Source organism: Cibotium barometz, chromosome 22, assembly GCF_041138505.1.
Source record: "Cibotium barometz isolate CiBa-2024 chromosome 22, ASM4113850v1, whole genome shotgun sequence".
Taxonomy (NCBI): domain Eukaryota; kingdom Viridiplantae; phylum Streptophyta; class Polypodiopsida; order Cyatheales; family Cibotiaceae; genus Cibotium; species Cibotium barometz.
The window spans coordinates 39,773,731-39,891,696 of NC_141067.1; the positions used below are offsets into that span (position 1 = coordinate 39,773,731).

Genomic DNA, 117,966 nt, shown 5'->3' on the forward strand with positions numbered 1-117,966 from the left:
GGCCAGTCTTGACAAATTTTATTGCCAAATGTTTCTTTTAACCATTGAATCATATTCCCTTATCCCCTATGCCATGTTCATAATATTTTGGTGCATATTTCAACACCCTCCCTCAACAAAATATAAATGACTTTGATGGTACTACTAGTCCTAGTTACTTTTTACAATGTCAGTTATGATGGCCACTCTGGTGCCCATAGGTCTTACTTACAGTAAGTTTATAATGCTAGTTATGATAACAAATGCTAGTTCCAGTTATGCTTACAACAAGCTTAGAATAGAGGGATGGCTACTAGGTCGGGCAGGTTATATCTGGTTTAGAAGGCCCAGTTATCTTCAATGTAGTTGGCCCCAACTGAGACCTTTTCTTCTTTGACTTTTCCTTCCTTGATTGAACATGTTTTCTCATTCTTCGTGTTGTGTAGGTCTTGATCTTCTTTGTTTTTTGAGTTCATTATGTCTTGAAATCCATGCAGGCTTTTGAAGTAATGATAAATCATTTTTTCAATGTGTTCATGAAGCCTGACATGATGATGATGCCCATCCCTTTCAAATGATAACGTAATAAATATGCATAAGGGGGTCTTAAACTTATCAATGGCCAATGGCTTACCCTTGTAAAATTGATTGATGAGCATGATTAATGAGAGTTACATGATGCATACAAGCTCAAAAATCCCACTGTTCCAAGCTATAATTGTGTAGAATAATACCCTATCTTGGATTAACAAATTGACCACTCAAATCAAAAGGAAATTTTGATTTGATGCTTTATAAAGGTTTAGCAACACTTGAATGTCATATTTGAACCACTAATTCCCCAAAAAAAATCTGAGATGATTAGCACTAATTAAGGTATTAGTGAAAGTAATTTTTTATTTAAGTGTGCGGAAGGCACCTTGACTTAAAAAGCATAATTGGAGGGAAAAATAAGGGGGCTTTTTAATATGAATCAATGGAAAGTTGTAGCACGTCTCCAATGTGATTATTCAATCCCCAATGATCCAAAAACTAATAATTAATATTAATTAAAAACCGACTAATTAAATATTCTCACTGTTTAAGAGCAAAAAAAAAGAGAACCTTTGGAGTGTTGATTTGAGTACACGTGCACGCCCGTGCCATGGCTAAACCTTAGGATGAATAGTTTTAATCCTTGATTAGTCCATCAATTAGGATAAGCATTTAGGTCACCATCAGTAGCATAAGCATTAGCATCAACAGTCACAACATCAAAACCATCATCTTCATCGTCGTCATCTCGTAAGCATCAACATTAGAACCATTAGCATCATCATCAGTTTTAGGAGCATCAACATCATCATCATCACATGGAGGTTAGGGCTTCTATCAGCTGGTTGTAGATAGGCTACTGGCAACCATAGCAGAAGACCTAGTAGTAGGCGGTCAATTGCCTCCTAGACACTAGCCGCCAATAGTAAGGGACTCCAAAGCACATCATTTAATATATTAAAGAAACAACGGACTACAAAGCACATCATTTAATATATTAAAGAATGGGGTTTTGCCCAATAGAAGTGGCCGACAGCTCTAGCAGTTGGTCGACCAGCACTCCAAAAGCATTTAAAAGCATCTCATCGGTTTCAGCATTCATCAAGTCATTTTTAGCTCATCATTCATCATTAGATAACAGCCTAAATCATGTAGAAGGGCCAGGGTCACCCCTATGGGGCTAACCAAATCCCTAAACCATGTACAAGCATTCAGCTACCTTTTTGTACCATATTGATGCAAGAAAACCCTGACACCCAACCTCTCTCTTCTTCTCTCTCCTTTGTCTTAACCATGTTAGTCAGTATCAATGTTCTTAATTAGGCTTAGGGTTATGGATTAGTACAACAAGGCTTCCACGCATGGAACATTTGTGTGACTACCAACTCAAATGGCCCAAAACGAGCCCAAAACACCCGTCATCATATTACTTAAACAACCTTTTTTTACTGGTTGGTTTGTGATGGCCGACTATTACTCGAAGCATTATGTAAACGTGCCTCTTGTCAAACCATACACCAAGCAACCCCTAATCCAACATATTGATTGTCTGTGTCAACCTTGTGCACACAAGCAGCCGTCGGCTCCAACACTACTACCAAACAGCCGCCTTTATCGACACACCATTAGCAACAACCATTGCAATTGTCAGGTTGAACCTCATATTAATCTTCATCATTAACTCGTAGCTCTCACAACCGCCTAACATTCTGCTTCATCTCATCGATCAACATCATCACCAACCGATGCTCTACCTCCCTATGCAGCACACCTCTGTAGTAGCGTTTCTACTCTGTCCGTATCACCTTGCATTTACTGAAGTCCTGCGATTGCAACCTTCTTTAACTACTACCTACTGAGTGTCACCATTGTCCATATATGCAAGCCTTCGTCATTGACCATCGACTTCATCCCTAATTTGTTCATCGATCTACTACTACATTAGGTTGCTTCATCATAGCCTCACACTCGAGGCCTCTTGTGCTGGATTACATTCACCATTATACATACACTCATTCATCCATTTCATGCTATGTTGATTTGCTATGATCTCTTGCACATCTAGTCCTTTCGTCCTTTTACCCTCACAGGGTATCAAAGCTATCGTGAGCAAAGGGATTGAAGATCTTGAGAGTACACATCATGGATTGACTACCCATGATTCCAGACGACCAGTTTTTGTCACCAAAAGTTGATTCTTCTTCCTCGGACCTAGACCACAGAGAGGATGAAACTTTGAGAGCCTCGTTTGAGGTTTTACATTGGGAGATAACCAGCCTGTTTACACCTACTCTCCCTCTACACCTTTGGCATCTCGCCCTTCCTCTTCGAGCTTATCAAACTTTGCTTCCAGAGGGGGACACAAGCCTATAACCAGTTTGCCATTACTGGACCCCAATACCCAGCCTCAACTGGGGAGCCCTGCTGTGTAGTCTAGCCGATAGCTTGGACTTCGGTTTGGTTCTTTTTCTCAGGGAGGATAGGTACCACCATGGTTATCTAGAGATCCATCGTCATCTCATCAACCTAGTCGGAGACCATATCATGTTCATATATACCTATGTGCCTAACACTACCTGGGTTTCCACTTCTCCGCAGCAGCATAGGTTCAGCATATGGTACCAACTACTACCCTCGATCCCTAGAGTAATGTGAACCCAAATAAAGGAGGGGCTAGGAGTAGGGTACGCTCCTCCCAGAGTACTAGTGTACAAGGAGGTAACACTCTTTTCTCTTCTGGTTCACCTTCTATTCCTGCTCCTTATGTGTTTTGGAATGCTGCACAACCACAAGCACAAAACCCTCCCACCCAACCCATGTTTCTTCCTACTCTGGCATTAGCATGCAGCCATTACCAGCTGCACCTCCACAGGGACTTGCGTATGGGTTTTACCCAACACAAGGATCTCTCGGCACTATGGCACTGGCACTGTGTTGCCACCCAACATTGTGGGGTATCAGGTAGTTTACTAACCCATCACATGCACGACACCAGTACCAGCTTATGTGCCTACTTAAGGATTTGTGCCTCAGCCAGGTATTCCACATGCACTGATTGCCCAACCTTATATCCCATCTAATGGATTACCCTTGCCAGGTCCTACACCTGTGCCGGGTCTTTAGTGGTTATTCTAGAGTACTACCTAAGCCTTTACACTCTAGATATGGGTACCAGCCAGGTCCTACACCTGTGCCGGGTCTTTAGTGGTTATTCTAGAGTACTACCTAACCCTTTACACTCTAGATAGTGGTTATTCTAGAGTACTACCTAACCCTTTACACTCTAGATATGGGTACCAGCCATCCTAGACCCCACCATCTCATTCCCTCCATGTATCTATGTCCAAAAATGCTTTCATAGAAAAGACTCATTTCAATGGTTCTAATTACACCACCTAATTTCAATGGTTCTAATTACACCACCTAGGCTAACCTTTTGAAACAAGTTCTCACTTCCCAAGGTTCTTGGAACCTAGTAAAGGGACTTGAACCAAAACCCCAACCCTCACTAGCACCTCCTGAAGTCATCCGTTATTTTATAGGAATGCCACTAGCATAGTGGAGCTCATATGCAAGGCATTCTGCTGGAGTTTCATTCACAAATCCAATAGTTCCCCTGTCTCTGACAGATGGTCACACCTTGCAGAGAGATATGCAGCACGTGATCACACGCATAGCATTGATCTCGAACATCAAATCCAAAAATTCTCTATCAAAGACGGGGATGACCTGAAAGTCAAGGTTGCTGAGTACCAACGCCTTAATGTGAAGCACACCACCACTGGCTTCGCCAAGTCTCACAAACATCAAGTCATCACATTATTAAACAAGTTGCCATCTAGTTTCTTTACTTTTGTCACATAGACCATTAGTTTAGAACCTATGCCTAATTTGTATAAGTGTGAGTGCCAACTCTTATGTTTTGCTCGGTTGCATGCTCTACCCAAGATGGGGCCCTTGTTTCCAATACCACCTCTACCCATAAAGGATAGCAAGGGAAGGGGAATAGCAACCCAGGTAATCAAGGCAAACCACAAGGAAACAACAATGTTCCCAAAAACCCTGCCTCGACACCCACTCCCTATTGGTATAATATTCCCAAAAAGAATAGATACTGCACTCATTGCCAGATGTCTGGACATGTTGATGATGAGTGTAGCATCAAAGCTAGGGAAAACAGAGGTAACAACCCTAACACCAATAACTCAAATCGACAAAACAACCAAGGTGGCAACAATGCCCCAAATTGGCGGTCGAGGGGGTAATACTCTAGCACCTACTCTACAGGTTCCCCCACCAGGGAACCTATTATGGCTCACCCTAACCCTCCTTGAAACACATCCAACAAAAAGAGATTACCTGGTGAACCGCAACTGTCGTGAGGATCGTTTCAATGACCGAACTCGTAACCCTTATGTCTCCAAGCTCTACAACTCCTTGAGAAGCAATTCCACCGCGTCTCCCGCCGTCACACCACCGCGTTACACTACGGATCCTCGTCCCTCCTCTCACCTCACTTCACTCACACACACACTCACTAGCATGCATTAAGGAGAGAGATTAGCAAAGAGGATTAGCAAGAGCAAGACTCAATTACACAATGGGAGAGTATGTTGTATTATGAGAGAAATTCTCTTATATACATGGCCATAAGTGTTCACACTCACTTAAACTATGGCCAGTCGGGCACTTTAGGCTCATAATATAAGAGGCCTAATGCTATTACAATGACTACTCTCATAATATATCCATGAAGTACATCACTTAGGACTTCATTCCTAACTTGCTATCACACGCTCTTGAAGCGGGAAACACCGTAAATACTCCATCACACCATTACGGGCGCTCGTCCAAGTTGTAGCTTTGGACACTATTGCTTTATATCTTGAATGTATGACCCTCTGGTGTATCTACCATGACTCCTTAATGTAAGATAATGGTGGTAGCTCTTGTTAATCCTAGATTTGGATTAACATTCCCCCCTTCCTGATGGCGATCACATTGAAGACCTTTGTGTGGGGAGAATAAACAAGCTTGTCGATGGCATTGATGTTGAATGGCGTTCAATGGTCTTTGTTCCTCCGGAGGAAACAAGAAAAGATAGTTAATGAATGTAGAGGCTAAATGTGTATTGGGAATTCCTAACGGGGTGGGGGGGTTTTTTCGAATGATTGCATTTTTATTTTTGTGTGAGCCCCTTTTTTGGCCCACTTTGTTTTTGGCGATCATCAAGAAAGTTACATGTGATTTTTGTTAGTGGTGGGGACACTAAGAGATGTTAATAATGGGAGAGAAAAGAGAGAAGGATCTGGAGAAATGTAGATTTAATCATCAGAACGAGATGGTGATTCTCAGTTCCTCATTTGATTCATTGAAGCGACATTCATCATTTGAAGTAATTGGCTTGTGATGATGTCCCTTTGTGTGGCAGGATTCTTGTCAAATGTTATTGATTAGGACCTGATCCTGTCTTCTTCTGCCCATGTGCTTTTTATGTTTTTATGCATAATTAAGTGCTCTTAGAAGTAGATTTTCATGAAGTACAAGAATTGACTCATATAGAATCTTATTGAACTGCTCTGTGTTGAAGTAGCCACTTGTTGGTGAGGATTGAAAGAATTACGTCAACTTGCGAGGCTAATATAGATATCTTCACTAAGGATTGAAGATCATTGATTTGTGAAGATGGTAGCATCGTTTGGAGAGGTTTATAATTTGAAGAAAAGTTCCAAGCGATGGGTTGTACCATTGACCAGGCTTCCGCCCACCATGGCCCCCCCATCCGGAGATGTACCTGGAAGTTGTCGATGGTGAGACTATGGTGCAAATGTTCTCTAGTGCATGAGTATGGATATGTACTCATAGAGCAGCTGCTACATTAATTTAGCCAAAATAATAGTAAGCAATAGGCTTAAATATAGCAGCTATTGTGTGATATGGCTTAATGAGGCTTAAATCGTGAAAGTGGAGGTTCTTTAGCCATGAGATGGAACTCCTTGAATTATAATTCGGTGAGATGGAATTTCATGAATTTATAAATTTTAACCCCCTTTTTTAATTTTATTTTATAGGTTATCTAGGTCATGATTTGCAAGCAACAGCTTCTTGTGCACTCATTTCTCACCTTCCAGAGGGGTGACAAGAGCATTGTTATTTTGTTCTTAATGTGCTTCTAAGTCTCCGTATTTGATCTTGAATTTGTTGCTGAAATGATGTCGAGGGAAGACTGTTGATTGTGTGCTTAAACAGACAAGTGCTTGTGTTGGTGGTGAATGCACGGGAGAGGTAGAGTGATTTACTTGTTGTTGCTTGGGCCTCCATTCTTATCGAACTTTAGGTGAGGTTGTTGGGGTTGAAGTCGGTGGTGAGGTTTTCTTCACATTGTTCAATTTTGGCAACCATATGATGGAATTACCATCATAGTATCCTTAACATGGAATGTAAATTCTATATCGCCATCGATTGTTTGAGTAGTGTATCTAAAGTAACCTGGAACTTCAATGTTTTGTCCATTGGCTCCTTTTGCATGACTATTGCTTATAGGGATGAGTTTAGGTTGTCCCAGTGACACCCAAGTGTCTATTGTCATGATGTTATGACTAGCTCGAGGGGGGCTAATCAATGCGCGTTTATGTTGAACATCATTGCCTGTAGGGAAATCCAACCATACCATGATAGAATCTTCTAGAAGAACCATGGATGTTTCGGTTTTTGTTTCAGCTTCAAATCCTGTTTCTGTTTCATATTCCCATTTACTTTCATCCTCTATTTGGGTCTCAGCTTTTCAAGAGTACCCAATGCATACACTGGCACACTTGGCCCTCTGACAATTCTTAATGAGGGCTGTTTGGAAACTTGCGAATCCTCATAGTCCTATTTTATGTAGTTCGTTATGTCCTTGTATAACTCAAGTTGAGCCATTAAAGGTGCAAGTGTTGATGTGATACTAGATTTATCATGAGAGAAGAGCATTTCTCCGAATGAGGTTTTGAGAGATTGTTTTAATCTTGTAAGGGAATTATCAAATTCCTCATGTGCTTTCTCAAGCTTACAGTCTGTTTCAAATGACTCTTCTCTGTAGAGAGTGTGTCTTCCTCTCTTGAAAGGAAAAGCGGTACTCTTCTAGGCTTTGAATTTTGGTTGCTCTTTAGGATTGGCATTATGAGGCTCAATCACAACCGGTGACCCTGTAAAACATTCAACCAAGCTTAGCATGCTCTCATGAGCTTGCTTTTTGCGTTCCGCATACGTCATGTGATCATTATTATCCATTTGGGGTGGTTGGGTGGGTTCTAGTTTCTTGATTGGTCTATGTGGTGCGCTGAGCAAAGAGTAAGAACTTGTTCATCCTCAGTTAGTGATGTACTAGAACTTGTTTCATTTTTTGACTTTCTTTGGTTTGTCAGTTTTTCATTATGTTTACCCATGTGATGAGATCGAATTTTCTTTTGGGTTTTTGTATCCTATGTCGTACATATGGGTGTTGAGGCTTGTGTGGTGGTCTTTTGATGTGGATGCTTCTGTATCTTGTGTAGCTTTTGGCTCTTTCGTGTTTATGTCCCCTTTTGGGTTTATGTCCTGTATAGACTCCTTTTCCCTGTCTTTTAATTCGACTTTGGTTTCGACAGTTTGTTGTCCTTTATTTTTCTTGGTTTTAGAAGGTTTTGTTTTCTCTTTTAGGTTCTGTTTTAAAACATATTCTTCTACCCATATTAAGGTATTGTCTTTTATGTTCTTTTTGACTGTTTGTCATGCCTTGTCTTGTAAGTGTGTGAGCACATTCAAGGGCACCGTGGACAATTGCTCGTTTTATACACTTAAGATGTTAAGAGTTGTATTTTTGTGAGACAAGTTACATTGAAGCAACTCGTCTTGGGCAATATTGGAACATGTGATCAATGCCACATTATTCACACATTGGTCATCACAAGGTGTTAGTGACTATGGGCATGGAAGTATTCCAAATTGTGCAGTCTGCCACCTTGTGAGGTCCACGACAATGAAACACTGAAGTGTCCGATTAACTGCTTCCTGAGCAGTTGCTACTCTTTGGACTGTTTCTGTTTGGTGCACGGGAGATGGAGGTTTTGAGTCCATTGTGGATGAAGCGGGACACTTTTTACTATCATGGTCAAAGGTTTTACAATATATGTAGTATAGAAGAATAGGTGCCTTATATGATCAATGAGGTTTGGGATGGTCGTATTGATTGCATTCAACACAAGGCATTTTGCTCCTCACTATGAGAGGCATTAAGGATGTCTGGTTTTGAAGGCTTTCATCCTGTCTTATAGATGTCTACTATAATGTTTTAAGCAAGGCTGCATAAAATTCTGGGAATATCAATTTCAAGATTGATCTTTCTTTTACCATTGCTTCACTTGGTTTAGATGAGGAACACCTCGTAGCATGATCATCTTCTAGCATGCTGTCATCTAAACGTATTACTTCTTTACAACATTGATCGAATGTCTCCAGAATTGGATACAATGATCAAGTTGCGTAAGCTATTATTCTATAAGCCCATCATAAAACATCTCCTCAATTGAACATCGTTTAATTTTTTCCATGACTCACAACGTGAGTCCCAGAGTTTTATCTCAAGGATAAAATCTCTAATGGATTCAATTGGTTAACGCTCAATTGAATAGAGTTCTGTTACTGCACTCCATCGATCACCTTGTCTAGAAAAGCCATGTATAAAGGCTAATTTCAAGGTTTTGAAGTTGGTCTTGACCGCTGGCATCAATGTGATGAACCATCGACTAGCTTTTTCCTCTAAGCATAAGTTCAACGCATGTACCTTAGTGGGGCAATTGGGATTTCCAAAGGCTTCACATCTTTGTTCAAACATTTGAACGAATTGAACAGGGTTTGTTGTTCTGTCATATTTGCCCATAGTTTTGGAAATTTGTACGGTCGTATTTTTGTATGAATCATTGAGGTCGTATGTGAGTGCTCTTGTTGGGAGAGACTCGGTGAGTCCTTGGGCCACCTTCCTTCCTAGACTAGTTAGTACGTCCAAGGTGTGGGCATTCAGGAAAGGGTTGGTACTTATAGGATTTTCGAGAATGTTAGGCAAAGGACCAAAGCCCGGTGTAATCGAAGTGGCAGGGGGTGTAAAACCCGATAACACGCTTGTTATAGGCATGGCCAATGGCATTGGGAGGTGAATTTGTAGCATAGATCTCAATGGCTCGAAGATGTCAGCCATTGGGTTCAGTCCTTGTCTAGCAATCCCTCTATTGTGGCCATGTCGGAGTGCCTAAATGCTTCTTAATGAGCAATCACAGTTTGTTTTTTGTTTTTTTTGCTTTTTATACTTTCCCACATTCTGTTACAGCCTCAAGAGGCTTGGCATACTCTTTGTTAAATCAAACGGGTGTTCATTTGCCCTAATTAGCTTAGGCGCTATATACACACGAACCTCTGATATATTTTTCCGCAAAAAGCGAATGCTAGGAACTTCCCAGATGGAAGAGGAGGTCCTAAAACCTATTTTCCATCACTGTCTCAAGACGAGAAAAATTTCTCGATAATTTTTTTCCTATTTCGTAGCACGTTTTTTAGGGTGTTCCAAAAGAAAATTTAAAAAACTCTATATGAGAGAGTTGTACTATTTTTGGAATACTACAACTTTGTTTCCCTAAGTCGTCCATGATTTTGTCGTATATAGACTCTCAAAAAGTAGCCTGAATATGGCTCGTCGTCGTTTTCGCGCGCTAATTTTTACGATTTTTCATGGTTTTGCGCTGTTTTTTACCTCGACTTTTGGGTCGAATTTTGAGGCTACTGGTGAGAGGCCAAAATGGTCAATTTCGACTTCGGACGACCAAGTCCAAAGTCAAAGAGCTCGATGTCAGCTTTTCGATGAGTCCCAGAGTGCCTTCATCGGATATACGGTTTAGGAGATACGGGCCTCCAAACAGGGGTGTTTTCTTTTTTTTTCAACGGAATATTAAATTCGTTTTTTTTTTTTGCGGACCTTTTCACGTCCCAAGCTGTTTACGTCCCAACCGTTCACATGCCAAGCCATTCACATCCTGCACTTTCACGCCGAGCCGTTCACGTGCCAGCCGTTCATATCCTAACCGTTCACGTCCTACACTTTCACGCCCAAGCCGTTCACGTCCCAGCCATTCACGTGCCAAGCCGTTCACGTCCCAGCCATTCACGTGCCAAGCCGTTCATGTGCCAGCCGTTCACGTCCTGTACTTTTACGCCCAAGCCGTTCACGTCCCAGCCATTCACGTGCCAAGCTATTCACGTCCCATCCATTCATGTGCCAAGCCGTTCACGTGCTAAGCCGTTCATGTGCCAGCCGTTCACGTCCTGCACTTTCACACCCCAGTCGTTCACGTGGTGCCAGCCATTCACGTCCTGCACTTTCATACTCCAATCGTTCACGTGCCGGCCGTTCATGTCCAAGTCGTTCACATCCCAACCGTTCACGTCCAAGCCGTTCACGCCCCAATCGTTCACGTCCAGGCCGTTCACGTCCTGCACTTTCACGCCCGACCTTTTCACACGACCTGGTCTACCTAGCTTTTCACGCCCTGGTCTACTTGGCTTTTCACGCCCTTTTATTATTATTATTATTTTGAGTCTAGTGGAAAATATGAATTTCTCTTTTTGGGAGAAAATATTTTTGAATTTATAATGAAAAGGGTATGGGTATTTTTCCAAAAAAGTAAGTGGGAATCTAGTTTATGCAATCATATGCCCTAATTAATTCATACAATTGAGCACATCATTGGATAGAGTAAGGAAAAACTAATCTTTGTGCATCAATAATTGTATAAATTAATCTAAATTAAGAGATTAATTAGACTCTTAATTATAGTCTCCTCTTTAAGGCAAATTTAAGCAGAGAGTCAAATTCTTCCAATTGATCAAAAAATTGACCTGATTAGGTGTTTTGATGCATCTAGATGCTCTCAAAACACTCAAAAACCCCAATTTCAACTACTCATATGATCAATTTAAACCCCAATTAACACATTTTCTAAATTTTTTAACCTCGAACAAGATTAATCACCCTTAATGACAAAAACCAGTCCATTAAGAGAACTTAGTCAAATTCAAGGGTTTTTAAATGGTTTTAAGAAATTTTTTGAAAGATTAAGATAATCCTACACACTCTAATCCAAATAATTTTAACAAAAAACACACAATTAAACTAGAATTAATGATCTTAGATCTATGTTTAAACTAAAGAAAGCTAACATTCACTATGAAATGTGTTCTCTTGCATTGTTTAATGCAATGGATGCAAACTAAGCCTAATACAAACTATGTGCAAACCCTAAGAACATGAAAAACCACCAAAATAACAACAAAAATAACAAATTAATCTGAAAGTTAAGCAAAAAGCATTCTTTTCAAAAACAAAAAGAGAACTATTCTACACCAAATCTCACACAAATCACCATCAAATCCACATCTTTTTCATGGGAATCCACTAATCAAGATAATGGGCAATGGGTTATGCATAGATTAGAGACAAAACGATGAAAAAAGACAAGGAATGGGTCCTCGACAGCGACGCCAAAAATGTTATGGCTCACCCTAATTCTCCTTGAAACACATCCAAAAAGAGATTACCTGGTGAACCGCAACTATCGTTGAGGATCTTTCCAATGGCCGAGCTCGTAACCCTTGAGGTCTCCAAGCTCTACAACTCCTTGAGAAGCAATTCCCCCGTGTCTCCTGTGAGCGTTGTCACACCGGCGCGTTACACTACGGGTCCTCGTCCCTCCTCTCACCTCACTTCACTCACACACACACTCATTAGCATGCATTAGGGAAAGAGATTAGCAAGAGGATTAGCAAGAGCAAGACTCAATTGCACAATGGAAGAGTATGTTGTATTATGAGATAAATTCTCTTATATACATGGCCATAAGTGTTCACACTCACTTAAACTATGGCCATAAGTGTTCACACTCGCTTAAACTATGGCCGACCGAGCACTTTAGGCTCATAAGAGGCCTAATGCTATTACAATGACTACTCTCATAATATATCCATAGTTTAAGTGTTCACACTCACTTAAACTATGGCCATAAGTGTTCACACTCGCTTAAACTATGGCCGGCCGAGCACTTTAGGCTCATAAGAGGCCTAATGCTATTACAATGACTACTCTCATAATATATCCATGAAATACATCACTTAGGACTTCATCCTAACTTGCTACCACACGCTCTTGAAGCGGGAATCGCCATAAATACTCCGTCACACCATTACGGGCGCCTGTCCAAACTATAGCTTTGGACACTATTGCTTTATATCTTGAATGTATGACCCTTTGGTGTATCTACCATGACTCCTTGATGTAAGATAATGGCAGTAGCTTTTGTTAATCCTAGAATTGGATTAATAGAACCAACAACAAGGCACTAGTACAAATTGGCCTAGATCTTCTTAGTGGGCGAACCACTGGTCAGGTCACTCAAGGTCCAACCCCCCCTCGGTCCAGTATCCTTTGCCACCCTAGAAGGAATGTCTGATTGGTCTTGTCTTACACCTCATCCTGACCCCTCAACTAATGTCGCTCAGGCTACATATAAGTTCTTCCGAAAGGAAGAAGAAACATCGAGCTAGACGAGGCAGTCAACGTGTGGAAGCTTCTACCCTCATTCAGATCTATTAGTTACCTGATGATCAATCTGTGCCAATTCTCGAAGCTCATCCAACTCTTCCTTGTGGCCATCCGGTTACTTGGATAGTGGACAGTGGAGCTACACACCATATGGCACGCAATGCTAATATTTTCGTCTCTCAGTGTCCTGCTAAGAGTGAAGTTCGATGTGGCAGCAATACACTAATGCCCAGCAAATCTATTGGCACTGTGTTATTTGACACTACCATAGGCCCCAACCATAGGCAACCTTGGATAATGTCTATCTTGTTCCTAGCTTGGGCCTTAATTTACTTTTTGTATCTTCCAGCTGACCCAACTCGATCATGGAGTTTACTTCAACAAGCGAGTTGTCGAGGTGATTGATGAGACTACCGGCCTCATTGTGTTGCCCAAGGATGGCTTATACTATATGTCTACCTTTCTATCTGAGGCATCTTCCGATGGTTTTGAGTTTCATCGGGTTCATGCCTATGTGGCCAGAGCTCCTTCAAACACTGAAAAACTATAGCGCTATCGCTATGGTCACCTTCCCTATAACACGCTCTATGACTTGTCTAGGGACCAGTTGGTGCCTTAAACTGACCAAGGATGTCTGCCAACCATGTCAAATAGGTAAGCAGCACCGTACACCTTTCCCACAGCATGCTACTCATCATGCTCAGGGTATCTTCAAGTTGATTCACTTGAGCTTGAGTGGGAAATGTCCAATCCCCTCATTAAATGGGTCACTCTACTACATGATTGCAGATGACTATTTGAGGTACATGTGGGTGTATTTCCTAAAGCATAAATTAGATGCCTTCCAGTACTTTATCAAGTGGGTTTGGTTAGTCACTAACCAAATGTGCGTCTTGATTGGCATTGCTCGCAGTGAAAATGGTGGTGAGTTTATCTCCCATTAATCTGTCGAGTTCTTGCAAGAGCAGGGCATTCGACACCAGCTCACCTCCACCAACTCTCCCTCAAAAAATGGAGTGGTTGAGCACAAGAACAATACCGTTATGGATATGGCATGCTTCATGCCTCAAAAAATGGAGTGGTTGAGCGCAAGAACAATACCATTATGGATATGGCATGCTTCATGCTCTTAAAAGCAGAGCTACCTAAACGCCTTTGGTTAGAAGCGGTTAACACTGTCGTGTACCTTTTGAACCATTGCCCTACGATCGTTATCCCTCATCACAGGACCCTGTTTGAGGCAATTTATGGCAAGAATCTGACTGTTTCCCATCTCTATCTTTGGGTGTCGTGCTTACACACACACTCCGAATGACACAAGAAGAAAGCTTGAGCTAAGGAGTGAGTCGCTCATTTTTGTGGACTACTTTTTTAAATCAAAGGCCTACAAAGTCTTTGATCCAAGATCAAACAAAGTCGTTGAGACATTGTCTTTGATGAGGGGAACTTACTTTACCTTCTACCCTGCCCATATCACTTGAACAAGAATCTCTAACTCTACCACGTGAACCCAATCAATTGACTATTACTCTACCGCTTGAGGAACCTTCCTCCTCTCGACAGCCACCCAGGGACCCTTTACCCCACTAGTACCAAACAGACCATGCAGGATTCAGGCATGCTTCCAAGCGATACACCCTTGAACGGTCCTGGATCAATCCTTGTGCCTCATTTTCCCCTGTGTTTTAAGCAAACTATGTGGTGAATGATGAGCCAACATCATGGAAAGAGGCGATCAAACAGCCAGCCTGAAAACAAGCTATGAAACAAGAACTTGAAAGCATTGACCGTAATGGGATATGGTCCCTTCTGGATCGCCCTCGTCTCATAAGAAGGTCATTGGAACCAAATGAATTTTTTGCACCAAATTTAAAGCTGATGGTACCTTGGACAAGAACAAAGCCTGGCTTGTAGTGCAAGGCTTTTGCCAAAAAGAAGGCATTGACTTCAATGAGACCTTTGCACCTACAACTCGAATGATGACCATCCATCTCTTACTCAATCTGGCCACACACCACAAATGACCGGTCTACCACATCGATGTCGAGAGTGCCTTCCTAAATGGCATTCTCGAGGAGGAAGTCTATGTTGACCAACCTCCGTACTTCTTGCTCTGCGGGCATGAGGACAAAGTCTTCCGCTTGGATAAAGCTCTTTATGGACTTAAGCAATCCCCCAAGCATGGTATCATCTCATTCATAAATTTCTTCGTTAGCCAAGGTTTTCAACCATCCCACTGTGATCCCAGTATCTATATCCACATAGATCGAGGGATGGTGTGCTACCTGGTGTTGTATGTCAATGATCTTATTATCTCTGGTTCAAATCTGGCCAAAGTGATTGATATCATGGCACAACTAAGACAAACATTTGAGATGATCTTATTATCTCTGGTTCAAATCTGGCCAAAGTGACTGATATCATGGCACAACTAAGACAAACGTTTGAGATGATTGATTTCTATCTTCTCTCATATTTCCTTGGCATGGAGGTGATCCAGCATCCTGATGGTATTTTTATGTCACGACAAAAGTACTACCTACAACCCATTACTTCCTATTTTCCTAATGGTGCTACCCCTATAGCCACCCCACTGGATCCAACCATCAAACTTGCAAAGTAAGAGGATTCACCGTCGCTACCACATAAAGAGCGAGACTATCGATAAGTGGTTGGGAAACTTATATGGCTCACTAACTCTGGACCTAACATTTCCTATTGCGCATCCATTTCAAGTCACTACTTCAATGCTCTGAAGGAGCCACATTGGAGTTCAGCGACGACGATGAGGGTTGTTTGTTATCTAGCGGGTACCTATATGTTTGGACTTCACTTCAGTCGTGGTGGGTTCACCCTGCGTGGTTACACGAACTCCGGCTGAGCCAATGATATCAATTCTCGACGTTCTCATGGTGGTTATTTGTACTCAATTGGATCTGGCCCTTTCTCTTGGTCTAGCAAGAAGCAAGATACTGTTGCAAGTTCTTAAGCTGAGGCCGAGTATCGAGCCCTCTATGATGCACCACTGAGGCTTTGTATCTCTATCAGCTTCTTGAGGAGATGTGCATTTCCATGGACACCGCTACTACCATCTTTGTTCGACAAAATCAGAGTGCGATAGCCCTTGGCAATCCTATTTTTTTCTAACCGTACCTAGCATGTTGGTGTTCATTTTCATTTTACTAAGGAATAGGTTGATCTTGGTACCATTAAGCTCCAATAGATTCCTACGGTGGACAACCATGCCAATATTCTTACAAAGTCCGTCAACCAGCCTATCCTTGAGCGTCTTCGCGCAAGAGGATCGGCACCAGTCCTCCACCATCACCCTCAACATCTTGAGAGGGGGACCATCCTCGCCATTTATTATTTATCATTGTTATAACAGGCACATGAGTAAGTGAAAACCCCAAGAGGGCACTGCTCATGTGAAAACCCATTGCATAGCATTTACCATCTTGCATACCCTTTGCATCGCATTCTGTTTTTTGTGTTTGTGGCGCATGTATGAATGAAAACCCAAAAGGGCATTCATGCATGTGAAAAAACTTTGCATCGTGGCATTGATCCAGTACAACCCAAACTCAAAAAGACTCTACAAAAGACGAAGAGCACATGATCTATACCCATAAAACAACCAAACCTACCCAAAGCCACATACTTCATCATGTTCCTCTTCACCCAATTACCATCTTCTTAATCTTGTCTCATGGTCCCCTTTTTGGCCTAAGAGGAGGTGTGTGACTACCAGCCTAAATGGCCCAAAACGACTGCCCAAAAATCATCATTATTTTACCCAAACAACCGTCTTTTATTGGTCGATTTGTACTAGCCGAGCGACTTCTACTTCAAGCATTATATAAACATGACTCTTGTCAAACCGGCTATCATCGCATACATATCAACACATCAACCATACACACACAGTAGCCGGTGCTACATCAACGAATATAATCAATACATTAACTCATTATGGCCTACCATACACACAACAGTTGGTGCTTTGCTCTAACATATTGATCGTCTACATTAACCTTGTGCACACAAGAAGCCGTCGGCTCCTCCAGCACAATAGCAGCCCTACCTTCATCAACACACCAGTAGCAACCGGCACTCCACCATTGCAGTCGCTAGGCTGAACCTCATATTGATCTTCATCATTGACAAGCAACTGCCTAACATACGGCTTCATCATCGATCAACATCATCACCAATCGGCGCTCTACCACCCTACGCACTTGAGATTAGGGTTTTGGAGATGAATCCATGTGCAAAGAGAAGGCTATGGTGGATGGAATATGAGGACAGCCATGGTTTAGGGCATGAGGGAGAGGTGATTAGTACACTAATGATACTACAAGTATGTAATGAGGTGATCACGACTTGGTGGACAAAAAAAAGAGATATCTTCTTCATTCCAAAGTGGCTTTAATATAGCTAAAGGGTTACAAATCAAGTGGACACTAGTGATGCCACCTCAACTCCACAATATCTCAAATATCTCCTCTCTACTAGAGGTTATTCACACATTCACACACCCCCCTTGATACATACTCCTTGTGCATCTAGGCACCACATTTTCAGCACCCCTCCTTGGTGCCATCTAGGACACATCTAGGTGTGAGGTACACATCATAGACGTGTTGACCTAACATACAACTAGGCATCTCGGCCTTACACATGAACTAGGCATCTTAGGCTTTACATCATTCTACCATGGCTACATCATTGGTGCTATAGCGGGTAGAAACAATACAACAAGATACAAGGGGTAGGTGAAAACTCCATAGCTTCAAAAAATTACTTCAATATCCTCCTTTGGAAAGGAGGCCTCCGGCACATTCGCTTGTTGAGGTTGATTCTTTGACCAGCAGTTGCTTTCCGTGTGTCCGAGTTTCCCACACACCGTACATTCAAGGTTTGGTTTATCTTTGAATTTGCATAAGTTGAATGTGTGGCCTAACTTGCCACAATGATTGCATCTTGGCTTCAATTCCCTTTTACTAGCATAAAGTGCCAAGTCCTTTGATGAGGACGCTCCATTTTCATATTTGCTTTTCATCTTTTGCTCATGTTCAAGCAATGAGGCTTGTACATCATTCAAGGTTAGAGTAGAGTTGTTAGACAAGATTTCAACTATGTTACCATACTCTTCTGTCCTTTCACAGCTAGCAAGCAAGATAGCCAAAAGCTTCATCATCATCAAGTGTCTTACCAATGGTGGCAAGTTGTTGCTTAATGCTTTTATACTTGTTGATGTGACTTGTTAGGTCATGGCTAGTACCTAGGTTGAGTTGATACAATTGCATGAGTAAATGAACTTTAGAATGCTTTGCCTGTGTACCAAACAATTTGTTTAACTCCTCCCATGCATCCTTGGCCTTCTCAATCCCAATGATATGATGAATGACCTCATCATCCAATGCAAGTGCTATGAGTCCCAAGGCTCTCTCATTCTTCTCATTCCATGCAGTTCCTAGGCTTGCTTGAGTGTCCCTCCCTTGAATTATTCCCCATGAATTTTTCTTCATGAGTGCATACATGATTTTTGACTGCCATGTGTGGAATCCAATACCACTAAACTTGATGATTTCATCGTATGCCATGATGAATAGGGGGTCTTACCAAGTCCTCGTCTATGTGGTGGTACTTTAGCAATGTCTACCCTTTATAATGATTGGCTCAAGGAGATTTATGACCACTTGCCTTAGTGTGAAGGATGCTTACATACATGCCACATTCATTAATGATTTGTAGGATGCCTCAACTTGATGCATACACAATGATGAAGGGATGCACAACACACCAAGATGAGTGGAAGTAGACACAACAAGGTTATTATTTTGTGAATGATTGCACACGAATATAAGGTTGTACTTAAGCAAGCCTTCACTCAACACTTCAAAAACAATGACTCAAAGTACTTGTATCAGTGATTGGATTACCACTTAATCCACTATAGGTTTTAATCAAGCTTTTTCTAATACCTTCAAGAAATGGTCATGGGGCAGTTGAGGTAGGGACCTGAAGAAGCATGGATTTCTCCTTCCTCTCTTTGAACTAGGTCAAGCCCTTTTAGGAACTTGTGGAGGAGCTCAAGGCGTAGCTCTGACTCAGAGGAATCGGCCAGATTCGACGCGAGGAGCCCGTAGGAAGCGAAATGGCACAGATGAGATGACATGTTGTTTTGACATCAATGGTGCACTCACCGGCCCTTGTGCTCTCTAATTAGGTTAGGGCTTTTGAAGCCTAACCAATTGGGAAGCTCTCTTCAAGGTTTCACGCAAAATTGTCCACGCTAGCGGCTGCACGAACCAGAAATGCAGATAGTGGTGAAGCTTCCATGGAAGCTTGAGTGGATAAGATTTTGATTAAGTGTGGATTAGTGATGGATTAGGGTATGGCTTCAGAGAGAAGGAGATATGGTGAGGTCCTAGGACCTTGTTAGCTCTGATACCAACTTGAGATTAGGGTTTTGGAGATGAATGCATGTGCAAAGAGAAGGCTATGGTGGATGGAATATGAGGATAGACATGGTTTAGGGCATGAGGGAGAGGTGATTAGTACACTAATGATACTACAAGTATGTAATGAGGTGATCACGACGTGGTGGACCAAAAAAAGAGATATCTTCCTCATTCCAAAGTGGCTCTAACATAGCCAAAGGGTTACAAATCAAGTGGACACTAGTGATGCCACCTCAACTCCACAATATCTCAAATATCTCCTCTCTACTAGAGGTTGTTCACACACATTCACCCCCCCCTTGATACATACTCCTTGTGCATCTAGGCACCACATTTTCAACATACGCAGCACACCTTCTGCAGCGTTTCTGCTATGTGTGTATCACCTTGTGTTTACTACAGTCCTATGGGTTGCGACCTTCTTTGACTCCTACCTACGGAGTGCCACCGTTGTCCATGGACGCGAGCATTCATTAACCACATGACTCTGCATCGACTTTGTCCCTGCTTCATTCACTGGTCTACTACTACATCGGGTTGCTTCATCAGAGCCTCACACTCAAGGCCTCTTTTACTAGATTACATTCACCATTATACATACACTCATTCATCCATTTCATGTTGTGTTGATTTGCTCTGATCTCTCACACATCTGGTCCTTTCGTCCTTTGGCCCTCATAGGTTAGACTTTGAATGAGCTTAAGATCTTTTAGGTCAATAAGGACCAATGAGTCTACTTGATATTAGATCCCGCAAACACTTCATTGGGTCACTTAATCAAATATTAATAAAGATATTACTAAAATAGCTCATTGTTGAGTGCCTAGGCTGAGATGTCACAGTAGGTATCGTTTTTTTGTGCAAAAAACCATTTGAATAGTCATGTAGAGCGCCAAAAACCTCCACAATCGAGAGGAATTTGAATCATGAGAAGTGCATGAGCAAATTTTTCCCAAAAACAAGTTCTTTGCGAATTGGCGATGCAGGCTGTAGCATGTGCGAATCCATATGAGGAAGGTGCTAAAGACGCTCCAAGATTTGGATTGCCAAATAGTTGGTTGTAGAAGGAGAACTTAAAGCGCCATTGGGCTTAGGTGTTGGAGGAGATAGAGAAAAAACTTAAAATGAGATTATAGTTTAATTAGTGTTAAATAAGCATAAATGTTAATGAGATTAAGTATGAGCTGATAGAGATAAGGATGAGTTAGATCTATGCTCTAATACCATGCTAGTGTTCATGGTCGATGTAATAGATGGTGATTAGACTCATGGTGAAGGCAAAATAAGCACTAAAAAAGAAGCTTAAGACTAATTACATAAGATTAGGGTAATGACAAACATAATGATAGCAAGATGATGAGAATGTCAGAGTGTACTATTCCATTAGATAAGAGCCTCTTACATCTGATTAGGAGTGAGATTACGTTACTAATCTCCACCTAGATTCTCCATCTAGGCTTAAGTACATATGATTAGGTGGAGATTACGTACATAATCTTTCAACCATCTCCTAGATTTGAGCACCTAAAAGTGAGCACTAGGTGCCTAGTTTTGAGGGATGGAATCTTCTCTTCCCACTTGATCTCCACGATTTTTGGTGCTAAGGTAGAGGCCAACCTTGACCATTTTGATTGCTTGGTAAATGTTGCCTTTAACTGTTGAGAAATGTTGTGTCATTGAGCACAAAAAAGAGGTAGGAAGTGAGTATGTGTAGCAAGCTGCCACATGGGCAAGCTAGGTTTATCCCACACCAATTCAAGGATTGTGCCCAACCCCTATAAAAGGGAGTCACTTCCAAGCAATGTAACACACAATCCACTCATCTCAAGCAATATCAAGTAAGTCCATTTGGTTATATATCTTGTTTATCTCTTTTAGTTAATTTTTCATTCTCGTTCATCTTAAGCAATATCAAGTAAGTCCATTTGGTTACATATCTTGTTTATCTCTTTTAGTTATTTTTTCATTCTCGTTCATCTTAAGCAATATCAAGTAAGTTCATTTGGTTACATATCTTGTTTATCTCTTTTAGTTATTTTTTCATTCTCGTTCATCTTAAGCAATATCAAGTAAGTCCATTTGGTTACATATCTTGTTTATCTCTTTTAGTTATTTTTTCATTCTCGTTCATGCTCTTTTAATCATGTTGAGCATTTTCTTTAATCCACCTTAGCCTTGATTCATGTTTCTCAAACATGGTATCAAAGCCGAGCCGGTTAGACTTGGCAAGGTGAATAGGTTAGACTTGCATTAATCTAGGTTGATATGTTGCATTAGATCTGCTACACAAGGAAGAAGATGGATGGTCATGAAAGAGTGATAGGTATTGCTCTTACATTTTAAGCATTAGGGTAATCAAGAGAGAGAGAGAGAGAGAGAGAGAGAGAGAGAGAGAGAGAGGATCTAGCTGCTCATCATCAATAGTTCAGAGAAGGGAAAGGCAACGGCTCAAATTTGCAGTAGTGTGAAGTGTTAAGTTACTGTACCTGGAGCTATTTACCTTTGCCACTAACAACAGTCAATAGGGGGAGCCCATCTCATGTATCAACTCCCTTGGTGGCACCTTTAACCATGCTTCCACTTTTATAATATGCAACCAAGAAAAGAAAAATGTAGACAGACCAGAGCGAGCATCATGGCATCCTCCTTTTTTTAGAACTCACCAGCACAATAGGCCACATAGAAGACTTGCAGTAGGTAGTCTTCAACAGTACAAAATCGCCATCATCAATCACAACACAAACAGCATCAAACTCAGCATAGTAAGTTGACCATGATCATCACGACTCGAATAGCAATCTACTCTGCGTAACGGCTAGCAATAGAATCTATGTCCTTACATACAGAATAAAAGATAAGGTTCTTTTTAAAAAATCCATTTATCAAAAAGTTTTTTTTAAAACCTCATTCCCTTAAGGGGTGTTCACATGAAAACAAAATGTGGGGCTCAAACAAATCATCTTGGGTCTTGTCACCAACATGTGTGGTTTGGGCATCATCACATTTGTCATCAACAAAATCTTCATATTGTAAAACTTATAGCATGCTTGCATCAAATGCATATTCATCAAAGTGTGTATTAACACATGAGTCCTTAACCGGATCATCTCAAAGGGCTGATCTCATCGAAAAAAATTATCACCAAACACGGTGACCAAGGGGGAGCGCTGCTCCACAAATGCGTGAGTAAAAACCATTGTAAAAGTAGCCAAATGAGCATGCTAATGTATGTGAAAAAGAAGCGCACAACCCTTGAAAAAACACCACAAACAAATCGTGTGTGAGCATATGCTTTCATAATCAAAGAAAAGGTGCATATACATCTAGCCTACACATGCCTAAAGCACAAGTGCTTGAGATGACTGCATTCCAAAGCATGACATCCACACATAATGCATCAAAGGAGCTATCAAAGAGCCAAGAGTCAAGCCAAAGAAAAAAGACCAAGAGCCAATAAGTATTCAACAATGTGAAGAAAGACATGACATCGACATGAAGCATGAAGTCAGCAAAACAAGGGATCTTCATCAAGCAAAAGCAAGAAGATCTCAAGAAAGCAACATCATTGAGAAACAAAGGAGCTACCAATCACTACCCTAACCTTATCAATTAATATGTTGTAAAAGCCACCAAATGAGTAGGCAAATTGATATGTTTTGAGCACACTTGACCACCTATGAGTAGCCATAGAGCACCTAGGGGAAGTGATGCAAATGTAAAACCCTCCTAACCATGTGAGAGTAGCTAGTTAAGTACCCAGGGGGGGAGACGTCCATGTCCAAGTCAAAATATCAATCCACCTACCACCTAAATTAAGGGGGGGGGTGAAGTATTTGTAAACCTTGCATCTGATCACCTTGTAGTAGCCTAAGAAAATGGCACCAAGGGGCGGTGTTGAGAAATGTGGTGCCATTGAGTACAAGGAAGAGCTAGGGAGTGAGTATGTGTAGCAAGCTGCCACATGGGCAAGCAAGGTTTATCCCAAGGATTGTACCCAACCCCTATAAAAGGCAATGTAGCACACAATCCACTCATCTTAAGCAATATAAAGTAAGTCCATTTGGTCGCATATCTTGTTTATCTTTTTTAGTTATTTTTCATTCGTTCATGCTCTTTTAATCATATTTAGCATTTGCTTTAATCCACCTTAGCCTAGCCTAGCCTTGATCCATGTTTCTCAATATAAACCATTGAATCATATGTCCTTAGCCCCTATGACATGTTCATGATATTTTGGTGCATATTTCAACACTTTTTAGCCTAGGTTGGAGTGGCGACTAACACCATTGGAACCTCTTAATGAGTTTCAGAGGAGTCACTCAATGAGGTTCCTGAGGAACCTACTAATGAGTTTTTGGAGGAGTCACTCATCGGCAAGTTTCTTAAAGAGCCTCCCAACCCCAACCTTCCAGCCCCCTAAATACTCCCACTCATCATTTCCTCTTCCATCACCTTAATGGAGCTTACCAAGGGATCAAGGAGTTACACTAATCTTCTCACATAATTGTGGAACCACACGATGGCATGAACACTTGTGGAGAAAGGATCATGTGGATGGAGTAGTTATCACTTAGTCAAAGAAGAAGACGATTACAAGGGTAAATATTAGTAGTAAGAGTAGGCAATCTTGGCAGTTTGGAAGAGGAAGGAATGGGCACCACCTTATGCCTTGTTCAAGCCTTCTTACCACACTAGTATATCCATTCATGTGGCTAGTGTATCTATTCATGTGGCTAGTGTGATAATAAACTCAGGGAAAGACACTTGTGTACCCATAACGACGTGGTTAACATGGGAAAATTTTCTCTTATGGCAATAAAGTTGTGCCTCGAGCACCATAAAAGTACTAACTACTTAAAAAACTATTTTAAATGAAGATTACACCCACAACCTCATAGTTTGTGTTCATTCCATATGCCATATTTTACTAATAAGAATTCGAACACTCATGCATTGCCATAGTATCACACTTAGTCAATACATTTATCTTCCATGCTTACGTATTTTACTAATAAGAATTCCAATACTCATACATTGCCACAGTATCACACTTAGTTAATACATTTATCTTCCATGCTTACATCTATTCAACATAACTCTACCAAAATATTTGCAAAATTTTGGTTGTATAGGGGATACTTAGCCTTGCTTTGGTCATTGTATGACTTTTTAATGAACTATGCCCCTTGTTTATTCATTCCAATTTCCCTTTTCTTCCCTATAAAAATGACTTTGAACACATTATGCAAGTTTTTCTTTTTCCAATTTCCATGTTTAAAATTGTCTTAAATCAACCATGAGTGAAGAAGCCATAAGAAGGACAAGGATGGTAGGAATTTTGTAGTAGCGTAGTGCCAATAGACGAACAAATTTCTAGGCAATCAAGCGAGCCATATAAGACCATTTATATTGCTTCTCCACTTTAAAAAAATATATAAAAGAGCATGTGTGCTTTTATTTGGGGGGTGGGGAGGATAAATATTTGTTTATAGAAATATATGGCCCATAACCAAAACCAACACACCACTCATCTTTCTCCCCCCCCCCCCCCCCTCTCTCTCTCGCTCTCTCTCTCTCATAAGCATTCCTCCAATGACAATGCCTTACTCAAAGAGAAAAAGTAGCTGGTTCTGAATACTGATACTACAGATTGCTAATCAATCCTATTGACAAGCTTTCTTTCTTCTTAGAGAGAGGTTTCTTGACACCCCCTTATGTGAGGCAGCTAGTACCATAGTATGCTATTTGTAGCATTGCTGCCTATTGACTTGCCTCCCACTACATGTTGAGTGAGACTAAGTGATGGAATGGGGGATCAGATGGCCCGCCCCCTCGGCCCCTTTTCAGCATGCAAGACAAAGGATCATGCTAGAGTGGAATGGCAAGCCAATGCCACCATCGAGACATGTTTTACTGCATATATTCAATGGAGAACAGACCATTCACACTTTTCTCTCGCATAAGGGGAAAAGCATACTCTTTCCAACTTCATTATAGAGGTACTCCGACATCTCACTACCCAGACCTCTCTCATTTCTTCCATTGCATGGAGCGAGTCTGTGTATATACGCGTGACATTCATAGGTATTTTGTGGTGCTAGATACATCTACAAGAGAGCATCAATGCATTGGTATCGATCTATCTAGAGGGGTAAGTTTTCTTTGGCCCCCTCTATAGCCCACATCCCTACAATGTAGTTCCTGTGTTCAGAATCCTTTTGCTTCTCCTGTGGTTCTCTCTTCCCTTGGCTTCACTTTCACCTCGTGCAGTTTTCTTTTCTCTCTTGCCCTATCGTTTCGCTCTGCGTCCAAGATTCCGCTCCGCCCTAACTACCCAGATTATCGGTGCCGGCTTGGTCGGCCCAGCAAACGCCCGCTTTCAGGCGCAGGGTCTGCTTCACTCCGTCTCCAGTTATATCTGAGCCTACTCTCGGTGTACGGGCAAGGCATTAGGGTTAGGGTTAGACATCAGAGTTAGATTAGGGTTAGGGCTTCTGACTTGCAATGTTACGGCGCTAGGGGTAGGTAAGGATTTTCCCCGACTATGGATGCAGCGGGCGGACACAATGCAACCTTGGGCATGCAGAATCAGGTTGGAAGAAAGGAATGGAGAGCTGTGACGGAAGGATCGGCGAGGGACAGGCTTTCCGGCGATGGCACTGGAGAGCACAGCAGGGTGAATGGATCGGCGAGGATGAGGCCCAATCCAGGGTTGCACCCGGAAAACTCCAGGAATGGCCGGATTTTCCACTCCGGCGGCTGCAGTGGCAGTTCGAGCGATTCTGACCATCATACAGGCGATTCAAAGCATGCGAGTGTCCCCTCTCAGGAAATTGGCCGTCAGAACGGTGAAGATACCAAGCTTTATGAGGAGGTATTTTTCATAGAAAACATCCATTTTTGCTATTCATCGCGTACTTTCTAAGCCCTAAAGCTCCACGAGGCTTGCACGAGGCCATTTCGCAATTAGCAGTGTTTTCTAAGTCTCTGTGCGGCCATGCACATGATGGATGTGCCAGGCCTCAAGTTTCAACATTGACCCTTAGTTTTTTTATGTGTGGAGATTGTTATCTATTTTATAAGGCTGCACCCCAGATCAATGTTGGGATTTCCATAGTCCTCGCATCAATGCTGGTTATGCATGGGTGTCCACGGCTCTGGTTTGTAAGTAGGCTAAGTAACACAAGTATGTCAGTGGATGTCAAGCCTCATACTTCATTCTCGTTTGATGTTTCTATTTTTCGTCTTGTCAAGGATGAATCATCTTTCGAAACCATTGCAAGTGTTGAGTTTTAGGTCTGGTGGCTACTAGCTCTCTTTTGAACTTTTTCAAGCATGGTAGTGACTTCTTGGTTCATTTGGATTCTGGCAGATTCAGCAGGTTCATGAGCACGATCCTGTATTGAATGGTCATATGAGTTCACCATCAAACGGGCTGCCCCTTGATTCTGGAGGGTTGAGCTCCTCTAAGCATTTCAATGAGACATTGGAACAACGCCTTCATGATGTTATACGGCAAAGAGAGCAACTTCAGAGGTTGGAGGCGGAACTCAGGGGACAGTTTATTGCAAGATCAGAAATTTTACGCATGCAGAATAGCTTCGATGAACAGACCAAACAGCATGCAAGCATCGTTTCTAATTTACAGGTACTCAATAGGAGCAGAAGCTGTTGTGAATAGAGGAAGTTCGTTTACATTGAGGCTGCTTGGTTGTTAAATTTTGAACTTATCTTCTTGAAGATGTATTAAAAGATCATGATTTCCATCAAGATGTGTGCTAGGATTGAGATGTTGTTTCAACCTTGCAAGTAGCTACTAGTACATGGCCACCCTTCTCAAGAGATTGTTTCTACTTTTAACTCAGGAGCAACTGCAAGAAAGAGAGCAGAGATTACATGAAATAGAGCAAAAACTTCAAGAAAGGGAACGGCAACTGCATGGAAATCAAAGGGAGGCAAGTGAAGCAGTGAATCAGTTTTTGCACTCTGCATCGCATTGTCACAATCACTTTTGATGCTATTTTGTGGTGCGATACTGGTTTGTGCAGTTGCAAGCTGAGACCTAGAAGTTTATTTTCTTTTTTGGCGGTAGTTATTCCTAGAAAAACGGAAAACTGTAGGCCCTGTTTCAATCACTTTTTGGTGCTCTTTGGTGGTATGATACTGATTTTGTATAGTTGCAAGGTGAGACTTAGAATTATATTTCTTTTTGTGATGCAGTTATTCCTAGAGAAACGAATGACTTTAGGCCTTTGTGAGGAACTCCTTGGACAACTTCTGGTTCTGCTACTAGGGGTCTCTCTTGTTAAGTCTTGACCATGGGTACGCTTGTGATTGTTGTGCGTTTGAACATTGCCTCTGCTCTTGCCAAAGCTGCTGCGAAAGCTGCCAGCATCCTCCCAGGTTTTGCGTTTTTCCTCTTCTCATGCCTTATGTGTTACACCCTAAACACATGCCAAACACGATTAGCTTCCAAATTATGGGTCATGGAGGCTCGCTCACCACCCAACCATAAGTCTGCATTGGCAAAACACTCTTGAGCACGAGAGTGGTCTATCGATTAGCTTCCAAATTATGGGTCATGTAGGCTAGCTCACCGCCCAACCGTAGGTTTGCATCGGCAGACCACCCTTGAGCACGCGCGCTAAGGCTCGGAGTGGACTGTGTCCTAGGCCTAGGCACAAGCCTGTGTCATCCGACAACATGATAAATACAACAGTCCACACAATAGGCTCATCCCACTTATATAGCCATTGTTGACCTATAAATAGCTACAACTTATGGGATAACACTAATTAACACCCTAGCCCATGTAATCAATTTGTTTAAGGAAGGCTGTCTTAATATCCAACTGATGATGGGCAGCCAATGCGATCACGCATTTAACGGTAGGCATTTTGGAAGTAGGTGCAAAAGTTTCATCATAGTCTATACCCTTTTCCTATGCATATCCCTTGGCCACAAGCCTGACCTTGTACGTGTCAATCAACACAAAAGTTTCATCATAGTCTATTCCCTTTTCCTATGCATATCCTTTGGCCACAAGCCTTGCCTTGTACGTGTCAATCAACATTACCATCAGCATTCCTCTTCTCTTTGTACACCCACTTAGTGCCAATTGCCTTCTTGCCAGGAGGCAAATCCAGCAAATCTCAAGTGTCATTTTTATGTATGGCATTTATCTCATTTTGCATAGCTTCCATCCAATGCTCGTGTTTTTGAGCTTTATCAAATGAGCCTAGCTCATCGACATCACACAAGCTACTCAACCAAGCAACATCTGCATGATGTGGTTCATTCCTAAAACCAGCCCGTGTCCTGCTGCTACTGAGAGGAGTTGAGAGTTTGTGCTCTTGCAAAGTTCGGACCAGCCATCTAAGGACTGATCTGGCCTCCTTTTGAGCTGTCCCCTGTTCTCTCACAACCTCTTCTACATCATCATCCATAACATGCTGTTCATTTTGCTGAATTTCAGCATCCACATGATGTCTACTTGGCTGCAACACATGTTCCATTGCGGGTTGTACTGCCGTACCATCAATTGCAAGTGGAAGTAGCCGTTCAAACATGTCTTGTTGATCCCCATACAACTGTCTACCAAATTCAGCCATAGGCTGTTTTACATTTTCAGCAAACACCACATCTCTTCTCTCAAAAATCCTTTGGCTGAGTGGATTATAGAGACGGTATTTTGTTGCCTTGTCATCAAGCTTGCTTCTCATCTGTTAAGGCACATGGGCATATACAAGACAACCAAAAACCCTAAGTAATCAACTTTAGGCTTTTTATCATACCCGGCCTCATATGGAGTGATGGTTTTCAATGCTTTTGTAGGGTATTTGTTCAAAACATATGTAGCACACATGATTGCCTCCGTCCAAAATTTATGAGGCAAACCCTTGCCCTTGACCATACATTTGGCCATCTCCATCAAGGACCTATTCTTCCTTTTTGCAACACCATTCTGTTGTGGTGTGTATGGCATGGTACATTGGAGCTTAATGCCTTTTTCAACCAAGTATGCTTTGAAAGCATTAGACATATACTCCCCCCCCTCGATTTGTACCGAGGGTTTGCACTTTGCAACGTGTTTCATTTTCAGCCCTTGCAACATAATGCTGAAAACACATTAAAACCTTGGACTTTTCTTTCAAAGGGTATACCCAAGCACATTTCGAGTAATCATCTATGAATGTTACAAAGTACATATGCTTTCCAAGTGAGTGTGTCCTCGTAGGACCACATACATTAATGTGTGAGCTGTAATTTCTGGTTTGCTCTCACCGAACCATCCTTTGGGAAAGCATGATGATGCATTGTGCCAAGAATGATACATGTCGGGAAGGTAGTTCAACATATAGTATGTCATGCACCATTTGTTGCTTCTGCAAGAGCATCAAACTGCCATAATTCACATGCCCAAACTTGGCATGCCACAACTCCGCCTCTTGCATAGTAGGAGTAGATGTAGTAATCTCACAAGCACCATGTGCTCTCTTTTGAAAACTATCGAGATGGTAGAGTCCACGGTATAGTATCCTAGAAGTGACCATCTCATAGTCCTTTTCTAGGTCTCTCACTATGCATCTGGTTGTCAAAATATGCAGCGGCGATGAAGACAAAATCTGAAAACACAAGCACAAGTACACTGCAGAAAAACACAGCAATAGAGGGAGAGAGAGAGGCGTGTAACTCTACTATAGACACAAGAGAAAACCCGGAATACCCAATACAATGTGTGGGGGGCCAAGGGGCCATTTTATATGGCCCCATTAGCCAGTCAGCGTGCTCAAAAGACAGCCGACAGCCTCAAATGTCCACGACCTGATCACGCTCAAGTTGGCCAGAATCTGCCTGTCGGCTAGCACACAGAGAAGGTTGGGGCAGCCTGTGACTAGTCGGCCAGTAGCAGGTACTGTTGATAGATCCAATACTGCCTCCCAGACTAGAAAAATGGGAAAAAATATGGAGAGTGGGGAGAAATGAGAAAAACCTCAATCGGGCGGGCACACCCACAACAGAGGCTCTGGTGTAAACATACAGACAGGAGATGACTGCTAACACCCTCTCTCAGCTCCTGGATGTGGAACCAACCCCAGTGAGCTGGAGTGCCGCCGGAGCAAAAGCTTGAGATAGAGACTTCGTGAAGAGGTCCTCTGCACTGTCCTCCGTCGAACAGAACTCTAGCAAGATGTCATCAGCAACAATCTTTTCACAAACAAAATGTCTCTGGATGACCATGGGTTCCTCTAGTGGAAACCCAATCCTGCCAAGTAACCTCTGCAACCTCACCACCTCGCAAGCAGCACCACAAGCAGCCCGGTACTTTGTCTGTCGACGACAAGGTAAAAGATGGCTGCCTCTTACTGCTCCATAAAACTGCTCCTGAGCCAAGGGAAAAACTGTAGCCTGGTGTCAAGGTCCTCGTGTCTGGCTCTCCTCCCCAATTTGAGTCACTCCGACCGTGGAGTCAGACTCCATCCATCAATCCCCCTCCTGTGTAAAAGAGTCCAAGATCCTTCGCATGCTGTAGATACCACAAGATACGCAATCCTGCCTCCCAAAGAGTCCTCTGCAAACATGAGCTCAACAGCCTCATTAAGAAGCTCCCGTCCAATCTTGTATGCATCAACCAAATCAATGAACCATTCTGCTTCCGAGTCAAGGAGGCATCATACTGCTCACAAGGATCAACACCTATTACGGTGGGATGCCAAGTCCTGGAAACCTACTGAAGATCACTTAAGGCCTTCGGAAACCTGTAACCAACCCCCTCTGAATCCGGAACCACAAAGCGTGGAGAATGTGCAATATCCATCTTCACCTACAAGTAATCAACTGCTACCTGCCTGGCCTTCCAATAGGTCCCCGTGGAAAGAACTTTCTCATCTACAGGAGTGTCTTTGTCCCGAATGCTACGAGACATCAGAGCATAAGTTACTTGTAAAGTTTTTCCTGATTGACGAACGCAAGAACTACCAACATCTGTATTGGAAAGTTCTTGCCAACTGTTACCATCATCTGGCAAGCCATCCACCATCTGGTTCGAGAAAGCCTGCACTTGCAGCGTATCCACACTTAAAAGGCCATTACCAGATTGCTACTCATCACAAAACTGAGGACCTGGGAGAGAGAGTGCTAAAAGTTTGTAAACTCCATTCTCCACTCCGCCTTCCCAAACTACTTGGCTTGGTTTGTTGCCTTGTTCCGGAGAGCAACAAAATGCTCATCAAACTCCACCCGTACACCAGTCTTCCAAACCTGATGCACTGACAACAGATGAAAACCAAGTGATGGAACATACAACACCTGGGAGGAATGCTTTCCCCCTTTGCCATCGGGAACTATCTCCAACCTGCCCTTATTGTGAATTGGGATAGTGGATGTATCCCTAGTAAGAATGTGATCAGAATACTTGCAGAGATCTTGTAAAGCCGAACGGGAAGGAATCATGTGCCTGGAAGCACCACTGTCTAGAATCCACTCCCGAGTATCCGTAGCGGAGAGTCCTCCAACCTCCCCCCTGCACGAAGAAAATGAAACATCGGTGTCCATAACCTCCAGGTGCACAAAAGCTGGAGTCTTCACGGTTGCTGTTGAGGATTCTGCACCCTTCTCGGTGCTCCGCTTGGGACACTGCCTCCAATAGTGGCCTTTCTCGCCACAATCATTACAAGTCCTCTCTGCCTTCAGTTTCTCGCGGTCTGCGTCGGACTTCTTCTCAGAAGACTTCTCCGGTGAAGCCTTCCCTTTGCCCTTGTTGTTATGGCCTTTTGACCGTTGGCCAGTTAAGGCCTCCGAACCTCCGCCTTGTGGAGGATTCGTGAATCTTTCCTCCTGGTCCAAGACCAGGGGCACAAGCTCCTCCCATGTGATGGTGTTGAGCTTGCCACTGGTAATCAAAGAAGAGTAAAATGCTGAGTCCTGAGAGGGTAAATGCGACAGCAACGTGATGGCCATATTCTCCGATGATATCTCTTTCCCAGCATGGAGAACTTCTTGCTGAAGAGCCTGCAGCTTGTTGAAACTTCATGTGCTCCCGCATCGTTGACGACTTTGTAGGATTCATCACCCGCATCTGTACTTCCAAGGAGATCCTCTTCATCATGTGTGATACCTTGTTATAGAGAGAAGCCAAATGCTACCATATACCTCTGGCCAGCATCATATGCTTGATATGATTGATTACCTGCGGTGTGCAGTTGAGGAAAATGAAAGAACGGACCCTGGCATTGACACGATCCCACAACTGTGCCTGTGCCTCGCGTTCCTTCCTAATCGAGGGTAACTCCCCTTCCTCTAACTCCGGTCGTGGAACCCCAACAACAATGAAATCAGCAAGGTCGTAAGACTCCAACACAGATTCCATCATTACCTTCCATATGCCATAGTTGTTCCCGTCCAACTGATGGTCCACTGGGAACGTGGGGAGTGTCAGGATCTTCACGTGCCTCTCAGCCATCTCAAGTAAATCTGCCATTGCGGGGGTGTAACTTAAAACTGCATCATCAGTTGATGTGAGTATAATCTCACCAATGCCTTTCACAGGATAAGAATGATTATTTGCACATGAGACTTGTCGGAATACGCAGCGGATATGAGACAAACAACTAAGAGCACACACAGCAAGACTCCACGATGAAGATGAGCAAACGCAAGAGAGAACCACCACTGAGTGTGGAAGAACAAACGCAGAAGAGAGAGAGAGAGGTTGTATACGATAGATCTAGTACACAATACCCAATGATACAAGAGGTGTGGGGGCCAAGGGGATATTTATATCACCCCTCAGTGCTGGTCAGCCAACATAAAAGCAGCCGACAGCACTTGAAAGTTGAATGTCCATGATTGCAAAAAATAGCAAGTCGGCCAAGACATATATCAGTCGGCCAGGCCGGAAAACAGCAAGCTAGCATACTACCGCTCCACGACCATAGAAATAGTGAAAAATACATGGAAAAATAGGGGAAAAATGGAGAAACACCTAATGGGCGGGCACACCCACAACAGAGGCCCTAGTGTGTAATGTACAGACAGGAGATGACTGCTAACGCCCCTCCTCAGCTCCTGGATGTGGAATCAATCCCAGTGAGCTGGAGTGCTGTCGAAGCATCGCTTGAGGTAGAGACTTCGTGAAGAGGTCCGTCGCGCATTGTCCTCCGTTGAACAAAACTCTAGCAAGATGTCATCAGAAAAATCCTTCTCACGAACATAGTGACTCTGGATGACCATGGGTTCCTTCTGTGGAAACGCAATCTCACCAAGCAACCACCGCAACCACACAACCTCGCAAGTAGCACCACAAGCAACCCGGTACTCTGCCTTTGTAGACGACAAGGCAATAGTTGGCTGCCTCTTGCTACTCCATGAAATAGCTCTTGAGCCGAGGGTAAAACCATAGCATGATGTAGATCTCCTCATGTCTGGATCTCCTCCCCAATCTGAGTCGCTCCAACCTTGGAGTTGGACTTCATCCGTCGATCCCCCTCTAGTGTCATAGAAGAGTCCAAGATCCTTCGTACTCTGCAGATACTGCAAGATCCGCAATCTTGCGTCCCAATGAGTCTTCAAAGGTGTCTCCATGAATGAGCTTAGTAGCCCCACTGGGAAGCTCAAGTCCAATCTGGTGTTCAGCAACCAAATCAATGAACCAAAGCGCTTCTGATACAAAGAGGCATCAACATGCTCACAAGGATCATCAACTGTAACTGTGTTATGCCAAGTCTTGAGAACCTGCCAAAGACCATACAAGGCCTTCTGGAACCTGTAAACCACCCCCTCTGAACCTGGAACCTCAAATCTTGGAGGCTGCTCAACAGACATCTCCTCCTGCAAGTCACCATGTGCCACTTGCTTGGCTTTCCTACAAGTCTCCTGGGAAAGAGCTTCCTCAATTGCAAGAGGCTCTTTGTCCCGAATGATACGAGACATCAAAGCATAGTTCACCTGTAAAGGCTTTGAGTGACGAATGCAAGAATTGGAATGTCATATCTGTAAAGGCTTTGAGTGACGAATGCAAGAATTGGAATGTCACTGTCTACTGCTGTCAACATCTGGCAAGCCATCCACCATCTGGTCCCGGAAAGCTTGCTGCAACGTATCCACATTCAAGTGGTCATGATGAAACTGCCACACATCACCTAGCTGAGAACCTGTAAGAGAGAGTGCTGAGAGTTTGTAAATCCCATTCTCCACTCCACCTTCCCATACAACCTGGCATGTTGCTTTGTCCTGGAGAGCAACAAAATGCTCCTGAAACTCTACCCATACACCAGTCTTGCAAACCTCATGCACTGACAACAGATGAAAATCAAGGGATGGGACTAAAAGAACTTGGGAGGAATGCTTCCCTCCTCTGCCATCGGAAGCGATCTCTAATCTGCCCTCACTGTGAATAGGTATAGTGGACTCGTCACCAATCAGGATGTGACCTGTGTGTTTTCGAAGATCCTGTAATAACTCCCGAGAAGGAGTCATGTGCGTGGAAGCACCACTATCAAGAATCCACTCCCGAGTGTCACTATTGGTGAGTCCAACCGCCTCCCTGCTTGAAGAAGATCAAGCGTCGGTGTCCATAATCTCCAAGTGCACAGGCCTTTCTCGCCCCAATTGTTACAGGTCCTCTTTGCCTTCAAGGCGTCACGATCCAAGTCGGGCTCCTGCTCGGAAGACTTCTCCTGTGAAGACTTCCCTTTGCCCTTACTGCGGCCTTGCGACCACTGGCCTTAGAACCTCTGCCTTGTGGAGGGTTCGTAAAATGCACTTCCTAGTCCAAGACCATAGGCACAAGCTCCTCCCATGTGATGGTGCTGAGCCTGCCACTGGTGATCAAAGAGGAGTAGAAAGTTGAGTACTGAGAGGTTAGATGAGAGATGGCCATGTCCTCTGAAGATATCTCCTTCCCAGCCTGAAGAACCTCCTGTTGAAGAGCCTACAATTTGTTGATGTGCTCCCGCATCGTCGAAGTCTTTGCAGGATCTATCACCCACATCTGCACTTCCAAGGAGATCCGCTTCATGGGTGATACCCTGTTATACAGAGAAGCCAAATGTTGCCAAATCCCTCTGGCCAACGTCATGTTTTATATGATTAATCACTTGTGGTGTGGAATTAAGGAAGATGAAAGAACGCACATGGGCATTGACGCGATCCTACAATTGTGCCTGAGCGTCCCGTTCTTTCCGAGTAGAGGCATCGGAGATGATGGACAAAATCTGGAAACACGAGCAAGTGCAGAAAATAGATGGAGAGAGAGGCGTATAACTCTACTATGTATACACAAGAAGATCCCGAATACAATACAAAGTGGCAAGGGGCTGTGGGGCCATTTTATATGGCCCCCAAACAGCAGTCGGCCTGCTGTAGGGCAGCCGACAGGACCTACATGACCCAGTTGGCTAGCATCATCAGGGTGTCCACGACCTGTACCACAGTCGGCCAACACTAGAGCTGAAGTCGGGTACTGCAGGTACAGTCGGCCAAGATCAAGGTCCTCCTGCCACCACAAGATTGCCACCCAAGCCACAGAAAAAATAGGAAAAATGGGAGAAAAATACGAGGAGTGAGGAAAAATGAGAACAACACCTACAAGGGCGGGCACACCCACAACAAAGGCCCTGATGTCTCAGGAAAGACAGGAGATGGCTTCTAACACCCCCTCTCAGCTCTTGGCCCTGAAACCAACCACAGGGAGCTGGGGTGCTGCCTGAGCAAATCCTGAGATAGCGACTTCGTGAAGAGGTCCACCATACTGTCCTCCGTCGAACAGAACTCTAGCAAGATGTCATCAGCAACGAATTGTTCATGAACAAAGTGCCTCTGGATGACCATGGGTTCCTCTAGTGGAAGCCCAATCCTGCCATGCAACCTCTGCAACCTTACCACCTCACAAGAAGCATCACAAGCAGCTTGGTACTTTGCCTCTGTCGACGACAAGGCAAAAGATGACTGCCTCTTATTGCTCCGTAAAACTTCTCCTAGGCCTGAAGTAGATCTCCTCGTGTCCGGATCTCCTCCCCAATCTAAGTCACTCCAACCGTGGAGTCGGACTCCATCCATCAATCCCCCTCCTGTGTAAAAGAGTCCATGATCCTTCGCATGCCGCAAGAACCACAAGATACGCAATCCTGCCTCCCAGAGAGTCATCTGCAACCATGAGCTCAACTGCCTCATCAGGAAGCTCCTGTCCAATCTCGTATCCATCAACCAAATCAATGAACCATTCTGCTTCTGAGTCAAAGAGGCATCACACTCCTCACAAGGATCAACACCTGTTACGGTGGAAAGCCAAGTCCTGGAAACCTGCTGAAGACTATGCAAGGCCTTCTGGAACCCGTCAACCACCCCTCTGAATCCGGAACCACAAAGCCTGGAGAATCCACCTCCTTCTGCAAGTAATCAACTGCCACCTACCTGGCTTTCCGTGAGGTTCCCGTGGAAAGAACATCCTCATCTACATGAGTTTCTTTGTCCCGAATACTACGAGACATCATAGCATAAGTTACCTGTTCAGTTTCCTCTGATTGACGAACACAAAAACCACCAACATTGGACTGGAAAGTTCTTGCCAATTGCGGCCATCAACTGGCAAGCTATCCACCATTTGGTCCCGGAAAGCTTGCACCTGCAGCGTATCCACACTTAAGTGGCCATTACCAGACTGCCACTCATCACAAAACTGAGGACCTGGGAGAGAGAGTGCTGAAAGCTTGTAAACTCCATTCTCCACTCCGCCTTCCCAAACTACCTGGCCTGTTGCCTTGTCCCGGAGAGCAACAAAATGCTCATCAAACTCCACCTGTACGCCAGTCTTGCAAACCTGATGCACTGACAACAGATGAAAACCAAGGGACGGAACACACAGCACTTGGTAGGAATGCTTCCCCCCTCTGCCATCGGGAACTATCTCCAACCTGCCCTCACTGTGAACTGGGATAGTGGATGTATCCCTAGTAAGAATACGACCATAATACCTGCAGAGATCCTGTAAATCTGAACGGGAAGGAGTCATGTGCCTGGAAGCACCACTGTCCAGAATCCACTCCCGAGTATCCATTGCGGAGAGTCTTCCAACCTTCTCCCTGCCTGAAGAAAATGAAACATCGGTGTCCATCACCTCCAAGTGCACAAAAGTCGGAGTCTTCATGATTGCTACTGAGAAATCTTCACCCTTCTCGGTCTTCCGCTTGGGACACTGCCTCCAATAGTGGCCTTTCTTGCCACAATCATTACAGGTCCTCTCTGCCTTTAGTTTCTCGCGGTCAGTGTTGGACTTCTTCTTAGAAGACTTCTCCGATGAAGCCTTCCCTTTGCCCAACTTACGGCCTTTCGACCGTTGGCCAGTTAAGGCCTCCGAACCTCCACCCGGAGGAGGGTTCGTGAATCGTTCCTCTTGGTTCAAGACCATGGGCACAAGCTCCTCCCACGTGATGGTGCTGAGCTTGCCATTGGTAATCAAAGACGAGTAAAATGCTGAGTACTGAGAGGGCAAATGCGACAGCAACGTTATGGCCATGTCCTGTGACGATATCTCCTTCCCAGCCCGGAGAACTTCTTGCCGCTGAAGAGCCTTCAGCTTGTTAATATGCTCCCGCATCGACGACGACTTTGTAGGGCTCATAACCCGCATCTGTACTTCCAAGGAAATCCTCTTCATGGGTGATACCCTGTTGTAAAGAGAAGCCAAATGTTGCCATATACCTCTGGCCAGCGTCATATGCTTGACATGATTGATTACCTGCGGTGTGCAGTTAAGGAAGATAAATGAACGGACATTGGCGTTGACACGATCCCACAACTGTGCCTGTGCCTCCCGGTCCTTACGGATCGACGGTAATTCCCCTTTCTCTACTTCCGGCCGTGGAACCCCAACAACGATGAAATCAGCAAGGTCGTAAGACTCCAGAACAGATTCCATCATAACCTTCCATATGCCGTAGTTGTTCCCGTCCAACTGATGGTCCACCGGGAACATGGGGAGTGTAGGGATCTTTACATGCCTCTCGGCCATCTCTAACAAATCTGCCATTGCGGGGATGTAATCTAAAAAAGGGTGGGTGGGAACAAAGAAGAACCTACAATTGATGGTCCACCGGGAACATGGGGAGTGTAGGGATCTTCACATGCCTCTCGGCCATCTCTAACAAATCTGCCATTGCGGGGATGTAATCTGAAAAAGGGTGGGTGGGTGGGAACAAAGAAGAACCTACAATTGCAAGTGGCTGTCCAGCAAATCAGCCCGCTGTCCTCTTGCTTCTCCTCTTCCCAAATAGTCCCTAACAGTCCACCAATCAGCAACACAACAGTCCCCCTCTTGCTCACACAAATCCCAAGGGCTGTGGGGCCATTTTATATGGCCCCCAAACAACAGTCGGCTTGTTGTAGGGCAGCCGACAGGACCTACATCTCCACAACTAGCATAAAGACACCCAGTTTGCCAGAAAGAAACAGTCGACCAGCACCAGAACTGAAGTCGGGTACTGCAGGTACAGTCGGCCAAGATCAAGGTCCTCCTGCCACCACGGGACTGCCACTCAAGCCACAGAAAAAATAGGAAAAATGGGGGAAAAATACGGGGAGTGAGGAAAAATGAGAACAACACCTACAAGGGCGGGCACACCCACAACGAAGGCCCTGGTGTCTCAGTAAAGACAGGAGATGACTTCTAACACTTCCAAGGAGATCCGCTTCATGGGTGATACCCTGTTATATAGAGAAGCCAAATGTTGCCAAATCCCTCTGGCCAACGTCATATGTTTTATATGATTAATCACCTGGGGTGTGGAATTAAGGAAGATGAAAGAACGCACATGGGCATTGACACAATCCTATAACTGTGCCTGAGTGTCCCGTTCTTTCCGAGTAGAGGGTAAAAGCTACCCGTCCAACTCTGGCCGTGGAGCACCAACAATAATGAAATTAGCCAAGTCATAAGACTCCAATACAGACTCCATCATAACCTTCCAGATGCCATAGTTGGCCCCGTCCAACTGTCAATCCACCGGGAACGTGTGCAGAGTAGGGATCTTCACGTGCTTCTGAGCCATCTCAAGCAAGTCTGCCATCTCGGGGGGGGGGGGGGGGGGGTTGGCTTACTTTGGTCTTGTGAAGGGAGGCCCGAGGGTGAGTGGGGAAAAAATGACGAAGAGGCTGCAACTAATATGCAAGGTGGCTGTCCTGTAACATGCGGAAGCTTCGGAGAAGATCGGTAACTTCAATGCTCAGAAAATCAGCACACTCTTCACGACGGAATTAACGCTCAAACTGAATGAAGATGTGCAGAAAATAGAGAGAGAGAGAGGGAGAGACGGAGAGGACACAGTATTGGGTCCCAAATACCCTCTGTAGGGCCCCCACCATGGATGGTGTATTTGCTTTATTAGAATGATGTAAATCTGTAAAGAAAATACAGAAATCTTGACCTTTCTTGGCTGAGAAAACTCTACCCTTGACCTGCAGTCCTTCACCCCTTGCTTTAGCAACTCCTTGGCTTGTCTAGCCCTTGTATGCTTGAGCTCTTGGTAAAATCTGAGATGCAACAATGGGATTGTAGGCTCCTCTATTTATACTACTCTAGGATGAGCAGTCGGCCAGCTTAAGTCCAGCCGGCCAGCACTGATTTGTCCCACGACTGATAAATCAGCATTTAATGCTAGAAAAATCCCATAAAAGCTGCGCTTCTTTCTCTTGCTGGCTGGGCATCAGGCGCCTGCTTTAAGCCAGGTTTGGGCACTGTTTCTAGGCTGTTTGGGGACTGGGCAGCCTGTATGGGCTGCCCCATACTTGCCCTACACCCCTCCTAGGGCTGGATAACCAGTCGGCTACCCCTGGCCTGCCTCTAGGGCTGTCCTGCAGCCCTCCATGGCCTACCCATGGCTGGTGGGTAGGGCCTTTTTGGCCCTCATGGGGGTGGTTTCACACCATCCCCATGCCCACACTAAGACTATCAGAATGCGCAATGGAAGACTAACGCATGTAGGAGACGCATCACCATCGAGCACCACGAACACCCCCAACGGGCACTGCAGCATCCCTCCACCGGGCTCCCATCTCCCGGTGAGCTGCCTCCCAAAACACCTGCCGGAGGAGATGATTATGACAAGGTGCCACTCTAGCCTATAGATGGCTCTTCAACTTCCCATGCTTCCACTTATGGGATAATCCAAGGCACCTTTTAGCCATAGATCACACGCTCGAAATCGCCAACCTTGCAACACCCTCCCTCGATTCGAGCTCCGCAAGCCAGCGAGGCGCGAGGGGGTCGTCGAGCACCACACGCGCCTGAGCCGCCCAGGACCACACACGCCCGGGCTCTGATACCATGTCAGAATGCGGAGCAGAAGACTAGCGCACGTAGGAGACGCATCACCATCAAGCACCACGGACACCCCCAACGGGCACTGCAGCATCCCTCCACCGGGCTCCCATCTCTCGGTGAGCTGCCTCCCAAAACACCGGCCGGAGGAGATGATTATGACAAGGTGCCACTCTAGCCTATAGATGGCTCTTCAACTTCCCATGCTTCCGCTTATGGGATAATCCAAGGCACCTTCTAGCCATAGATCACACGCTTGAAATCGCCAACCTTCCAACTTGGGGTAGCCCTATGGGCTGGCCCCTTTTTCTAAAAGCAAACCCTAACTATCTATACAATGATGTGGCATCCGGTACCATACCAGATACACAATATCACTGCCATCATTCCAGAGGGAGACTTACAGCGCGGACTGGTACTGTTTCATGTGCAGGACAGTGCACACCTGACCTTGGACTCATGTGCAGGACAATGCACACCTGACCTCCGACGACTGAGATGGATCCCTGGTTGACTGGTCTCGGACTGGGCTCACATGGGACCAGTTCACCATCCCAGGTCTTGCACCTTCTGCACAGATATGTCTACGTGGCATCCAAGTGTGGGATGCATGTGACATCCCCTTCTGCTTAACTTGATGGAAGCTGCATAGCCTCCAAGTAATCCGTCAATAACGCCGGATAGTCTTCAAAAAACTCTTTGTCAAACCATACCGCTTCGTGGGTCCCTCGGTCCTGCAACTTCGTGAGGAACTGTCTTGAGCCATGCTTGAAACGGTGCAGAAGGATCTGTTCTGGAACCATAACTTCTGCTTGATCAACAATATTTGGTTCCGCTTCGTCTTTGACTTCTGAAGGGATAGGACCTGCATATGGCTTTAACCAACTGACGTGAAACACATCGTGCTTAGTCCAACTCGGAGGTAGCTTTAACTACATAGACACCTCATTAATCTTTTTCCTGATGGGAAAAGGTCCAAAGCTCCTGAAAGACAACTTTGGGCATCGCTTGCCCACCTGTTTCAACCTTTGCTTCATAATCCGAAGATAAACCCAATCCCCTTCCAAAAACTTCTTATCCCTACGGTCTTTATTGGCTTGTCGAGTGTAGGCCTCTTGCGCTTTAGCCAATCTGTCTTTTACTGACTCTAAAATCTCTTGTTAAGACTCCATTACTCTGTTCGCTCCAGGTACTGAAGACGAGGTCCTGGTCAACAACGACTGGAAAGGTCTTCCAAATGCTGCCTCATATGGAGTCCTGCCAATAGCTTAAAAAAAAGAATCATTCAAAACAGCTTGAACTAAAGGCAAATAAGATTCCCACTTACCTTGCTGATTGTGGACATAACACTTCAGCACATCAAAGGCTAACTGGTTGTATATCTCTGTCTGGCCGTCCGTCTGTGGGTGGAATGCACCGGAAAAATTCAATTTAGTACCAAAGTTATCAAACAATGCCCTCTAAAAATGACTGGTAAACAAAATGACTGGTAAACTTGGCATCTCGGTCTGACACTATGGTCCTAGGAATCCCGCCAATCGGATACCAATGCCGAATGAACAATTGGCAACATCCTCGGTGGTCACATTGACCCTGCAAGGAATAAGCATAACAAATTTGCTAAATCTATCAACAATAGTTAAGCACTGCGTATTACGCTTACTCGGACTGGGAGGCAGATTCGTGACAAAGTCCATCGAAATATCTTTGAAAGGACCCTCAGGAATTGGCAAGGGCTGTAACTACCCTATCTTCTTTCCTCGAGGAGCTTTCACCTTTTGACAAATATCACAGCGTTGTACATATGTAAACACATCTCGCCTCATCTTTGGCCAATAATATTGCCGTTCCAATTTCTCCAGAGTCGAATTCATGCCCCCCTATGACCACCTGCAATGGCGTCATGGGCATCATGGAGAAGAGTTGCCCTGAACGACTTCATGACACAGTTGGCCTTTGTAGAAAAGCTAACTATTGCGTATCAGAAAGTGGCATGGTCCTGTGGCATCCAATGCCTGTTCCCACTGTGTACCGAATTTCTCGGAATCTGCGTACGTGTACTTCATGCCATCTAGTCTTGTATCAACAAGATCGAGTCTAGTGGTTTGAATCGTAGTCACTTGTCCCTTCCTACTCAAAGCATCGGCCACTAGATTGGCCTTTCCTGGAAGGTACTCAATCATACCACCAAATTGCTGGAATATCTGACTCCAGCGGTGTTGTCGATCACTCCACTGTGCAGTTGGCATTGTCTGAATCCAGCGTAATGCCTGATGGTCAGTGCGAACCTCAAAGTCACGACCATACAGAAAATGTTTCCAATGTTTCAAGGCCTGCATAACTGCAAGGAGTTCACGATCATAGATTGAGTAGTTTTTCTCTGCGGGTAGTAACTTACGAGACATGTAAGCTATTGGATGACCATTTTGTTGCAATACACCTCCAATTGCGATGTTACTCGCATCGGTGATCACCTGAAATGGCTCGTCCCATGAGGCAAGTGCTAAACAAGGCGCTTGTGATAAAGCCACCTTGAGATTCTTGAATGCCTCCAACGCTCGTGGAGTCATTCGAATCTTTTGCCTTCTTGTCTTCACACCCTTGAGCAGATCAGTGAGATCCGCCGAGAGATCAGAAAACTTGTCGATGTGGGTGCAGTATGCCTGGCATATACCCACAAAGGATCTGATGTCGTAGGTTGTGTGAGGTATTTCCCAATTGACAATCTCGGCCACTTTAGCCGGATCCAGTCGAATGCCTTCGGCACTAATTATGTATCCCAAGTAATGCACCTGGAACAGATAAAATTCCGACTTCTTTTCATTGACGTAGAGCTCGTTGCTTTCTAGCAACTTCAGGACTTTCTCCACATCAATGTCATGCTGCTCAACCGTAGCTGAAAATACCAGTATGTCGTCCAGAAATATGAACACACACTTTCCAATCAAATCTCGGAAAACATGCATCATCATGCGGTTAAATGTAGCTGGGGCGTTCGTCAAGCCAAATGGCATGACAACAAATTCATAGTGGGCCCGTTCCGTACGGAAGGTTGTCTTGGGGATGTCCCCCTTCACAATCCGCACCTAGTGGTACCCACTCTTTAAATCAAGTTTCGAGAACACCTTTGCTCCATTCAGCCTCTCGAGAAAATAATCTATTCGAGGCATCGAGAATTTGCTCTCGATAGTCAGCTTGTTGAGTGCACGATAATCGACACACAAACGGGAAGACCCATCTTTCTTCTTGACAAATAAGATCGGTGCTGCAAATGGCGACACGCTGGGGCGAATGAAGCGAGATTGCAACAATTGTTGGAGTTGGTGGTCCAACTCCGATTCCATTGCCTTGGAAAGGCGATACGGAAACTTGCTCGGGGATTCCGAGACTGGGAGGAGGTCAATCTTGTGGTACTCCGGTCTGGACGGGGGGAGCTGGGGAGGGAGGCTGTCCCAAAGAAAAATCTTCTGGAACTTTTCATGGAGAAGCAAGTACTTCTCGGAAGCATTGGCCACCGTTTGGGCTGTCTGGATGTAAATCATTGCACACTGTGTGCCTTTCCTGACTGCTCGCTTAGCTTGCAAGTGGCTTATGAGCGGAAAGTTCGGAATTCTTGGCTCACACTTAATGGTCACTGGGGCGTTAGACACATTCCGATTGATCTGGAATGTGTGCTTGTCCCACTTGACATCGGGAAGAAACTTGTGAAACCACTGAATGCCCAAAATTATGTCTGCTCCTACAAGAGGGGCAACCATAAAATCACGCACAAATTCTGTGCCTTGAATAACTAACTTAGCACCTAGAGCTTCTTGATGCTCGTTGTCATGCCTGTGCTAAAACCCTCAACCTGTTTGTCCACCGAAGTTAGGTCGAAACAGGCACGCCTAGCGGCCTGTTCCGTGACCACATTCTCCGTGCTACCGCTGTCAAACAAGACGATGACTCTTTGGCCACCTATGTAGCCAAAGGACTTGAGCAATTCGTTGCGCTCATACTCCTGGTCATGGGCACCCTTCTGCTTATCTTCGAGCTCCCGGCTAATAATTTCTCCAACTGAAGCACCGAGGTTTGAAGAACTAGGGGTAGCCGTTGGGGTCTGTGTGGGAGCTGAGCTCACCACGGAAGCTGTGGAGGCAGCGGCGGTAGGCTTTGGAGGCTTCTTAGGACAATCTCGAGAAGCCTCAACCTGTTTGTCCACCGAAGTCAGGTCGAAACGGGCGCGCCTTGCGGCCTGTTCCGTGACCACATCCTCCGTGCTGCTGCTGTCAAACAAGATGACGACTCTCTGGCCACCTATGTAGCCAAAGGACTTGAGCAATTCGTTGCGCTCATACTCCTGGTTAGGGGCATCCTTCTGCTTATCTTCGAGCTCCCGACTAGTAATTTCTCCAACTGAAGCACCGAGGTTTAGAGAAGTAGGGGTAGCCGCTGGGGTCTGTGGGAAAGCTGAGCTCACCACAGAAGTTGTGGAGGCAGCGGCGGCGGGCTTTGGAGGCTTCTTAGGACAATCCCGAGAAGTATGTCCTTTTGTATGACAAAAGAAACATCTACCCTACTTCTTGTACTGAGAAAGCTCCTCAGCACTCAACTTGCCACCGGTCTTGCCTGCCTCCACTTTCTGGTCTGGAGTAAGCTTAGATGCATTGTTCGAGTTCTTGGAGCCAGAGGCTCTCGGGCTTTGTCCTGGGGAAGACCCCGTTTGGTTCTGGCCTTTGCCCCCTGAGGCGATAGCCCTGGGAGAAGCCGGCTAGGAAGTCTTGGGCTTGCCACCATTATGTTTCATTTCTGCACTCTGCGCAAGCGAGAGTGCGTCTTCAAAGGTGTCTGGCCTAAACATACGCACCTCCCATTGGATTTGCGTGTCAAGGCCATACAAAAACTGCCCTTTCTTGTCCGAATCAGATAAGCCTAATTGCAAACATAAGGTCGAAATTCTATTGGCAAACTCAAGGACTGGTTGCGCGTTCTGACGTGCTCCCCTGAACTCGTCTTTGAGTCGCTCAAGGTAGTGGGGCGATAGAAACCGTTGCTTAAGGTCGCGGACAAACTCGTCCCACACATAAGCTGCCATACCTAATCTAGTGTGGGCATGAGTCCACTGAGTCCACCATGGAATGCCCTCACCTTCCAAGTACCAACTGGCTAAGATCACTCTGTCAGTATCTGTTTTTCTAACTGCGGCAAAGTAAGCTTCAAACTGATGTAACCATGAATAGAGTGTTGTGGGATCGAGTTTACCATTATACTTACTGGAGTTCATTTTCTCGGGAAAATGATTCGAGGGCGCCGTTGGTGTCAATCTGGCATCCAAAGCTGCTCTGTAACGCTCGTGCTCCACGCGTCGCATGGCTTCGTCTGCACGTTGTCGTGTCTCCAATGCACGCATCTGCAACTCAAGCAAAGAGCTCGGCTGCGGCTGTGACCCCGCGAAATGGTGCCTGTGTCGAGGATCTGGAATCTGGGATACGGAAGGAGAGGGAGGAGGAGATGGAAAACGCGATGCTGGAGAACGGGTACGCTCTTCCAGAGCCAAGATCTGCGCCATCTGCTTGTCCAACTTGGTTGTCTGGTCTGCGATTGCTCGCATCATTTGCTAGAACATATCTGTAACACTCAAGCTTGGTGCCCTAGCTGGGCTGCTTGGTGCACTCTGGTCCCATGGTTCTTGGTCTCTCTCGTTGTTGAAGCTCGGCATAGCAGGAAAATGCACTTCCTTTCCGGAATGCAATCTGACCATCCACTATTTGTGTGGGAGACGTCCGGAGGCTTCCGGAGGCTGAAAACCAACCGTCCTTCGAGGGAGAGGAGTCACTCTGAAAAGGGTAGTCCACCGGCGTCTGAAAACCAACCACACGAGCGAGAGAAAATTCTGGTTTCTTTGTTGAATCTTTGCACTTGAAGTAGGCTCTGATACCACTATAACATGTGGAAGCTTCGGAGAAGATCGGTAAGTTCAATGCTCAGAAAATCAGCACACTCTTCACGACGGAATTAACGCACAAACTGAATGAAGATGTGCAGAAAATAGAGAGAGAGAGAGGGAGAGATGGAGAGGACACAGTATTGGGTCCCAAATACCCTCTGTAGGGCCCCCACCACGGATGGTGTATTTGCTTTATTAGAATGATGTAAATCTGAAAAGAAAATACAGAAATCTTGACCTTTCTTGGTTGAGAAAACTCTGCCCTTGACCTGCAGTCCTTCACCCTTGTGCTTTAGCAACTCCTTGGCTTGTCTAGCCCTTGTATGCTTGAGCTCTTGGTGAAATCTGAGATGCAACAATGGGATTGTGGGCTCCTCTATTTATACTACTCCAGGATGAGCAGTCGGCCAGCACTGATTTGTCCCATGACTAATAAATCAGCATTTAATGCTAGAAAAATCCCATAAAAGCTGCGCTTCTTTCTCTTGCTGGCTGGGCATCAGGCGCCTGCTTTAAGCCTGGTTTGGGCACTGTTTCTAGGCTGTTTGGGGACTGGGCAGCCTGTATGGGCTGCCCCATACTTGCCCTACACCCCTCCTAGGGCTGGATAACCAGTCAGCTACCCCTGGCCTGCCCCTAGGGCTGTCCTACAGCTCTCCATGGCCTACCCATGGCTGGTGGGTACAGCCAGGGCCTTCTTGGCCCTCATGGGGGTGGTTTCACACCATCCTCATGCCCACACTAAGACTTGGGGTAGCCCTATGGGCTGGCCCCTTTTTCTAAAAGCAAACCCTAAATATCTACACAATGATCTGGCATCTGGTACCATACCAGATACACAGTATCACTGCCATCATTCTAGAGGGAGACTTACATCGTGGACTGGCACTGTTTCGTGTGCAGGACAATGCACACTTGACCTTGGACTCGTGTGCAGGACAATGCACACCTGACCTCGGACGACTGAGATGGATCCTTGGCTGACTTGTCTCGGACTGGGCTCACATGGGACCAGTTCACCATCCCAGGTCCTGCACCTTCTGTACAGATATGTCTATGTGGCATCCAAGTGCGGGATGCACGTGACATGTCTAACGGTGATGGTCGCCTTCTACCCAATCTCCAAGTCGTGAACAGCCCACAGGATCTCTAATCAGCACCAAAAAAATGGCAGCCCTGCAAGCTCTTCAAATCTCCCGCAAGCTCTCCAAGGTCTTCAAGAAACAGTTCCGCAAGCTCTCCAATGTCTCCAACCTTCAAGCCACCTGGGGCTCTGATACCATGTCGGAATATGCAGGGATATGAGACAAACAACTGAGAGCACACGCAGCAAGACTCCACAACGAAGATGAGCAAATGCAAGAGAGAACCACCAGCCTGAAAACGCAGAACTGAGTGTGGAAGAACAAACCCAGAAGAGAGAGAGAGAAGTTGTATAAACTTTGCTATATACAATAGATCCGGTACACAATACCCAATGATACAAGAGGTGTGGGGGCTAGGGGTGATATTTATATCACCCCTCAGTGTTGGTTGGCCAGCATAAAAGCAGCCGACAGCACCTGAATCTCCACGATTGCATAAAATAGCAAGTCGGCCAGTATATGCAAGTTGGCCAGGACATATATCAGTCGGCCAAGCCTGAAAACAGCCAGCCAGCATACTACTCCCCCATGACCACATAAATAGGGAAAAATACATGGAAAAATAGGGGAAAAATGGAGAAACACCTAATGGGCGGGCACACCCACAACAGAGGCCCTAGTGTGTAATGTACAGACAGGAGATGACTGCTAACACCTTACCCTCTAGGGCAGCTCCTAGCTTTGTGACCAAATCTCTCTTGGAGGTGATGTTTCTAGAGGGCCCGCTATCAAAATACCATACAGCCTGTTTCTCATCCACACTGAGAGAGAGGCTCTTGAGAAGCATGGTAACTGCATGCTGGAAAAGCCCAATCATCCTACACATGATTTGCTGAACTCTCCCCTTCTTTTTACAGGCTTGTGGATGGTGTCAGACGCACATAGGTTAAAGCTCTTCTGTTTCCGGCTCGTGGGTTGTGCTCCTGGTTGTTGGGGTAAAGGCATTATGCCCACCCTTATAGTGTGTACAAGCCCATGTGTTTTATAGTCAATAGTACACTTAGTACTTTTAATGTACTAAGTGCACACTGTGTACTTGTGCAAATATACATGTGTGATAGGGGAGTCACACACTCATACCATGAGTTGACTTATCCCCACAACTCTCTCTCTCTCTCTCTCTCTCTCCCTTCTTCTCTGTGTATGTCTCCCACATGAAACCCTAACCCTAATTCTCCCATCAACTGGTATCAGAGCCACGGTTGTGTCCGTGTGTGTGCGGGTGTGCGGAGTCGTCTTCATCTCTACTGGACAGCTTGATGATGCTGATTATGTTACCACATTTGGTCGTGGAAAGTGGAAGATTAGTAAGGGCTCACTCTCTCTCTCTCTCTCCCTTCTTCTCTGTGTATGTCTCCCACATGAAACCCTAACCCTAATTCTCCCATCAACTGGTATCAGAGCCACGGTTGTGTCCGTGTGTGTGCGGGTGTGCGGAGTCGTCTTCATCTCTACTGGACAGCTTGATGATGCTGATTATGTTACCACATTTGGTCGTGGAAAGTGGAAGATTAGTAAGGGCTCACTGGTTGTTGCCAGAGGCTCTAAGGTGGACACTCTTTATTTCATGCATGCTGGTGTTTGTCACCATGCTAATGTAAATGCAATCGAGCTGCCGGAAATCTCTATGTGGCATAGCCGGTTGGGACACATGAGTGTCAAAGGAATGGAGCAATTGTCTCGTTTTGGTTACTTGCCTTCTCTAAAGTTTTCAAGTTTTCAGTTTTGTGAGCATTGTATATATGGCAGGCAACTCCAGTGCCCCCACAAGAAAGCTCTTGGACAGAAAGATGCTCAGTTAGAGCTTGTGCATACAGATGTATGTGAGATGCCTCAGCTTTCTTTGGGAGGGGCAAAATATTTTGTGTCTTTTATTGACGATGCCACACGCAAGGTGTGGGTTTATCCTCTTCGTTTGAAGAGTGATACATTCTCAGTGTTTGAGAAGTTTGTTGCTCTTGTTGAGAATCAAACTGGCAAAACACTGAAGGCTTTGCGTTCCGACAATGGTGGAGAGTATATGTCCAAACAGTTTCAGGACTTTTGTGATGCTAAAGGCATCAAGAGGGAGCTCTCTACTCCTTATGATCCTCCACAAAACAGGACAGCAGAGAGGATGAACAGGACCATTCAGGAAAAGGTCCGTTCTATGTTGTCACATGCTGCGTTACCTCATGGTTTTTGGGCTGAAGCTGTTTTTTTCTTTTCCGAGAAAAGATCCTTTCATTAGTTATGTAAAAAACGCCCGTAGGGCTACAAAAGAGATCTCTCCTGCTCCTAACAGAGAGAAGAGCAGTGAATACATCATGGCAGCCCGGGAGACTCTCCCTAGGTGCTGCAAAATACAAGCATCAGCCTAAAGGACTGAGCGGCTAAATCATACAATGGGGGGGGGAAAGAGCCAAACAGGTGGCCTGTAGTGCCAACGGGGGGATCCCGTGTGTAGGGTGTAGAACGGGCCACAGCGCCAAGTGGTATGAAAGGCCTGGCGCCGTAAAATCGCCTCATCCGAGTCTCCCCGGATGCGGTCGTACTGTCCTCGCAGGGTGTGGATCAACTCCTGCCAAATCCCCCGAACAGTCTCTGCTGGTGGCTCTAATCTCCCCTCAAAGGCCGTGAAGCACCGGGCCCTCCAGGTGAACCAGATGGTGAGGCCGCTGAGGAGCTCCCATCGTAAATCCCTCTCCTGTGTCCAGCTGGCGGACGAGAAATCCGGTGCCGGAACCAGACGAGGCTGGCCCCTAATAAATCTGATGGCCTGACTGCCCTGCTCCATCTCATAGCCCATAGCAGGCCCTGACGAAGTCGACCAAGCAGCGGCACCCCACGTAAACATACCCTCTGGAGAGAGGGGGGCTAGAATACGCAGCATCCGCAGCCAAATCTGCTGTGCCTGAGGGCAGTCCCAAAGGCAATGTCTCTGTGTCTCCATAGGGTGGCCGCATCGGACGCAGGCCGCCGGAAGACCGCTGTAAACAAGCCAAGTGCCAACTGCTGAGCCCCTGTGGGCGACCAGCCACTGAAAAGCCGAGATCCTGCGGGCCTGTCGACTAGCCCAGAGCCGAGCCCAGAAATCCTCCAGGAACTCCTGTGATAGTCCCTGCAATCGCCAATGCCCCGCTGCCGCTGGAGAAACCGTCCTCCTCGCCGTCAAAATATGCCGTCCCAACCGAACAGTATACTGAAAAAATGTGATCTCTGTGGCCTCAAGGGATGCATAAGGATCATGCCACTCGTACTCTCCGGGGTCCCACTGTAGCCGGGCCAAGGGGCGCGCTGCATATGCCCATATACGCCAATCCGGGAGCACGTCAGCAGGGTCGGGGTCAATATGCCACTTCCGAGAAGCGGCAGCCACTACCCGAATCCTCTGAAAGGTGCACTCTGCAACCAAAGGCGACTCCACCTCCACTCTCTGGAGTCGGCCCTCATCCTGAATCTCATAATAGAGGCATCTGCCATCCTCAGTGCTAGCTCTGACAGCAATCAGGATCTCCAACTGTGTGAAGGCACCCATCCACCGTGGGGCCACTGGCTCGAGAGGTGTGAACCACTCCTGTGTAAGTGCCTCCTGAATATCATCCCTCATAATCAACCCCCCTCTGAAGTGACTCAGCCTCTCCACCTGGGTCTCCTCTGGTAGACTGCAGAAAGCCTGCCAGTCTCCAAAACTACGAGCTGGGCCTGCCGCTAAAGGTCCCCAGGCTAGACGAGGCCGAGAACCCAGCATATGACCCTGCTCTGTACGAACCGCTGGGCTCCAGATGAGCGGCTGCCTGGCCCGCTCCTCAACACAAGACGGAGGCCGCTGAGAGAGCCCCGGTCTCAGCAGCTCCCAAGCTCTTAGGATACTCAAAGCAAATCTGTCCTCCCATCCTCTACTGAGGCCTGTCCTCCTCATCTCTATGAATATCCAGCGAATCTCTGGTGCCCAAGTACCCCCTGCAGGAGGCGCCCGGGCCTGCAGTCGCTGCAAGAGGAGCTCTTTCCAAGGCTCAGCGCCTGGAAGCAACCCCCGAACAATAAGCTTCCCCAATAAGGCTCTACTCTGATCGACTGGATCTATAATGCCCAAACCGCCCTGAGCCAGCGGAAGTGTAATAACTGCCCATGCAACCTTTGCCCGAGCTGGCTGACCGTCCCGCCCAGACCACAGAAAGTTCCTGATCAGCCTCTGTACCTGGCTGATGCAAGAGCTCGAGAAAATCCAGCAAGACGTAATGTACCACATAGTCGCTAACAGCACCTGATTTGCCACCACCACCCTCCCAGCCAAGGATAGTCGAGCTGTACTCCAATACAATAGCTTCTTCCGAATGCTCAGAAGAAGCGGGGCAATCTGCTGCTCAGGTGACAAATCGAGGCCAATCTGGCATCCCAAATACCGCACTGCTGTGCCGGGAGGAATCCATCTAAAACCGGGGTCCGGACTCCATGCCGGAGTGGGAGCACTACTGATCCAAAAGGCCACTGTCTTGCGCCAATTGATCAATGCTCCCGAAGCTGCACTAAAAACCTGGAGCGACTGCTCTGCCCGAATAAGATTGGCCTCTTGGCCATGCAAAAATAAGCCCGTGTCGTCTGCAAACTCAGCATCAAGCAAATCCTCCCCCCGGACTGGGAGCTGAAGTCCTCTCAAACCAACCTCCTCTGCCGTCAAATACATACTCATAGCCTCCGCAAAGAAGAGAAAAAGGAAAGGGGCGAGAGGACACCCCTGACGGACTGATCTGGTCAGCTCAAAACTCGGCCCCCGACCTCCTGCAATCAGCACCTGGCTGCGAGCTGTGGAATACAAAGCTGCCACCCCTCTGATCCATCCTGGCTCAAAGCCCAGGCGTAGCATAGTGCCCTCTAAGAATCCCCAATCAACTCTATCGTATGCCTTCTCAAAATCGAGAAGCATCACGACCAAGTCCTCGCCAAGAAACCTAGCTCGGGCCGTCGCCTCCCAGAAAGTAAAGATGTTGTCAAGGATACTGCGCTCCTTGACAAATCCTGTCTGAGTAGCATGAATCAACTCCCCCAGGAAGGGCTGGATCCTCAAACTCAAGGCCTTTGCCAAGACCTTGTATACAGTATTGAGGATCGTAATAGGCCTCCAATGCCGAATGTCATCCGATACTCCCTCCCCCTTGGGGATAAGATAGATCAAGCCCTCTGAAAAGCTCTGTGGCATCACCCCAGTGTCCAAAACATGCTGAAAGCCCCTGCGGAGGCCTGGCCCCAAAAGGTCCCAATAGCGCATAAAAAAGGCCGGCGTCAGTCCGTCCTCCCCTGGGCAACTATGTCGCGGCAGGACCCTCAAGGCCTCGGCAAGCTCAATCTCTGACAGAGGCGCACCTAGAACTGTGCGCATATGGTCTGTGACCCTCCTCTGCACATGGGCCCACACAGTCTGTCTGCATACATCTCGATCCTCAGTGGCTGGCTCCGCTGAAAGCAAGTCACGATAAAAAGCAGTGGCAATGGCTCTGATCTCCCCGAGCTCAGTAGCTATCGATCCATCCGGTCTACCAAGCTGGCGAACCCCTGCTCGCGCATGACGGGGTCCAGTGATCTCAAAAAACTCCCCAGTCACTCTATCACCAAGCTGCGTCCACTGAGAGGCCTGACGACGATAGTAAAACTCATGTCTCTGCTCCTCTGCCTCTCTAACCTCCTGGCGTGCCTGGCTCAGCTGGGACGCCACCCACTCACATGCAGGCTGCTGCTCCTGAAGGCGCTGTAGCGAAGCAAGGCTGCGTCTCAGCCGTTGCTCCCGCTCGCGAATCTCTCCCAGTCGTGTCAAAGCTGCAGCGTGTAGAAAAGAGCTAAGATCAATGAGTCCCTGGGCACACTGGCCCGCTGCATCCTGGTCAGAGCACTGACTATCATGCCAGATCCTCTCAATGTCCTCAGCGAGACTGGGGTCTGCAAGTACCCTCTCTGGGATCCTCAACTGCAAGCTGGGCTCCCGTGTCCCCTCCTCCAAAGTCAGTATAACTGGCGCATGATCTGAAAATGAGGTGCCAGCAAGAATGCCGACGGAGCCCCCTCGCTCCCCCAACCAATCGCCCACATAAAAGCGATCAATCCGAGATAGATTAGTCCCTCCCTGCCGGCGATCCGACCGAGAGAAACTAAGACTGTCCTGAGACCGGGAGAAAGCCCCATGCTGCCATGCATCAGTGATCCTCAGTGTCATACAAAACCGGTCCCAAGCTGCAAGCTCCGTGCCGTGCACTGTAACATGACTGCCTCCCACCCTATCTGCCGGGTCCTCAAGCATGTTGAAGTCTCCCCCAACACACCAATGTGCGGCCTCTGGCAATGCATCTGTAACCTGAGTCCAGAACTCTGCTCTGGCACTAGCATGATTGGGCGCATAGATGTTGAGCACACCCAATAGCTCATCATGCATCCTCAGAATGACATACTGTGCTCTACCAGGCACAATGATCCCTCGATCCACAATGGCCTGCCGCCATGCATCTGCAATAACCATGCATACTCCTCCCTGTCCACCCAAAGGACCAAACCCTGCAGACCAGAAAGTGTCCCATCTACCAGGCATCACCGAACCATATCTCCGGATCCTGCTCTCACCCAAGTGGTGCTCCTGCATCATCAGAATGTCAATGCTGCCACCAACCAGGCATCTCTGTAGCTCCTGCCTCAAGCAGCCTCGATAGCGTATAAAGTGTGCTCCGCCAAGGCCCTGTACATTCCATGAGATGATCCTCATGGATGTCCTACTGAGGTGGATGCTGTCTCAGCCGTACGGCGGGCCTTCGCAAGCGGCTTGGATGGAGAGTAGTCCCCATCCGAACGGCTGCGAGTCTGCCCACCCGGTGTACTGCAAGAATCCCGGATCAGGCGCCAGTGGCTGTGACCCATGGCGACTGCCTCCTGCTCTGACATAGTAACCTCGTGAATACTCACATATCCTGGGTCGCGTGCCAAATCTGCAACTATGCGCACGACCAAATGCCGAATCCCGGATGTATCCACACCCCCGGGATCCAAGACAAAATGAGCCAACTCCCAAAGTCGGCCTAGCACATCTGTAACCTCCAAATCGCTCATGTGATGAGAAAACTCAACTGCCTGAGTCTTCAACGTGCTGAGAGCGAGCTCTAGAGTCCACTCCCGGTCACAAGGTCCACATAGAGGGAACGAGAAGGCCACCGCTGAGTCTAGTGCCTCCTCCCCGCGGGCCGGAGGTATCACTACATGCACTCGGATGGGTGCTGGCTCATGGGGGCCCTCTGCTCCAAAAAGCCGTGTGAAGGTATAATCAAACGCCGCCGAGCGCTGTCGAATGCCGAGGCGACTCAGCCGACTGCGGATAGATGAAATCCGTGAGGCCCTAATCGGCATAGGTCTCCTCTGTGATGCTCGAGCGAGGTCAGTGCTCAGCGCCCTCCGGACTGCAGGTGAGCGCCAGGGAGCTGCCAGGACCTCCCGGGAAGGCGAGGCGGGCGGAGGGGGAGGAGGGGGAGGCGAGGGAGGAGGAGAGGGAGCCGCTGCCGAGACCGGAGCGGGGGCGGGAGGAGGCAAAGGTGGAAGCGAGGCGGTGGGAGGGGATGGGTGTGGGGGAGGTGAAGGAGGGGGAGCTGGCATCTCCTGGTCCTCGGTCGCTGCAGGGGTCTCCTCCTGAAGGGGAGCAAATCTGTTCCTCACGGGAACCCAGTGAGGCTGAGACTGTGGCTGCTGCTGCAGCGGTACCTGGGCGTGCTGCTGTGGCTGTCTCCCTCGACGGCACCCCTGTCCAGGCTGCCACTCCGAGGTCTCTGTGGCCTGAGCAGGTGTCCCTGAGGCAGCCTGCCGAGTCGAATCTGTGGGCGGGCCATCCGTGGCCTGCTGCTGTGGTGAGGGCCGAGGTCTCCTGCGAGGGCAGGCCTTGGCCAAATGACCGACCTGTCTGCAAATGAAGCACTGATTCGGGAGCCCCGAGAACTCCACTCTCTGATCTATCCACCCCCCCCTATCCTAGGTAGCTGAATGACCTTAGGAAGGGAGGAGATGTCAGATACCAACACTCTGACCGAAGGTAGCCCAGCTGCTCTGGCCACCACTGAAGCTGCTGAGGGGCCCGTCTCAAGAACCGAGCCCACCAATGCTCCGAGCCTGGAGAGGAGCGGAAGATACTCCCGGCGGAGACCAGGGAAACAAACTGTAATATGGAAGAGGCGCTCTCCCTGCTCCGCCGCAGCTGGGTCAAATCCATGCTGCCAAGGCCTGAAGAAAGCCCGAGCACCCCTGATATCCAGAGGACTCATGGCAAGGACCGTGGCAACGCTCTGGGCGGCCTCGAACTCGATCTGATAGTGTCCCCGGCCCAAGAGCTGTACATCAAGGATCTTGCCCACATCTGCAAGAAGGCGAGCCTGAAGTAGATCCCTGATCTCCCCTCTGCTGGGGCGAGTGCCGACTATACGGTAGATGGTGGAGTGAGCCTGAAGGCGTTCCACCTCTGCGGTGAGGCTCGCTTCCTCTTCCGGCGAAAGAGAAAGCCTGATGGGGATGACCTCGGGGGCGGGCGAGGGGGCTGCGGAAGAGTCCCTCTGAGGCGAGGCGGGAGGAGTCTCCATCAGAGTCTGAAGCTCAAGCGAAGGCGAGGCGAAAGCGGAAAACATGCAAGAAGCGGGCTGCACACCAAGAGGCGGAAAGACGGATGACGAAGAGGGAAAAAAAAAACCAAAACCCCCAAGGGGTGAAAAGCAGCACGACAGAGGAGGGAGGGGGGGGGCGGCGAAAAAAAAAAAAAAAGCGCGAGAAGGAGGGGGGCGGGGCGCTGCTGAATGGAGACGGGCGTGAGGAGGCGAAGAGGCGGGGGGGCGAACAGGCGGCAGCGGGGGGGGGAAGACGAACAGGCGGCAACGGGGGGGATGGCGAATAGGCAGCGGGGGGGGAACAGGCAGCAGCGGGGGGGGATGGCGAACAGGCGGCAGCGGGGGGGGGAAGGCGAAATGGCGAAGAGGGGAGGGGGGCGAAACGGCGAAGTGGGGGGGGGCGCAGCGGCGAGGAAGGAGGGGGGGGCGGCGTAGCAGCGAGGAAGGAGAGAGGGGGCGCAGCGGCGAGCAGAGGGGAGCAAGCGAGGGGCGGAAGGAAAAAAGGCGCGAGGAGGGGGGGGGAGCGAGGGTGCGCAGAGCAGGGTGGAAACGGGAGCTTCAGCGAGCGGGAGCCATAGATTGTTGCGAGAAGAGTTTGTTTTGTTAGCTACTCCTGGGCTGAAGCTGTTATGACAGCCGTTCATCTTATAAACAGGTCACCTAACACGAGGCTTGGTGGGAAAGTGCCAGAAGAAGTATGGACAGGGAAGCCTCCGTCCTACAAGCACTTGAGAGTGTTTGGTTGCGTTGCGTATGTGCACATACGCAGGGAAATGTGCACCAAACTTGATCCTAAGTCTCACAAATGCATATTCCTAGGATATGGTGACAGAGGTGAAATGGTGTATAGACTTTGGGATCCAGTGAATAGAAAGATTATACGCAGCAATGATGTCATTTTTGATGAAACATGCATGTATAAGGAGCTTGCAAGGCATCAGGAGCCTGGCAGAGTCATCTTTGATGATGATGGACATCATGGACAACAACCAAGGGCTGTAAATCAGCCATTACAGCAGCAAAACCAGCCCTTAAATGGTGCTGAAAATGGTCCAAATGGACAGCCAGAAATGGCAGAAGATATCCCTATGGATATCCCACAGTTAGAGGAGATTCCGGGCATGATTTTCAACCTTATGGCATGGAATAGGAGCCACCAATAGGTGATATGCAGGCTGGACAGCAACCTGCAAATGATGGTCATTGGGTACGGAGGTCCACAAGACCCTCCAGAGCCCCTGACAGGTTTGTTCCAGGGGTTGGCTACTTGATGCTCACTGACTGTGGGGAGCCCTCATGTTATAAGGAGGCTTTACAGAGGGCAGACAAGGCTCTTTGGGAGCGTGCCATGAAGTCAGAGATGGATTCTCTGCACAAAAATGGAACATGGAAGTTGGTGCATTTGCCTACAGGCAAGAAGGTTTTACCATGCAAGTGGGTTTACAGGCTCAAAGTTGCACCTGATGCAAAGCCAAGATACAAAGCCAGGTTAGTGGCTAAAGGGCTTCAAGCAAGAATATGGTGTGGACTTTGATGAGATCTTCTCTCCAGTGGTCAAAATGACCACACTTAGAGCTGTGTTAGCTTTGGTTGCTCATGATGATATGGATTTGATTCAGATGGATGTGAAGACTGCTTTTCTTCACGGTGATCTCCATGAGGAGATATATATGCAACAGCCAGAGGGTTATGCAGTAAATGGAAAGGAGAAGCTTGTATGCAAGCTGAAAAAGAGTCTTTATGGGCTCAAACAGGCACCAAGGGAATGGTATCATAAATTTGATACATTTATGAAATCACAGGATTTCAGGAGAAGTGACATAGATCACTGCTTATACACCAAGAAAGCTTTGGATGGCAGTCTATTGATCCTCATCTTGTATGTTGATGATATGTTGATTGCCGGGAAATCTCGTAAAGAGATGGATGCCTTGAAGAAGAGGCTGCATCAAACCTTTGATATGAAGGATTTGGGTGATGCAAATCACATTTTGGGTATGCGGATACTTCGGGACAGATATCAGCACGTGTTGTATTTGTCTCAGAAGGAATACATTGGCAAAGTTTTGCAGAGGTTCAATATGGACGGGGGGAAGAAGACTAGTACTCCTTTGCCTCCATATGTGAAACTCAGTGCTATGGACAGCCCACAGTCGGATAGTGACAGGGCTGATATGGCCAAGATTCCGTATGCTTCAGCTTGTGGCAGTCTCATGTATGCTGTCATGTTCATCATAGATGCCATGGACATTCTCAGGGCTAGATCCAGAAGAGGCAAGCAGATAAAGACCATGAACCAGTAGAAGATGGACATGGAGCAGGACTTGGAGCAAAGCATGGATCAGAAGGTTGTCGGCTGCATGGAGGCTGACATCAGCATTACCAAAGGGCTGTCGGCTGCAGGACAGAGGGTGCTGGCAGCAGGCGCATCCAAGAGACCCAGTCGGCTGCATTTAATTGATTTTATGAATCAATAACTGGCCGACCAGCAGTCGGCCAGTTTCCCAGATACTCCAAGGCCTATATAAAGGCACCCTTGCTCTTTGTTTTATTCATTCTCTCCCACTAGGGGATTGGATCATAGGAGGTCCCATAGGGGACAGATTTTAGGGTTAACCACCTTTTCAAGAGGGTAGCCAAGGGCTGCAAAGATATGTACCTTTTTGTACCATAGTATATACTGAAATTCCAGCACTTCTCTCTCTCTCTCTCTCTACCTGCGTTTTTACATCAGATGGTGCGTTTTTGCATCAGAAGGTTTCAAAGAGTGTTTAGGGCTGAAAGAAGACTACCCAGAGCTTCCGCGTGTTACATTGGTATCAGAGCATCAGGCTCAGCAAAGCTAAACACTGATTCAGTCCCAGATGATGGTGTACAGGTCCAAGGTACAGGAAAGTACACGGATTCGAAGCCCAAGGCGGGAACACAGATCGGGAAGAACTCCCAGGAGGTTTGTTGGTGGTGTTCCACAGTGCCAGATGGGGATGGCAGTTCCGTGAGCCAGATAGGTTCTAAGGGAACGGTCCCAAGGGAGGTTGATCCTCCAAGGGTGATGTGAGAGTGCCAGACTCAGTTCCAGGAAAGAAGACCAAGACAGTGTTCAGAGTCAGGGCCGGAATGGATTGTGGACGAGAGTTAAGTTGGCATTCCAAAGAACTCAATAAAAGCAGAAGAAGGCAGTAGACCATCACATGTGTGTATTAGAGTTTGCATTGGGTGATTGGGTTCTTTTGCATTTTGAGAAAGCCAGGCTCAAGAAGATGAAGGGTAAAGAGCGCTTATTCCCTAAGTTGAGCATGCGCTACTATGGACCTTTTCAGGTATTAGAAAAGATCGGTGAGGTGATCTATCGTTTGAAGCTACCAGATCACTGGAGGATTCACAATGTATTTCATGCGAGTCTTCTTAGACCTTTTTGTGGGGATGTGCTTGAGGATGTATCAGATGAGGCTCAGCCGGAAGTGGAGGAACTTGATGAGGTTCTTATTCTCGAGCAGATACTGGCACATAAGGAAAGAAAGGTACGAGGTAAAGTTTACCGTCGCTATCTTGTGAAGTTCAAGAACTATTCACCGATGGATGCGAAGTGGATGGAGGAGGGTGACTTAGCAGATTTATCTCAGGTATTGCAGCTTTATCTTGATGCCTTTGAGTTGGAGCCGACTCTTGCTATGGCTCATTTAGGTTCAGCAGAGCATAGGTCTGGAGCATTGCCTGATGCTCAAGAGGGGGGTAGCACCTCCACTCCCTTGATACAGACAGGCTCGGATGTCATCTAGAGGTCGCTTGGTGCAGCTTTTGTCTCACCTGAAGTTACTGACAGCTGACAATACATCTGCTTATGGGACTTCTATGATTGATATATGTGTATTAGTCACATTGGATGTTGTGGTTATGTATGGTTCACAGTGGTATACAACTTGGACTATTACTACACCATTGGCTTGCAGTGAATGTTGCTACATATGCATGGCTCAGAGAGATTGGGACGTTGATCTTGCCATATTGTACTTTCACTTTCAGTTGGATCACATGGCTGATATCTTGCTGTATTGGGCAGCCTTCGTTATCAGTGTTGGATATCTTGCTGTATCACCAGGATGCAATTGAGGACACTCGCCATTTTTCAAGAGGGGCGTATGTCACGACCCTGTGAATTTGTGCAGCGAACATATGGGCATGGTGGTTGGTATGCAGGACACAAGTGTGTAGACATTTATTGAATGTTCACACTTGTGTTCAAAATTTGAAGGGTCCCAAGGGGACAAAGGTTTTATTAAAACTTGGTGGTTGTGGCCCTTTTTGGGGAGGGTGTCAGAATACGCAGCGGAGATGATGACCAAATCTGGGAACACGAGAGCAAAAACGCAGGCAGAAAAACAGCACAAGAGAGAGACAGATGTAGGCGTGTAACTCTGCTCTATATACACAAGAAGATCCCGAGATATGATACAAATGAGGTATGGGAGCTGAGGACCTATATATACTCCCCTAGAGGGCAGTCGGCCAGCATAAGAGAAGCCCACGACTGATAAAAAAGATCCACGACTGCATAAATGCAGTCGGCCAGCTATCTGGTGCCAAAACCTGATCAAAACCAGTCGGCCAGCAGCAAGAGTGCCCACGACTGATAAACATCCAGTCGGCCAGCACTGTACTGCTCTTGACACCCTCTGGCAGCCCTCCCAAGCCTCAGAAAAATGGGAAAAAATAGGGGAAAAATACGGAGAGTGGGGAAAAATGGGAAAACACCTCATAAGGGCGGGCAACAAAGGCCCTGGTGTATACAAATAGACAGGAGATGACTTCTAACACCCCCTCTCAGCTCCTGGCTGTGTAACCAACCACTGGGAGTTGGGGTGCCGCTTGAGCAAATCCTGAGAGCGACTTCGTGAAGAGGTCCACCGTACTGTCCTCCGTCGAACAGAACTCCAGCAAGATGTCATCAGCAACGATCTGTTCACGAACAAAGTGCCTCTGGATGACCATGGGTTCCTCCAGTGGAAGCCCAAACCTGCAATGCAACCTCCTCCTGCTCCGTAAAACTGCTCCTGGGCCTGAAGTAGATCCCCTCGTGTCCGGATCTCCTCCCCAAACCGAGTCACTCCAACCGTGGAGTCGGACTCCATCCAACAATCCCCCTCCTGTGTACAAGAGTCCATGATCCTTCGCATGCCGCAGAAACCACAGGAAACGCAATCCTGCCTCACAAAGAGATATCTGTAACCAAGAGCTCAACTGCCTCATCAGGAAGCTCCCGTCCAATCCGGTGTCCATCAACCAGATCAATGAACCATACAGCTTCTGAGTCACAGAGACATCACACTGCTCACAAGGATCAACACCTGTTACGGTGCACAAGCAAGTCCTGGAAACCTGATGAAACCTGTCAACCACCCCCTCTGAATCCGGAACCATAAAGCCTGGAGAAACCACCTCCTTCTGCAAGTAAGCACCTGCCACCTGCCTGGCTTTCCGAAAGGTCCCCGTGGAAAGAACATCCTCAACTACTGGAAGTTCTATGTCCCGAACACGACGAGACATCAGAGCATAAGTGACCTGTTCAGCTTCCTCTGACTCACGAACACAAGAACTACCAACCTCAGTACTGGAAAGTTCCTGCCAACTGCTGCCATCTACTGGCAAGCTATCCACCACCTGGTCTCGGAAAGCCTGCACCTGCAGCGTATCCACACTTGAGTAGCCATTACCAGACTGCCACTCATCACAATCCTGAGGACCTGGGAGAGAGAGTGCTGAAAGCCTGTAAACTCCATTCTCCACTCCACCTTCCCAAACCACTTGGCCTGTTGCTTTGTCCCGGAGAGCAACAAAGTGCTCATCAAACTCCACCCGTACGCCAGTCTTGCAAACCTGATGCACTGACAACAGATGAAAACCAAGTGCCGGAACATACAACACCTGGGAGGAATGCTTCCCCCCTCTGCCATCGGGAACTATCTCCATCCTGCCCTCACTGTGAACTGGGATAGTGGACGTATCCCCAGTAAGAATATGACCAGAAAGCCTGCAGAGATCCTGTAAACCGGAACGGGAAGGAATCATGTGCCTGGAAGCACCACTATCGAGAATCCACTCCCGAGTATCCGTTGCGGAGAGTCCTCCAATCTCCTCCCTGCCTGAAGAAAATGAAGCATCGGTGTCCATCACCTCCAGGTGCACAAAAGCCGGAGTCTTCATGATTGCTGAGGAGTCTTCACCCTTCTCGGTCTTCCGCTTGGGACACTGTCTCCAGTAGTGGCCTTTCTCGCCACAATCATTACAGGTCCTCTCTGCCTTCAGTTTCTCGCGGTCACTAACGGACATCTTCTCAGAAGACTTCTCCGACGAAGCCTTGCCCTTGCCCGTGTTACGGCCTTTCGACCGTTGGCCAGTTAAGGCCTCCGAACCTCCACCGTGAGGAGGGTTCGTGAATCGTTCCTCCTGGTCCAGGACCATGGGCACAAGCTCCTCCCACGTAATGGTGCTGAGCCTGCCACTGGTAATCAAAGACGAGTAAAATGCTGAGTACGAAGAGGGCAAATGTGACAGCAACGTGATGGCCATGTCCTCTGACGATATCTCCTTCCCAGCCTGAAGAACTTCCTGCTGAAGAGCCTGCAGCTTGTTAATATGCTCCCGCATCGTCGACGACTTTGTAGGGCTCATAACCCGCATCTGTACTTCCAAGGAAATCCTCTTCATGGGCGATACCCTGTTGTAAAGTGAGGCCAAATGCTGCCATATACCTCTGGCCAGCGTCATGTGCTTTACATGATTAATTACTTGTGGTGTGCAATTGAGGAAAATAAACGAACGGACCCTGGCGTTGACGCGATCCCACATCTGCGTCTGGGCCTCCCGGTCCTTTCGGGTTGACGGTAACTCCCCTTCCTCTACTTCCGGCCGTGGAACACCAACAACGACGAAATCGGCGAGGTCGTAAGACTCCAAAACGGATTCCATCATCACCTTCCATATGCCGTAGTTGCTCCTGTCCAACTGACGGTCCACCGGGAACGTGGGGAGTGTCGGGATCTTCACATGTCTCTCGGCCATCTCAAACAGATCTGCCATAGCGGGGATGTACTCTGAAAAGGGTGGGTGGGTGGGAACAAAGAAGAACTGATACCTGCAAGTGGCTGTCTAGCAAATCAGCCCGCCTTCCTCTTGCACCTTCTCTTCCCGATCAGCCCAAAACAGTCCACCAATCAGCCACAAAACAGCCCCCTCTTGCTCACACAAATCCCAAGACCTATCTAGAGCCTAGGGCTCTGATACCATGTCAGAATACGCAGCGGAGATGATGACCAAATCTGGGAACACGAGAGCAAAAACGCAGGCAGAAAAACAGCACAAGAGAGAGACAGATGTAGGCGTGTAACTCTGCTCTATATACACAAGAAGATCCCGAGATATGATACAAATGAGGTATGGGAGCTGAGGACCTATATATACTCCCCTAGAGGGCAGTCGGCCAGCATAAGAGAAGCCCACGACTGATAAAAAAGATCCACGACTGCATAAATGCAGTCGGCCAGCTATCTGGTGCCAAAACCTGATCAAAACCAGTCGGCCAGCAGCAAGAGTGCCCACGACTGATAAACATCCAGTCGGCCAGCACTGTACTGCTCTTGACACCCTCTGGCAGCCCTCCCAAGCCTCAGAAAAATGGGAAAAAATAGGGGAAAAATACGGAGAGTGGGGAAAAATGGGAAAACACCTCATAAGGGCGGGCACACCCACAACAAAGGCCCTGGTGTATACAAATAGACAGGAGATGACTTCTAACAGAGGGATCACGTTATTTTTGGAGCTCTTTTTTTTCTTTGGGAAAAAGTTGGGCTGCTGGCTGCACATGGAGGAGGCTTTTCGTGGAGAGAAGGCTGGCGCACAGGGGCTGCTGCAGCCTGCAACGAGTCGGCTGCTGCAGTTACGGAGGCGCACAAGCTTTTCTCTCCCTCTTGCTATCGTGGAAAGGATTGGCGGGCTGGTCGGCTGAAGATACAGGCGCAGGTTTCTTTTGCTCCCATACTCTCTCACTCTCTTGGTGGTGAGAGACGGCTGCAGAAGAGGAAACACACAGCACTATTCTCTCTCTAGACGACTGGCTGGGCTGCAGAGAAGCGCAGTTTTGGACTGCACGTGGCCGGGACTGTCTCCCTCTCTCACTCCCTTGTAAACAGGCGAGTAGATTGTAAGAGGTGCAGCGGGCTTTCTTTCTCTCTCTTGCTGTGGAAGACTGGCGGGCTGGGCTGGTCTGCTGAGGCGCAGTACTGCAGATAGCTCTTGACAGCGAACAGAGCATCTCCCACACTTACTCTTTCTCGTGGAAGGTGGCAGGTTGCAGGAGAAACAGGGGGAGTGTTGCTGGACAGAGACAGCTGGCTACTATTCTCTCTCTCCTTCTTTTTACAAGCTTGAGGCGCACACAGGTTAAAGCTCTTCTTTTTCTGGCTCGTGGGTTGGTTCTCCTGGTCCCTTGTGAGAGGAGGGATTTGCAGCCCTAAGAGGGCAGAAACAGGAGCAAACTTAGCATGTTTTTGGAAGAGATTAGAAACTGATATATGGTTGTGTTTTTGGCTATGTGCATGGGCTAGTTAGATGCGTATTCAAGGCCTCGTGGATGTACTATCTTGGCTGATTAGAGGTGAATAACAGTGTGGTGTTTTGGGGCATAGGGATGTGTGAAACCTCTATTCTTAGAGGTCCAGAGCACTGGTAGTTTGGACATGCATATGTATGAGCCATGTGTGGCCATGATGTATTCAGTTGAACTCTTCCATTGAATGTGAATAAAGAAATACCAAAAGGGGCGCCATGCTATGGGGCCAACAGGTGTTGTCGTTCTTTTTGTGTAGGAGCACTCTAGCTCCCTTGTTGTTTGTCTTATGTCCTGGATTACAACTGTGTTTGGGTGACTGCTAGTCTACCACACTTTGGTCTCTACCAAAGGCCGGTTTAACCTGATCATGGCCACACATAGCCATAGACATGTTCTTCCTTGTTTGCTCTTCCTGCAGCAAAAGCCCCACCAATTCCTGGAATGTGAGTGGCTTAAGGTTTCCCCTCATAGGCAAGTTGAGTGACGTGTGGAAGTTCAAGTATGACTCATGCAAAGAGTTAAGTGTCGTAGACACAAGTTGGCTGTCCAGAATCACTTCATCAATGTTAAACAACTGCTCACACAGATCTTGGATCTTCGTCAAGTGATCCAACATTCTGTCCCCCTCATTCATATGTATACCATCAAGCTATCTTTTCAAATATAACCCTGGCCTCATTCCTGCATGCTTTGACGTCCTGGAAGATGGGATATGAGGTATAATTGGCCTCTTGACTGACAAAGCAATTAAGGACATGGCCTATCTCTTGCATCCCATCTTCTTTGCTCCTGTGAGGGGCAACAGGTGTTGCAGGCTGTGCTTTTGGGCATGCTAATCACCTTGCCCGTTACCTCTTGGAGGCGTGCCAGGCGCAATGTCTGCAGGACGAGAATCATCCTCGCTCACAAAACGCCATAGGACCTTGGCTACATGAAAGTTTTTGATCATAAAGCTCTAGAGGGAGTAATTACTCCCGTCAAGCTTGTCTTCCTGTGCCAATACACCAAATACATCTTCAACGTTTTTTGTCATTTCTAACTGTAAATGCACGGGCAACAATGCACACAATTTCTGAAATTCTTTTTGTCAACTTCCCATTGGGAAATGTAACACCCTGCAAACTGCCTTGTAGCAGTCAACTGCAGAAAACTCTTGCTAGATTTGCAGCCAAGATTTAGGACATTGTTAGGGCTTGATTAGGCTTATTAGAAGACTCACAAGCAGTCGGTAGCAAAAGACTCCATCGACTGGCCTCACACGTGTGGAAAATGCCTTGCATTTAATGCTGATTTACGACGGACAGAAGTGGCCGACAGCAGTTTAGATGACCAATTGGCAGATATGGTTATATATAAGCCAAGGCACATCTTGTGTTGATCATCCGATCCCTCCCAAGGGACTGATCATAGACTAGAAAAGATGTAGGACTTTTGATAGTCAAGACTTCTTTTTGAGGTGTGCCCATGGCCAGCAACTTTGTCTATACATATAGATTTTTGGTATTGTTAATATACCTAGAATTAGGTGAAAACTCTATGTTTTTCTCTCTCTTCTCTCCATTGCTTCTACATGGCTGCGTCTGTGTGTTCTTGTGAAAGGTGTTTAGGGCCGAAAGAAGACACAAAACTTCACATCAATATCAGAGCTTCAGGCTGGTTTTGAGATATTGTTGCTTCCCATGTCCCACCCACCCTTACTGCATCGTACATGGATGAATCCATTGCCCTTGTCTTGATCTTTTGGTGGTGTGGTGATCAGGCAACATTGTGTTAGCATCGGGTTCAGCAATGCTAAGCACTAATGGTGTCCCAGATGATGAAGGTCCACAGTCCAAGGAGAGTAACACAAGATATGGAAAAAGTTTTGAGTGTCATGATAGTTTCATAAAGAAACTTTGCTACTAATGATGCCTTATAGTCTCTTAGGGCCTTGGCATGTACCCATTTTGTGCAGGAGGAGGAAATGAAGTAACCTCTGGCACAAGAGGATCATCATGGATAATTGAATCCGCCAAGATTGAAGTATGAACCAAGATAGACTTTAAAATAGTGGAAGTAACCACCAATGAGAATTCCATAGAACCCTCTGAAGATGCCTCCTCTGGAACGTAAGAAGCGGAATTCTCCTCTGAAAGCATATCTTGTAGCATAGGAGGGGAACCCAGAGAAATACCATCTACACCATGGAGAGGGTAGGCATGATCATCTGCAATGGTAACGGAGGAAGAAATCGGTGGATGATCCTCAACCTCATCCGATGTAAACCATTCATATTTTCATCTAGCGTACCTTTGGTGGATTTTGGAGTTGCTACCTTTGCGGTTTCTCTGGTGACTGCTCTATTGGTGGTAGCCCTTCTCTAGGTATTTTGGTGTCATCGACTCCTACTTCAGTAGTACCTACAATTGTTTCTTCTTCTTCTCCTTCAGAGAATGAGTCTACTATGGTACCGATACTTGTTGTAGATATAGAGGAGGTACCATTTTCCTTGGAGCTATCAGTGGTTTCTTTTCTTAGGAACTTCTTCTTCTGGATTGATCCTAGTGCTGTTTCTACCTCACCTACTTTGGATGTGTCCATTACTGCAACTTGTACCTTTTCCTTCCGATTTGAGAGGTGTTCTTCTTGGTCCAGTGTTCGTCGATCCTTTTCAGTCTTATATGCTTTAGAGGACATTGATCAACCAAAGGATCCCCCGGACCGAACTTCGGCTACTTTTGGAGTTCTTACTTTAGTGTGTTGGTATTGGACTGACCCTCTAGCGCTGAAGAGGAGGTGTTGGAATATATCATCTCCAGATGGTCTACATCATCATTTTCATGCTTGTATTGGCCATTTAAGAGGCCTTGCATATGCATATTGAATCTAGGCATTTTCTCCCAGTTTCTATAATGCTATTATGATGCTGTCGGCCTTCTATAGCTGGCCGACCAGCTTTCATAAGGGTTGTCTCCCTTTCCTCTCATTCCATCTCATAATTCTTCATCCACTGAAGGTCATTAGCAGCAGCTTCTGCTTCTTATCATTGTACAGCACCTACGGGTTTCCCTCGTGCTCAATTTTTAGCAATAAATATCAGTTTCTAGCATTTATAGGTCTTGTACCTGGGCCTACACTTGGTGTTTTCTATTGCTTTCACTTCTTTCACCTCTTGCTGTCCCTTTAATCTTGCTTTTTGGCGAGTGATTTGCCTCTCCAAGAGGCCCTGATCTTGTCTTAGAAGAGGCTACCAAAAGCAGTTCTCATCAAGCCTTGAGGAGAAAAAGTGACTTGAAAGCACAAAAAGAAGCTTTTGCAGACTTTTTGCTTTCCAAAATCAGCCCATGCTTCCCCACAACATTGTTCCACCCTTGTCCATTGAGGCAAACGTTGGTCAACCCTCGGTCAAAGCATGGTCAACCCTTGGTGAAACTTGGTCAAACATGCTTGCCTTTGCATGTTCTCATGCCCCAAGTCATTCCTAACCACATGCACGGCATTACCTTGATGTAGTCGACCTTTCCATACACTTTGATCCACTTTTTGACTCTGTCAAACTTAGCTTTCTGGTAAAAACAGCCTTGCTTTTTGACTCTTACCCACTCGAATGCTCATGGATGATCTACACATGCAAACATAGGTCTTCACTGTGCATCTTCATGTGTCTTTGGTCCATGTGAATTCTCTATGCTCTTCCAAGAGAAACTGATTCTCTTCTTTGGTTTCTTTCTCGTCTCTTCCCTTAATGCTTGCGTGCAGACGGCTCGGTGGCTCCAAACCGCTTTGGTGCCCGCGTAGGTATTTCTTTACTCTTCACAAAGTTGGGTTAAAACTTCAGCGGTCTTGCTCCAAGTATGCTAAGCTAGGAGCTCTCCTGCCCATGCACTAGCACCCAAGGCTTGTCAGTGAAGGCTTCTTTGGCCGCCTCTTATGACTAGAGCCCTCCCCCATGCTTCACTTATATAGAGCCGGCTTAAGCTTGCTTTGAAGCAAGCTTTAAAAAGTTACTTGCTTTTAAAAAGCAACTTTATTGACTTTTTATGCAAAAACTCATCCTCCTAAAAATCTCTCCAACCACTTTGAATTTGAAGATGTTGTAAGAGACAAAGTTGCTCCTGTCAATGAGCTCTTCGCGATGATGTGAACAGATCAATCTATGTGTGCTGCTGTCTCTTGGAACCTGTTGTCTTGATGCTCGTTTATACGTCTCCTTGCCAAGCATGTGCTCTTTCATGGAAACATTGTAACACTTCAGTCTCATAGGCTAATTTGGCTTTTTGTAGACGTTTAATATAGCTTTATTTCTTTCATTCTTTCTCTCTCTTCTCTCTCTTATCATGCATGGTTGCATTCGATACAATTGGTATGGTGCTGTACGTTATGTGCCGTACCAATACCTAAAAAGGTCCCAAAAAACGTTTTTATATTCTTCATTAAGGTATGTTATCTTCTCGTACATTTGTGTCTTCGCTTCGTTTTGCCCGTCATTGCTCCATGCTGCCCCCATTTCAAGCTCTCTCTCTCTCTCTCTCTCTCTCTCTCTCTCTCTCTCTCTCTTATCAGCCCGAGCTTGAGGAAATCTTGGAGAGGCACAGAGCCACCTTCCCATGCCCGATGGATTTGTAGAGCCTTCTATAGGCTAACCCCATGCTTGATATCCTTGATGGCCCCTGGGGTTAGCTCCATAGGTTGTATGATGATGATGGTTCCACCTTGTATCATATGGCTTGGATTTGACATTCCTAGCTCATAGCTCTAGTCTTTGTTTTCTTTTGTACCATGATGAGATTACATGGACACTATTGTATCATTTTTGGTCTTATAGACCCACTGGTTTTTTGAAGACGTTTAGTATAACTTTCTTTCTTTCTTTCTCTTCCTCCAAATTCTACAAGTTCTTTCAATTTGCCCCTAGTGTCCGAATTTTTCAACCTTTCCTTGGTTTTTCCAATTTGTCTACTTGTCCTAATTTTATGCCCAATTTTTCCAGTTCTACCCAATTTTCCCTAAAGCCTTGATTTTTCCAATTTAGTCCATTTTTTCCCGATGCACCGATTTCTTATGTTTTTCGTAATTTTCCCAATTTGCCAATTCAGAATTTATTTTGTGTGCACGATATGGCATTTGTATTGGGATTCATATTTTATGTCATCACTGGACATAATGTATTTCATTGTACATGGATGATGGCAATTTTATGGTGTTTGTTAATCATGTTTTTGTTTTTGGTTATCTTTAAAAAACGTGGTTGTACCTAAAGTGCTGATCTCGATGCGTACCATGCTTGTACCAAACCATCCTGTACCGAAAGCTTGCAAACACCTTGGTCTTGGGCACCTTTAGGGTTGTCAAAATTGCTCCAAATTGCGGATATACAGCGTCTAACTTTGCCTATGAGGTGACTGCAAGATATGATTGTCTACGGGGCAGCGAATCAGGGTGTGCACGTTGAAATGCAATTTTTAGAGCCAGCTCCTAATAGAACCGGTAGATTCCCAAGAAGGTGGATCTTCCAAATCCCATTTGGAGGAGTATGAGATCAGCGTGAGAGGATCTCTTCGAATTCTGTTTAGAGGAGGTGAGTTTGTAAGTTCTCGAGGAGATTCCGAAGAGTCTTTTCAAATCCAGTGAGGAGAAGGATGAGACTACCAGTGATTCATCCATTCCCATGGTTGTCACTCGAGTAGTGTTTCTATTGGTGACCAATCCCATGTGTTGGAAGTTGAGCCAGAGCCGACCAGTGGACAAGACCCGAGGAGCGTCGAGAAAAGATGCATTATGGTCCAAGTGCTCCAAGTTTAGCGAGTGGGGATGCCATGTTTATCACATCTGTGAGTGCCACATGGACATGGATCTCAGCATCAGCCCCTCTTAGGCAAGATGAGGGGGCAAGATATGGTTCGTTCAATTTGGGCAGTTTTCAGATCCAAATACGCGTCCAAAGGTGGCTGGGACACAAGTTGGGCACTATATGAACAAGTTTTATGGTATTTTTAATGATACTTAATGACTTGAAAATGGATGGCCGACTTGAAAACGACTTGCCATGAGACACTATATAACGGAGGTCAAAGGTCATTTTAGGGCCATCTCTTATAGACACTCAACATTGGTTCGGAGGCACTGTTCTGAGATGCATCCTTCATGTAGTACTTGACATCTGGATCATAGGAGATAGTACTTTACATCTTGATCATAGGAGAAAGCGGTTGTCATGTGCATTTTCACATCGAGAAAAACTGGAAAGCATTTGAATATGCATCAGTAGTTGCATATCTATGTCTCAGACTTCTGAACATAATTGTATTTACTCATTGCCTTCTCTACTGTGTGTTTGTTATCTTGATTAGCGTTAAATCGGTGTTTTTTTCTTAGCGCTATTCATCGTTTAAACCTGCTGCTATTAGCATTTGTGCCTTTTGCCCTTTCGGGTGTGTAGGCTGCCAGGATTCCTTCTTGCACTCATCTTGAATTGTTAGATTCTGTGTGTATGGTAGGAAAGGTGGGTAGGTTGTTGTCCTTGGTAATTGTGAGCTTGTGATTTACGTAATTGTTTTCAATGAGGTGTTCACAAAGTTGTCACGTGTTAGGAAAAATTGATGTATTTGGGGTTTTCTAAAATGTGACTACACGACATGTTTGAAACCTGCATTGATCTGCAGATTTGGGCAAAAGACGGCCTTTTGCGTGAACAAACCGCCGAGCTCACAACTTTGCGGTAACTACTTGTTTATCAGTTCTCTGCTGTGTACAAAATACAGACTGGCTAGTGTAGCAATGAAATCTTGTACAAATAGTGACTGTCACATTGTCACCTGTCTTCACAGTCGAGAGCAAGAAAATATGTTGGCAGAACAAAAAGCAACCCTTACTCAGTTTGAAGCAGAGAGAGCACAGATTTTGTCACAGATCCAGGCCTTGGAAGAGCAAGTACAGGAGAAGGAGCGCCAGTTGCAAGATATTGATGAGCAAGTAAGGGTTTTCCTTAGTTTTTGTTTGGTCATGCGATCTTGATCACATGTGAGGCAGACATGTTGTACTGACACCATTTCTCTCAGAAGCTTTGTTCACCAAAATAACTTATCTTGTTTCATTATTCTTCTCAAGAATGGGTCATATGAAAATTGGCACTTTGTAGCATGGTTAATGGGGAATGCCGTTCCCTAGTCCTGGATGTTCTGAAATATCGGGGAACGTTCCGGAACATTCCCCCACAAGGAATGGCCAGGGGGAAACGTTACCCCTGGTAACATGCCCAAAAACCCTTTCAAAATGTGAAAAAAGTATTTTCTCTATTTTTTCAACTCAACTATCCATACATAAAATTCATAATTTAAAATGACATTTTTTAGTTTTGTTTGCTTACGTGGCATTCTCCCGTTCTCGTTCTGGGGGTTCAAAACGTTCCTGTTCCCAGGGGCCAAAACGTTCCCCCGCTCCTGTTTCCTGGTAATTAGGCTCTGTAGGGATCCTTTTGGTAGTCTCCTAATTAAATTGCAAGTGTTCATGCCAAGCAAGGTCTTTTCATATGTAATATGAAGCTGTCTCGTGCTCCTTGGGCTTCAAGGTATGCACGATGACCTTGCATGATGGAAGGAAAACATAGGACAAGAAAGTAGCCCTTAAAATCAAGGTCTTAGTATAGTATTCAATAAAGAGAGCAATGAGATCTTGAGACTCATTGATCGATTGGATGGCATGGTCTCATGACTAGCGCAGACGACGATACTCATTCGTTTATATGCAGATGGCATAGTCCTCATTTCGAACTCAGCTGAGGGATTGCAGTGACATCTAGATGCATTGCAAGCCATTTGTGATGAGAGGGACATCACAGTAAATTTTACGAAGATCAGGATTATACTTTTAACCGCCTCCTATCCGGTTGCAGCTAGATACTCTTTCACATACAGAGGAGATGAGGTTTGAGTTGGTCAAATCATAAGTATATCTGTGTGAAAGTGTGGAGAACCTCTATCCTGAGGCTAACAGCGCTGTAAGGGTGAAATGTTTTGGAAGACTTTAACGTTCTAGTAGAATCTAGTTATCTTACTTGTTACTCTGTAGACGTTGCTTTGAAAGGGAGAAGTTACGTAAAGCTTTTAAATGTTACCATAACCTCAGTCTTCTGTAGTGGAAAAGAAATGAAAACTGAACAATTTTATGTAGAACTTCTTTAACCTCACAAGTTGGCAGAGTTTTCCAGGACTCCATGTTTGTTTTATGGATGGACGAGGACTGAAGAGTGGAAGGGCTGAACAGAGCATGTACATGCACCCGTTTTCGTGATGAGTCTGGTGAATCCATCACTGATGGCTGTGAGTCAGTTCAGGCACGTAGAAAATGATCTCTCCAGGATATTTGCTTCCATTTTTTGGATGTAAATGGAGCCTAGCGGTGTGCGACAGTGACTTGGGGAAGGGAGGTCCCAGAATTCAAATCCCTGCTGGCCCCTGTTGGTATTATGGCTGCTTTGCAGTCACAATTTATAATGCCTTTGGCCGGGAGGACCAGGCTGCCTTTGGGTGGGTACCAAATTGCAACTACAGAAGGATATACTCAAAGAAAGGAGAAAAAGCCATCCAAAACAACTGAGCTTGTGTTAAGAGACTGCTGTAAATTTTCTTAAGCATGCCACTATGCCCATAGTATTTGTGGATGTACTTTGCTATGGTAAGGGATTTAGGTGACTTCCTTCTCCAGTAAAGTCTTACTTTTTGTCTGAATGAAATGGGGAGTCTTTTGATGCTGGACAATAGTAAATCTTCGACAATCAATCATTTGAAAATCCAAATCATGTTGGGATGAGGTATGAGACACGCTGCAAAAAGCAGAGCTCAGTTGAAGCAATGAGCTGTCTGTTTGCATGTGTGTGTACATTCGGTAATGGTCTCCAGTGTCAGCTTTTGGATTTTTGTGCTTACTCAATTTGTGGTCTTTACAACAATGTTAAGACTGTTATTTGATGCATATGCTGTTTTGAGTTTTTTTAACTTAATTGTGTTTTCTTCTCCTTTGTATCAACATCGTTTCTTGATACATCACCTTGGGCAACTAAGAGCTCTCTGATTTCAGGGAACTAAGAGATATTTTTGAAATTTGTTGTCTGCAGCATCGGACTGCACAAGAAACTCTGCTTTATAAAGATGAGCAATTAAGAGAGGCTCAAGTGTGGATACAACGTGCCCAGGAGCTTGATGCTTTTCATGCCAATACAAATAGCTCTCTGCATGCCGAACTCAGAGATCGTACTGAGCAGATGAATCAGCTTTGGTTAGGTCAGCAAAGGCAGGTGAGCCATGTTACTTATGATAACTTTAGTATACTTTTCAGCCATTGAAGTTTTTTAATGAGTGTAGCATAACATGTGGTCTATTATCTCTGCTTTGCATTGTGGAGTCAATGGTTAGACTAAGTTTGTTAAATAATTGAATTTCCCTTTGAAATAATTCATATATAAGCATCTTTTCCTGATTGCAGTATCCTTCAGTGACAGCAACAAGGTTTTCTTCTATCTTTTTTTTTATAAAATATGCAAGATGCTATATGTTTGTTTCAAATATTTTTCAAGCCTAAAAAGATACAACTTGCAGTATATGCAAGACAACATTTGCAGAATGTGTGATGTTCTTTCGCAGTGCAAAACTTAAAACCCAAATTTTACATAATAGAGATGGGGAGAAATACTGTATCTCAATACAATAGTTGGCCATAATCTCCTCATACATGTGCTCTTGTGAAAAAGCCTTCGATAAATGGATTAGAACTACTGCAATTGAAGCAATACGCTAGAACGAAGCTAAGGGTACAATAAAGGTAGATCCTGCGTGTGGAAGGGTTATATAGCTTATTAGCTTGTGTAGATTGTGGTTGGTCCTCAGAGTTCTCTGCGGTCGCATTGTGTGGTAGGCTAACGGTTTTATATGACTTTCATTGTTGGCCACAGTGCAGCTCCCTGGTTCATCCATAATCAATTCATTGTTGGTTGTGGGGTAGCTTCCGTTACCATCCAGAATCGTCCGTGTGCATATGTGGGACATGAGTCTCCTGTGCCTTGGGGATATCTCCTTCCACACCCTATTCATGGCCTATAATTGGAGTATCAGTTCATACAATCATGTAGCCTATATGTTGTCTACAAACCATCTGGCCTCAATACATTATCTGGTGTTCAAACAAGGGGGCCAGGCATCTGGGTTGCCTGACCATGGAATGAAGGCCTTATCTAGGTGATGCCTGGGCATTACATACCAAGGGTGGAACATTGACCATCCAGAATTGTCTGTGGGCGTGTGGGGGACTTGGTCTCTGGTGCCCTGGGGATGTCTTCTCCAAACCCATGCATGGCCTATGATGGGAATAATGGTTCATATAATCATGTAGCGTATATGTCGTCTACAAACCACCTGGCCTTAATACACCATCTGGTGTTCAAACAAGGGTTTCAGGCATCTGGGTTGCCTGACCATGGAGTGGAGGCCTTAGCTAGGTGGTGCTTGAACATTACATGCCAAGGGTGGTTGAGTCTCAAGCTGCCCTTGGGCCAACTTTGCTGATAGCCATGCTCCCTCAGCAAGGCAGATCAATAGCAGTCAGATGAAGAGAGTGTAGTTGGACGAGATGCTATCTACTACTAGTTTTTAACTTCAATTTTAGGTATGTTGAAGCATTTGTTACTCTTGTAATGTGAGCACTGAACATCTGCACAAGTGTGTGCTTGAATGGTGTCTACTCTTGTAGCTATCTCTTTTTCATAGGCAGAATGTATGTTTAGGTTTCTGTGCTTCAGAAATGTTTGATAGCTGAAAGTAAGCTTGTTTTTCATCAGCTTGTCTGGTCTGGTTTTGTGACCCTTGATTTTTTTTTTTTTTTGGGGGGTAGTTGGCTGACATTGAGAGATATCATTCGCAAATGCTTCAAAGATTACGAATGGAGGTGGCCGAAGTAAGAGAGCAGAATCGTGTGCTAAAGAGTGGTTCTACTGACAGTGCTGAAGCCAAAAGTGAACAGTCTGGTCAGTCGGAAGTCGGAAGTGTTGGTAAATTGAAGCAAGGGATGACTGCTGCTAGCAATCAGGTTAGTCTTGGTATATTGTTTATGTGTGTGTCTGTGTGCATGCCGCTTGTGCGCTTCTGCGTACGTGCTGTGTGCATGTGTGTGGGTGCATGCATGCATGTGATTTTGAGGAGTTTGTTGCTGGAAATGCATGTTAATTTTGAAAAATCTTCATTCTTAGCATGTGAGAAGCCAACCTTTGATGAGCAGGTAGAGCTTGCAACAGGGTTGCCTATGCAAGCCTCTCCAGTGTTAGGAGGTACAGCACCTGTTCTTCCTGCCAGTCAAATTCCTGTTCCTCATCAGTTTGCTGGGCAGCCACAAGGAATGGTAGCATCTGTGCCAGCTGCTCAGTCCCAGATCACCCAGTGTAGTTTGAATCAGTTCTCAAACCCTGTGATTATACAAACACAACAGCAGGTACCAGTAGTGCACCTGCAGGTTTCCTTTTTTTAACCCTCTGTATATCTGCAAGCGAACAATGTGGACCACTTTGTTTAGTGGATGATTCCTAAGTAAGACTGATTAAGAAAAACATGATGCTGGCAGGCAATGCAGCACTCTAAACTAATCCAGCAGCCTCAACCTTCTCAGGTGCGGTTTCCTCATCCACAGCAGCTGCAGGTTTATAGTCATTTCCCAGAAACTAAATCACCAATCTCTCTACATGTGAGGGGTATCAATCATCAACAGCAACAGCTGGATCAACAGGGAGTAGTGCTGGACCAGGGTGGCCCAAATAATGTCGTGGGTTTCTCTCACATGAATAGGGTGCCAGTTACTCAGCACACTAATATTGAGCTTCCAGTGCATAAATTGCAGGCAGGAGGACATATGCTACATCAGGATTCAAGCCAGTTTTCTGATAAGCAGGTGGGGCAGCAGCCATTACAGGGGAAACATGTACAGGAGGAAAAGCAGGAGTCAAAGGAGCAACAGTTGCAGGCTCAGCAAGATGAAAAAGATCGACAGTTCCATGAACAAAATGGAGAAATAGATGGCCAGGTGTTCATCTCTCAAAACTATTTGGTTACTTGTTTATGTTGATGCTGCTCTAAGGTGTCCTTTGAAAGGTAAGTTCTTTATAATTTGTTTGACCATTTTATATTGTTCTTGCAGTCTATGGAGAAGGTAGATCAGATGCAATCTTTTCCTCAGCAGTCGATCATGCACCATGTGCAACTGTCAAAGGATTCAAACTTGACAGGAAAATCAGAACACCATCATATGAGTCAGTCCAACATCGAGGAACAGAAATTGGCTGGGTCACGGTCTCATTTGATTGCCAATCTTGAAGCACAAAGCAAGCAGGGTCCAAGCAGTCAAAACACTCCAAATGTTGTGGCACCAGCAGTGCAGCAGGTTCCAGCTGCAGATGGAAATGGCAAGGCTGCTGTGCTTCCTCTGCTGGATGAGAAGTCACTCTTAGCATGCCTTGTAAGGGCTATTCCATCAGAAGCAAGTGCTCGCATAAAGATTAGCACAACAGTAAGTTCACTGGCCTGAAGAGCAGCTGATCCAACTGTTTTCTGCAAATGTTGTCTTTGTCAAGTTCTAAGGTTTTAAAGCACATGCTTGCAGCTTCCAAACCGTCTTGTAAAGATGCTGGCCCCTCTGCATTGGCATGATTATAAGAAGCAATACGGGCGTTTAGATGATTTTATCAGCTCTCATCCTACGGTGATAGTTATTATTTTTATTCTATCAGTTTCTGTGATTTAAAGGACAACCTGTATCTGTACTGTGCGTCTTCTGATGCTTCTTTGGTTTCCAGTTATTTGTTGTAAATGGAGACTGTGTTCATCTCAGAGAAGGTGCTCATGCAATCATTTCTGCTACTACTGCTGTGGCAAAGGTTGCTGCGGCTGCAGCAACCCCCTCTTCGGTTGGTACAAACTGGCCACCAACTGTAGCAGTTACGCCTGTCGCACACTCTCAAGTGCAGAGAGCACGAAAAGCCACAGCAAAAGGGGGGCCTGAATTTGCAGGTATACATGCTAAACAGGAAGGTCTTTTTTCTCAACTACAGATGAGCGGAAGTCGCCGGTTGCGTCAAGGATTTATTGGCAAGGATGATGTGGGGGAAAGCTCAGCATCTCAACACCAACCAGGGATTGTCTCTTTTAATGGCGTTGCAAAGTCAGATGGGCAAAGGATCATGTCTGTGCTGGGGTCCAGGACTGATGGATTGTCTTTAAATGCAAGCAATGCAAATCCAATGGAGTTTGAGAAGGTTGCCAGTGGAGCCTATGGCGCTTCTGCAGCAGCTACAAAAAAAAATGGTATCATTTATGGAGGCAGACATGTGGCAAGGTGAAGTTGTACACACTGCTTGTTTATGAAATGTGATTTGGCAATACTAGCTTAGTTGCATTCAACTTTTTTAATCCTCTGGTTGATTGCAGGACCAGTGTTGTTGCAACTGAGCCTTTTGGCAAGAAAGATTTTACAGGGTTGTCTCACATCCAAGAGAACTGAATTTCCAGGTCATCTTGAACCAGTGCTTCTAAGGTAGGAATCTTGTCAGATCTTGCTTAAACAAGCAAATTGCAATGTAGTGATGGGAAAAACTAATTACAAGTCACTTAGCTCTTTATAACCCACTGTAGATGATTAGAAAGACCAACTGGTGCCCCCTTTGTATCAACAATAGCAGATACTTGTCCTATTCTGGTTTGGATGAGAAATGTAGAATTTCAACATGTCCAAATCATCAAATTTGTAATCTCACTCTATCCTTCTGTCGGAGGATGGTAGACCAAAGGAAAATTCAGTTAGAAGATGATAGGCTGAAGAACCATATGGTTGAAAAGAGCCATATTAAACAAGCTAGTGGTGTGAGGGTTTGGATCACCAACAATGGACTTGGCATCCCGTTTTCTTCTCCTTAATGCTCTTCCGATGTAACATGCATGCGGAAGTTGAATTGTAATCAATGCCAAGCACATGAGAATAGCTTTGTCCTGCTGATTCACAGCTTCTAGTGATCCACCAGGTGCTATTGTTGTCTTGCTTCTAGTCTTGTTAACTGGTTAAGAGATGCTTACAAATGACCCTTGACTTGCTTTATATAGGAATCTGATGGCAAGTCATATGCTAGTCGGCCTTCCCTTTTCCGACCCAAAATTGTTATCCAAAAGGTCATTAAACATGTTCATATTGTTCCCAAGAACTGTCATGTCCTGAGTTCTTTTGAGAGCGTATATGGTTGTCAAAACTGCCCCTATCGGTCCACACTCCCCTTGGATCTTGCTTGAAAGATGGCTGCAAATGGGAATTGTGATTAATGCTAATCACATGAGAGAGTAACACTAATTTGTGTTGCAACTTGCAAGACACAATAGAAAAGGAGAGATGACATATACGAAAATGTCCAAAGATCTACACTTAGATCTGAGTCATGCATGATGTGTAAATTTATTGACATGCATTCCAAAAGTTTCATGTGTGCATGCTCTAATGTACACGAGAACTGCCTGTCTTGCTGATCCACAGCTTCTCAAGTGATCGAGATGCCTTGGCTACCATTGCCCTTGGTCTTGGCAACCTTTGTCTTTGAATGCCCATGAATGGTCGACCCTTGACCCATTACGTAGGATACGGATGGCCTTGAAGACCATGCCCTTTGTAAAGAAGGTGCAGGTGGTGGGGGTAGAGGTGGCTGCTAGTGGATATGATAGATGGAGCGTTCATAGGAGTGCCATGTGTCAGGGCAGGTGATAGGTGTTGGGGTGGGGGATGTTCTCAGAGTTTCCTACAAGCCTCTTGCACTTCGTCCCTAAGAAGAGGAGGTATAATTCATCCTCTTATGAGCGTAGAACTCTTGTTTCTTGCGTTGGGTGAGGTGCTAAGAAATCTGTTGCGCTTGGCGGTTTGTGATTTCCCCAATCCGTATCTCATGCTTAAGACGGGAATTTTGGCTCAGCTTTCATCATCATACCAACATCTGGGTCATTGAACTGCAAGGTGGCTTGGCGGTAGACTGCCACGTGCAGATGAAAGAAGCGGTGGTAGATGTGTGGAGAATGGTGGTGAGCGGTGATGTGAGGTCAGGAAGGAGGAGAGTAGGATCAAAATCTTGGATGTAGGTGTAGATGTGGTCAGAGTAATTAGGGTCAAGCTCATAATCAAAATGGACGTGGGTGTAATGTGATGGTGCCGGGCGGGGGGGGGGGGGGGAGGGGAGGGGAGGGGGGTGCAAGTAAGAGTGAAAAGACGTCGGCATGGTCAGCTCATAGGTGGGTGGGAGGATTGAGAAGTCGGGCATAAGGTGTGCCAAAGCCGGAGATCCTGTCGAGTAGTCCACAATGTTGGTATCTTTTAAGTAAGGGAAGGAGGTGAGGGTGTCGGAGGAGGGCCATTGGGACATCTTGTTATAGATAGCAAGACCTTATGCATCTCCCAGCTTTAGAAAATGTTTCCCATAGACCGTCATCTCCTCATGGTCTTGTGATGATCTAATCCCTTGTCAATGATGTCTAGCTCTTGTAGTCTGATAGGGTCATTCAAATCGAGTAGTGGTACATGGCGACTCTCTATCTTGGTGTTGAAGTCCCTGAGCAGGAGGACTTTCTCTAGCTATGAGAACTCCATAATATCCCCATATAATGGTAAGTATGGTGATTGGCCATGTTGTGGGCCGTAAGGGGAGTGGCTTTGTGCAAAATAACACACAGCAATGTGGATGACTGTGTCCCTGGTAAGCTGTAACCGCACACAAAGATACTGTGCATCCTTGTCCTTCTGGACAGTGCTGACAGGGGAAGGGGGGTGTTCTAAAAAGGAAAGCTACCCCTCCTCCTGGTGTGTGGGTCTCGCTTTGGAAAGCTGACTCCCACTCGAACCCGGCTATGTATGGTAAACCCCTCTGAGTGCTTGGATGAGTATCCATATAGAAAATGACATCCCTGCTTGTAAGAGTCTCGCTCAAACCTCTTGGATTCGATCAAAGGGTGCCATTGGAGTTCCATTAAGCTAACCTTAGGTTTCTAGTCTCATAGATCCCGTGTCCCTATTTGAGACGGTGCTCAGTGATAATGACCCTGCCATCTCTGTAGACAGCCCACTTGAACGCTCTACGAGCCTCATGAACTAGCACCATCGCCTCACGCCGGTGTGCCACATGTGTTGGGGGTGTGTTCATCCCCCATGTACACCTGTGTGGCCTTTGATGATAGCCTGTCTGTCTTAGAAGGTCCATCTGCTGGTAGCATTAGTGAATTTGATGATGAGGGGCTGCTCCTGTGTCATATCCTTCCTGTCCTCCCTATATCTGTAAAAGGGGAGGGGGGCTGGGTGTGTGTGTGTGTGTGTGTGGTCTCGCCAACTCCTAGCATCTGGCAAAGCATTATGGCATCTCCCTTGGGGAGGCCCCCACTTGTAGCCCCCACACTTGCACATGGAGGGCCCTATCCTTCCTGCGTTTCCCCTCCTCGAGAGTCTCATGTATGATGCTGTGTGGGGGTTTGTGCTTCTTCATCACCTCCACCCAATCTTTCTTGGTGGTCTGTAGGTCTTTTGGCAACTTATCACTCGCAGCCTTTAGAGCTGCTCCAGGTCCGTCCTTAGATCCTCATGTATATTCAGTTCTCCTTCGTCCACTGTATGGTCTTTGACAGTATCCTTTAGGGCTTCCTAGAGTTCCAACTTACCCTATCATTGGGACAGGCTCTGGCATTGACTATTGTTGCATTTGGGTTTCTTTCAGCGTCAGAATCTCCTTCTCCTGATGGTTCAGCTTTGCCTCCAGTTCTTCAATCTTGTTATTCTTGCCTTGTATCTCCTTGCGGAGGCCTTCCAACTATTTTTTGTGTCGGTTTAGGACCTTGTTCAACACCTTCTGCTCGATCAATGCCTTCTTGGCGTTGTCCTCCACAATCTTGATATATGCCTTCAGCTCCTGTAGGTTCATCTTGGCTATTCCTCCCTAGTTGCTTCCTGAGCAAGCAGAGGGCCACGCACAGCAGTGGGCAGTGCGCAGCACGAACAACAGCGACCAGCGCGCAGAGGCCTACACATAGGAGGCGGCGCGCAGCATGAACAATAATGACGAACAGCAGCGACCAGTGCACAGAGGTGGGCTGCACGCGAATGGCAGGGCAAATGAGGCTATACTGGCAGAAGTACACAGCTCGAATGGGGAAATAGGGTGGTGGAATGGTAGGGTATAGTAGCGGCAAGGCGAACATGGCAGAGGAATGGAAGGGTATACTGGCAGCAACGTGAACCGGGGGGGGGGAGGGGGGGGGTGGGTGGCGCTGACTCCAGAAAGGGAGGTTAAGCTGAAGTGCATCCCTCAGGAACACATATACTTGGCGGGCTGCTCTCTTTGGTGATCTGGAAAGGCTGGCTACAGAGTTTTTCTCTTGCATGAAAACAGGCTGGCAGCAGCTGCCGTACCTTCTCTCTCTAGCTTGAGGCTTGGCAGGACACAGGCGACCACTCATCTGCACCTCTCCCCTCACATACAGTTCCGACCAGCAGCAGCTTCTGTGTCTGTCTCTTGCCCTCAAAACTGGCTATACAACAGCGGATTATTGCGGGGCAGATTTGGGCTGTTTATGGGATGATTTGGCACTATGTCTGGGCTGTCCTGGAGCTGTTGTGGACTGATTTGGGGCTGTTTATGGGGACTGATTTGGCACGCTGTCTGGGCTGTCTTGGAGCTGTTATGGACTGATTTACGGGGCTGGTCTGGACTGAACTGATGGCTGAAGATTGAGGCTGTTTGGGCTTGTGAAGAGGACTATATACTCTGTCCGATACTAGCTTTGTGGAAAGCTTCACAGGAAACATGGAAATCTGGTGCTGAAAGCACCCTCACCTTGGGTTTCTTCTAAAAGCATTTGATTAATAAAGAAACCTACGGGGGGACCGGCCTTTCCGGCTGTGTGTGTCGTCCACCTTTTGTGGCTTTTTGTTCTGATGCTTTGTGTGTACTTGAAGTGTTTCAGGCCCGGTTTGGTTACATTCTTCCATGCTTTCCATGTACTTGTGAAGGGGGTTTCCTCTATATGTCCATCATTTGGCAGTGACAGCTTCTACCTTGGGGGATGTTCCCACGACTCAAATCTTTTTTAAAGTGTGCAGCTCTTCCCTCAGCTTGTCATTTGTAGCCTTGAGCTGCTTCATGTCACCATTTGGCCACCCAATTGGTCCACTCCTGCTTTCTCATTATGTATGTACATTGGATTGGCGTCCATGGCAGTTGCATATGCCGGGGATACTGTGGACTTGGCTTTCCGTTGGGACTTGTGCCTGTGTGTACATGTTCGGAAATGCTTGGAGGATTGTTCCATTGGGTATGGTACCTTGTGTACTTTCCTGGAGTACGTCTATTTTGGTACAATCTCATGTACCAGGATTGTCCATACCAATGTTGCATTGCATAGCATCTTTATGTACTTGCTTGCAATTAAATTTCTGCTTTCATGCTTGCTTGACCAAAGTGTAGTCTCGGTTAAGGGGATGCTCGCCTATGAACGCGTGTGAAATTGTCTGCTAACGTGGTTATGTGGCATGTAACAGGTGGTAGGTATTGGTAAAAAACCTAGCCTTAGAAATTAGCAGTAATTTATAAGTGAGTGTGTACACACTTCATTAAGTTTTGGGCGACCAAAACTCATAAGTTATGACCAGCCCTGTGTTCGCACACATTGATGTCCCGAGATGGACAAAACCCAATGTCCACCACCCAGACCTTCCCCTTTGTACAAAGGGAGCAACCAATCATGTGTCCGTTCTAGCTTGCACCACAAGGCACTTGTCCTCTTTACCTGACACCTAGAGTGGACAACTCACCATCTCTCTTCTCTCTTTCTCTAGAAGTAGGTGCCTCCTTCATGAGGCCTTCTTGGCTATATTTTCTACACTTTCTCATTCCCAACTCCATATCCAAGCTTCCAAGAGTGTTTCCAGGTGGTGTTCACCCTCCCACACTTCCAATGACTAAAATTCGGCAAAACAGCTCTTATTTTTGTTGTGATTTCTTGAATTTTTGCTGAAAATCCTAATTTCAGCCTTCCTTTCTCAAGATGAACCATAGGGGAAGCTTTCCCAAGGTTCCCTTTATCCTCTTGAAGACACTTGTCGTGAAAGATCGCGACAAATCGAAGATTTGAACACTCCAAACACTTCCATCACGAAGACTTCCGCTGTCATCGACTCTACTTGCAATTGGTAAGCTTTGATGCTTAAATATGGAAGCAAGTAGCAGGAGGAGGAATCAGACTCCATGTTCACATGCCCTGTGTAGTGTTCTCTTGCAGATTGTTGCTACCATGTGTTGGTGGAACAATATAGAGCAGATGGTCACCTTTTCATGCTTGTACTAGTCATTTTATGAGACCCTGCATTGGCATATTTAGTAGTTATATTTAGGCATTTTTAATCAAATTTTAAGGCATTTTATGCTACATCTTAGCTGTCGGGCTACTACAGCTGGCCGACCAGCTCATAGGAGGGGTATTAAGGGTGCACACCCTTCCCTCACTTTTTATCTCATTCTTGCATATCTACTGGAGGTCATTGGCTGTTGCAACAGTCTCTTATGCTTGTAAGCACCTACGGGCTTCCCTCGTGCTCATTTTTCAGCAATAATCAATTGTTTCCAGCCTTCTGCAGTTTGTGCTTTGGGTCTACAACTTGTGATGCTCTTTCTTTCATGGTATCAGAGCCAAACGCTGATCTATAGGTAAGAAACTGTTGCATTTTTCTGATTAGAACAGAGGCTTCATCATTGTGCTGTGTTTTTTGCATTTGTACTGCTGAACTGCTGCGTTTTTGTTGTTGGAGGCTGAAGCTCTCTTCTAGGTGCTGCGTTTGCTCTCTAGGAGCAAAGGTTTCTAGGAGTCGCGGCGTTTTTTTCTGAATCTGTAGCCTGGGACTGTTGCGTTTTTGTTGTTGGAGACTGAAGCTCTCTTGTAGGTTCTGAGGACAGGGTTCCTGAGAGATTTGCTCTCTATTTCTTGTTTCCCACCCTCCCTCCCTCTCTTCTTTCTCTCCTTTTGCTGTGCAAAGCTTCAGAGGAGGCTATTGATCCCCTGCTTCGGCTCCTCAAGTGGTTCCTCTTCCCAATCTTTCTTCTTTGAGTTTCTCTCATGAAGGTCTTGCTCCTACCCCTATCCGTATATCATCCTACAATCCTCCCCAAGTTAGTGACTCCATGAAGCTCACAACAACCAACTATCATACATTGTCTTTCTACACTCAGTTATTGTTGGAACGAGCCTGTGTGTGGATGGCTATCTCCACACCTCACTTGGTGGACCTTGCTTTGAGAAGCATGTTGGATGCTCGGGCTCATCTTATCATCATCCATTGCATGACTCCATCTATACAGACACAGTTTGTCTCTACTCGGAGTAATGCTCATCAGATGTGGACGGAGATCCAGCAGAGGTATGGGAGAGTTTTGACAGTGAAGATTACCAAATTGGAGTCAGATTTGGAGAAGCTTACAATCAATGAGTCAGTTAACTTGATTGAGAAGATTGGAGAGTTCACCCGTAACAAGCTACAGCTGGAGGAGTACGGGAGCACCATCAACAATCCCATCCTTAAACTTGTTGGTAAATTGCCTGCTTCCTTTGATTCTTTTAAGGATAATATTTATTTCGGTGATCCTCTCCCCCCTTTTGAGGAAGTCGTGAGTTATCTCCACGACAAGTGCATGCTTCGCGGAAAAAGCAAGTTGGGGTTTGCTTTTGTTGCCTCTGAAAAGGGCAAAGGCAAAGGCGGAAAAGAGACCTCCAACAACAACAACAACAACAACAACAAAAACAATGGCAAAGGCAAGGGTAAACAGGATTCAAAGGAGTCCAAGGACACAAGCAATGAATGTGATTACTGTGGCAAGATAGGTCATACTGAGGCTCGCTGCTTTGCTCGTCCGTGATGACTCTCGAGCAGCCAAAGCTAAGTATAAATCCCAGGATGCTTCCAGAGCATTTGATAAGGACAACACGAAAGACAAGGGAAAGGACAAAGTTTCAAAGGAGGGATCTGCGAAAGTTGCATACATTGCAATCACAGATTCATCTACTTCTTTGTAGGATTCACTCCACGTGATCACAACGATGACTTCTCCAGAAGAGGTCAGTGGCACACCTGAAGCGGTGGAATGGGTTGGTGATAGTGGTGCTTCTGCGCACATGACCAATCAGGCCTATATGTTGGAGACTACCACCCACTGAGCACGTCTTGGAACTATGACTCCTGATCCTGTCACAGACGGCAGAAGCTGCTCACTAACAGAGAGAGACACTCCTCCTTGCGTCCCTGAGGGCCGAAGGATGGAGACCAAAAAGTACGACTCCTGCCTGGTAGAATCTTCTCGCAACGGTGGGTACGCCCCTCAGTAAGATGGTGCTCCTGAAGGAAAAGAATGTCGACAGATCCCTCCACCATAGCTGGATGTAGCTCTCCTCTAAGGACGCCTCGTCTCTGGAAGCATTGAGGCCTCCCTAAGCCCTGAATGTTCCATGAGACATCCTCATATCAATCTCTGAGTGAGGCGGAACTACTGGAACTACCCTCCACTTGAAGAGTCTTGGGCGCGGGCTTAGACGGAGAATAGTCACAATTTGTCCTCTGGTGCGGAGTCGCGCCAAGTGGGCGTGGATCCTCGAGAGTGGCGGGATACAGATGGGAGACGACTTGTAGACAGGAGGCCCGTTCGAAGCATGGTAGTCGCGGATCCGGAGGATCGTAGTTCTTTTTAGAGAGGAGCTTCAGCCACTCATCCATGTTATGCGCCGTGATGAGAGCGCGAGGTACATGTGGATCAGAGTGAGGGCAGATGAGGGTAGACCCCTATACATTGCTATATGTTACTTTCCACCGAGCACATCTCAGCGCCCAAGGGGCAATCTCCATATATGATTCTAGATGAGGACATATGGGAGTTCTCCAGGGAGGGAGATGTTATCATACTTGGGGCTTTTAATGCTCGGACGGCTCAGTACCAGACCTCCTTCTTTGACACTTCGGAGGAGATGTTGAGAGAGATAGATGTGGAGGAGATGTGTTTGACCCGGAGATCACAGGATGAGGTGGAGTGTACTGAGTATGGGAGATACCTCTTGGAGATGGGGACTGCACATGGGCTGGCCATTTTAAATGGCCTAGAGAGGTATCCACTTGCCAGTGGCTTTACTTGCTTTCCACACAGACATGGGGCTAGCACAGTGGATTATGTTTTAGCCTCGCCAACCTTCATCCCGAGTATCCAGGATTTTGTGATTGGCCCCAGGCCCATCGGAGTTACGGTGGATCATGCACTTCTCTCCTTTACGGTGGATTTCCACTACAGTACCCGCCAGGTTGGGCAGTCCTCCTATCACCCGAGATATACCTTCTGTAGAGAGACTGATGGAGTATACACCGCAGAGATCTACAGCTTGTTGAGTGCAGAGGATCCACACAGGCCATTAGCAGAGCTCACATAGATCCTGACAGAGGCTTTACATACAGCTGCAGCGACGGCCTTCCCACACACGCACCCCACAGTACGACCACGTCCTGGGAGCATGCCCCAGAATAGTTGGTATGATGATGACTGTAGGGAGCTCAGTGCCCGGCTAGAGAGAGAGGTGGCTACTACATATAGACAGTCACGCATCATCTTCCGATCCCTCACTTGGCGGAAGAAGAGAGCATTCTTAGCTCGGCTGGAGAGAGACATCTATCAGTTGTTTTTGAGTCAAGATTCTGGGGAGGCCTGGAGATTGCTTAGAGTGCACCCCTCGCCTCCGGCCATTACCTCTCTAGATACATGGGGCGAGTATGCAGCCTCCCTCTACACAGTACCAGAGCAGCCACCGCTACCGAACCCTCCAGAGCCTTGTCCACCCACTTCTACCTTCTTCACAGCAGAGATGGTGAGGAGGACCATCAACAGATTGCATACAGGGAGGGCACAGGATCATGAGGGCATTGTAGCCGAGCACTTCATACATGCTAGAGATATGATTGCAGACTTGCTAGGTCTCATGTTTAATAGAGCCATGTGTGAGGGGTTTCCTTGGACTTGGAGTACTTCCACGATTGTGCCGGTACTCAAGTCTGGAGATCCGAGCTTGCCGACTAACTACCGCACCATTATGATTGGTCACTTGCTGGCCAAGCTATATGCCTCTACTCTTGAGCATGAGTTGAGCAGATGGGCAGAGAGACAAGGGGTCTGAGCTCAGGGACAGGCCGGTTTCAGGAGGAGATTCTCTACTTTGGATCATATCTTTACCCTCAGGGCTATCATTGAGGAGGGCAGAGCACATGGGAGGAGGATCTACTGTGGCTTTGTGGATTTCCGCAAGGCCTTTGACACAGTGCCCAGAGCTAGACTGATGCGCAGGCTGCAAGACTTGGGGGTTCCATGTGAGCTCATTTGGGGTAATATGGCACTTTATGAGACAGTAGTTGGGCAGGTGCGGACTTTAGAGGGTCTCTCCCAGCCACAGTACACTCCACTATAGGGGTGAAACAAGGCTGCCCGCTCTCTCTGACTCTATTTGGACTATACATTGATGAGATCTCTGATTATATTGGGACACGAGGGGACAGAGGAGCCCAGTTGGCTGGCACTTGGATACCTCTGCTCTTATATGCTGATGATATTGTGCTTATAGCCGACTCACCAGAGGGTATGCAGAGGCACTTGGATACTTTACATGCTTATGCACAGGACAGTGGGCTCTCAGTTAACCTTGGTAAGACCAAGGTTATGGTGTTTAACACTACAGCTCAGTGGGTCTGGAGATCAGCGCCTATTTTCACATATGGGCAGGAGACAGTGGAGTATGTTGACTCATACACATATCTTGGAGTGGTGTTCACTGGGCCCACATTTTCCATGAGGGGGGCAGCAAAGGCCAGATTGACTAGAGGATATGCAGCACTAGGAGGTCTTGCTCACAGGTACAGTTTCAGGAGCCACGCACTAAGCTGTGGCTTTTTGACACGTTGGTCACATCGGCTATGCTATATGGAGTACAGATCTGGGGGCCTAGCCTTGATCGTCACAGTCGATCAGGACGCACATACGATGGATGGAGATCGATGGAGAGACCACTTGTGTCCATGATCTCCAGGATGATTCGGGCTAAGGCCTCGGTACCCCATGAGATTGTCCGAGCCGAGATGGGAGCACCACCGATCGTAGTAGAGGCTCTTGCCAGATCAGTGTCCTTCATTCATAGCACCTGGGAGCTTCCCCGGCACCGGTATGCACGACTTGCTTTAGAGTCCTCTCATCAGCTAGCTATGGAGGGAGACACTTCATGTTGGTATGCGCAGATAGCATCCTGGTTTGAGCTCCACGGGTTCAGCTTAGACAGACTTCCACCTTTCCAGTACTCTCTAGAGGCACCCTCTCTCACCTTGACACATTCTGAGATTAGTAGAGTCATCAGACAGGACCTCATTCAGTTGGACACTAGGAGGACATGGCTAGAGCCCTCACAGGAGTTAGGGACGAAGATGGCCTCTTCACATCAGTTAGAGATAGAGACAGGTAGGATAGAGCTAGAGACGGAGGAGCACTACATCTGTTGCTGCACAGCATATTATGAGATTCGAGGGCGCTACCATTGCCTTTTCAGAGAGGGATTTGGACCATTGTCTAGAGTCATGGACTATTGTGATCAGCGATGCTTGGGTTTTTATCTCCTGGAGATCCGCAGGCTTAGAGAGTCCATTGTGAGGAGCAGATGCCCGATTGGCAGGGAGTCCACACAGAGACAGATTACTGACTTCTTTAGAGGGACTACCCGGGAGGGGACACAGCCGATAGCCCAACAGTGGGCACCCCGTGGGACTCTAGTTGAGAGAACTATCCAGTTGGGCAGATCTAGACGCCCGAGGGTTCGCGGATCCTTACATCAGAGACAGTGCCTACACCGGAGGATTCAGAGCATCATTGCGAGGCATCGGGCTCGTCCGACCAGGCATCTCACTATGGCAGATATCCAGGCCATTCGGCAGAGACCCATGCTAGAGCTCCTAGGATGATTACCACTCCAGCCAATTGTCACTTTTGTACTCCCCCATATTCATGTATTCATGTATCCATGTACTCATGTACCCCATTTTGACTAGTAGCATTAGCTTCCCACTCTCCCTAGTTGCTGCTTCCGGATGCTCCCTACTACTGATGTATTGTAGGGCTAGATACTTACCTTCAGTCCTTTCTTTTCTTTTCCAAATAGTGTATCAGATGTCATATGGTTGTAACTTCGGTCTCATAGGTCACTTTGGCTCATTTCATTTCATTTCTCTCTCTCTCTCTCTCTCTCTCTCTCTCTCTCTCTCTCTCCCCCACAAGGCTCTGACTCTCTGTTGCACCTCCCTGGACCTTACACACAGGCTGAAATTTTATTCATATTGTGCTTGAATTTTGAAATATATTTTAAAACTCTCAAGTCGTGACTCGTCTTGACATTTCTTCATTTTCTTGATTGCTTTTTGTGCATATGCCATAGATGCCTTGTGCACCGAGTTCCATATGGGCAAGGCACACCATCATTCAAGGCACACCCAACACCCCAGGTGTCGGTCGCTCCAATACGCGCGTGTGGAACTCCAAATATTGTGGAGGAATATTTACTAGCACATCCACTCGTGTTATTTATCATGTTGGCCAAGGTATGAGAGGCGGCATTGGACCATGTGCAAATGCACCACAGAAGGCGGTTGATGAGATTCGGCGGGAGAACCCACGGATCTTCATCGGATCATAGCTTGGTAGGGATAGTAGAGTCATCATTGAGGATGAGCAGCTAGATACACCTGCGCATATGGGCCCATTAGCTGTTGGGGGGCCAATATGTTCATATGTGGGTGGACAGATGTCACAGTCAGGCTCAGTGGAAGGGCCATCCACCCACAGGTTCAGGTTCAGGTGCACGTCCTAGCCGAAAGGGCTAGAGTAGATGATGGACAGTCTCATCATGTGGAGAATATTGCAGTAGGTGGTAGTGCAGGACGACACCATCAGACCACTCTACGTGGTACATTGAACCAATCCTCATGGGTGAAGGAGAGGAAGCGGAAGGCAGAGATAGAGATAGAGCGCACTCTCATTGAGTGAAATATCTCTTTCAATGTCCTTCGCACAGATCAGTGAAAGAGAATGATTAAAGCCGTCTCTGATGTAGGTCCATGTGAGAACTGGACTGGATTAGACTACCAGAAGATGCGGACAACCATGCTAGAGGATGAGAAACAGCGCGCATAGAGAATGCACTAGTTAAAGATCATCTTGGAAGAAGCATGGTTGTAGTATCATTTCAGATGGATGGAGTGATGTGCGGAGAAGACATATCATCAATATCCTTGTTTCTAGTTGCATGGGCACATATTTCTTGTGTGTAGTGGATGCAGGCAAGGCAGGGGAGAGGATCACTGCAGCATTCATCTTCCGGCACATCAGGCGGGCTATTATTGATATTGCCCCAGAGAATGTGGTGCAGGTCATTACGGACAATGCGTCCAATTGCAAGAGCATGGGAGAGATGATTGAGGCAGAGTTCCCATCCATAGTGTGGACTCCATGTGCTGCACACTGCTTGGACCTCACAATGGAGGACATAGGGAAGCTTCGATGGGTGAAGCTGGTTGTGGATGAGGCTGTACGCATCACTACCTTCTTCAGGAAGAAACACCGAGCATTATCTATCTTCCAATCCCACTCACACTTGGACATGGTGCGGCCATCCAAGACCCGATTTGCCTATATGTAGCCACATGATAGTGACCCTAAAGGATAAGTGTTCACATGTCCGGCCATAAATGTGCCGGGTGGACCAAAACACTTATAAACTGCATATAAGTGAAACTGAACTAAACTGGGGGAAAAAACCTCCACTAACTGAAGTAAAAAGTGCCCCAGTAACCTACTGATGATCACTAGCACTCCTCTGGGTACATACACAGCATAAAACCCAATAGAAAGTGGAATCAATACACAATGGAAAGCAGTATACAAAGAAGAATCCATTATATTTCCAAAATCAATTGTATTTACAAGAGGTTCCTGAGAGGGATGAATACAATCACCTAAAATACTATACTTGGTGTCTCTATGCTGAAAAGAAAAAAAATATGACTGGACCAATCTATCTGGACGTCAAGAGTCTTAAACCACTCAATTCCTAACAAGGTTGGATCAAAACGTACGTACGGATCCAATCCGTATCGTACATCCGTACCGTACGGGGATCCGTACGCACGGATCGATCCGTACGCCGTTTTTTTTGGGTGCTTTGCTTGCCTGCGAGATAAACGTTCGCCTGCGATAAACTTTTTTTTTTTTTTGGGGTTTCGCCTGCGATAGCATCTGGACTCCGTACGGCGCACACCTTCCGGTAAGGGCCTCTATAGTCGCACTCTCTCTCTCTCTCTCTCTCTCTCTCTCTCTCTTCGCTACTGTTGCCGTCGCTACTGTCGCCGCCGCCTTCCTTTCGCTTCGCCTCTTTCCCGGCGCCTTCCCCACCCACCCTTGCTCAGGCCCCCAAGGCAGCAACATAACTCTCTCTCTCTCTCTCTCTCTCTCTCTCTCATAGCCTTAGCCCACCCTCTGTGGACCGTGCATAGAGATCTCAGCCTCTCTCTCCTTCAAGTCTCTCTCTCTCTCTCTCTCAGCTGAGCTGCCCACTAAATATTATGCATTGCATGATTGCTAAATCCTGATTGAAATTGTATGGCATTGTGCATTGAATTTGTCAAAGTAATCATGCATTGACTTGTGATTCTAATTTCTCACTTTTGAATTAGTAGGTTTTTGACCTTGTTGTGTCTCTATTTCGAAAGTTTTATATGTCAATGTGGACACGGACTGAAATTTTATGTAGGTGGCTGAAATTTCTGAGATTTTATGTATTTTTACCAATGGTACGTATTTTTACGTACCTTAAAATTTTTTTCCGTACCAAACAACGTACAGTATGTACAGATCCGTACAGTACATAACGTTTGGAACCACCTTGATTCCTAATAACAAGTCTACATTTTCCAGATGCATAATATAGCATTCCAGAGTGTCTTTATAGTCCTGAATCTGGATTGGAAGCATCTCCACCTTGCGATCCCAAACTTGCCTTCCCGCAGGTAGGCGTACCTCATAGGTATGGTCGCTGAGTGTCGTATCAAGACTCAATTTCTGCTCAAGTTTGTAGTTAACAAAGATATGCGAACTGTCAGGGTCTAAAAGAATGTGAATTTTGTGGCCATTCACTTCTCCATAAACTCGGAGAAGATCATGCAAGCCAAATACCTGAGAATTGAACAGACAATCAGAACAAGTACTAGTGCGAGAAAGTACAGTAATTGACTTACTTGTCAAAGACAACTGGTTAGCTGCCTTTGGCTTGGGTCCTGCGTTTGACTTGGTACCCTTTTGCTTTGGGCACTCGTTACGCATGTGTCCTTTTTCTTCGCAGATAAAACAACGTCCTTCCTTCTTGAGCTTTAAAGCCCTAAGGAGTCGTTTCTTCTTTTTGGAATGTCAGACATGGCGAGGTGATGGCCACTGTTGACTCGCGATGGACTTTCATGCGTCGTCCCATTCATGGAATTGCAGCATTACTCCATCTGATGTTCAACAAGGTCGAGCTCCAAATAGACACGCAACTCAATTTGCTCAAGGATGCTTATGTGTCTCAAGTGCTTAGCTACGATGACATGGTGACCTTCGATGAGGAAATGGTCGTCTACCGCAGTCGGGTGGGAGTTGCCTTTGGCAAGTTGAGTATCTCAGCAGTTGAAGGGTAGGCGAAACCACTTACGTGGTGAGACATCCATGGATACGAGGCCAAAACTGTCCAGAAAGTGGCCTTTAGACTGCTATCTCAGGTTTGTAACTTTAAAGTTCTTAGTTTGTATAATGCAACCAATGTGTAATCTTGTGTTTTGACATTTGCTAGTGCTATGTAGCATGTGCAGAGGTGCTCTGTTGGTGCATGCGAACGGAATTGGAGTGCATACTCTCTTATGCACACCAAGATCCGTAATCGCTTGAGTACTCAGCAGTTAGAGAGGTTGGTGTTTTGTCCATCCAACCTCCTTCTTTTGCGCACACTCAAGACAGCCATTGGTGTGAAGGAGGTAAATTACTTGCCAACTCGAAATGTTTATTTTTAAATATTAAACTTCATGTGTAACCTCATGAGTATTGACTCTTGATACGTGTTATGTGCCATGTCACATGTGGTAGGTGGATCCCTTTATCTGCGATAGGCTCCTCGCTCATACTACTAATGCGGAGGCTCAGCTTTCGGGAGGACCGGTTGTGAGACAAGCAGGAGGAGATATCCTGAGAGCTCCACAGAGAGCTTGAGAGTATAGATCGGAGGGTTACACGTGCTCGATCACGAGCTATGAGTATTCTAGATGCTGATGCTAATGGAGCTTCTACTAGCAGTCCAGGTGGTCGGTGCCATCGTGGTGGACGAGGTCGAGGACGAGGCCATGCTCAAATAGCTTAGCAGCACGAGTCTCTTGCACATGATGATGATGATGATGATCCCTTAGATACGAGTGACACCATTCCTGCAGTGCCGGTGGTCAGAGAGCCTGACTATGAATCGGATGGCAACATGTTGACGGATGGAGATGTTTCTTCAGAGTCCTCATCTGGTTTAGATGAGTAGCTAGATGCTACTATAGTTTATAGTTACTAGTTTTTTTTTTGGGGTGACTAGCCTCTAGGAATCATCATTCATGTATCATTGTATGACAAATGTCTACAATCTTATGATTTCAGATTTATCATTTATCCATGATCCATCTTACTTTCATTTATGTTCATTGTTTAATTATTTTATCTGATTATTGATATTTGCATTTTGCCATTGTCACTTGTGACTTGTAAGTTACTAAGTTGTAAGTTGTGCAAATTTGAAATTAAAGGTTGTATAGTATTAGTAAGTGGTTTAATGTTCATTGATGAATCTTCAAACTTCATATTTCAAAAGTTTATAAGTATTAAGTATATATATTGGGGGGCAACGTTCACTACGTTTGGAATCTTTTCAGCACGTTTTCCAAACATACTGTACATATCGTTCACTACGTTTGGAACCACCTTGGTCTACAAATAAAGCATTGGCCTGGAAGGTTGAAATACTCCACTCCCTGCATAATGGGATCACCCCGAAGACTGGGAATAGATATCATGTGAGACATAGAATCTAGTGAGGCAATACAAATGCGGAGAGATGGAATCCTTGCTGCTCGTGTAAGGGCTGAGGCAGCGGTGGGGGGGGGATTTCATCACTCTCCCGATGGCACCACCAATCACTGGGAGAAGAGGAAGGTATTCCTTCTTGAGGCCTGGAAAGCAGACCGTCATGGGAAAGCTTGAAACTCTAGCTAATGGGTCAGATGCCGGGTTGAAGCCATGTTGCCACCATGCAAAGAAGGCCTAGGCCGTCCGCAATGCAATGGGGCTCAGTTGCATGACAAGATTAGACGTCGCTGGTGAGTCGAACTCAACCTGGTAGTAGCCGCGTCCCAAAAGATGAATATATGCGATCTTTGCTGGCACACCTAGGAGGCTAGCCTGAAGAAGATCTCTGAGTTGGCCACGCACGGGGTGGCTACCGACAATCTTGCATACCAGAGTGGAGGCCTGTAGGGGTGCGGCAGTCGTAGCGAGAAGCTGCAGGCTCGCTTTGGAAAATGAAAGGCAAGTAACGGCGGCCTCGGTCGGGGGAGACGGAGCGGTTGCCATGGAGTCTCTTGGGGGCGAAGACCAGAAGAGGCCGAAACAATGAAGAAATACCCACAACATGAGGGCGCTGTCGAAGGAACAAGGACGGACTAGAGATGGCAGAGAAGAGAGGAAAGAGAGGGGCGGAGGGTGCAGAAAGGAAAAGAAAAGAAAGAAAAAAAAGAAGAAAAAAGAAAAAGAAAAGAAAGAAAAAGAAAAGAAAAGAAGAAGAAGAAAAGAAAAAAGAAGAAAGAAAGAAAAGAAAAGTACGGGAAAAAAAAAAAGAAAGGAAAGAAAGAAAAAAGAAAAAAGCAAAGAGGGAAAAAGAAGAAGAAGGATGAGGATATGGATCTGGCTGAGGGTCAAGACGATGATGAGTGTTGACTCTTGAGTCTTCTGGTGTAGGCATTAGGAATCAGGACTTAGGATTTAGGATTTCATTTACAGTTTGACTTGTGTTATTTACATTTATCTTTACTCTAGTCTCTTTATGAATCATGTGACATGGTTTATCATTGATGACTCCAGAGTGCATAGTTGTCAGGTACGATACCGTACGGGGAAATACGGTACGATATAAAATTTTTTCTTATCGTACGATAAAATATGGTGTTTTAAAGAAAATACTTAGGTATTTTCAAGTCCAGAAATGGAGTATAAACTTAGGTATTTTCAAGTCCAGAAATGCAAAGGAGGGAAGCATCATAGGACAACGGAAGCTCAAACAGCCATAGATAAGCAAAAAAAAAAGACCATTACCTCTCAAAAAATTTATTATTTTTTGGAAAAAGAAATATTATTGAAAAAAAAAGAATTTCGAAAACTTTTTTTTTCTTGCAAAATCCGTAGGAGTCTGTACGGTATCGTGCCGTATGGTATTCCGCACGATAAGGCGTCGTGCGCCGTACGGAAACAACCCTGCCAAAGTGCAAGGATTTCATTTACATAATTCATATGTAATCTCGTTTGAGTCGTTATTTGTCTATGTTTCTGCTATAAACATTGTTGTCTGTTGAATGTTCATTTATGCTTTTGTATACAATGATGAATCATGATCAATCTATGTTTGCTATGTATCATGTATGAGTCATGACATGCGTCATATTGTGTATATGTACAAATTTCCACAGTTACTTTTCAGTCCGAACGAAACCCCTTTCTTACATTTTACAAAACTCGTACGAAACCTATGAAACCCATTTCATACCTCTTGTTTGAGAAACGCCTTGCAACTATGGAGAGGAGAACAGATGCCATAAGCGGGCGAGCAGTTCAAAAGGATGGTTGCGTTGCAGGAGGCTTGAGAGAGGTTTCAGCATATGCAAAAGGGGAGCGTTGAACTGTGAAATCCTAAACTCAGAGAAAAACCCTAAAATGGTAACTTGAGCTTTGATAGCATATTGGAATCAGGCTAGGCTAGGGTATGTTGTGGCTAGCTATGGAGGCTTGTATTCCATATCGGCAAAGATAGATAGAGAGTTGACTGTTGAGAGAGAGAGTAGAATGCTCAAGAAAGAGACAGGTTTGCACGAGTTAAATGATTTGATTGATTATAATGATTGATGAGTACAATGCCTTTTTGTAGGTTTAAAACCTTATCTTATGACTGAACACCATAGTTGTCGGGTACGAAAAGTTTGATTCGGTACGGTACTGGTCTCGAAACGCACCGCTAAATTTTGAAAATAAAAATACGGTGGAGGTACGGTCCATTTAAAAAATACTTAAAGATATAAATATATATTGTTATACTTTAAAAAGTCAAGGAAGCGGGAGAGGCTTGAGGAAGAGGGAGATGCTTGAGAGAGCCTCTAGGGGAGAGAGGCTTGAGCCTTGAAGGAGCTCGAGGGAGAGGATTGATCTTGAGCAATGAGCAGTTGTGAGGATGGGGTTGGGGGAGGGGCTATTATATAGGATGCATCATGCATCATGCAAGCAAAGGCAAGCAAAGGACCAAAGGCTAAAGCCTAAAACAATCCCCAAAACGCCCAAGAAATAGTGAGAAAAACAATTAAAAAAAGGTCCCAAAAAAGGGGGGAAAAACAGTCGAAAAAAAAACGATCGCTTGGATTCGACCGAAGCGGAAGCAAACCGCCCGTACTGAACCGAACTGTATGTATCGAATTGGACTGCCTGGGCGGTGCGTGAACTTGACCGCCTGGTTGCTGAACACAATCTCTCACACACACGTGTTGCCACACGGACTTATCTCCTCATAAGAGGTGGTTCAAAGGTATACACACACAATAACACATATAAGGGTTGTACCGTAGCCTCATCCTTCTCCTCGTATAGTTTAAAGAGACTCGTCTATAGTTGCTCGAGAACTATCGGGCTGACTCACCATCCTCCAAAAAAGATTCAGAGTGATCCACCTCCTCGGGAACACTATAGGTTGTCAGTATACAATTTGAAAGATATATTTCTAAACTTGATTGGGATGCCATAATTATTACTCCTAGTTCAGATGTCACTACTATAAACTTATTCAGATGTCACTACTATAAACTTACATTTTTCCCTCGTAGTGATGATGTAAACATGTACAAAGTAATTGCATATATCAATCTTCAAAAGCTAGTAAGCCCAAAGCCTTGCCGAAATCTTTGAACTTTTCTTTTGGCAAAGCTTTAGTGAATAGATCTACAATGTGGTCATATTTAGAGACATAAACAAGGCTGATCTTTGCTGCATGTAGCCTTTCTTTGCCATAATTTTAATGCACCTCAGTGTGTTTAGTACGAGCATGAAAAAGGTGGATTTCGAGCTACCACCAAAGCACTCTGACTGCCCTGCCAAAAGTCTTATGAGCCATAGACACTCAAGTGTAGCGATGAATGCGCCTTGTACTGAGCTTCACAACATGAAGCGGCCACTATATGTTGCTCTTGCTCAACCAAGAAGTGCATGAATTGTGCAAAAGAAAGCAATTCTCACTAGTGGACACCCCATTGCCATAACAACGAGCCCAATCAGAATCACTGAAAGCATGTAGTTGAATATCACCCCCCTTGGAATAAAGGTACTTGTACTTCGTTGAATCAATCAAGCAACTATCACATCATTTGGTCGTGTACTCTACTCTCTCTCTAAGAGCTTTGTTGTCTCTCTTATGTCTCTATCCTTTTGCACACACAATTCTATGACATGAAGCTCTTTCAACCGTTATAACTGAGCACTCTTACCTACAAACCCTAGCTGCAACTCTATCATAAACATTGTATTAGAGCAATGACCCATTTTCCATTCTCTCCAACACCCCACCTTCCAACATCACTCATCATCATCAATAAGTGCACCGCCTTTCTGCGCCCCTTTGTCGTTTACCTCTGTTCCTTGCCACCATAGTTGTTTCTCGTACCGATACGAACCCATTCATACCGTATGGTTCGTACAGTACGATACCGTACAGATTCGTACAGTACGACCCCCCCCCCCCCTTCCCCCCCCCTTGAGAAAAAAATATAGAAATCTTGCTTTAAGAAGATCCCAAATGCCTGCAATACTTCGTAACTTTGGTGTCCACTGAGTATTCCATATGGGTTTGCTGAGAGACCTAAAAAATATGGCAAGGTAGCCTGGTAGTGTACACTTGATTGGTAGGATGAGAGAATCTTGCTACATCACTTGGAGATCCCTGGTATAGGTAGGCTAGACAGTCAGATCCTCAAGTTATGTACGAGGGAGAAGATTTGGACATGGCCATTTTGATCTAGAGAGGAGTCCCCAAATCTATCACCCTAGATGCACTGCTCGTATTTGTGCAAGTACGGTCCCTTAGTCATAAACGCTACACTGGGAGACGTTTGGTATTGCATTACCCATGCAGGTTCTTTTTTGGAGACAATTGGGAGATCCAACTGGAGAGACACATCTCCATGTTTTGGTTCCTCAAGCACTGTATAGATTCTTCCTTCCCCCTCCCCCAACCCTCCCTCACATTCAAGCTTGAAGCTCCATAGTTTGTAAGTGTTGAAAAAAAAAACGCATTTTATCGTATGGTATTCGAAAATTTCATATTGTACTAAAAATTCCCATATGGTATCATATCGTACGGTATCGTATTTTCGTACCGTGACAACTATGCTTACCACCAATACACTCACATTGTTGTCGGGTATTGCTTTTTACGATTGATCGCTCATCATCACCTTCTGATTTGCTTGCTCGTCCACATTTCTAAGGTTTTAATAACCTTACATCATAAAAACCACATGTGTGTTCTTTGTTGGTGCCTCATTTTCACTCTCTGTCAACGTGCTACCCGACTGTTACACCTCTGCTCTTGGTCTCATCTGAGGGGTTCGTCAAGCTCTTCGCACCCGCTTGTAGACACCCAATGCGATCCATGACTACTGTGACCAATGTCTGTGCAACAGCTATATGTTCTCTTGTTGCTTACTTGTGCCAAACGACCAACTGCAAACATACAGGAGATGTGCATCCCAAAGAAGAGGAGGAGGCTCAAAATCAACATCTGCAGACATCAGAAATCAAATTTGGGATTTTTTTCAAATTAAGGGTAAATCCATCTAATTAATGTTTCTACAGTCATAAATTTTTGGGGTTTTTTTTGTACATTAGTCTTAATTAAGCAATCACTCATAAATACTTTATTGAATCTCACCATTAAGGGTGCAAAAATAGCATTAGAGGGTTGCTACAACATGTTATACCACCAATTTTTGAAAAGCTGAATTTCAAAAAGCCGACCTTCGCAATTTCAAAGCTTAAAATGTCTTCCCATGTGTTCATTGAAAAATTCAAATGGAGAGAGTTCCACACTTGGCAGACTAAGTTGAAGTTTAGTCCGATGGGGGAAGGCCTCTAGCCTTTCATTGAAGGTAATGAGAAGATGCATGTTTATGTTTGTCTTCCAAGATATGTGTTTCTTTAGGCACAAGATCCTCATATGGCTGTCCTGAAACACAAATGGGAAACCAGTCCTCAAACATCTAAGTGTTTTTTGCACTCTAGCATGGGCAGATCTGAATTTTCCACAAACACATCTCTACTGACAGAAATCTTCCGTGTAATAGGATGGTAGACATAGGAGTCCTTGCTTTCCTTCATGTATCCCACACATATGCATTTTACAGCCTTGTCATCAAGCTTGGTACGGTGTTGCTTAGGCACAAGAGCATAAGCCAAATACCCAAACACGACATATGATCAACTTTCAAACCAAGCCTCATGACGTGATTGTCTTCAATGCCTTTGTTGGACATCTGTAAAGCACATTTGTAGCACATGCAACAACTTCCATCTAGAACGTGTGGCAACCTTGTGCCTTAACCATGCATCGTGCCATCTCCATAAGAGACCTGTTTTTCCCCTCAGCCACACCGTTTTGTTGAGGTGTTTATGTCAACGTGCATTGATGCTTTATGCCTATTTCCATTAAGTAAGTATAATCTCTCCCCCAACCATCCCCCCCCCCCCCCCCCCCCCCCCCCCCCCCCCAAAAAAAAAAAAACAATCTGTACATAGGGTTTGAATTTTTACATTTGTCTCATTCTCAACCATAGACACAAAGTGCTGAAAGCTAATGAACACATTTGAATTTGCCTTTAGTGGATAAATCCAATCAAATATTGAAAAGTCATCAATGAATGTGACAAAGTATATATGTTCTTGGGACCACAAACATCATAATGTATGAACTGTAATTTCTAGACAGCCATGACTCAACCATCCTTGGGGAATGGTTTCAGATGCATTTGCCCAAAATACACCCCACATACATGTGTAGGCGGTGTCTCTAATGACGGCATCTCTGAAACCATCCAATGCCTCCGTAAGAGAAGCAAAATTGCCAAAGTGGACATGCCCAAAATGTGCATGCCAAAGCTGTGCATCAGCCATAGCAGTTGTGGCAGTTACTACATTTTCAACGTAAACAACTTTGTCATGTTTATTTAATGTGTATAAGCCATGGCATAATGTGCCAAATGCCACAATGATATCACCATAATTCCTATCATGAGCTGTATATTTGTCATTAATTAATTCTACCTCAAGATGTGCTCTTGTAATGGCAAACAGTGATAGCTAATTTTTCTTAATGCAAGTTACATATAACACTTTCAATAGAGCAATAGTCCCACCATTCGGGGTAGTAAGCACTATTTGGCCAATATCCTTCACATGATATGAAGAGTTGTTAGCACACGAAACACTTCTACAGTGAGGTGCAGGCCCAAGAGAAGTAAACAAGTGTTTTCTTAATGTAATGTGCCGAGAGGCACCACCGTCAAAGTACCACACATCATTCTCTTCTACAAAAAAGTGTGCATCTGCCTCAAAGGGATCATGATTGCTTGTAACAACGAAGGCTTAATCTTCATGCACAAGTTTCGCAAATTGGTCTTTCTTCTTGGCAATAGGGGTCGATAGTCATACCGGCATTTTTTTTCTTTTTCTTTGCGAGACTCTTCCTGCACTCATTAATGTAATGATTGAGCTTTTGATAGTAATTACATTTGCCTTTCTTCTTGGCTGTCTAAGCATCACTCTTACATAGGTTATTGGTGGTACGAACAATACTAGGAGGGTATGGTGTTTGTACTGACGAGAGGAAGATGTATGGATAGGTATGCGCTCGCACGCGTGTACAGAAAAATTCGGGCTGCCCCTCATAGGGGAGGTTGTTCCTTGTGCTCTGTTACCACTGTTGGGTTGAGGATTGGATTTAGCTTTAGTAATGAAGCATAGAATGCACAGTGAACAAAGAGAGTGAGAGTGAGCTTGTACGATGCACACGTAATAATGAGATAATGAGATCAGGTACAAAGTACAAGATATGACCTTTAAAGGTCACTTACATAGCATAAGGGTGTGTTCACACACGAGGGAAAAAAACCCCCTTTGATATGTCCCTCAATTGCAACAGTTGCAGTCATCCTCTTTCATTTATTGGTCCTAATAAGTACATTGAATGAGATATTGCATTCTATGAAAGCACATCCTATCTCAATCTCTGCCTTGTGAAGCCTCTCCTTGATCCACCAGCGCGAGTGCAACATGGAATCTATGGTGGTTTGCTTAGGAGCTTGCAAAGTAGGAGTTGGAGGATGTTGTGAACCTGCTCTCTTTCTACTAGGTGCTACAGTTGGTAGGCACAGGATCAAGCAACACATTATCCTTAAGTATTTTGTTCTTGATGTTCATCTCCTTTGTGAATTCCTTGGGAATGCACAAGTACCCACTGTCTCACCAAAACCCAATCAGACCATATGATGAGGTCGGACATGGGCACAAGTCCCAACTGTGTCTCATGGAAACTCCATGATAAACATTTGAGTTGAATCAAAACCCATAATGTTGAGGATGAAATGCAAGGCTGGTGACAGTTTGCATTTCCTATCGGTTTTTTCAGTCCAGCTATGTTTTGAATTTATTTCCCTTGAATTTGCCAAACTAGGAGGAAATTTTCTTTTAGGGATTCATAAAGCCAATGCTACCCCCTTATTACTGGTCATGGTGTAAAAAGGTAGGAGTTTCTGTAGGAGTTCACAAAAAGTTGAAAGATAATTATTGAAGATGGATCTCTGTTATTATTAACTCTCTCCCAGACAAAGCTTCCCCACTTCTGTCCTTGCAACCTCTTGCACGTTCTTCAACCTGATTGGCACATGCATGTGCCTCTCTCTGCTTGTGTAACTAGTCGTAATACACAGCGTTTAGTTGTTCTTTTTTCATGGATTATAAAATGTTTCAGGGTTGGTGCTGGGCAGTTCACAAGTACGATGGTTGCTCTACAGAATGTCCTTTTTTTTGTTTGGTTACTCTACGGAACGTCTTTTATTCTGTTCAACAGTACAACTGCTCTATCCTACGTAGTTATGGAAGACACCCTGAAACACCTGTTTTGGGGGCCCTGACTCCAGGCTGAAACACCTGTTTTGGGGGGCCCTTGTGTTGAGGACTCCATGCTGAAACACCTGTTCTGAGGAGCCCTGGGGTCCAAAAATGTGTTTCAACTGCTTTTCCGTAGGTCAATTACCTTGTTGCGACACTTCTATCTTCCCTTCCAGCTCCTGCTTGCAATTCCCTTATATTCTCTCCTCCTTCCATCATACAAGCATTTTAAAAAACGGTGCGTTCCCCTTGTTTCAGCCTTTTGCCCTCTGCTTTGATCTCTAGATTTGAAGTTCAGTTTAGGTCAAGCGTGTTGTTGCCATAGTTCTATCTTCCCTCCCAGTTCCTGCTCAGTTCCTTCCTATTATCTCTCCTCCTTCCATCCTACCTGCTTATGTCATCCTTGCTGATGTGACGCTGTTTCTGTTTCCTTGCCTGTTTTGATTTCTTTCTGTTTCCTATAGTCATGTGTTCCCAGCTCTCAATCATCAACATCCTGTCCTTCAAAAAAAAGGATTTCTACGTCTATACTCATGCACACGTAAGTGGGTCCTTCCCTTTCCCCATGACTGAACCCACAACCTCCCTTACGGAGTTCGAAGAGCTACCACATCTCCTGTGGAAAAGTTGTATAATAATGATTGCTCATTTCCGAGTCCATGTGGGAGTTTTGAGACCAGATTTGTTTTTATTGTACAATATTTCAGTGTGTGAAGCAAGCAGTAGCAATGAATGTGGTGTTTTCTTTTAATGTGTATCATCTATGATGCCAGGTGTAGTCACGCCTGTTTCAGCCACACAATTGTTTGAGCTGCCGTGGCATCTGTTCTCGATGAAGGCAGTGCCTGAACTGTGCGATCACCCTTCACTTCAACTTCAAGCTTTTTGGTTTTCGTTACATTCTAAGTGGCCTATCCATTTCCTCCTCAAAGAGGAAGGTTGATCCATGTTGCCAAGGCAAGTACGTCGTTGAAGGTCTTTCTTCAATTTATCAAATCCAAGTCAAATGAGGTGAGTACTATGAATATGCCTTGAAGAGCATCTGCACAAGTGCAACCCATCGCTACAAGTTGATGATTTAACATTCTTGCTGGTTTGATAAAGCCTTACGAGCCAGTGGACACTGCTCCTTATGAGATGATTTCTTTCACACCGTTATGAATGATTTGGATCTCATAAGTGATGATAGATTATTGTTTTTTTTCTGCAATGTTTCACCTGATAAATATCTCATTCTTCTCTTGATGGGCAGAATAGCTACATCTTGCATTTTAATCTTGTTCTCTTCTTGTAACTGTTTGCATGTGCTTTGAGCTTAACTAGTTCATTCTTCTATTAAGCCAATATGGAGAGTGCAGAATAAATTGTTGATTGCTTGTTTCCTTGCTTTTTCACGTGGTGAATGGTTGTTGGTGCTACTGGTTCTTTACCACATTCGGTCGATGCTTTACAATGAGCAGTTTCCCTGTGTACCATGATTGAGACAGTCTTATTCAAGCATTAGACCGATCTCTAGGTGTTCATTGGTTGGCTCTATCAAATGAACTATGCTTTGTTAACTTGTAAGTATCAGTAGTTTGTGTATGGTGTGTCAAAATGTCTCAGACCTCTCATTTTTCTTCGAGGCAACTTCGGAACGTAGGGATGCCTATTGACAGGAATATATAAGAATACAAGCATGATCATGAACTACATGTTAATTGCCCTTGAGTTGGAAGTTACCATTGTGAATTTGTGCAGCTACCATATTTACAATCTAGGTGTCCCTACCTTTATCTTGTACAATCCAGTTTTTCCGTGTTAGCTTACATCACCTTACAGCTTTTCTTTTGAACCTGCTAGTTATACATGAGAGAGGCTATGCCACAGACTCGCGGACTTTGTTAGAGGTGAAGCAACTCTCTCTCTCTCTCTCTCTCTCTCTCTCTCTCCCTTCCCTGAGGATATGCTTCGTGGGGGCTAATACATCAAGTTGTCACCTAGATATTGAGTCATGGACAATTTTAAAATAACCTTAGATATGACATAGGTTGAATTTACCACAAGACTAACAATGACATCCGATATTCCATGTGGAAGAATAATAATAGAAACTAAAATTTGTAAGGTTGATCATGTAGTTGGGCCGTGCAAAGGGGGGGGGGTGTTGAGTAAAAACACTTTCTGCTCTTATTTAAAAAAAAAGGACCCACCTTTTGGTATTAGTATATTTAATGGGTGGATCTGTATCACGTACAACGAATACGATCTTAAGCACTATCGTGATTTGAGTGCGTGTGAGTAGTTCAAATGCACATGATGTGCTTTGGAGTAATCTCATATCATTTTTGACATGCAAGGATTAATGTTTAAATGGAGACAATTTTCTAAAGTAATGCTTGCACCGATCATATGTGAACTCAAATAAATGGCAAATCTTTTTGCCGGTTGCTCCGTCATTTACTAATAAAAGCTCAAAGATCTAGTTAACTCTATTGGTCTTACCTTCAATTTGGGAATGATAATGCTACTTGCATAGACTCAAAACTAACACGATGCAAAATTTTATTTGTCAATTGCAGATTTCTATCAGACATGATGGAATGTGAGTAGCTACATAATCTAAGTTAAGAATTCACATATCTATGCTGTACTTGGTAATTGTTGTCGCCCCCACAAATTTTAGTCCCTTTTAATAATTCACACTTTAATTAATGGTAAATCTATGTTAATCGTTTGATGCAATTGTTGACATGTCTAACTTCTTATCAACTTGGTTAGCCTTATTTATGTATTATTCCATCATTTGAGCTTTTGTATTCTTTAAATATCTCATTGTCGAAAATTGCACTCAAACTCATCTTATACAATATTCGAGAGTGCAATTTATAAAAACATTTTCTCTTTTGCGTCGATACAATATTGTGAAGTGAAATTCTTACATCTTCGTCCACGATGCCTAACAGTCTTTGAATTTTGGATGGTTACAAATATGCTATAGTGTATCATAATCCTTGCATACCACAAACTTTGCTCGATACAAGTAGTATTTCCACACCTTGCAAGTATGTATTATTGCATACTACCCACCCTCTTGAGTAGGCCACTTCAGTTCCAAATTATTAAGTTTCTTACTTCCAAAAGCGAGTCGTGTGCCTTTTTGGCTCAATGTACCGCCTATCACAATGCAACTTGCAACTACTAATATCAACTTGAGATCCATGATCTTTAATACAAGAGTTGTGGCAAGTGCATACTTTGGCTTTTCAAAACTTTACTATTGTTTATCTACTTACACAGACAATTTTGACTTGTAATGAATTGGTTAATGGCATAGCATTTTGGAATACAAATTGACGAACTTATTGTAAAATCAAGACAATCTTAGGAAGTAAACTTTCTATAAAATCCACACAATCTTAGAAAAGATTTATGTGGTAATAATCTTTGGAACTTGCCAAGCCAATATTGTCACCAATAAACATATATGCTGCAACAAATAGAGTATCCAATTGATCATCGATCCAGGGCATCATATATGGATGCTTTTCAATTATTTCTTTCAAAGATCTATACTCTATACATATTTTATCAGTTATCAGATCCATCTTTCTTTTTAACTAGAAAAACATGAGAAGCAAACGATGGAAAATGGATGTTCCGGAACTCCAATTTTCTCCTAAAAAGTTTTTATGGTAGTATAAATTGGAGTTCCACTTTTTAGTGTCTAGTACTTGGAACAACATATAAACAAAGACTTGCAAGATTATTTACCATTAGAGGAGTTGTTAGCAATGTAGTATTTTTTTAAAAAGAATTTAGTCAATGTACTCTTGGGAAGGTTTGACTCACCTTTGATGTGATGCATCCTCTCCTAATGCATGAATTGTTAGACATGCTCTTTAAATTCAATTCCCAACTTCTTCTTCATTACATGCCATTCTTCCTTTGCACCATGTCAAAACGTGCTAGGCGAGTAATATCAAAGTTAAATTGGTCAAAATAGGATAGTACATTTGCATCCCTTTATGGATCATAATTGACATTTAGGTGTATTTTTATACACATTTGGGTTCATGGCAAAGGTTAGCTCAACACTCGTGGAAAACTAAAAGAATCTACTCCAAAAACCCACCTCAACCTTCCCACAATCTCTACTCAAGAGAATGGGCAATTTTTAAAACCTAAATTATGATTTTTAACATAAGGTTCAAAATTTAATATTTTAATGGGCAAGAGTGGGTTTTTTTAAAACCTAAATTATGATTTTTAACCTAAGGTCTAATTTTTAACCTAAGATTCAAATTTTAATATTTTAATACTAGGGCAAAAACCTTTTCTTACTCTTTAAAAATTCACACTTTAACTTATGAATTTTATTTGCCCACTAAGATTTCTAGCTTAGGTTTATTTTAATTATTTAAAAATTAAGACCAAACAATTTTAATAAGCAAATGGCACTCAATTCAACTATTTTTATCCTTTAGCTAATTAAAATTTTCTACTCTACTCTACACATTTCTTTAAAGGGTATTGTGTACACAGTGTACATGTGCATATGTGCACACAGTCACTCCTAGGCCTCTATTTGTTTTTCCAAGAATACAACTCTTAGTAATTATGGTCAAATTTAATTCTCCTACCTTATTAAAGGCTTTAACAACGTTTTCACATAATTACACTCAATTTGCACATCTTCTCTCTCCTACATGTGTATCCATAAAGTAATAAAAATTTTATTTGATGATTTCTTTTTATAAAGGGTAAGAGGGATCTTACATTCTCCCCCACTTAATCCCTTCTATAAGAGGTGGCATTCAAGCTTCATAACCACATATACATATATTATCTATGTGGATAGAGATGTGATAATGCTTAATCAAAGCCTTTAGTGCATGAGATAAAATTATTATGATCATTAAAAAAGGATTAAGCAAGATCATTACCACCAAGCATTAAAATGCTTATGTAGAAAATCTATAGTAGAACCCCCCTCTGCAAATCAGCTTGGCATTGGAGATTGGCTACACCATTTGGCAAGCCCTTTTAGGGGAAGCTAGAGCACCTTGGGGCGCACTTGCGGCTCAGAGGAATTGATGCAATTTCTTTTGTGGAGAGAGAACAAGGCTCTGCAGCCGCCTACTCAGAAACGATACGAATTGGAAAAAACAGCCGTGCCAGGTCGTACAACAACGAAATCGATCAATTGAAGCGATGATGACCTGCACCCTGAGTAAAGGGAGATTTCTTGTGAAGAAAATGTGCCACGATTTTGCCTATAGAAGGCGATGGAAGCCCTCCAATACATGTAGGTGTTGTTTTGGAAAAGCCTATTTTTGGCTCCACTAATCGTGGCAACAATAAACCCGTTTGGTGTTGTGCTCTAGCCTCTTCTATGATGGCTCAGAGGGTGAAGATGTGATCCAAAGTAGAGAATGGTATGCGGAAGCTTTCCTGCCCTGCTGCTATGTGCCCATGTCTCTCTGCTAGTGTGTTGAACTGAAGCTCAAGTACTGACCCATAAAGTTTGGTCAGCGTGTGGCTAATTATAATAGTCTTGTAGTTGTTGGGGTCCATGGCATCTCCAGCTTTGTGATGATATGGGCTATCTAGGTGGGTGGGAAGCCTTTCGAAAGAGCCCGGTTGAACATATGGGCTTGGAGGGGTGCCAGAGTCTCCCCCACATGGGAGATGTGCTATGCCAGGAAGTCCTCATGGTCCTCTGATCTACTATTTTTAAGTCTCTGAATGGCCCGAGCTACCATGTTGGATGTGATGGGATGTGGATGTGATGGTGGTGGGATGGGGGGTTGATTTGGTACTTCATATAGGGATTGCGCATATGTGTGCCATATGGATGGAGATGTGATGGGTGTGGGTGGGCGTTTCTCCCAGATTTTCTTCCAGCCCTTAGTAAATTTCACACCTTTGAGAGATTGGTATAAGTCCTCATATTGGTCCTTAACATGTGATCGTTTCTTACATCTGGTTGTGTATTGGATAATCCTTTCAGCATCTCGCTCTTGGATTTGGCTAGTCGTAACCTTACATAAGAGACGCTCATGTGTTGTGTGGCATTCCTCGTCATACCAATCGTTATGGAGCATGGTGCCGGTGGGGGGTCTGGCGGATCAGTTGGTGGATGGGAATGCGACTATGGTAGTGGTGTGTAAGGTTGTGGTAAGTTGAGAGGCGAGGTCAACTAGTGGGAGATTGGGGTCTACATATGTTAGATGTCGGTAGAGATGGTCGGAGGAGTAAGTGGAGTCCCCATCATGGTGGAAGTGAATTTGGGTGTAGTGGAAGATGGGTGGTGGTGGTGAGGATGGTCAAGAAAAGCTGAGGTTGAAGGAGAGATAGGCATGGAAGTGGGTGGGTGCGAATGGTGAAGGTATGTATGGATGTGGCTACAGCCATGAGATCCCATAAGGTAATCCACTATACTCGAGCCTCCACCACTGGGAAGCATATAAGATCTCTAGAAAAAGGTCAACGGGGCATCCTGTTAAAGATGCCTAAGCCATGTGTGACCAAGCATGAGGAACTCTCTCCCTGATGCTATAATGTCCACTCTGTCGTGTGATGCTCGTCGCGCTGAATACCAATCTCCTTCGAGTCTATCTCCGCACGGTCAGGTTCTCATGGTCATATACAAATGCCTTCTTACTCCGAGTCCTAGCGTTGAAGTCCCCTAAAAGGAGAACTTTGCCCAAGCATGAGAACTCAATGATGTCTGCATGGATGGAGGGGATAAAAGTGCTCTCCCTCCTCCAAAATAGCATATGGGGACTTCCTAGGTGGGAAGTAACATAATGCAATGTGTATGCATTCTCCAGCCTGATCTGTAACGTCACCCACATAAAGTGTGCCTCTGCATCCTTGCAGACTATGGTGATCATGTGTCCTGAATAGTACTGCCACTCTACCAAACTCGCGTACCCCACAACATGTGCATGTCTCCGCCGATGCCCACTTATGGCGTGAAATGCGTGGTAGCCCTCTCTCCAGGCCCTAAGTCCCCTAATATCTAACCATAGTGTTCCATTACAGTTCCAAACTGCCAACTCCATGTGCATGGTCCCACAGACCCTACACCCTTGTTTGGGACGCGGCTCTATGACTTGCCTGTCCCTGTATACTGCCCACTTCCCCGCCTTGTAGCCCCTCCCCCCCAAAGTAGCCCTTGGCTCCCCTTCTCTCCCGTCATCGCCCCCTTCCCTCTCCCCTCTCTCCACCGCCCCATCCTCTCCCACATGTACCTCTTTACTACTCCGCCCTCTCCATCGCCTCTACCACCTCCATTTAACTTCTCTCCACTGCCCCACAAGGGAAATAGATATAATATAATGTGCATGCAAAGAATGAGCAAAGACAGAGCGAGAGAGATAATATGTTATGTTCAGAGAACGAGTAGAGGGCGAGAAAAAGCTTTTAAACTATGAAGAGAGAGAGAGAGAGAGAGAGAGAGAGAGAGAGAGAGAGAGAGAGAGAAAATATGTTGTGCATGATGCAAAGAATGAGCAAAGACAGAGCGAGATAGATAATATGTTGTGTGCAGAGAACGAGCAGAAAGTGAGAAAGAGCTCTTAAACTACGAAGAGAGAGAGAGAGAGAGAGAGAGAGAGAGAGAGAGAGAGAGAGAAGGCGTCTACTAAAAACCCAATGGGCCTATGAGACCAAAGTGATACAATAATGTCCATGGCATATCTCATCATGGAATGGAAAATAAAACAGAAAGAAAACATAAACATAGCTATCTCACTGGGATGATACAAAATTATCCATGGAAACTCATCATGGAATACTAAGAACATAGAAACATGAGAGCAACATCAGCTCCGAGTAGATGGTATACCACTCTCCAAAATATCAAGCATGTGGCTAATGAGTATGGCCGAGAGGTCTCCCTCAGCTATGTCACGTGGAAAGGTAGCTCGATGGAGGTGGAGCATGTCTTGGATCTAGAGCTGATGAGGTGATCGTGGCCGACAGGGGGGTCGAGGGCATCGGGCATGCTGGAGTGCAGAGGCTCAGTCCGAGGTAACTCCTCTCGGGCGGATAAGGTTTAGAGCAGCTTGTGGAGGGTCCACAAGATCCACTATGTCAGTGTCCTCCACCTCATGGGTCTGGAAGAAACTGGTGATGGTTGGCTGGCAAGGGAGGGGGCGGGGTGGCTGGGGCCGAGGCTCTCTCAAGAAGGTGTCCTTGTGTCTACGGAGCTCAAGCAGGAAGAGGCCCAAGCAACGCTGGTCCTGGAAGTCAATGATCCTAGAGAGTGGACCAAATACATCACAAAATAGACAGTGAAACCTCCCGCCGATCTCATAGTATACTGGGTAGCGGCATATGTAATGCTCCTCCATCCCAACCTTTGTGTGACATAGTTGGCAAATCCTCTCCTCTCTGGGTCTCCATATGAGCTTCCCGGCTCTGAAGATGCGCTTAGCTTTACCTGTCTCCACTCTGAGGCGATGGGATGAAACCCGTATTTGGCCAATCGCAATCCGTATAGCATGGGACATGTGAACACTTAAGTAGCTCGGCTGTTGGATGAATCCATCCTCAGTGAGTGTGAGGAAGTGATCTCTATAGAAGTGCATCTTCGTGGGGAGCTCTGGAGGTGTGATCCATGTGTAATGTGTGTAGAGGCTGAGAAGATCTAACCGGTATCCTCGTGAGACAGCCATAGAAAAGGGGAGTCCAAACTGTACTGAAGGGGGGGTAGGCGGTCCATGCAGAGCCCATATACTAAGAACCAATTGGAAACTAGTGCATACCGTACTCTAGAGTGCCCCAGCTATTTGGAGGACTCTAGGACAAGCCTTGGGTACCTGTGGGGATCCATGTGACTGATGCGATGGAGGTATGTGATTGTCTGGAAGAGTGCATCCACTACCATCGGGGCTTGCAACAAACTCTGCCTAGATAATCTGGTGTGGGACTGATGGTTTGCTATGGATCATACGGGAGAACATCATGACCTGGGGCCTCTCAACTCGCTGCCAATCCTCATCGGATAAATCTGGCCCCCAGAAGGCTGCTCCATACATCAAGGCTGGTGTGACGAGGGTGTCTTGGGCTCCTGGAAATGTGCCTGGAAGCAGTACCGCTCAAGTAAGCTCAAGGCTGCGTATCCCCGCGTCACTCTGGCATGTGTTACGGGAACCATGTTAAAGCGTGGGGCACTGAAAGTGACACCAAGGTAGACATAAGATGAGACAATCTCCACAGGATCCCCTCTATATGTGAAGCTCAATCTGGATGTGAAGGGGCAAGAGGTATTGAAGACCATTACCTTGGTTTTACCAAGGTTAACAGAGAGGTCCCGCTGAGTGCAAAAGTCATGTAAGGCATCCAACTATCTCTGAAGCCCTTCGGCTGAGTCTGAGAGGAGGATAATGTCATCTGCATAAAGTAGTATGGGGATCAATATGCCTACCAGTGTGGGACCAACCTCGCCTAATCCATCAACAATGAAGCTCGAGATCTCATCAATGTAGAGGCTGAAAAGAGTGGGTGATAGAGGGCAACCCTGTTTCATCCCAATAGTGCTGGAAATCTCCTGTGATGTACCTCCTGGGGCTCTCACTCGTTTGGTGACGGACTCATAGAGGGCGATGATGCTCCAACCATGTCAGATGGGACTCCGATCTCCTATAGACGGTGTAGGAGGTGGGCTCGGGGTGCAGTATCAAAAGCTTTGCGGAAATACATAAAGCAACAGTAGATCCTCTGATCTCCTATAGACGGTGTAGGAGGTGGGCTCGGGGTGCAGTATCAAAAGCTTTGCGGAAATACATAAAGCAACAGTAGATCCTCTGATGTCGTGCTCTACCCTCCTCGATGATGGCATAGAGGGTGAAGATGTGGTCAAGGGTAGAGTACCAGCCTGTCTTGAGGCTTTGCATCCCTCGCTCTTTATAAATGAACTGAGCTCTGCGTCTAGCATTGATCCATAGAGTTTGGCCAATGTGTGGTCAATCATGATCGTCCTGTAGTTATTATAGGATCAAGTGGATCTCCGGCTTTGAGGATGGGGGTGATGGTATTGGTGGTCCAAGAGGGTGGAAATCCTTCACAAAGGGCTCTATTGAACATGTAGGCGCTAGGTGGGGCACCAGGGTATCATCGGCATGCGAGATGTACTTGGCAGTGAGTCCCTCATGATCTTGGTCTATGAATGGCCTTGAGGACCATGCCCTTTGTGAAGAAGGTGGAGATGGTGGGACAGGGATCTGGTGGTGGGGGTAGGGGTGGCTGATGGGGGATATGATAGAGGGAGCGTGCATAGGGGTGCCATGTGTCTGGGCAGGTGATAGGTGCGAGCATAGAACTCCCGTTTCTTGCGTTGGGGGAGCCATTGAGAAATCCGTTGTGCTTGGCGCTTTGTGATTTGCCCAATCTGTACCTCATGCTTGCTTAAGACGGGAGCATGTGGCTCGGCATTCGTCATCATACCAACAGTTTTGGGGCATGGAACCACAAGGTGGCCTGGCGGTAGACCATCGCGTGTAGATGAAAGAAGTAGTGGAGTATGGTGGTGAGCTGTGCTATGAGGGTGGATAGGGGGACAGTAGGTTCCACATCTTGGAGTTGGCAGTAGATGTGGCTGGAGTAAACAAGGTCAAGCTCGTGATCAAAAAGGACCTAAGTGTAATGTGAGATGGGTGGTGGTGGTGGAGGGACGGGTGGTGTGTAGGTAAGAGTGAAAGAGAGGTAGGCATGGTCAGCTTTAAAAGGGGGTGGTGGAATGGAGAAGTCGGGGAGAAGGTGTGCCAAAGTCGGAGATCCCATAAGGTAGTCCACAGTGCTAGTACCTCCTGAGTGAGGGAAGGAGGTGAGGGCGCCGGAGGAGGGCTATCGGGACATCCCGTTATAGATAACGAGACCATGTGCAGCTCCCAGCTCTAAGAAATATATCCCATACACTATGACCTCCTCACGGTCCTGTGATGATCGCTCTACAGCCCTGTGTTAGTGATGTCCAGCTCTTGTAGTCTGATAGGGTCATCTAGATCGAGTAGTGGGACTTGCTGACTTCCCGTCCTGGCGTTGGAATCCTCGAGTAGGAGGACTTCCCCCAGCTATGAGAACTCCACGATATCCCCATATAATGGTAAGTACGGTGACTGGCCATGCTGTGTGGTATAAGGGGAGTGGCATAGTGTAAAATAGCAAACAACAATGTGGATGACTCTATCACTGCTAAGTTGTAGCCACACCCAAAGATACCGTGCATCCTCGTCCTTCCGGACGATGCTGAGAATCTGTCGGAGATGGGATCTAAAGAGGAAAGCTACCCTCCTAGAGCCACGTACTCCTCCCGATGTGCGGGTCTCGCCTCGAAAAGCTGACTCCCACTCATACCTAGCTATGTATGGTAAGCCCCTCTCAGGGCTCTGACGAGTCTCTGTATAAAAAATGACATCCCTGCCTGTGAGAATCTCGCTCAAGCCTCCTGGATTCGACCACAGCATGCCATTGCAGTTCCATACTACCAACCTCAGGTGTAGAGAGAGAGAGAGAGAGAGAGAGAGAGAGAGAGAGAGAGAGAGAGCCTTTATTGTATTTTCACAGATGAGGGGCTGTATGCGAGAAAGGCAGAGAGACAGAGCGAGAAATAGAGAGAGCAATTTTGTTGGCGTATGTACGAGAGGGGTGAAGACACAAAGATATCGTGCTATGGGTACAACTATTAGAGAGAGAGAGAGAGAGAGAGAGAGAGAGAGAGAGAGAGAGAGAGTCACGCATGGATAGTAGGGCACGTGGGAGGGCCATCGTTTCTTTAAATAAACATTTGAAAACAACTTCAAAATACTGTGAGAACCTTTAGAAAGAACCATCAAATTTGGTCATTCTTTAAAAAGCTAGTCCTAATTATTCAAAAAACTATTTTGGTGCCTTATTGGTCGATCATTTTGGTGCTTTGCCCTATTGTCAATTGGTCGACAAAAGGTTGATTAAAAATAACTTAATAAGTACCCAAATTTTTTTGGTAATTAATTAATTAGTTGTTTACAAACCTTGGTTTTTTGTGAGGTCCAAATTTCAATGTCTCTTATTTCTCCTTGGTTTCTATTTATGTAAGCCTCCATTATCACTTTTCTATTTGGGGAACATGGACACTTGTTTGTTTCTGCCTCCCTCCATTGCATGTAGGCGGATTTCTTCTACTGGAATTCGTTTCTCTCTCCATAGTAGCTTCTTTGTTTCTCTCTCGCATCTTGTAGGCGACGACGTGCTCTCTCTCTCTCTCTCTCTCTCTCTCTCTCTCTCTCTCTCTCTCTCTCTCTCTCTCTCTCCAGGACATGCATAGAGGTGAGGATAACGAAAAAAAACGTGATCATGCCCATGAATCTCAATTAGTCAATGCGCAGAGGAAATAAAGAGCTGAATGGAAAGACTCATGGATGGGCCAGGTGATGTTGCCAGAGGCCAATGGGCAGAGGTGCATAGGAGGGGTAGACACTGAGTGCGTAAGGGGATGGGGTTGATTATCAAGCGAGGAGGAGAAGGGAGGGAGCATGTAGCTGCTAAGAGGACACCTTAATTGTGTAACATAATATTAATTAATGCTTACGCGGCATTAATTAATACAGTATGCGTGGGCATTAATTAATATGACATGAAAAAGTTGTGATAATATGGAACCAAAATGTTTTTTGCATTTCCATTAAATATATTATGTGAGATTTTGAAGAATAAGAGTGTTTTTCTAAGGTTTTATTTTAGTATGTAATGATTAATGCTTGAAAAAGTCAATGAAATGATGACCCCCATATCCTCTTTATTCATGGCAATAAAATGATGACCCCCCCATATAGTTTCTATTTGCATACATTCACCCATATGCTTTCTATTTGCAATCCTATCTATTTAAGGTGATAAAATTATGATCCCCCATATTGTTTCTATTTAATCCTTTCTATTTAAGGTCCACAATTTTTAAAAAAGTGGCTACTTATATGAAGAAGTTAGAAAGAGATAGGTTACAACATGTTGAGAACTCTAATGAGACCAATGTTTATGCCATGACATACAGTTCCGCAGGCCCTGAGCTTGCCTTTGACTTAATTGAGAAGTTTCTCTAGCTGTGAAACCAGCTTTTCCCTCTTTTCGTGAGTGTGACTTTCAAAAGGCATAGAGTGCTTTGATGAGCAACACATCCTTGGAGATGACAGCCTCTCTCATTTTCCACAATTCCTGAATTTGCTGTATTATCTGATTCACTTGCTTTCCTTTAGCTTTTTCTTGCAGAGCCGATGAAGCTTGGAGTCCATGTCTTTCAACCTTCTTTGTATGCATCTTTCACCTACATGAATCAACTTCTCTTTCGGCCTGAAATTGTTAGTATGCATACTATTAAAAATGGAATCAAGTCTATTTAACCATAAGCACCATAACATTTTGGTTCTCAGGATAGCCCATAGTTCCAAGGTGCACCCGATGCCTTCTCCAAGTAACAAGTTTTTCCAGCCAAGGATGTAGCCATTCCATAGTTGAATGCACTTGGCCAATGACTCGAAACATTTCTTTGCAATAGGCCAATGCATGAAAATGTGCAGGTCATCCTCCACCTCCTTGCATCTGTGGCACTTCCCATCCCCTATGTTAAGTTTGAAGGCTTTAAGCTGGGTCCAAATAGCTTTGAACATGACCAACCAAGCTAGGACGCTTTTTTTGGTTCCACATACTTATTCCATAGCTTGTCAAACAAAACATACCATTGCACTTTGTCCAAAAGGATCCCCCATCTCTTGTTTAGTGTGCAATGGATAGGATCCGTCCTCTGTTTGGGGGGAATAGGGAGAAGTCCTTTTTGATTCTTCCATTGGAAAGCTTTGTGCGCTGGCATATCTTTAATCGAAAGCAGCCAAGTGTCCGATTGGTGCCATAATCTGATTCTTTTCCCAATAAGGTCTAATTCTGCATATGAGACATTATAATCTCTGATCAGATCAGCTCTGGACATCCAAGCATTGATGTCTCTGTCCCAAATATCCCACCAACAGCATATTCCTTTCATGTGCATTCTCAAAGCCGCTTCAGCTTGGGCATTATCAATTGGGGGGAGGGGAATGCTGGCCACCAGATAGAGTCTCTCCCGTGTACCCCTCATGTGTTGCTAGGCTTCTCAGACAGGATCAGGTCAGTCTTGATAGCATTCCAAGCGGACCACAGCGACGATTGGACCAATTGGCTGCCAATCGGTTTCACC

The 117,966-nt window shown here is 45.5% G+C and overlaps 1 protein-coding gene across 6 annotated transcripts; it reads left to right on the forward strand.

The window, feature by feature from the left end:
• The first annotated feature begins 25,725 nt into the window (after positions 1-25,725).
• Positions 25,726-106,367, forward strand: LOC147626600 (uncharacterized). Of its 6 annotated transcripts, XR_015268620.1 has the most exons (16): positions 25,726-26,458; positions 26,957-27,232; positions 27,450-27,539; positions 71,812-71,867; positions 71,977-72,121; positions 74,262-74,441; positions 76,031-76,225; positions 76,415-76,624; positions 76,754-76,798; positions 77,027-77,209; positions 77,324-77,692; positions 77,786-77,884; positions 77,979-78,517; positions 78,610-78,715; positions 94,133-94,303; positions 94,413-94,977. XR_015268620.1 is itself a non-coding variant. In XM_086816662.1 (15 exons), the coding sequence occupies exons 1-14, from the start codon at positions 26,129-26,131 to the stop codon at positions 78,680-78,682; spliced, it is 2,790 nt and encodes a 929-aa protein (XP_086672788.1). In that variant the 5' UTR covers positions 25,726-26,128; the 3' UTR covers positions 78,683-78,715; positions 104,543-105,012. The 6 variants fall into 6 exon arrangements, 4 of the variants coding, with proteins under 4 accessions (XP_086672788.1, XP_086672786.1, XP_086672785.1 ...); XR_015268619.1 differs by having other exon boundaries at positions 76,754-77,209; XM_086816662.1 differs by lacking the exons at positions 94,133-94,303; positions 94,413-94,977 and adding an exon at positions 104,543-105,012.
• The last annotated feature ends 11,599 nt before the right edge of the window (positions 106,368-117,966 follow it).

Excerpts from the sequence above, each read along its gene's own strand:
- LOC147626600 (XM_086816660.1), top strand. The coding sequence starts at position 26,129 with ATGGATGCAGCGGGCGGACACAATGCAACCTTGGGCATGCAGAATCAG. Across the intron at positions 27,233-27,449 it reads GCATCGTTTCTAATTTACAG|GAGCAACTGCAAGAAAGAGA; the intron begins GTACTCAATAGG and ends CTTTTAACTCAG. Across the intron at positions 77,210-77,323 it reads ATGGAGAAATAGATGGCCAG|TCTATGGAGAAGGTAGATCA; the intron begins GTGTTCATCTCT and ends TTGTTCTTGCAG.